The sequence below is a fragment of the Siniperca chuatsi genome, linkage group LG10 (genome assembly GCF_020085105.1).
Source record: "Siniperca chuatsi isolate FFG_IHB_CAS linkage group LG10, ASM2008510v1, whole genome shotgun sequence".
Taxonomy (NCBI): Eukaryota; Metazoa; Chordata; class Actinopteri; order Centrarchiformes; family Sinipercidae; genus Siniperca; species Siniperca chuatsi.
In genome coordinates, this window is record NC_058051.1 from 2,700,283 (window position 1) to 2,830,181 (window position 129,899).

The window sequence follows — 129,899 nt, forward strand, 5'->3', positions numbered from 1 at the left end:
TATTGGCAGTTAGGTGATGTATTCATTGTTTTCTCAAGTTTGTCTGCAACCATCGTTTATATATGCTCCTCTGTTATCTCTTAGGGCCCTGTTTTTCTCATCTCTTTTTCATCATCCACGTTACTTGTTCTTCTCCTTTATCTCTCTTTCTCCCTCACACACTCTGTTCTATTCTTTGTCATCTTTTTTCTTTTTTTTCCTTCTTTCTTGCTTCTTCTATGCAGTAACGTGCTCTTTCAAGGGCAATGTCCCCTCCGATAATCAATGACTGCTTACTATGTGTCTGCATGTTGGGTGTATGTGTGCTTTGTGCATGCATGTACAATGAGTGCTTATTTGATGCTACTTGCTCGTGGACAACCCCTTTCTTATCATTTCCTCCTTCTTGTTCTGTCTCTTTCAGGTCCCAGATTTGTCTGTTCACTTCTTCCTCCTCCTTCTCCACTCTGTCATCTTTCAGACCAGACTCGCCCCTAAAATGCTTTGCTAAAGCTGGTAAAATGGAACCAAATCAACTGTTCAATGGATTTGGTCCCCTTCAACCAGCTGTAGCTGTGCATTGATCACTCCGAACACGCACATGCAGATGGACAAACAAATGGACAGGAAAGCGGTGGAAAGACTCAAGCTAATTCTGTGGAAAACAACTTTAAAATCTAAAATTGAAGCTACATTAGCTTCTTCACAGAAAAATTGGACTGAGACATGCACCAGTTACTGTGTGGATTTATCTCTATCACACAGATTACCCAAAAGACATTGAAGTCATTTGCTAAATCTGAATAAAACAAGCCAGGTAAGTAATTATAGATACTGTATCTTGGTGAATTTGTATTTTTGTCTGGTACCGCCATAATTGCATTGTTCTTTGGAGACTTTTTAATTCTTGCTTGATTTTTCGAAGTGTGTGTTTGGTATACGAATTGCTCTGGTGTGTGTGTGTGTGCAAAAGTGTGGTATGGTTGAAGAGCTATCAAGTGTAAGAACAGGTGCTGTGTAAGAAAAGCACTAGTGCGTATCTGTGTGCGCATGTATGTATGTGAGTGTCTTTGACTCCTAATGCACATGTCTGATCAATAAAGCCTCATCCTGAAGTTCATATAAACTGCTGAAGTGGTCTTTTCTTTGAAGTCTGGTCTTACTGGGGTCACATTACAAATCACTGGGTTAAAAAATGTGTGTTTAGGGTGAAATATAAGTGAGGGTGGAAGAGAGGAATAGAGGAATACAGAAGGAAGGGAGAAATGATGAAATGAATTCAAAAGGATGAAAAGACATGAAGCAGAAATTTGAGCATTCCCAAAACAATCTGTCTGTTCCCACACTTTCACACTTTCACACAGGGGCTATACCCCATCTCCTGTCATTCTCTTTCCACTCCTGCTCCCTTCCTTTTCTCACCCCTTCATCCTCCTCTCCTCCGCCTCCTCCCCAGCCGCTGTATCGCCCGCTGTGCGTGGCTATGGAGGTGTGACAGATGTTTTAATGTGGCTGCGATTCCTTATCACCACTCAGCTGAAAGCTCCATTTGCCTTGGTCCGCCGTGATAGATGAGAGGCCGAGGCTGAGCGGAGAGGAGACGCTATGCTAACGAATGGGAGAGGAGGCATTTCAGAGGCTGAGGACGTGGAAGGAGGAGGGGGACACGATGAAGATGACACACACTGCTGGAAATGGTAGATGTGGTCATTTTCTGTTTTTCATGTCCCGGGTGTGATGAGCAAGTGAGTAATTATAGTAGGGGAGGGGTGTGTATGCAATTACACTGGGATGAAACAGTGCTTGTCAAGACTGGGAGCACTGCTGCAGAAATGGAGAAATCAAGCAGAACATGCACGTTACAAATAAACTCCAAATAAACAAACAAACCGACAGCGATTTTGATTAAACCTCGGTGTGTTTACAGCCCGTTAAATCTGTGGGATTATTAAAACTCAGTGGCATTACATCTTCTCAATGTTTCAAAGCAAGTGAAGAGAAAGAAAACAAGAAAGGGCAGAAGTGATCCATCAAGGCATCATACATCAACCTGTGAACCAGAGGCGCATTACAGAAACACAATGTCATTTCTCTAAAATGCTTTTGAGACAAAGGACACACCTTATTTAAGATGCTGGGAAAATAGTTTATAGAAGGCTAGATGATTTCTGCACAAAATATACTACTGTGAACAGGAACATGGTTTTAGAACTGGTAGAACTACTTCATTGTGATGATGGTGCTTGTACAGGAATAATCTGCAGTAGAAATTAATGAATATACAGTGGGAGAATTTCTTGATCTCAAAAAAAAGCATTTGATACATTGACCATGGCTTACTACTTAAAAGATATGGCTTGAAAGGCGTTGCACACTCCTGGTTATGTAGCTACCTGGAAAATAGGTGTCAATATGTTAAAGATAAATAATATTAATTCAAAGTTAAAGAAGGCTACTTGTGGGGTTCCTCAAAGCTCAGTGTTGGGCCCATCGTTGTTTTTTTTTGTACATAAATGATATATGTAAGGTTTCCAAAACCTTAAAATGTATTTTATTTGCAGACGATACAAATGTATTTTGTTCCGGTAAGAATTTGAAACATTTCAATACTGTGGGAAAATAATTGAAACTTCTAAAGAGCTGGTTTGATTTTAACTACTACTACTACTACTACTACTACAACAAATTCTCAAAGCAAATATTTGATAAGTGATGTTGAAAATGAATGAGTGTCTATAATATATATTATATAACAGATAATAAATTATGTTGGAAACAACATGTAGATTATGTCAAAGCAAAAAGGTAAAAATCGATTGCAATACTGTATAAAATTAAGGATTTCTTAAATCAAGCTTCATTAAACACTTGTTCACTTACACATCCATATACACATACAATCAAAACTACTTACTGAGAACCAACTAACTCACTTTTTATTAAATTAAAGGCCCTAAAATTCATGGACGTGGTCTATTTAAAAACAATATAAATCAAATTTAAAAATGTATGACCAGAATGCCATGTTGGCGTTAGTATGGCAAGGATAGTTTAAACTTTTGTCTGATGTCAAATAGGTAGTGTTTTGTTAAAAGGGTAGGTGCAATAAGCTGTAGCTTCAGTCTGTACCGTTTCAGTCTGTGGAAGAAATCTTTCTGTTGTTCCATTTTCCCCCAAATGTTTGTGTAAATATTTACAGACCCAAATAAAAACATTTCAATTAAAAAATGTATGTCACGATAACGGCATAAATAAAAAAATGCAAGGAGTTTATCCTACAATTCAACAGCTATAACTGGCACAGTTGCAACTGAAGCCCTAAATATTAGTGTTTACAAATATTCCAAATATCCTTTCCAAAAACAAATGGTCATATCAGACAACATATCACATGGCTCACGTGCAGGACATGAGCAGATCTTTACGCAGATGACTACGACTGAAACCGTTTCTACGATAGAACACTCCTGGACGAATGAGGGACTACACCGTATTTGATTCTGAAAACAGTGTCCAGATGACTACGACTGAAACCGTTTCTACAATTTACGCTGAATTATTTTAGGGAAAACTGACTGAAGCTCGGAATGAGAGCTGACCCTGCCGCTGCAGAGCATACCGGCTCATCATTGCATATGATAACGCTGCCCTTTACTGTGCATCGATTTATTTATCAGCCCGCTGACATTGGAGAGCAAGGAGCAATGTGCCAAGTCACATAAAACAATGGGAGACATTTTAATATAGAAATTGAAATGGAGGTTAGAAGGATCAAAAAAGGAGGGGGTACTTTTGCAAAGTGCTGTGTGAGTGCATACAACTGTGAATGTACTGTAGCCCTGTGTGTGTGAGTAACGACATAGTGCCAGGCCTCATCATTCACACTGTATTGATGTTTGACCACATTCATCAGCACTGGCTGACATGGCTCTTTAAAGAAGGGAGGGCTCCTTTTCTCAACTTTCAGCCTCTGACTCCTCTCTTTCTCTCTTTCAGTTGACTCCCTCTGTCCTCCGTTACTATCTCCTGACTTTGAGCTTTTTATCTTTCATCCTTTTCTTTATCATCCTTCACTCCCACTTTCCTCCATCCAGTGCGTCATATCCTTTTCTTTCCTGACTCCTAACCTCTATACCTAGGCAAAAAACACTAAACTATGCGGAGGTTGTTCACTGACATTTAAAAGTTGAAAAGTGTATTGCTGTGCATCACGGTTGCATCTCAAGAAACAGAGCATCCAGGCTGACAGTCAAACCAGGACTAAAAACACCCTTAACCCAGAGCAGGATTTAAGAGTTACAAGAAGATTCCTAGACTAACTTGCAGCAAGGATCTGTAAAATTCAAGATGGTGTAAAACCGCAACAGTTTTCATATGCAGGCTTTATAGGTATAAGCATATTATAGTGTCTAAGCAAAAATATGATGCCAAAATTAACACATTGCTTATATCTCATAATGGTGTTTACTAATAGTCCCAGGCCAAAAACTGTTTTTTTTTTGTTTTACATTTATGTTGCACTTTTTTCATTTTCAGAATAACAAGGAATATTTGAAAATGAAGAAATATCTGATGGATTATATGACATGTTTCACGATCCAAGGACCCAAAAGCAGAACACAGCGAGGTGGAGAACTGGATAGTAGTTTTAACACTTTTTATTGTGAACAAGTACTGGTAGCTGAGCGCTCTTCAGGAGCGAGCAGGTCAGGTGTAGTTCCGCTGGGGACAGGAGAGCAGTCTGCCGACACAGTCCGTGGAGAACCGGTTGGGTTCCGAGGGCGCAGGCGTGTAGCGCGGCAGGCAGGACAGGGGAGCAGCGTTGCAGCGATCAGAGAGCACACGGTAGCTGCGATCACCGGCATGGAATGACTGTGGCAGAGACAGACAGGGTTACACGAGATATGACAACAAAGAGCACCGATAAACTTGACTGGGGGGGGGTCGAGACGCGAGCCGTGGCGAAGGTGTGTACGGGAGTACGGAGACGATCTGGCGCTGAGGTAGAGCCAGGTAGATATACTGTGGAGGCTGATTGGATGATGAACTTCAGGTGTGCCGGTGATCCGCAGCAGGAGGGAAAACCAGGGAGCCCCGCCCAGGCCGCTACACACACACACACACACACACACACACAGCCATGAACAGAGGACTGACAAGGAGCACAGGGAGAGGAGAGCACACTGGAGTACACAAGGATAGGGAGAGAGATGTGGCTAACTATGACATTATATATATATGTAGACTTTAGGATCGTTTGAAAATGCATTTTATTAGAATTCTGAAGGTGTGAAGGTGTGTATGGCCTCAAAAGCCTAATAATAAAGTGAAACAACAAACTTAAGGTAACTTTATTTGTACCCGTAGGGAGATATGGTTTGCAGACAGACAAGGCATCCATGTTGACACAGATTGTACAAACAACACAGACAATAGACAAACATGATAAAAGTGCTCAAGGCTCCAATAAATAGTCAATTAAAAACCACTGCAACAAATAACCACTAGAATAAATAAATAATACTATAATAAATAATCACTAGAATAAATAAGCTTTGTTCTACACCTTGGGACTATAAACCTCCATCCAGAAGGAAGAAGCTGAAATTCACTGTGCAAAGGGTGGGTGTCGTCATTTAAAATCGAGCTGGTGATCCGCTGTAACTGTCTGGTGTACAGGGACTCACCAATCAGCCTACTAGACCATTTGACAATCTGATTTTCTGTTTTTTAACCACAGGTTTCCAAACCATGACACCAAAGAAAAAGATCAAATCGATTCAATACAAGCATGATAAAATAAAGTCAGCATGGTTTTGGCAATGTGGAAATAGGCCAATTTCCTCAAACAAACAAACAAAAAAAAAAAAAGCTGGTGCCCCTTCTTGCACACAGCTTCACAATGTGCTTCAAAGTTCAGTTTTGCATCAATAATTGTCCCAAGATATTTATAAAACTGCACACATTGCACTGTCTGACCCTTGATGGATGTGACTTCATGTGTGTGGGCATGTCTTCTAAAATCAATTATCATGTCTTTGGTTTTAGATATGTTTATTTGAAGATAGGACTCCTCACACCACTCACCAAACTCTCATATCCATTTTACCAATATATGATCAATTAATTAATTCAACTAATTACCAATTAATCATAGCAAAAATGTTTCTCAATTAACAGTTTACTACTCAAACAACATTGCAAATTGCTTAATGTAAATTACCAACACTAATGTAAATATCAGTATTCATTAAAAGCTTTTAATTTTATTATGGTCACATCTATGACTAAATAAGTAAACTTCAGAAATATGACACTTGAATATATGTAATTGCTGCACATTGTCACCTCTTGACCTTCAGTCCTTGTTGGATGATCTCAGCGCCCCCTTGGTAGGAAGCCTCCTAGTGGACAGAGCTTAGGAAGATTTATAGCATGTACACAATGTCCTATCATCAAATGCCTCCACATCCACCTTAGCGTTGCAAGTAAAAAGCTGATCTGAATAAGGAGCGGGACTTCCTCGGCTATGCTCTGATAGAGCATCTGTCTAAATTGTTTATCGGCCTTATTTCCCCATTTCTCAGGGGGGAAGACGAGCAGATTCTGCAAAGGGAAATTAATGGGAAAGGAACTTTTTACTGTGGATTGCGTTCCCCTGTAAATGAAAAATGACAGTAATATGCTTTCATTCAATAATAGAAGAGGATTCAGTAAAGTAGTTTGGTGTGATATACTGGAAGAAGCATCAGACCAAATGTGTGTTCAGTGTGTATATGTGTGCGTGTGTGTGTGTTTATGAGAGCAATTGTCTTCAAACACAGAACCTAAATAACACTCGTATGAGCTAAATGCACGCCATGCCAAATTACTGACTGCTCAAGAATAGCAGAGAGATCCTTGTATGAGCCAACAGACACCATGCATTATGTTGCAGGACAAGACGTGTGACCAACATCTGAATTCCATCTGAATTTTAATGAAGTGAATCTAATAGTTTTTACACTTGAGCAACATCTCAAGGTGCCGCAACATCCTGCAGCACACAAATACACTGAAACTATGTCCATATGAACTTGTTTAGTCTAGTATGAGCTCACTTATGCCTACACCAAGAACATTATTTTTCCCAAGATAAATCCCTTTACTTTAGTTGTTTTTGGAATGACATTTTTTTTGCATTTTGTTTTAACCCTCTACTGCATACAGTTGCCCTGAAGCTACAGAAGGGCTTTTTGACCATCACACCCTCCCTTTTATACATATTGAATTTTTTTTTACACTGTAATATGGGATGACACGTTTATGATAAATCAAATGAGTTCTGTTTGAGACCCCAGGGGCCTCTTTAAAACCTCAAAAAACATAATTTTTTTATAAGCTTGATATTCCATGACTTTTTCTAATTTTAAAAAAATTGCTTAGAAGCCTTTTGAACTGATGCCATGTTTTGAGAAGTCCACTACAGAAATGATGCATTGCTTCTGTTTGGGCTCTCTGAGACCTCAGCTGTAAATCATGGATTTTCATACCCTCTGAAATCCCAAACAAGTCTATTTAGATTTATGTTATTAGAGTTTTATAACATGTTTTTTCAGGTCTAACAGGGAGACTGACCTCTCTGGGTTCTAATTGACTCCAAACATATAGAACATATATAAGAAATATCACTATGTAGGATAACATATTGTAGATTGTAACATACTTTTTTTGTTTGTGAATTACTTTTTGGCAAACAAAAGGCATATCTATTTGTTCATGCATAGCATATACAACATAAAACACAATATTTGAAATATGAAATATTCCCTTGTTTGGTGTATTAACAATGCTTTATGGTCATATTCCTATTTTGTCACTTTCATCCAATGTACTCAATTTGTGGCAATGAGAAGAGTTACCAATAGTTTTCTACATAGTGGGTTAGAAGAAAGGCAAAAAAGTTCATTTAGTAATTATTATCAGTTTTTCATACATAAAGCAGTGAGGTCTGTGGGACCCCTAACAATGAGGAAGTAACGCCAATCTCAACAAAACACCAGGATCTGATGGTGTGGTTAGGTTAATGAAGACGGAGATTCCTAAAATATGTTCGAGAAAATACAGAATTATTATAAAATAATATATACAATATTCTTATATATTTTGTAATGCATGTGTTATATGTTTTCACCTAATAATTCTACAAAACCCTACAATTTATTTTATACACATAGGGCAAACACATCCGGGTGGGGGACGGCTGCAATCCATTTTTAACTGATACATTATCCGAGGACCCCAATCTTCCAAAAGTAGGATGAAAATATAATTCATGTAATAGAGGATTAAGATGTTGACAAGTGAAAAATTACTGAAGCAAAAGTGGAGCTAAATGGGAAGCAAGTGCAGTTATTGGCAGTGATTTCTGTTTGTTGTGGGAATGTTTTTGCAGTATAAGCCTCAACACTACACCGCTGCAGTCCATGCAGACACCATTACAGTGTATTCCTGAATAGTAAGGCAGGTGAGAGAAGACTGACAGGCAAGACCAGAAAAGCAGCTCTTTCTGCTTCCTCCCTTCCCTCCATCCTTTCCGACTTCTTTCCTTACCCTGAACCCCTTCCCCTCCTTTCTCTGTCCTCCCTCCTTCTGTCCTGTCTCTGTTCCTGCTACACAAGGGCTTTCAGTAAAAATATATTGATTTCTGCTTCTCTCTTCTGTCCCCCTTCCTCCCTCTGCACACACACACACACACACACACACACACTTGTCTCTCTCCATACTACTTCAGAGAAGAAGAAAAAGCGAGCAGCAACACTTCATCCAGTATGTCATAAATAAAGGGCTGGTAGATATTCAATCGACTGATAAACTGACATCCTGTATCAGCCAAAGTGAAAGTCAATGGAAGAGCAGCCGGGAGGTCTCCCACACAGACTGCTACACACACACACACACACACACAAATTCATAAATACAGAGGCATACTAACATGCCTAGAGAGGACAAATATGTTAATCAGTGGAAGAAATGCTTCCAGTACAGTCTGCTGACCCATACAGTGCTGGTTTTTTACATCTCCATGACATGTAATGTGGCAGTCCAAATGTATCCTAACTAGATTTTCATAATAAAGAACGTATCATTAAAATAGTATAGCTGTAGTCGAATTTTGACAATATTTTGTGCAATGTAAAATCCCTCTAGAGTTCATCAATGATCAGATTATACAAACCAGTCCTCGCGGTGGTGGAGCAGCTGTGTGCAGTGAGCAGAGAAAAAGCTTCCAGCAGAGCAGTGGATCACTCAACTCCCAGATACAGAGAGATCCAGGAAGATCAGAACTCCTCAGGCCAGGATCAAGAAACCTCATCGCCCTCTTGTCTCCCTTCTTCACCTCCTTACCTTGATTTTTTTTCAAAGTGAGAGATCATTTGACAATCGCAATCTGATTTGAATCCCCTAAAAGGTCATGGTTGATTTTTATTTTTCTGAACGACTTTTGCATTATCTTGCAATACTTTTTGATCCATAGAAGAAGGCTGAGCTTAAACATTACCATACAGCACGGATGTACTATAATAAATAATATGAAAAAAAATATTAATAATAAATATAATGGTGTGAGTGGGCGCATCCTTTGCTGTGGCTGGCTCAGCCACAAGTCTGTGTCATTGCAGCTAATGTTGAGGTAACTAGCAGAGGGTAACTAGCTGACCAGCTGTATTCCAAAAGTTATTGCCAAAATCCATGTTAGCATTGTCATTGTGAGCATGTTAGCAAGCACCACTGTACCCATGTACAGCCTCGCAGAGCGGCCAGCATGCTGCAGATTCTTAGTCTTGTTTACATTTGACAGTAATTTAAGTTATTTCATATCACAGAGATCCTTTATTTAATTGAAACAGTCCTGTAATAATATAGTATATACAGTAAGATTACATTACAAGACCTTCCCTAAAAAAGTAGATCCAATTTAATTTACAACATTGTCCTTGAGGGAGAAGTCGTGGGATCCTTTCAAACATCCCTTTCCCCAGTTGCTTCCCGTGTGAGTCCTCACTCCTGCTGGAGGAGCTGGGAGGGAAATAACTATTTTAGTGGACCATAGCAGGAGCGGTGCCCTCTCCAAACATCAGCAAAAACATATCCCTCTTCTCTCTCTTTAGGGGTGGATCGCCTTGATCTGAGGAGTCTAGTCTATCTCACCAAGCTAGCTTATTATCTCCCCCAGCGCTCTCTTATCTGAATGGATGTGATGTCAGCCTCCTCTGTCTATCTTTCTCTGTCTGTCTCTAGGCCAAGCGTGCTGTGTGTGTGTGTGTGTGTGTGTGCGTGTGTGCCAAGTTTGGGATTCCTTATGCAGGATGATGTGCAGGGTTTCCCCTGACTAACCTGTGTCTCACCTTTCTCCTTGTTGTTTATCTAACTGTTTCTCTGTCTTGTCTTTCCCTGTTTTGTGTAATTTTCTTCTTATCCGTCCATCTCTTTATCTGTCGGTCTCATACATCTCTCTTCTCATACAGTCTGCTCATCCACTGCCAAGATTAACCATCATTATCTGTCAGGTGCTAAAACAAATAGATAAACTGAAAGGTACTTCATTTTTATGGCGCCATATAAATTCTCAATCAAGACACATATTTCAATCTCTGACAAAGCGGGAGGAAATCATATTTGATAGGTTGTGTAATTTCCTGTGGTGTTTCCATGAACTCATGCTCACACCAATGGTACTCTTAATTATTCTGGTTAATGTGTTTTTACTTACCAGTTACATTCATTAACCTCAATTAGCCTCAGAAAGTGGCATAAAACTACTGGTACTTATTCCTCACGACATGGAAGTGTTTTCTACATTTGTGTGTGTATGTGTGTGTGTGTGTGTGTGTGTGTGTGTGTGTGTGTGTGTGTGTGTGTGCAGCAGTAATGGAATGATAATTGGAGCTGGGAATAATTAATCAGTCATTACTGTGTACAATCAGAATAAATGTGTTGTTAACATGGATGTGACACTGTGAGTGCACAAGCACGCATATACAATGAATGCATGCGCATACACACAGACAGACACACACTTACATACACGAGAGTCTCTGTCGATCTCTTATTCAGCAGGGCGATGTAGTTGGACAAATGAATAATTAGAGACTGGTGTGTATGTGTGTCTGTTTATTAGCTCCCTAGTTAAAACGATAATTTCACCAATCAAAGTAAAACCACATTTAATTTATTGTGTGTGTACATCGTTAATACCATAACGACAAAAAAGTAATGTATTTATGTATAATTTTACATAAACAAAATATAAAAAACACATTAAATCCGGACCAATGCAAAATTAAAGGGCCATTTCACCGTTTTTATACATTAACATTGGTTTACTAGTTACAAGGAGTGCTTCAGCCTTATGATGTCATCAGAGTTATCTCTTGGGCTTGGCAACTGCAAATTACTCAGTCTAACATTGCACATGGAGATCGGCTTTATCATCAGGGTTAGTACTACTCAACCCATGAAAACAGTTATATGTCTTCTGTGGCTCTGGAGGAGCTTTGTCAAGACTGAGAAAATAACCCTGATGATGTCACAGTAATGTCATCAGGGGTTATCTCGGTTTGGGGTGCGATACTTTGACTAATTTTTAACAGAAGGCCTGTGTTACAAACTGGAAGTGTGGAGTCGTGTGCATTTACCACGCAGTGATGGTCTAACAAAAAGACACAATTTAGTTGCATTGTGGGAAATGTAGGCTCTTGACCCGTACTGGGAACTAAAAGTCAGAATGTGGCCTCTGCTGCATGAATTTTGACCATTCTTTTTTTTTATCTGTATCTTGTATGTCCTCCTATGGCTTGACTTCCTGAAGTCTCTGCTGGTTGCCTCATAACCTTACAGTGACAACAAGACTCAACAGCCATAACAGTCTCTGCACCTGCACCACTTTAGTTTCTGTATGGATTAAACAAACAAGATGAAACCTGTTAACTAGAGACCTTTAGAGGTCAAGCTGTTACCCCCTGTTTCCAGTCTTTATGCTAAGCTAAGCTAAGCAGCTGCTGGCTCTAGCTACATATTTAATGTACAACAAAAGAGTAGTATCAGTCTTCGCACATCTAAACTCTTGGCAAGAAAGCAAATAAACGTTTTTTCCCCAAATGTTGAACTATTCCTTCAACAGATTTCCATTTACCAGGGCAGGGAGGAGCTACTGAAAGAGCCTATCAAGTTGCATTATGAGAAACATAGGATACAGCATTTTTAGAGCTTGATCCCTAGTAAGGACTAAAAGTCAGGATATCTCAGCCTCTGCTGCTTCGATTTTGACTGTCCTTGTCTTTTGGGCCAATGTGTTACATAGCACTCCCCATCATCATCATCATCATCATCATCTAAATGCCAAATAAAGTAATATGTAATTCTCCAGTAGAGTTCCAGGGACTTGTAGAAACTATACCAAGGTTTGTCTTCTATCTGTACAGTAGCTGATGTAGGTAAACTACAGGTAAAAAGGGACAAAATGGACAATGTGAAGAGTTTTTAATATTTTATGTTTAGATGAAGAGAAAGAGAAGATCCTGACATAATTATGTTAAGGATAGCAAGAAGGAAGAAGGCCTGAATTTTCTATAGGTAAACTAAAAGAAATACAGCTAAAGAACTCCACCAACTGTCCACAAACTGGCTGTGATGTGTTGTTCTCGCTCAACTCACCTCTGCAATGCGTCCATGTTGAACAGAAGCAGAAACCTACCCTAAATACAGTGCACCACTGTGCCATCCCATCATGTGAGTGGATCGCCATGGTTACAGTGGATGGACTGGATGGCAGGTTAAATGTGTGAGATCCCCCCAACGCACATACTGCACACACACCTCCTCGTTCTCCACCCTCCTCCTCCTCTAAAACCCCCACTGCTCTGATTGGCCTGGTTTAAACTGCTGGATGCATCCTAAAGAGGAGGGAAGTCCCAGCGGGCCGGCAGATAATGAATGCCCTCTATCTATCCTGGAGAGCGAGCGCCAAAGAGAGAGACAGGCAGAAAGAGACAGAGGCTATACAGTACTCTCTCTCACATAATGTGGCACTATGGAAAGACGCCCCCCTCGCTCTCTTTCTCCTTAATTTCTGCTCCATCTTTGTCTCTCTACCCCTTCCCCCATCACCTCCCTCTCTATTTCTTGCATACCCACACACATTCACATACATATGGGGCTGAACTCACTGACTGTCTGCTGCATTGGCTTTGACATCCATCCATATATCCAGACTGTGACCTTCAGACAGCTCAAAGCCCCAGCTGCTTACCACCTCCACCAGGCGTGCAGCAGGGGAACGGGACGCAGGGGAAATCGGGAATGGCAGGTGTCATCTCCCCTCGTGATCGATAGATATTAAAATGGCACAGCAATCATATATGGTAGGAAAGGAAGGAGTGGTGGGAGTGGGCAGGTGGTGGTGACAGGGATGATGGTTGAATCAGGATGGAAGTGAGGAGTGCCTGGTTAAGGCATGGTCACCACATACCTGCGAAGTCCCCAGTTTGATTCTGGCCAGGGACCTTTGTTCCATGTCATACCCCTCTCTCTCCCCTTGTTTCCTCTCTGCTGTCATCTATCCAATAAAGGCAAAAATGCCTCAAAAAATATCTAAAAAAGGAAAGAAGTGAGAATGAATGTAATGAAAATCCCTGTATTTTCAATCTAGGTCTTACTCTCATTTGTTCTGTCGTGCTGACTTGGAACTCATCACTTCCATTGTAGAGCTTCAGGAAATGCAACTCCAGAAAAACAACGTATATTGGGTTAAGCAGCGGAAGCCTCTGTAAGATTTTCAAATAAATTTAAATTTTACATAAATCATATCCAACACTTCTGAGGTGACTGGAAGTAAACGCAGTATTTAGGCCCCTAGATTAGCTATTGTAACTGCATAGGGATCTACTTCCAGGGCAACTTGCTGGCTAACCAAGCTAGCTGCACACTGGTTTGTGTGAGTTTTTTAGATTTTCCTCATAAGACAATAATGTAAACACACCTTCACACACAGCCCTAGTTCAATGGCTAGTTATCCAATGGACTATTATGAGGACGATTGTGTGTCATCTAACTTTCAGGGTCAACCATATTTATTTGAAAGAGAGTTGACAGACAAGGAGTTAAATCAAACGGAAGAGGACCCAGACTGAAAAATACCAAAAAACTGTTTGTGAGTATTATTAATACATATTTTTAAAAGCATCATCCAAAAAAATGTGACAGAAAACAGAAAGCTTGCATGCTGAGTCAGATGTGTTTTTTTATGCCTTGTAGAAATTTGCATCACAAAACAAAATGCCACCCTCAAGCAGCAGCAATTCTCTCACAGGTGAAGAGAAAAGTAATTCTCACAAACAGAGAGAATTTCACAAGCTGTTACCGGTGCTGCAGAATCGCTTCAAGATCTACTTTATGATGTCAGGAGCGCAGTCTGATACTCAACTAAAAATGCTGGAAGCAGACATCAAGACAGCTGGCAGTATGGTACACACACAGAGACAGACACACACACACGGCTACACAGCATGTCGCTTCAGGAAACGTCATCTTTTTTTTTAAATCGCTCATGTCTCTCCTCCAGCTGAAGTTCATTCATAAAGAGTTCAACTCTTTTGAAACCCAGCGCTACGAGCGGACCCCCAGGGTCCAGGCCCCCCACCTGGCTGCTGCAAAAGTAAAGGGACTTTATAGGTTATAAGATCTTATCAATGTCAGATATTTATATTGATACATACTTATGTCTACAAACCACACAAAGAGGAAACATGAAGGAGGAGACCCTTCACCATACAGGAGTTTTCCATGGACCTTGGTCTGTTTTAGCCGTGTTGTGCCAAGCCAAGCCATGATGACATGCATTTCCAGTACAGCCTCACAGCACGTGTGGGATAGCCACGCCGAGCCGCGCTGCTATGGTCCTGCTTAGCTGCAGGGCTGACCATGGCCAACCTGTGATCCCTGTTCCCCCCCCCCGGCGGCTAAACTCGTGTTTGTTTGTGCTGGAGACTCGAGAGAAAACTCTTAAACTGAAGTCGAACTCATTAATGTACAGGGACACAGGAGCAAACTCCATCGCTTGTTTGTGGCTCATGGGCACAAAAGGCACGGTTGCATTTGCACAAATTCAGCAACAGAGACGAACAATGCTCCAGTTTCCGCCCTTCGGGCAAAATCTCACCGTTCTGCTTCACACCTCTCTCATGCCCTGGTGCACAACCTTCATCCAGGTAAAGTTTGCTGAGTCTTTTTTTTTTTTTACAAACCATACTCTGAATTTAACAATTACACAGGACTAACTGGAAACACTAGGCTTTAATTGGCATTTATCTGGATATGAAAGGTAGTGCTATGTCCCTACCAATGTCAAGGTGTTGCGACACAATTGTCCTTACCAATATTTTTAACAATCGCAAAAGATCCTGTCATTTTCCACATAGGTTGAACCACTAAGAGTACATACAGAGTTGCCATGTTTGAGTGTTTTCTGAGTGCGAAATAGTAAGATGTGGGGGATTGCTGACCTGATGATCTGGCAACCCTCAGGCTGAAGTATGTATTGTCACTTTGCTGTAGCACTTACAGTAGCGGTTGTGAGATGAATGAACGACAGTGAATTTGAGGCGGTTTGTAGTTGTAGTTTAAAATGGCTATAATTAACACTTTAATATTAAAATCAATCACGTGTCTACTTGTACACGAAAGGTGTCGCTTTTAATGATGAACCCACAGAGAATTCTCACCCAACTCTGCAGTTCCCATCTTCCAGCTCACTGTTTTGGTTTTCCAGCCCACAACTTTAGTGCCAGATATTTCCCTCAGGAGTCAATGAAGACCAAAACCAGAGAAAATAGAGTGAATACTGGACACAAACACGACTCCAAATGAATGCTAACGTTGCTCCGTAATATACAGGATGTGAAATAGGCAACTGTTTGCTAACAAGCGCAACTTAAAAAGTGACCATATGTCAGCCTTGTGCTCACAGCTTGTTTCCGCTGCTCCAAGTGGCCAAAAAATCTGTTCATGCAAGTTTAAATGATTCCATCATCACGGAATTAAGAATAATATCTAATATAAAATAAATCCCCAAAAAAGAGAAAGGTTGTTGGTTAAAACTAAGTGTACGTAACAGCTTAGCTAGTAGGAAAACAAACTATAGTTTTAATGGTAAGTGAAATAACACCTATTCATTTTAACCTGTTAAGTTTGAAAATCTTAAGGTATGTATGTACAAAATAAAATGTAAAATACCTTGATCATGGAGTTTCATTCTTTACTTGGGGAGCACATATACTGTGAAAAAAATTCTAAACTTAAGGTTCACTTAGCCTACTTAGCTATTCCTTCTTCAGTCCATAATGAATAAAGCAAACAATCAAATCAAGTGCACAGCTGTGCATATTGGTCATTTGACAATGTCCTCACCACTGTTAAAAGCGAGACCCTTGTTTGCTTTCATTCACTTTCCTCCATCAGTCAGAAGACTCAAATTGGTAACCGTCACACATCTTAATCCGCCTTTAAGGAAGAAACACAAAAATAAGAACTCGGAGCAAATGCCAGCTCCTCTGTTTCAGTATGACCAATTGGTAAAAAAAAGTGAGGTATGATGATAAATCAACTTTGAAATATAATAATGATGAAGAAAGAGTTCTTTGAGGAAAAGCGATATGGCTGACCTGTCTTTCCACTTTGTGCATGGCGGAACAGGAAACTAGGGATGGCTGGAAATGTGTAGGAGCAGTACTCCTGGTAAAAACTATAAAATAAAGTACTTCGATGGATAGTTAGGGCAGGTAGTGTATGTGCCCTGTGAGTGTGTGTGCATGTGTGTGTGTGTGTGTGTGTGAGTGATTGCACGTGGGGTGTAGACTGAACGACTTGATGAAGCGGTAAATTTCACTTCTCCTTCTTGCCTGTATGTTTCCCCCAGCAATCACTCCATCCCACACACACACACACACACACACACACACACACACACACACACACACTTGTTGTCGTACCTTACTAGCCACTCTGCTCTAGCTTGACCCTCCTTCACACTTGAACTGCTCTGCTGTGGAGAAAGAACCTACAACACTCATTCAAACATACACAAATACACACACCGACAAACACATACCACAGCCCTCAAACAGAAACATACCCAGCAGTGTGTTTCTGTCGTTTTCTCAGGGAAGAAAAATCTGTGATGCATCTCTGTGTCTGCGGCTTTGATGCCCAGAGACACACTCGAGGTTTGCCCGTATCTTTGTCTGTCACTCACTTTGACACCCTCAAACACAGAGACAAGAACAGGAGGAGAGATAGTGAGAGCAAAGCGATTAATAAAGAAGAGATTTACCGTATTGGAGTAGCAAGAAGATGGACTGGACGGAGCGAGAAGGATGTGAGGGGAGATAGGGGAAAGAAACGGCCATGTGGGAAGATGGAGAGCAGGGATATAAAGAAGCGGAGGAGAAGAATGTGAAAGCGAGAGGAAAAAGAGAAGAGGAGGGGGAGGGAGAGTGAGAGGAGTAGAAAGAGCGAGCTGATGTTTGCTGACAAGGGCAGAAGCGAGGCCTCCTCTGAGAGCAGCCTGATGCAGAAACAAATGAGGCGACAGGAGGGAGCAGACAGCTCCGTCACACACTCTGATGTGTGTGAATGTGCGTGTGTATGTGTGAGATTGTGTGTGTGTGTGTGTGTCTTTTCATAAGTGTGAAAACCCCCAGAGTGGTTGTCAGTGTTTCTGACACTCAACCAAAGGAAAACATCCACCTTCAAGAAAGTCACAACAACAGTAATGCTCATAGGTGCATTTAGCAAGGACATAGAGGACAGAGAGGAGAGGAGAGGAGAGGAAAAGAGAGAACTGAGGAGAGAGGAGAGGACTGAAGAGAGGAGAAGAGAGGGGGGGAAAAAGTGCAAAGAGGATGTTTCTGCTGAGAGTTGGCAGCGCATGGCACACAAGCCATTCAGTCAGGTAGCGATAACACACACATTCAGGCAAACACACACTCCCGGACCCCCTCCCCTGGCTGACAGAGTGGTATAAACTATCAGCATGTGTCTGCTGTGCTGGGCTTCTGAGGAGGCAGTTAGCAGAGTAATGGGCGCTCAGCTTGTTACAGGACAGGCAGCGATATGAAGAGACAACAAAGGAAGGCGCTGGAGAGAAAGCACACGTGACATAACTACGGAATTATTAAAGATGTAAGTCTATGTACAGTGCGTGAGAAAGAACCACATTTTCATACTTGAATACATCCCAATCCTACAGTGGCTCTGAAAGCTCAATGCACTGCAACTTAAGAAAACACATGCAAATAGATGAAACAAAAGCAAAGCCAAAAAGATTTTTCTAAGTTGCAGTGCGTTGAGCTTTCAGGGCCACCGTACAATCTGACACACACACACACACACACACACACACACACACACACACACACACACACACACACATATATATATATATATATATTAGTAGCATATTAGTAGCAGGGGAACTGAAATCTGCCTCTCTAAATGGGGACAACAATTAGATTTGATGTTTTCCTTTTGTAGGCATTTTTGTAGTGTGGACACATGTTGTTTTCTAGTTGTAGTGCACAGCATTTTCAGATTGAGTGTGGGTGCAGTGTAAATGTGGTACATGCAGTAAAACTCACACACTCACACATGCTAACACACACAGACCCACAGCTGTGCTCACAGTGCCCTCTCCTTCTTGTTCCCTCAATTTTCACTTGGGTGGGAAATAAAACGTGTGTTGATTAGCTCTTCAACCTGACAAGGACCTGCAGGTTTGTGTGTGTGTGTGTGTGTGTGTGTGTCTGTGGGTGTGCTCCAAATCTTGTCTTGTCACACATACACTAAATAAGCATGTGTGTGCGTGTATGTGGTACTATAGGGACAAGTAGGTCCATGGTGCTGCTGTTCACTGGGCTGACATGCATAGCCACCTCACTACTCCTGCTGGGGAAGATTAATACTTTAGCCTTTAGTGGTGGCTGCCGGCTGCCGGCTGCCTTTTCCTCACTGACTGCTGCTTCCACTTCCATTTTTTTTCTCTCGTTCTTCTTCTTTGTCTGTTTTGGCGTCCCACCAAATCTTCATAAGCACTAACTAACTCCAGCTCCCCATCTTTTTCTTTCTGCTGCAGTACCTTAGCAACTACAAACTCTGTCTTCTTCTTTTTCCACAGCATCATTAGCAAAGTCATCACCAGCTTCTTCTTCTGTTTCTTTTCCTCCTCCTGCTCCTTTTTTTATCATATTACTAAACCCTTAATTTTAGTCTGTAGACTTTTCTGTTATTATTCTTTCCACTTTCTCTTTCCTTTACTCTCTCCCTGCCCTCCTGTATCCTTCTATACATTAGTGTGTCCCTGGTGTCTTGTGTTTCAGTTGAGTGAGTGATCAGTCTTCAGTGCTGCATAGCTCCATTCGAGGCTGCCATCAGTGTGACAATTAGGCCGGTAAATAAAGATAATGTGAGCCATCCGGGGTCCTTAACTGCTGCACTGCAATTAACAGAGCTGATTGGTGGGCAAAGCTTCTGCAAGGATGGTGGAAAATTAGTGAGACAGAAAGAGTATTGGGGTAGTCAGAATACTACTTCATTTTGAAAGGAGTGGAACTAAACAGAAATATGTTTTGTTGAGTAAAATGATACCTTTACAAAGTATACTACTTTGTATATTCTTTTGGTAGCCCATGATCATAACTGAGGGTTGGAATGTATCGACTGCTAAATTAAGAGGTTCACCTGTAGGCTCAGCTCCCTCTTCACTATGACCGTCCTGTTCAACAGCTGCTGACGCGGCATTAATCCGTCTCCCGATCTTGCGTTCCATCTTAACCTCACTTGTGAACAAGATCCTCCATCACCTGGGGCAGTGGCTCACTCCTAACCCAAAGGGAGCAACCCACCTTTTTCTGGCACAATAATATGGCCTTGAGGTTAAAAGCAGCCAAAATGAGTTTCCTTGGCAGAGTGGCTGGGCTCACCCTTGGCTACCTTGTTTAGCCTTCTGCCATCATGAATCAAACCTGGATTTTGGTTTTATTTGCCCAGGTCTCAGAGATTTCCATCTCTGAGATTTATGAGAATAAATTTTCATTTGTGAAGCTCAAAGCATTGAAACTGTTGAACATTTGTATTGGCATAGAAACAGAAATCTTAGAGATATCTCAGAAAGATCCCAGCCGCAGGTTTGAACCCAGGACCTTCTTGCTCTGAGGCAACAGTGCCAACCACTTCATGAGCATGAACCTCAATTCCTCCCTAACTGCTGTGGAGCAATGCAGAAAATGTGTTATTTTTAATTTTTTTTATAGCGCACAATTAAACATCGTTTGTTCTTTTGAGCCAATCTCAGTATAAAGTTGCATTACCACCTGAACTGCACGAACAAAACCTCAGCTGCACAACTCCACCCGCTGCAGCTCAAGAGGGTTTTTTTTGGAACCATGAAATAATCAAACAGGTGCAAGTGCCAAAAAATGGCCTTGTGCCCTACGGAAATTCATATTGCAACATCATTTGCGCCACTGCCACCTGTGCCTGAAAATGGTTACAGGCTTATGACTTTAATTTACAGATACATTAAATTAAAGATTATTTATTAAGACAGAGGATAAATTGTTTTTTTTTGTATGCTTACTGATGCTTGCCTTTTAGTAATCACCAGCTGGAGGTCATACTTTATCCATCCTTAATTACTTCTACTGTAGATCCCTACATCAGAAAAGATGGACAGACAGAAACAAAACTTGCACTGGCACAGATGGAGTGAAAGTAAAGTGACTGATAACAGGAGTAAGAGAGGGGAAGGTGGAGCAAAGTGAAAAAGGATCATGAGGTATTACACAGTTGGCAGAGTGTCGGTGTGCAGCTGAGGAGTGTTTGCACAATGCCAGCTCTCAGGGTATGTCTGCTGGGCAATGCCAAGACTTCCCACGGTGGCTTCTGTTTCACAACACCTGTCCCACAGCAGCAATTGAGGAATCTGCCTGGCATCACAACACAAAGACACAGAGGGAGAGATCCCATCTGCAAACCTGGCAACGCATCAGAGGGGGAGGAGAGGCTGACAAATCAACTGAGAATCAAACTTTACACTTCTCTGTGTTTGTCAATCTAGATATCTCAATCGTAATGGACCCACCACGATCAGTGGACTCACTCACAGGGATGAAGTAAATCTGCACAAATTTCAACTTTGGTGAACTCAGACTCATAAGTTGCACTGTTGCAACAATAGAAAACCATCTTGACAGTGCTGATCATTGGGGGAGCAGAGTCCAAAATGGAGGTAGCTCTTGTAGCTTATTAACTAGCTCGTAACTTATCCAAAATTTTGTTCGGCTGTCTTGCAGTTTGAGCAGTTCAGTGGTCCAATTTACTACATGGCTGCTGTCAAAAGATCCGTTATAAACTTTACTGAGCTAGTTATGAGACAGAAGTCAGTGGTACAAATACTGTGGGCCTACATCTTTTGAATAAACTTTGTGAACTTATTGTCCCATTAGCAAGTGAGCTAGAGCTTTTTTCCCTTCTTTAATAACTCTTTACAATCCTGAGAACAAAATGCCAGGAGTTTGTAAATGGCACAGTCCAGATAAAGAAGCTCAGGGAGCTATAGCCCTGTGAGCAGACACTTCATCACCAAGCTTCTAAAACCAGATATTTGTGCCACACTCTGGTGTGACCATGTCTGAATGCAAGAGAGCACTTAAAGGTAGGGTATGCGATTTTAATGCATTACTTTTTATTTTGTCAAATTCAACGAATATCTCCTCACGGTCTGCTAGCTGTCCGTTCTGTGTGTGCGCTGAAAGAAAAATCTGGTGTTTGTACACAGCCCTGGCTTTTTCCAAACAACTACTGAGTGGACCGTTTCTTGGAATAATGAATGAAATGACAACATTTCTCTAGATCCATTGCTACGTAAACAACCACATTGTGACACCAAATGTTTTTGGGTAACTTCTTCCTGTATGGTATGTCAACTAGCCAGTAGAAGAGGTTGAAGGCAGACACACAGGCTGACACAGACTTCCCGACTCTTACTAACTCCTTTTTCCTGATGCAACAGCTGAGACAAAGTTCCTCTCTGTCTGTCAGGTCTGTTGCAGCAGAGGACCGGGACACCAGCGAGGTGGAGACAAGAGAAATCGATACAGAGTTAAATTGAAGAATCTGTGCCCATTACTTTCCCTGTTTCCCTTCTTTCTCCCTGTGTGCCTGTGACAAGACTGTAGCAGCGGTGGGCTGCAGTCAGTCCCATTCACATCCACTCGTTTACAGAGTGTGTTTGCACATGGAGCACACATACACACCATCGAGGAAAAGAGAAGAACTGAGGATTGGGATCCTTTCTACTTCTCTTTTGTATCTAGTTCTAGTCTTTGTCTGACACGACTGAAGCCTTCTAAATGTAAATACGGATCATCCTTCCAGCCCAGCTACAATTACCACCCTTCTTAATTTAACCTTTTCTTTTGAGGGTGGAGAGTGCCGAGGTGTTTAGTCATTTCCAGAGCGGTGAAGATCTGTGCAAAAGTTGATTTGTGATTGAAAACTGCCCTGACAATATCTAAGCTTTCAGCACTTTTGATGCCAAGTTAAAGCACATATTCAACGAACCAGTGTCTCCCTGTGCGGTTGCTCCTTGACTTTATGTCTCTGGTCCAGCCTGTTCCATCCTCAGTCCACAGGCTCATTACTCATTTCACACAAAGCAACGAAGCAGAACATTTCAGGATCACATCTATTTCAATCTGAAATAATCACCTTTGAGAAATCTAATGTTTTATGCAGCACTCAATAGCCCGGCACCAGCCCCCTCTGTATTAGCACCAAGCTAATTATTCTCAAAGTCACTGTGGAACAACTTTATGCACTTCCTGTTCACAGGAGGGTTGGTGGGTTTAACAGACAGATAAGAGACAAACGTTGTTTAGCCATGCAAGTGGCATGGCTCTAGGGATTGTCAGTCTATCACTGTGGTCCAGACAGAAATATCTCAGCATTTATTGGATATGTTGCAATGCAATTTTGTACCTAATGATTTTGGTGATCCCCTGATTTTCCTTCTAGTGCCACCAGCAGGTTGAAATTTGTGGTTCAGAGTGAAATGTCTTGACAACTGCTGGATATATTACCATAAAAGTTGGTGAAGACATTCATTATTCATATATTTTTATTGAATTTTCATCCAAAATTACTGGAAAAAAATGGACAAAATCATACAACTTAATGTGGATTTGTCCATTTTTTAAAATAGAGCAGGAAAGGTTGCCAGATCTTATAAACCTTTTTGGTTCATCCAGGAGTGGCATGTTTAAGTTGTTTGGGTTTGAGGTATGGCGAGAAATTCCTTTAGACAAAACTCCCAATGTGCAGACATTGGAAAAGGTTAGACTGGGGAATGTCAAACTCTGTCTGCAGTTGTTGGAATGAGACAAGACTTCCCTTCACAAAGAGGTCCTTTACACAGGTCACACCTTTTCTAACATACAGTTGGAATGCCGAGTCAATTAAGGAGGCAGGGAACAAAGCATTACCACTGGTGAAGACATTCATGAGATTTGTGAACTTTAGTGATCCCCTGACTTTCCATATAGTGCCATTATCAGGTCATATTTTCAGATGTCCAAAACTTTGGTTTATGACTAAATACCTTCAAAATGAATGATATTCCCATCAGCCTCAGGTTTACTTTGTGTTTAATGCACTTCAATTGATGAAAACACTGATGGTATTTAAACTGTACAAAAATGACAATTGGAACCATACATATTAGAAATACTACATGGCTAAATGTTCAGATAAAACAGATATGTTTTTCATCTCTCCACTTCATTTTTCCTGTTTGCTCAGCCAACACTACATATGATTGTGAAATCTCACAAGTGACTCAACAGCATGATAAAACCTTCTAATAGGGGTCGCCAAAGAGCTTCATTCTGACACCACCCTCTGGCCAATTATTAAGCTTACTTCACTATGACTAATAAAGATCAAAAGCTAATTTTGGACCTCGACTTTTATCCTTCTAACAGTTTGGTTTTCTTTACAAAGAGCATCTCAGCCTCACAGAGCTGCAGCATGGCTGGGCTCTTAGTCTTGTTATAAGTTATGTTTTCTGTCTATGTTTTATTTTGGATTTGTCAGATGTTTGACGGAATTTATCGACTTTCCTTTAAAAGCCCATCTCAGTAACATCTGTCTTTAAAACACAGCTCTGAGTGACTAATCTGCTTCATTCTCATTCTGATCTGACCTGATGATCTAATAAAATAAAAATTTATAGGATGATAATGTACTGTATACTGCAATAATAGCCAGTCAAGTATCTCATTAAACTTAATTTCTCAAACTTTACATCAGGAACCAAAACAGGTCACAGGCCTATAGCTGGCGGTGAGTCCCTCGATGTCATGAAAACCAATATATTTTAATGAGCCTGAGACCTGGGGCCAGACAATAATTTTCTTATTTGGGTCACGGGCTGAAAAGTTGAATAACCTCTGCTGTAAAATACATGGTATTTAATGGTATACTTACAGCCTACAGTCTCCACTTATCACCTTGTGGACAAAGAGGTGGGGCTTGGGTGTGGGGTTGAATTGTACAGACCGGGGGTCATGCTGTGTAAAGAGGCCAGTGGAGATACAGTCAGTGATGAGTGTGGTCTATTTAAAGGCCCTCAGGGTTGGACACAATCTTTAATTCCTCAACCACCGGTTGGGCTGTTATCTGCTTTGCACACCACTGGGTGACTGCAGGTCACTTACACAAAGACAGAGTCAAGATGCCATACAAACATGGCATCGGTGAATTTGTTTGTTCATGTGAGTTCATTTCCTTCAGTGTTTTTCTGACTGCAAGGTCGTCTTCCCTACCTCAGCTCTATCACCCCTGTGGCCACTTCACTATAAACCACTTAGCAGAGAAAAACTGCTCTCTTTAGATAAACAAACGTCTACATAATCTACATATAGTTCCCTGCCCTTTGTCTTCAACAAAGTGTTTAACAAGTGTGTTTTGGCATGGAGCAGTGTTGTAAACCACGCAGTGAGGCAAAGTGAGTCATTCTAAAGCCTTTCTTAGCCGTTATTTACTGTGCCTCTGTGTTTGGTACTATAGATCACAGAAAACCAGCCATTTTGGTTTGCAATATATCAGATGATTTGCAAAGCGCCCTCTGAAGCAATTACAGTAAAATCATCTGCATGTCTTCGAGGGACAATAAGTAGTTTGTCTCTCTGTGTACATTTAAATTTGTGTGCAAATCACTAACAAGGTAACAAGGAGAGGAAGGGCCTGCACGTGTGTGAGTGTGTGTTTGTGTTTGTGATGACAGGGAAATGAACCAGAAGAGTCTGAGTAGTCTGAGAGAAAAAGTGAGTAGCTGGTTTCTAATTTTGGAAACACTTAAAGAGTCAGACCATTTGGCTGTGGTGCAGATCACTCCGTCATCAGTCCCACTCTCTGCCTCTCTTTATTTGGTTTCTGTGAATTTGTGAAAGAGTGCTTCATAACTTTCAATTGCAAGTCCAGCATCTCCAGTGAGACAAGCGAATGTCTGGTGGATGAAACAGGAACAGAGTTTGATGAAGATGTCATCGGTGATCTTCTCGAAGAGAAGTCAGATATAATCTGATCAAAAATCTCTTTACAGTGTTTGCCCCCAAAAAATCCACATCATATACTGGTCAGCAACGCATTCACTTAATGGCCACAACATCAGAAACTAAACCATACTATAGTGCTGCGCTGCTGGCTGTAATAAGTTAATGTGCATTTCTGCCTGCAGTCACAAGGTGATGCAAAATGACAAGCTTTATATCCCATTTGGAAACCATTGAGTGGTCAAAACCTATGCCAGACTGCAGAACAACCATTAGGAAGTTAAATATAGGAATGGACACAGGTTTATCTCACAGATATAACTCTGCTTGACACGGTATCTATTCCTCTGATATGGTCATCCCACAGTATGATTTCCCTGTGGATGCTCACAATTGGCCCATGCTCAGTGTGCAACTGGAAGAGCAAAAACTAAAAATGACTGCAGAAATATAAGAGACCATGCTAGGGATCAAATATATATTAATACTCACCACAGGAGCTCATGTGGGGTCAGAGGTTGTCAGCAAATTCAGAAATAGTTTAATTGCACCATTATCATGTTCAATAGACAATAAATACATTGAGGGAAGGTAGAGGGATGAGTGTTTTACACAGCCATTATTCCCTCTGTAGTTAGCAACCTATACTGAGTAACAACAGCAATTCAATTTCTAATACAAAAAAAATACTAAAAACCCAAAGAGAAATTTAGTGATAACACTGCGTGAGATTAAAATGACTGTGCTGACAGCTGAGCATTGTATTTCATTGCACGTGCTATGGAGGGGTAAGCCCTGTACAGTAAATGGAAACCCTGACTGTATGTAGGAATATTTTGAGAAGCATGCAGCGCTGTGGCAGACCCTGTTGAGTCTTCTGAGATGCTGAAGCCTCGAAGAGCGGCTGGATTATACAGTGAAGCGAGGGGGTGTGAGGGTGGAGACAGAATATAATACAGTATGTACAGTAAGCTACTGTACAGTAGTCACTGTCATCTAAGTCTCCACCGTCATGCATCTGACCTGCAGGCTGCAGCCTAATAATTCTAAAATTGTCTAACCAGAATGAAATCTTAAATTATAAATTACTATTATTATTATTAACTATTAATTACAATATAAGAGTTTTCATTTTCCCAGATAATTTATGCGCCATAAAAACTGCTGTTGTTATAATGCAGATAGGTAATTTTAAGATAATGTAAGTAAGTAAAATAATGTCAATCAAAATGTTTTAAATACATGCGGCACACAAAGACAAAATAAATGATTTATAACATACTATAATGTAGTTATAGTTATACTTTGTTCACAAGTAGTAAGCAGATGTAAGGACATTTTTAAGTGTTTATTAATGTACTTGTCTACAATAATAACTTCTTCCATCTACATAGCCGGATAGAACGGTATTCTGTGGAATTAATGCGAGACAGTCACAGACCTTCATCAAGCATCAAATTCACAATGTGAAACAACACTTCTTTATACCAAAGCCACAGACTGTAACAACCAATCAAAAAGGGGAGCCAAATGAGACAATTATCACATCAGTGTTTAATGAAAACATCCTATTTTGCCACGAAATTAGCAAAATAGCAAACAAGCAAAACTGGTCTATTTTTCAATCTTGACCTTGGAAAATTGAGATTGGTTTGACCAAAACATTCTTAACACAAGGTCCACTTACTAGATTTCTCCTCGAGCTTTAAGCAGCAGCTCATGACCTTCATCAGCGGATGGTGTTTGCTCAGTTGTCATGGAGAGTGAAGAAGAGGCATTTATAATGAAATAATTAATCTAATTTAATTAATTTATGTAATTAATTATAAGTAATAAATATAGTAAATAAATTATATATATATATAGCTTTTGATCTATATATTACGCAAAAGTAGTTTCTGAAGGCGTCTCCTACAGACACCTTCAGAAACTACTTTTGCGTCTGTAGGTGACTTCTAAGTCACGTGTTGGTTAGATTTAGGCAACAAAACTACTTGGATAGGCAGCAGAAAGTTACGCGACGCAAGTGAGTCATGTGACGTGACTTGTAAGATAACGTAACTTTTAATAACTCAACGTTAACTTTTAGTTTCACACAGAACACAAACCCCGGTCTCCTGGGTGAAAGTCCTGTGTTTGTTTGTGTCATCCAATCACTCCACCACCTCCACAGGCGGCTTTATGTCGCTCATTATACTACGTCACCTGACTTCCTTAAGGCATTCTGGCGGCCCTGTACAAAAGGGTACAGAGGGGTGTGACAAAACGTTGGTATTTGACGCCCTGGGAATGAGAATGGGCTGGTTATTTTCTAAATCAGCACACAGTGACTGGTAATATGCATACCAGGAGCAGCACGCATGTGCATATGCAGAAAAACTTTGACACACACACACACACATACACAAACACAGTCGTATACGTACACAGTATGATGGACATCACAGCGCAAGTAGTTTAAACCTGACACCGGCGTAAATGAATATGAAGGGATGAAATAGGATTAGCCTCTTTACTATTGATTAGCTGGCCATGTAATAATTAAAGCGGGCTGAGCCGCAGGGCTACTGCAGTGTATAAGTGTGTGTGTGATGAATGCCAAGGTCCCCAAACTCAAGATCGTTCCGCTCAGCACAATCACAACCACCTCTCCTCCTGCCAGCACGATGGCAGGAGGAGGTGGTGCATGGTCACGCAACACAGGGTTTACTGTGCGTGTGTGTGTGTGTGTGTGTGTGCGAGAACGAGAGTGTGTTTGAGAGACAGTGTGACCAAGTGAGCTAAGTATGAATGTCTTTAGCCATTTTATTTTGTCGTTTTTTTTAAATGTTGGTCATTTAAAAAAAAAAAAACATTATGTGTAATTTAAATATTAAAATCAATACGCAATCTGCAGTTTATGTAAATACTGGCAATAAAAGCACGTGCATGTGCTATTTCTGTCTCCATAATTTCTGCCTAAGCCTACACACACATGCATAGGCCTACATTAGTGAGACTGTGTGTGTGTTGTATGTACACCACTGAGCAGTTAGTCCTCTATCTCCCCGCAGCGTAATCTCTTGATTTGTGGGATTGACCCCTCTTAATTCAATGGAAGAGAATTGCTGTGACAGCAACACTGAATGGATTTTCAATGCACTGCACCTGCTCTAATAAGTTTAAGGATAACCTCCTCCTTCCTGCTGCACACACACACACACACACACACACACACACACACACACACACACACACACACACACACAGAACGAGACAGAGAGGGGAGGGACAGATCACACACACACATTGTACAAACTGAATGAAGGCATCGGCCTGAATTAACCAATGGAATTCCTCTATTCTATCCTCTTACCTTTTCCAGTCTCTGAAATGTGTCTCTTCAGTCTGGTGGCTCTGATCAATGTCCTCTCTATGGGCTCTGTCTCTGTGGACTCATCTCAGGACATCTTCATTAGGAGTCTGCTGCCAGATCTCACAGTCCCCAACAATAAAGCCTGTTAAACCTCTGATCCTTCAGTCTGATACCCAGCTGTCAAATATCTTACATTTTACATTTAAGGACGTTGGCTGATACTCTTATCCACGCTTGGAATGAGTGTCTCACTCAGGAAGGAGACTTTAAGATGGCTACTGATGTGTACATTTGCAAGTATGAAGATCAAACTTGAGATCTTTTGTTGGCCTTTTTTTCTTTCACCTGGTTGTTGTCAGAGTCGCTGCCTGCAGCCGAGGCAGAGGTGACCTGGAACACAAGAGACATTGTGCCCCTGCGCAGCATGTGGTGTGTGACCAAGCGTCTGGTGGCGAGTGTCTGCCGAGGCTGGGTCCCACCTCCATACTGGACCACACAGACACTGAGAAAGGGGAGAGGAGGTGAAGGAGAAATGAAGGAGAGGAGAAAGCAACCAGGTTTATGAGTGAGGGGGTCCGGATGATAGAGGGCGTGTTAGATTTAGAGCGTGCAGTGGCTGTACAGTATTGGACAAACTGATATATACATTTAGTCAGTGATGGAAAGTACCCAAAAATGTTGAGGTACTTGTACTTTCACTATATTTCAGAGGGAAATATTGTAAATCTTACTCATCTACAGTTATCTGACAGCTGTGGTTACTAGTTACTTTGCAGGTTATGGTTAAATATAAAAAACTATGATCAGCTTATAAAATATGAAAGATTAAACCAGTGGTTCCCAACCTTTTTTGCATCTGAGCCCTCACAAAAATGCACTGTCTAGTTGTGGCCTCGTGTCATGTTTCAGATGTGTGTGAGATGTCAGTAGTTCCACCAAATTTCTCACATTTACAACTGTTCAAGGCCCAAGTGGACAACTTATTTCACAAAAAAAGCAAAGATTAGAGACAAGACCAAAAATATGATTACAAATTTGTGTAGCAGAACTTTCTTTTTTCTTCTTTTGATGGTTTTAATGAAAATGCAGTCACTAATTAGGTAAATCCAAGTTGATTCTGCTGATACAGAAGAAGCTGATCAATGGCCCAAAAAACAGTTGAATGATGGGCAAGTCTGATCTAGTTCTACAAAGATTGCACCGCCTATTGAATTACGTTTTAGCTTTATATGAACTTTAGTATTTTTTATTAAATTCATTCATCATTGAAAAACTTCCATGTTTATTCTATATGTAAAATGTGTTTTTACCAGGTTTTACATGTACTTTAAAAAATGTTTAAACTTTCATTTCACTGAAATGGAGATAAAACTATGAATCTCTAAATCTAGACTGTTGAAAGTGTTGAAGATTTTGCTGTAAATCTATCTCAGCTGTTTGGTAGAGACTCAACTGTTGGTCAGTTGAAAAATCACAAATGTATACCACTTACTGAATTCGAAATGACAAAACTGTTGCAAATACTTACACTACTTTACAATACTTACATTACTGACTTAGTTTTTCTTCTTATTTTTTGGATAAGATTTCCAATGCCTTTTTGTCTCTAAGAACCACGAATAAGAGAGGGATCTTTGCTCTTTTGTCATATTTTACCTATACAAACTGACAAAACTCTTAATATATATATACATTACATTATATTTATATTTGGGGCTAAATTAATATTAGTATGGTTTGTGAGTCTTGCAGCACATGTCACCTGGTACTAACTGTAGAACAGATCATATCAATCAGAAATAGACAGCAGAAACAGACACACAGGTGTCTACTTTAGTTCCTCTTTATCCTTTGTACTTCTAGCTCTCCGTTTCCTGAAGCCACAACAAGCTCAGCTAATTGTCTCCAGTTCCACTCTCCATTTACAATTCTATTGTGGAATAGCTGTTATCTGTCACCAAGATCAATGTGAAAGTAATAATACGTACCCCCAGTTAACAGTCAAGAAGTGTGTGTATAACAGTAATACAAACAGCCTGCACAAATACATACTGCATCCACTGTCTCCTCTGAGTAATAGCCTTTTAATTACAAAGAACAGGGAGAAATCGTTGGCAATTTTCAGGGGGACAACTAATATCTCATACTGGGGGTGACGGACTGAGAACACAGAGAGCAGAGTGGGCCCTCTAGTGCTCAACATGGAGAAGTGCCTGAACCTCTGTGAACTTCCTTCAACAGCTCCACACATCAAAGTGAAGGATGCTGAGGCATCAAATGCAATCAGGACCAAGAGGAGAAGTCATCATGTAAAGATGACTTTGTCTTCTTCTACATCGCCTCTAAAAATATTGCTCCTCACTTTTAATACTGTAAATATTATCGCTCCGCTGTACTGTACCAACAGCAAGCGGTCACTGCCCAATAAAGCAGATGGATGCCCGGGACGGATTCAGATTGTGATATTCATCAGGCCTAAACAGGATTATTTGTGGAGCATTACATCACTCAACTGTAAGCCATCCTTCACTTTTACACGCCACATTATCCACACCATGTAATGCACATGAGTGCCTGCTTCTCATAAAGAAATATTGTAAAGTTTCCCCCGGCCTCCTCATCTCCTCTTTATACAGATAGAGCAATAACCTGAGTGGACTTCCAACTGTTACAATAAAGCTGTAGCAGTAAAGCGAGCTGTGTTTGATCCAGGACTGTGATGCTGGAGGGTGTGTGTGCCTGCTTGCCTAAGGTGGGTGAAGAAGTATTTACTAAATAAATACTCCATTACAAGTATAGGTTCTGCATTCAAAATGGTTCTTCAGGAAAACAATGTAAGTACTATAAGAAAAATGTACTGAAAGTCATTCTTATATTAGCATTTGTTATATTACTGGATGTAATGTGTCAGCAGCATTTTCAATCTGCATTACTGATTTTTTTGGCCATTTGGCAGCAGCAGAAACAAGCTGTAAACACAACACTGACATCACCTTTTAAGTTGATATAGTGAACAACAAAGCGCTGCCTACAGTATTTATTTACACATCCAGCAGTTACAGAGCAACATTAGCATTCATTTGGAGTCGCGTGAATGGAAGTCCAATATTCACTCTCCTTTCAGCTCTGTTTTGGTCTTGACCGACTCTGCGGGACACATCTGGCTCTTTAGCTGCTAAATGCTCCAGTCTGGTCACCAGCCAGTCGCTAACTTTGTCTGCCTGCTGTTTGGTGCGGGGCAGAGAGCGTGCAGTGGGATTAGCAGAGCTTTTTGCTGAAAACAGTTCCCTGTAGCCAACAAATACTGAGATGAGAGCAGTGAAATGGCTAAAAGACGCTAAAATGATTTGTAAAGCTGAAGGGAACTGTAGGGTGATCATACTCTGTGGGTTCATCACATTACAACACAGTAATTTGTAGTTGTAAATATAAAAATATTGATTAGAGCAGCTTCTTCTGGATTTCCTCAGATTTTCTATTGACTTCATGGTTAAAAAAAAAAAAAAAATATATATATATATATATATATATATATATATATATATATATATATATATATATAGATAGATAGATATATAGATATATAGATATAGATATCTATAGAGTACAAACAACATATATAATACAATAATGATAAAACACTACACCCACACTACAAATTGCAACATAAACTATGTACCCTGTGGAGTTTTTGACCACTAGTTGTGTTATGGAGCAGTGTTTCTATTTATGAATGGGTCTCCTTTTTGTTTGTATGACACACACATTCACATCCTGCTGCTGGTTTCATGCCATTCAGCTGATCAACAGTTGGTGGCAGTAATGTACCAGGAAATGTAGCAACAAAGGCAAATTACACAATTATTTAAAAAAATCTGCTTTGCAAATGTTTTCTGAGGAAGGAAGCACATTCAGCATGTTAAGACTTAACGTACACACAACACATTGGTGTGAGAAACACTGAAAGAAACTATGACTTTTGTTTGTTAACAAGAAAAATCCAAAGGGCACCTGTAAACAGAGGTAGAACATTCCTCACCAAGGCACCTAATTTACTTGTAACTGATTTTTCCAACTGTAACAACCAAATCAATTTAAACATAATGAATGGTTTAAAGGTCCAGTGTGAGGACCTAATGGCAGAAATAGAAAATAATATTTATAAGTATGTTTTCATTAATGCATAATCACCTGGAAATAAGAATCGTTGTGTTTTCATTACCTGAGAATAAGCCGTTTCTATCTACAGAGGGAGTGGGTCCCCTTCCACAGAGGCCGCCATGTTGCAATGCCATGTTTCTACAGTAGCCCAGAATGGACAAACCAAACACTGGCTCTAGATAGTGCCGAGCTTCGCGGCCACTTTGGTTACTCCTACACACTTAGAAGGGGAGGGCGATGCGAGCAGTATTCAAATGGTTGCAAACTGCACTTTCACCATTCATTTTGCTTGAGGACCCTCTGATTCCTTTATATCTTCCAGTGACCTTGGGGATTCTGGTGTGGTGGTTCTGACTACTTTATATGCAATTTATTCTATAACAATGCACCATCTTTTATAAACTGACCTTATGTATTATGTAAAACCTGGTAACTAGTAACTATGGTAGCAGCATGAGGTTTTGACTATATCTGTCAAACGAATGTGGAGCAAAAAGTAAAATATCTACCTTCAGTAGTAAATGTACTGATTTACATTTTCCTGTCTGTGTGTGTGGATGAGTGTTTGACCACTGCTTGCTCTCTGTGAGCAGGCCACAGCCGCATGCTCCTCTGCTTCTTTTGTCTGGCCTTTATCATCCCTTTTCTCCCTGGCCCTACATCACCGTCTCCTCCGTTGTTAGGCCGGTGTTGGGGTGGAAGTCGATAGCCTGTATGGCGTGAAAAGCCCTCTCATTAATTCCGCAGGAAAAGACTGGACCTCTTACTGCTGAGAACAGCCTTTCCCCGCATGCATTGATTTCTCCGACCTGTTCACCTCTTGCTCCCCCTGTCTCGCTCTCTCCGTCCAGGCCAGCTCAGCACTCACGCTCCTCCACACTGAATCATCTGAATATCATAATACAGCCCATGATGAATGCTAACTAGACAGCAGCTCCCGCTTTGATTAATGAAGATACGGTGCTGGTTCACAACAGTAGACCTGGCGCCTCACAGCCGAAACCGCAGATAACTATTCAGTGGGTATTAATCATGGTTAACCAGGCAGCAGTTTCTTGTGGGACAAATGAAGTAGCTAACTGTGGACTTAGAGGTACAATGAGACCACCTACACACACACATACTGTAATGACGGCAATGAGAGCACATAAAGCACAAGGTGAGCTTTTGAAGCTGGTTTAATTATGAAAAAAAGTGATGACATGTAACTTATGGAGTGAGAAAAAAAAAAGCGTATATTTTTGTTTTATCCATGCTAAATTTGTTATTGCCGTGTTCTGGAAAAACCCACAAAACCTGATTCTCTGCCAGAGCTCAAAAGGACTATCGAGCAGTCTTTTCATGGAGAAATTATCATTTTCAACAAAGGAAAACCCGGTGACTTTGAGAAGATGTTCATTCACACTTCCTGAAAAAAAATAATAATTTCACCCCCACACCCGCTGTATTGTCCCCATGCCTCCTCCTGATGTTGGCACACTATATAAACACGAGGATGAAGCACTGATTTGATGATACACATAGAATAACAGAACAATTTAATTGTTTTGTTAAAATGCACCTCTTCTGAACTATTCCCAATTTTAACAAAAGAACTGGAGACAACATACTTTAATGGAGAGGCAGGCAGGCAGATGAACTGCAGTAGAGAGCCAGAAAACATGCAGAAGTGGGCAGGAAATGATCACAAGCTTCTTTACAACAGTTTAGCAACCGCATGTCATCGTCTTAACAACGGCATTTTATTTGGTGTTATGGTGATAATTTGGTTTAATAATATTCAGAATAAGGGCGGCTGCAGCTGTTTCATTATTAGTGAATACAATAAATCTGATATATATTTATTAATATGGTCCAGAGGGGCACTGCAGCTAAGGCAAAGGTGCAGCAGCTCGAGCCACTATGTGTGCACGTACCTGCATTAGAATACAAACCAATGACTGACTCTTTTCTTCTTTGTCAGATGTACGCATTTAGCTGCATCAGTTCAGTTCAGTTTCAGTTTATTCACAAACAGCTAAAATACAAGTACAGTCATATAAGACATAATAGAGATATGTGAAGTGGGACACCCTGAGAAGCTATCTGAAGCTTGACAATAGGGGCCCAGACATTATAGTCTTTCTTTCATTTTTTAAAAACTTATTTATTTAATTAAATAGGTCACAGAAGAGATGCAGACAGAGGCAGAGAGAGAGAGAGAGAGAGACGTATGACATGCAACAACGGTCGACAACGGCAAATTGAATGGGGGATCACAATGTATGGTAGGCATATTGACCACTAGGCGACCAGCATGCCTCATTATATTCATTTCATTTATTTTTATCCTGATTGTGTTTTGTGTATCTGATGTATATTCCAAAACAGGAAAAAAAATCTGTTCTGATTGAGATTTGGTCAAGCTCTATCTAATGATACTTACACACCTGGTCTTTAAGATGATGATGCAAATCTCAGGGTTGGGGATGTTGGCAAGGGGCCTGCTTTGCAATTCCACAGGAACGCACGTTTCCTTCACCTCCCATTATTACTGCAATTATTTCTTTATCTTATCTTTATCAATCTTTCCCCGCATACCTATACACACACACACACACACACACACACTTACACATAAATAAAGTACATACCTGACACATCACATACCACCACAATCTATCTTGCACTATATGAATTCAACTTGTATCCTCCCATTGCCTCACTGTTACTATAATGCAGGGGTGGCATGTAACTAAGTACTCAATTATTGTATGTCAGTATGATGTTTGAGGTACTTTACTTGAGTATTTCTATTTTTATGCTACTTTATACTTCTACTCCACTACAATTCAGAGGGATATACTGAACTTTTTACTGAACTGCATTTATTTGACAGATGTAATTACTAGTTACTTTGCTAATTAAGTTTTTACACACAAACCCTATGACCAGTTTATAAAATATGATGATTTGTTTTAGATTAAACAACCCAAGTGTATATAAATTTGATGTCACCTTTCCCTGCAGCTCTCTGCTCTCAGACAAAGCTGTTTCTATCGCATTTAAGCTCTCGCTCATTTTCTCAACAGCATCTTCCTCTTTGTGTTTCAGCTCGTTCTTTATCTCATCTTCTCTCTTCCTCAGAAACTGGTGCATCTCCTCAAACTGTCTGTGAATGTGGGTCTTCAGCTGCTCAGACTTCTCTTTGGTTTTTGTCATTACTTCCCTCTGTGTGTTGGCTAGGCTCTCTGTAGCAAGGATATCATCGCTAAGGTTCTCCATACCCTTCTCCAGCTCCTGTCTCAGAGATACAGCTGCTTCTCTGATTGGTTTAAACTTGTGTCCTTCATGCCTCTCCCCATCTCGGCATATGATACAAGCTAACTGCTGATCTGTGACACAGAACAGTTTCAGCTTTTCTTCATGCTCAGGGCACAATTCAGCCACCTGTAAAAAATGTATCTATTAATAAATGCAAGAGCTAAAAGATGATGATACATTGCAAATGTAAAAAAAAAAAAACAGAAAGAAAAAGAACAGTATGCTGATACAAAGCAGTGATAGTGACTGTAAAGAAACAGATGTTACAGATGAGGTCACTCTAATTAATGTCAGCATGCTAACATGCTCACAATGACAATGCTAACATATTGATGTTTAGCAGGTATGACCATCTTAGTTTAGGGTGCTAGCGTGCTAACATTTGCTAATAACGTCATAATAACTAACGCTGTGTCTGTCTCCGTCTCCTTCTGGTGATACTTCTCCCTCTGTCTCACTCCAAATAAGAGGAAGCCACAAAGCCGCTCCCTCGTGAACATTATAGCTATATGGGTTAAAAAGGCTTCCTCCGCACACAGGAAGCCAGGCTTTTCTCCATATTTAGAATTATTATTTATAACTAACATGAACTGTCCCCGACAAGGCGTCAGGACCGGTCAGAATCTGAAAGTAATTGACCTTCTGTACTTTTCTACACGTCAGATTCCAAGTGTATAGGCTACAGTCAAATCATGTGTTACATAGCTGCCATTATACAGTCCTGACCTCCATCAGAGCTGTCAGGACATTTTTTTATTGTAAACTCTGTTTCCTCAGTCATACTTTTTTTTTTTTGGTCTGGAGTTTTGATGAAAAACATTTTCTAAAAGTAGGCCTACCTCTAGTGATATGTGTCCATCCAGATAGTTTCATTTGTCCAGGTTTTGACACATCAGTCTCTGAGATGCCCGTCTCAAATTAATCCAAGGTGCTCACAGTATTTTAAAAAGCATTAAAAATTGAACAGCAACAACCTTTTCCAGAATCAGTGCCCAGTATAATGAAGATGATATATAGTACTGAAGAAATGGTGTGTTGAAATGTTCACCTCCATTGTTTGGGGTGGAGGAAGATATCTCAGAGATGGATATCTCAAAACCTGAAAAAATAAAATAAGTTTTTACAGCAGAAGTGACCGCTTCACCTGACATAGGCTTGCCTCCGCTAACATTTTACATCGACCGCTGATGGCAGCCCTGTTTCACTATACTCATTCATTCCATACCGCCATGAAGAGTTTGTCCTTTAGACAGAGCCTCTCCCCAGGCTTGGTGCTGTTTTAGGACAGCACTTCTGTTGTCTGGGGAGGAGGCACTGCCTTAAAGACTAAAGTTGGGAAACAAAAGTCTCCTTTGGTCAAGAAAAAAAAAAACACCACCTATTACACAAATGACTGCACTATGATTGGCTGCAGCCAGGGGCTATTTTAGTTAGGTGTGGGCACAGTAAATCCCCCTGCATATTTAGTCATAAACCAAAGTATTGGACAAATTACTTGCTTTATCTAATGGTGGTGCTGGAGGAAACGTCAGAGGATCACCAAAGTCCTTACAATTTCTCCTGAGTGGGAACTGAATGAGTGAACCAGATTTCATGGCAATCCATCCAGTAGTTGTTGAAACAATTCAACCACAGAAGTGAACCTAGAAAAGGTTCATATCTGGTATAAACTCTAAATCTCCTCAGAAATCATTCAAATGTCTGATAGTATTCCACTTTAAGGCTCTGCGCGCTCCCGTGAGGTGCGTGTAGCGGTCACTTTCAACGCATGCGCACAGCGAAGAAGAGTCAGAACTCTACAAACGTGAAAAAATCTCAAAAACAGAAATTAGACTTGTTTTTTGGTTTTGGTTTTCTATTTGATTTGATTACCCACTTCAATATGAAAACAGGAAAACGCAGTTATTTTCCTTTTCTGATGCCCACAAAAAACGACAAAACGAAATTCTGACCAGTTATTTCGTTTGGCAGATTAAACGGAATAATTCAGTAATCAGATGATACACGGACCAAAATGGTACTATTTTCAAACTCAATAATAATTGAGATAGATCAAAAACATCACCTTGCTTTTATTTTTATGTATTTATTTATGTTTTTAATATTTTATTTGCATACTTTGGATTTGGAGTGGGGGTAGTTTCCCTATTAAATTCTAAAAGCAAAAACCTTTTCATTATATAAAACTGCACATAGGCCACCTCCTAATGCACAAAGTATGAAATGCTTCCTTTCACACCAAGATGTGGGCCTATTTACTGATTTATGAATACATATTGGATGCTCTGCCTTTTTAAACACTGACACTGGTTTCAGTGGAATGAGACAGGCCTGATCAACAAATAATGACGCACTTTGGACGGAACTTTATGGCGGAAATGTCTTCATTTAAGTAAAGGGAAAATAATTAAATTCAGGCGGTGGCAATTTAAAATCTAAAACTATGATGGAATATAATGGCAGTACGGCTCTCAGGCATTCTGTAGCGCTTTCAAATATGTTTTCTCCTGTAGATCAACTTTCCTCATTTAATATCATCCCTGCTGAGTGAACACACCTGTAGGCATGATGTAGTCTTCCCTCTTCTGTGTCTTTTGTTTGGGGAACTAACCTCTTTAAATGTGCATGTGGCCCCTATTGACGTCAATGATAAATGGATGCATTTGAATTCATTTAGAAACCGCAGGGGCCACACACTCCTGCGTTTCAGCCACTTTTCTGCTCATGTTCAAAACTTCCTGCACACTCACAATCCATCCCACATGTCTGTGTTCTCTGAGATTTCGAGAATATAGTCATAATTAAAAAATCTACCTGCCCTATTGGCTTCTCTGCTGTGCATTCAGCCTGCGTTGGGCTGCGTGTGGGACTGCACTGGATGGGACACAGTTTAGGGGAGCGGCTGTACGCTGCTCTTCATCGGAGGTGGGAAACTCTTGTGATCAGGCAGAAATCTCACCACAAATCCGCACACACGTTACCTTCAGCAGCTCCGTTAAAGTGCGGCTCCCAGCCGCCTCGGTGGGACAGTCCCAAACAGAGCAAAGGCGTCTCTGAGCGAAGGGGGACGCAGAGACAGACACACAGCTGCAGACTGCCAGCAAACACAAAGCATGCACACATGACTCGATTCTACTATGACTGAACTCTCGAAATCTCAGATTACTTTTTTTTTTAATACTTCGGTGTAGCTGAGAGACTAGAATTAAGATTTATGTTATTGTCTCACTGACCGTTTGTGTACCAAATACATGGACTGGACACTGACGGGCAACAGTGGTTATATTTTAAGTTTTTGCATCAAAATTATTGCTAGGGACAATTCAGTAGTCGCTGGATATTGGTAGGGACATGTCCATACCGTCCCTACCTAATCCTACTCCCTTGCTGAGGACACTGGGTCTGTGAACTCAGAACATGTGTGATGCATTCTCTGCAGAAAGAGTGTCCGCAGGGAAGATTCACCGGATCAGTGAAGATGGTCAGGCAGATAGCACAAGTCAAATCTTCTGAGGAAAAAGCAGCCGACATGGCTCCCGTTCTGCTCTTCGCTCTGCCGGACTGACTGACTGACTGACTTGGTATCTTGTTGAACCTTCAGTTTCACTTTCCTGGAAAAGCCACACCCCACCACTGCTGTAGTCATTCCGAGTGTTCGTGGCCAGATAATATCCCAAAATGACACATTAGTACCCCAACACATTTACAGGTCACTTCATCAAACTGGGAAAAAGACTGTTTCTAATCACTTAACTTGCATTTTCTAGGACCATTCATACGGTGGCCGACAAGGGCAAACACACTGCAATTTAAGAAAAAACTTGCAAATAGACGAAACACAAGCAAATTTTAAAAACATCTTAATTTGACAACACATGCGCAAACACGCTGCAAATACAAAACGACAACAGAAGTGTTTTCAGAGGACACTAACAAGTGCTGGACACGGCTTGTTGTTGCCACGGTTTGTGACTCATGAAGTTATTGAAGTCGGGTCTGTGTATCATCCGTTTATGTTAATGTTGTGGGTTTCTGACTTCCGCTACTGCTCTACTCTGCGCATGCGCTGAAAGTGACCTCAGCATGTGCCCCACAAGACGTTGCAGAGCGAAAAAGTGGAATCAGTGAGGAGATTTAGTGTTTATGACAGATACTTTACTGTCCTACCACCAGTGGTGACAGATGACCTGTAGCCTGCATGATAATCATGTTGGCATTATTAGACCAGAAATATCCCGAGGTCTAGACTGCAGGAGGCCAAGCATTGTAATGATAAAGAGATGACCTCAGCTTCGATGTTTAAAAAGTTACACATCACACAGTATCACTTTTTTATTTTTTTTGGGGGTTGGAAAGACATCCCCAAATGATCTTACAGGTATTAAATCACTAATGAAGCTGCTTTGACGACGCGCTGTGCGACCTGAGCATGTCAAATCAAAGAGCTTTACTGTCTCCTCACAGAGCAGCACAGGATAACTGTCTAAACTCCCGTGCTTAAAAACTTTGATGCAGGAAACCTTGCAGACTGTAGGAAACGCCGCTTGGTCACTCCAACGTTCATAACAGGCTACAGTCCGTCTGTCATCACTGATGAACCTGGTTATTATGATGAACAGTAGTTTTACAAACATTTTTCAAATTCCTTCAATTTACCTTAATTTTTTGTTTCAAAAATGTTTTACAAACTTTTTATTTAAATCTGCGTGCTCCCGCGAGGTGAGTGCGCGCTGCAGATAAGACTGCGCATGCGCAAAGTGGAGAACCAGTACAAAACAAAATAACAGAAAAACAATGAACAGATGATACCGACCCGACTTCATGAGTCACAAACCATTTTAGTGTGCTCTGTATTTGGTGTTGTGTGTCTTTGCAGCTTGTTTTTAAAATCTGCATATGGTTTTTTATTTGCATGTGTTTTCTTAAGTTGCAGTGCGTTTGCCCCTGTCGGCCACTGTACATTAACACTCAGTCAGTGAAAGGCCACTCTATATAGATAAGTGTAATATCACACTCTAGTGGTCAGATGTTGAAACTGCTGGTTGGATAAGACTTCTGAGTTCACTTTTCCACACGGTTCTCTTTCCCAGCATGCAGCTCAGCACAACATTTAATCTCACATCCAAAACACCTGATACACATCTCAGGATCAACTCTGGTACCCGAACACTGACACCTGTCTGCCAACAGCAGCACTATGTCAATTATTATATTATAGTATTATATAAAACACTAACAACTGGTATCATTACAATTAGTCACTATAGTCACTATTGTCTTTGAAGCATCTTTTATTTATTTATCATAAACAAAGATTACAGCATTTTACAACAAAAATAAGGTCACTTCTTTATGGCATGGATCATGCTACCTTACAGTACATGTCACAGACATGAATCAGAAATGCTGCAATATGCTTCAGTAGGCTTTTTTTTGTGCCATTTTTGCATAGAGTGATTCCAAGTGCACAAGATGAAACTAAAGTAAACCCAGTAATGCAAAACAAACTATACATATTCTCATCCACATCACACCGCATGTCCTCTCCTGCAGTCCACCTGGGAAAGAATCCTTTTGCATGCCTGATCCATCCCTGGCGATCTTCTGCAGATGTGTCCAGACCTCCAGCATCCATTGTGTCCAGGAGGGACTGGTGGCCATAAACGTTCCCCCTCCCCCAGGAAAAGGATTACTCTGTGGGGTTGAGGGATGGAGAGGAAGGTGGAAGGAAAAGTGACACCATCCTGGGATGGGCTGTAAACCAGATGGTGAAACGCCACACCGCCCCGTCCACTTACTCACCTGCCCCCTTTCCTCACCTGGCTCAAGTCTTTCATAGAGGTCCTCAAGGGATGAAAATAGGCATTTAGTGTCCCAATTAGGAGTTTATGCATTTAAAACAAATCTTTTTAGGTATGTTAGGTTTTGAACATAAATTTAATAATTTCTACAATAGTATCTAAACATGTGCAAAATGGAGTGTAACTACACAGAGTTTTGGTGGTCGTTGAGTCTGAGTGAGAAAACTGTTCATGGATAATGAAGGATGTGGTCACTGAATGCATTTTGTGTGAAAGAAGGGATCCACAGTTTAATCCACAGTGACTTCTGTTGCGCTGAGTTTAGAAAAAGTGAACTTGGTGTAGAGAACCGTGACTTAGCCATTGTAAAAAGAAACGAATGATTTTGAATGAGTTTGTAAATCTTTTTTTTCCATTGTGTTTGCTGATGATCCCAATACGATTCTATCACATACAGATTGGCATACTCTGATAAAAAATACTAATGAGGAAATAGTGAGTGTTGCAAGATGGTTTCAACTGAACAAGCTCTCACTGAATATTAAAGTCAAATTTCATATTTGCAGGAAGGGACAGGAGGTAGGGATTATGCTTAAGTGTCAATAGATGGACCAGAAACGTCTCATGTTTCCTACTCTTGTTTCTTTTTAATGAAAAATTAAATTGGAAAAAACAATTGATTTAATTTGTAAAAAAAACTGTGAGGTCACTGGGGATCATCAGCAAACTACAAAGTTTGATCAATGTGTCTTGTTTCTCTGTGTTATTCCATGATGGATCCCTATTTGATTTATGGCAACATTGTTTGGGCTAATACATACCCCTCCGATCTCCATAAGCTTCATGTACTGCAAAACATATTTGCAAGATTGGAAGGAAGGACTCTTACAAATGTCATATTCATTGGCCGCTTTCTCTACAAACATCTTCTTCAGAATGAATTCACAAACTCGTTCTCATGATACTAGACAGGTTGGCCATCTTCATCTTCCTTTTACAGAACAAAACATGGCCACAGTGTTCCCTCAGATATCGTGAGAGCTCTCTATCTTCTGAAAAATTTAAAAAGAAATTATCATCACACTTAATTCAGTTAATTCTTGGTGATGTCTAGATCTTTCTTTTCTTTTATATCTGCTTTTTTTTCTTTTTTCATGATTTTTGTGGTTGCAGATTTTGGTTAACTCTTTTATTTATCTGCTTGCATTTTCTTACAGTAAGTTGCAGTGTGTTAAGCTCTCTGCAGTATTACAGCTACAGGAGTAGATGGGTCGACATTTCAGTGGCACTCTAGCACAAACTGTTAAGATATTAATCGCTAACAGGGGGAATTAATTGTGATTACTCTTGCTCATTTAAAAGTCAGGACACAGATTAAAATGCATTTTCATTTATTGATTCATGAATTGATTGTATTTTTACATTTGATTAAAATTTTTTGCCAATTACAATCAGGCCTATGAGAAATTTGGAATGTCCAGTCAGCCCATACTGCGCATTTTGGGATTGTGGGAGGAAACCGGAGCACCCGGAGTAAACCCACGCAGATCACACACAAAAGAGCAGAGTCTAAATTCAAAACCAGGACCTTCTTTTTTGTGAGGCCACAGAGTTAACCACTGAGCCGCTGTGCTGCCCTTGAATGATTTTGTAGCAAAACTTCTTCCCCTACATAAATTATATAATGACAGCTTCCATAATGGGAAGCTCTCATGATATAAACAGGAAATGCCACTCTGTCAAGGCCAAAATTATGTCTCTGTTTGACTCAGAACAGGTGTAGAGGACTACCATCAGTGAGCTAGTGAACAACGACAGGTAAGGAAATGTGGAAGATCACGGGGAGGAGGAAAATGGGGGAGAGGAGGGTATAGATAGAGGGGGGAGAGGGAAAGAGGGGGTAAATAGAGAGGGGGGAGCGGGGAGAGAGGAGAGAAAGGGGGTGATGCTAACTGATGCTAATCCTCTACACCTGCTCCAAGGCTGAAACTTTTCTGAGTGTAAAATGTAAAATCCCTTAGGTCTCAGTTGTTTTGCTACAAAACCTTAAACTCCTCCTCGTCGTCCAGGACAGGAAACGTTGGATCCTCATCGTCGATTCCTCGCGATCGTCCCTGGCTGTCGTCCAATCCTCTGGAGAGCTGCCGTTGTCTGAATTTGTCAGCTGGTCCAGGACATCTTCTGGTGGTACTGAAGTTAAATCTGACCAGAAGATGTGAGCAGAGCTGCTGAACAGACACATGAGGTTAATCTCTCGTTCAGAAGGCATCTGTTATTAGAAAACCAATCAAAAGCACTGATTCAGGGGAGGCCTCGTCATGTCTGGATTCAGATTCAAAATTGTCAGCCTACCTTTTGCTGCTCTCAGAAATGGCTTCCCCGACCGAGCTGCTCTGCTGTGAATCCAGGACATCTTCTGATGGTCATCTTGTAAATGTTAACCAGAAGATTTCACCCGAGCTGTTGAGTAAAGAAAGGCACCTGCACACATGACACAATGATGATGATTCATAAGAGTTGGAAATCTCAATTTATAATCATAATAGAGTTACCTTTTGGGTGTTTATGTTGTAGAGAATAGTGACTGAGTGAACAGGTGAGAGATTTTGGAGTCAGTCTATGACTTAAGGTACAGCATTCCTGCTACTGCTCTCGAAAGATTCTTCACTGGCTGTGATAAAGTTTTCTTCCGAGGCTCCTGAGTTTGTGGGATGAGCCAGAACACCTTCTGGTGGTAACGTTGACCAGAATATTTCAGCAGAACTGTTGAGTGAAGAAGACGTGCAATTAATCAAAGGTACAATTGCTCATCTTTGTGCACAGGGTCGGAAATGTCTTGCCGTACCTGTTAATGCTCTCTGCAAACTCCTCCCTGGCCATCATCCACTCTTCTGCAGAGCTCCTGTTGTCTAACTCCCTCCGCTGATCCGGGACATCCTCGCATTGTCCTGTAGTTGAAGCTGACCAAAAGATGTCAGCAGAACTGTTCAAAGAAGACACGTGAGGTTAATGTTTCACACAACAGGCAACTGTGATCGTAAAACGAATCAAAGACACAGATTCAACGCAGGCCCCAAACATGTATAGACGCCTATGATTGGCAGAGGCTACCTGAAAAAGAGATGTCAGGATGGTTTATGACACATCACATGCCAAACTTCATTGATGATAATGAATTAAGATAACTAGATGGTGGGTAGTATGTGGCCTACCTATCACTGCTCTCAAAAATGTCCTCTATCGACATCCAAATGTCTTCAGAGGCCGAGTCCACGATATCTTCTGATGATGATGTTGACCAGAAGAATTCTGCAAAGCTGCTGCGTGAAGAAGCACAGTAGACAGCAGCCTTGAAATTAAATTGAATTGCTTTGTAATTTTGCAGAGTAGCAACATTTCTATGCAACATCATTCAGACAGATTAATATTATAGAGGCAGGTGGGTAATACAATATTTACCCTCCTCTTTCTAACTAAAGTTGTTGTTCTGGGTGGCATTTTAGCCACTCGCAAATTACAGGAGCTGGTTCTGTGATAGACACTAGTCGAATTTCCAGTTTGGGAAATGTTATTTATTCATTCATAATATTATTTTAACAGGACGTCCCGTATAAATCAGTCGGTAATCAAAGTCATTTACTTAGTGTCTGATAATAATGATTGTTCTGATAATCAATACTCATAACTAAACATGCAAAGAAACACACACACACACACACACACACATACTTACTGTGGGATACCGTTTAGGTGGCTCTTGGTAATAAAGGGATGTCTGAGGACTTCGCTCGGGGTTATCCTCTCTCTCGGATCCATTTTGAGCATTCCTTTCAAGAGCTCGATGCACTCCGATCTGTCAGCAACCTCTGCGTGGTCCTCGTTATCCAAATTCATCTAATTTTGAAATGGTCACTGTCAACGTGTCGGTTCACTGAAAGAAAATCAATGAAAGTCTCTTTTGAGAAGCTACTAAACACCTACCATTTTCAGAGCGTCCAGGGAGTGGAATGTGTGGTCCCTATGGTAGCTCCCAGTCCCCTTGCATAACTAAAAGAAAGGTAAACACATATTTTAGGTATGCACTTTAAATTGTTGAACTCATAGATAATTGTTAATATGTCTGTTTTATGTTCATAATATCGTTATAATATCACTTTAAATCCTGTGTAATGATGTTCTTGATCTTGTGTGATACAGCAGAGTGATGACCGTGCAGATCGACCCAGAGCCAAAGTCTAGACTTAAACAAACAATCAGTGCTTGTGCTTTTAATTTAGATATGACAAAAATAGCGAAACAGGCCACGGCGTAATATCGAATAGGTCAAATAGATCTAAAGGAGGTGTATGATCAGACTCTGCTGTAACTGGAGCGTGGGGGTTACGGCCCCTGTGATGACATGTATAAATACTTGCAATACTTGCAAAACGATTCAGGTCTTTATTGATTTTAATAAAGGTCTTTAAAAAACTCTGATGACGTTGCCGCCGACCCTTTGATTTCAATCACAGCGGAAAATTATTAACTGCCGGAATATTTTTGAACTAATCTTCATAGGTAAAGAGAGTGGTGAGGATGGTAAGCAAATGACTTATGACAACGTTAAAGGGGGGAATATTGTCGTGCCTTCAAACTCCACTGACTGCCAGAAAGTTTAACAAAAAACTTTTCTGATTTTAGCCCAGCATCCAGAAAGTCGTCTGTTGGTTGGCCAAAGAGGTCGACCATGTCTCGCATCTGGAGTCAAAGCAGCACATAAAAGTATTACACATTATTATGATAATTACTTTTTTGGCAAGAAGTTCTGTTGTAGTCATGGCAACAATAATATAATTTATAATATATATTTATATAAAATATATATAACGTTTCCCAGCACATCACACACAGTAGTAGGTGAGACTTGCAATAAATCAGACAACTAAAGGAGCAAACATGTTGTATATTACTAGGATATTTTAAAGAAAAGATTATTCAAAAGGCCAGTTTAGCAATATAATCAACACAAGTTCATCTTGAGCTGCAAAATCCTAAAAGCTTGAAAGACATTTTAAACTGCACTGTTAACCATTAGGAGGAGGATGCTAAACAACTGCTAGCAATGATGGAAAAAACTACAGAAAAAAAACAAGGTTGTAAAAAAGAAATAAAATGACTTGTGAACTAAGGCCGGAGTAATAGATTCATTAGGGACACAGTAGGAAGCAAGCAGAGACCGGTGATGGTGAATTACTTACCAAGTCATATTCACAACGCCCAGGGAAAAGGACAACTCCAAGCATGGCCGCCATGACACAGCCCAGCGACCACATGTCGATGGCCTCGGAGAATGGGGCCCCCAGGATAATTTCTGGTGACCTGAAAGTGGACCACAAGAATGACGAACATTGTTATATTTTATGTAATAAAAACAAAACTTCAGTGCAGGAATACACAAAGTAAATGAGCATTAAGCTGCAAACGTAGTAAAGCAAAGTTTCTAGGAGACTCACCTGCAATAGCAGGGTTGATACTGAACTCCCTGCCGGGCTTCTGATCTGGGAATCGCCAAGCCGAAATCAATAAGCTTTACCCTAAAGGGCTGTCTTCGGTGATCCACCAACATGATATTGTCCAGTTTGATATCTGTATGGATCACACCAATGTTCCTCAGGGCATTGAGCGCAGTGGCAAGCTACAAGAACAAGGTGAGTGACGCGATTCAGAGTATGTACCACAGTTAAAAACTGACAGAGCTTTCAGTTTTGCTCGATCTGATGCTTTACCTGCTGGATGACTGTTCTGATGCCCTCTAACGGAGCAGGAGCCATTCTATTTATCATATAATCGTGCAGGCTCATGTCCAGTATCTCAAAAACCAGAGCATTTCCTTCGTCCGTTTCAAACGACTCATGGAACCGGACAATGTTGTGCTCATCCAGTCCTTGGCTCATGAGGTTTTGCAGCATCACCACCTGTAAAATTTGTTATGCTTTACCATATATATATGTATACAGTATATACTCCTATGAAGCCCCCCATATCAAAACAAAAAAATCTACATCTAGTCCTCCCCATAAACAAACAACTTACTTACAAGACATTCTTGAAAGGTAGAGTGCAAATAGAGAAAGAAAATTACAGATGGATCTCAATATTCTAAAAGCCATCCTATTGATTTACAATAAACACATGAAAAATGTTACTGCAAAAACATGCACAATTAATTGTTTAATATTTTCTGTACTGACTCCAGGTATACTTTGTAACAATAATCCCAGTGCCTTTTGCCCCTCCCACTCCTTCCAGAAAAAGTATTTGCCGTACTATAAGATACGTTTTTATGTAATAATGTAACTCACCTCCGTCTTTGCATTTTCGGTGTACCGTGAAACTTTTACAGCCACAGTCTCTTTGGAGTCTTCTTTAAAACATTTTGCCACAACTCCATAACATCCCTTCCCCATAATCTCCAGAAACTTGTAGTTTGCTGGTAGACAGATTTCATTAGGAGGTGGATTGTCCCTGTGGTCAAGGATATCTGAAAAAGATGACAAAACACAAGAAAATAAGTTACTGTAGAAAAAACTACCTCTTAAATTTAAGTTGAAGTTAAACTGTGAAGCTCTGTTTGGGGTGCCATTAAAACTGTTGAACCAAATGATAAAAAATATTATTACATATACTTATCACTTATTAATATACTTATTGTTAAATATTAAGTTGGTAAACGTAGATTTTAGATTAGAACTAGATTTGCTTATGTTACACAGCAGCAAAATGCAGAGTAAAACTTTGTACTAAAATCAGTGCTTTAAATATTTAAACTATAAAGTATTTAACTATATATATATATATATATATATATATATATATGTACATATTAGGATACTAGATATTAAGGGATCAACTGTAAGTTTAAGTACTGCTGGAGTGCAGAAATGTTTCTTCATAAAAGAGAAGTAAAGAATGACTTACCTGATTGCTCCATGTTCTGTTCAGTCGTTTTGTTTTCCGATTTATGTCTTTAGTTGAAATTACTTGGTTCTGCAAGTTTCTGACCTCTTATAAACTGACGGAACATTCTAATTCTCACTTCGTTACATAAGATCTAGAACACCTTCGTGATGTCATAAACACACAAACAAAACACACAAACAAAGCCAACTGCACCTTTAATCAGCTGTGGAAGACGTAGTCAGATCCTTCCCACTAATACATCAAGGAGCAACAGTATACAAAACAAAACCCACTGTCACCTACCCAATGTCCATTTCCGTCTTAACCCCATACCTCCACTGGACCGGCCAGACAGAAAAACTATCACTGAAGTTCTAATTAGTTAACCTTACTTTAAAAAAGCCTGCAAACCGATGTCAGCCGATGTCAGCCAAAAAACAAAGTAAAGGAACTTGTTTGACTTAAGTAAAGTTGAATATGTATTGTATGTTGTACTAACAAATGCTTATTTAGTGTTGTACACTTACACTTTAGTTTGAGTAACTAAAGAAAACCTGTGGAGAGTACTTGATAATTTACTTTAGATGTACTCTTGACTTAGTATAGACTACTCAGAATTACTATTTCAAACAACTAAATCATTTCAAGTGAAATATGCTGTGTGTGTATTTCAAACAACACGTTTATTTAAGTCAGGCTAACTAATGTGACATTTCCTGCAACTTAGAATTCCTCAGTTGTATTTACTTGAACAGCAATCTGATTTACTTGTTAAAACCATGCAAACAGATTGCCTTAAAAAGACCAAGTAAGTGTTACTTACTTCCATTCACCTAAAATAATCCAGTTTACAGTTACATATAATAAATCAAGGTAGTTCAAAGTTCAATTATATGCATTTTTAAAATTTTTCTACAACAACTGGTGTTGCTCCTTTTAAATTGTGATTCACACCAATAATACAGTTTTAATTACTGAACTTCCTGTATCAGAACCATTTCGAAACAAAAGCAAAAATGGATTCCTCTAGTCTGATTTTAGGAGTGCTTATTTTAAACAGAGGAGGTAGCAGTAAGAGGAGCTTAAGTGTGGCACAGTTTTTGGCAACAAACTTCGGAGAACAGGCTCAAGGGGCTGAAAACAGGGTTGGTCCGCACAAGTTCACACTGGTATCATTACATCTCAAAAAGTCACACAGCACATTTCAGTTTCAGGTCTGTTAACACATCGTGCCAGTTTATAATCATATTGTGCCGGTTGCAAACTATTTTAAGAGACTGTGTGCAGCTATTATCATGGCAAATACTGGCTTCTGTACACCACCATTTAAATGATAGTATAAAAAGTAAGCCCAACCACACTGAATTTTTAGGGCCCATACCAACTGGTAGAGCTAAAAAATATACATAGCAATATACTGGCTGAGACTTTTTGGGTTCAAATAAAAACACTTAGTAAAATGCCCAATAGACAATGTACTGGATGTTTTCTATTATACAGTGAAACAATAACTTTAACTTCTTCAGAGTAACAGTCTGAAACACCAAATACTCAGCTGTTACAATGCTCTGTATACGCCAGTACCAAAATCAGTGATGGTACAATAATCTTCCAGTAATAATTGACAGCCGATGTATCAGTTGAGCTTTATAAAAAAATGGAGGCGAGAGACAATGTTACAGTGGTTGCTGTGTGTAGCCCATAGACTATATAAAAATAATGGTACGGGTCCTCAGGATCCGTTATTTCCACGCTTTCCATTCATTGTCAGTGTAGAAAACCCTGCAATGCATTTTGGTAGCGTGGAATTGCGTTTCAAGAGACGGGCTGTCACATTGGCCGCTCCTCATTTTGCAAAAAATAAATGTTTAAACTAACCACTGTCGATCTAAAATGAAGAAATTACTATTTTGAAAAAAGGAAAACCCGGAGAGAAGATGTTCATTCATAGAGCTCTTCTTTTTTAGATTTACACATATAGCTGCTGTCTTTCATTTTTAAAATTTCTTTCTTTATTTTTGCATTTATGGCTTTATTTAGATAGGTGTCGCCAGGGGACATTGAGATCACAATGTATGGTAGGCATATTAACTGCTAGGCCACCAGCACGCACAGTTTTATTAATTTTGTTTATTTTTTATCTTCATTGTGTTTTGTGTATCTGATGTTTTTTCCACAACAGAATAAAATAATTGGTAAAAAAAAAAAAAAAAAAATTGAAATATCCAACATTTGGTCAAGTATCTAATGCTACTTATACACTCGGACTTTAAGATGATGATGCAAATCAGGAACCCACCTCCCATTATTACTACGATTATTTATTTTCTCCTTTCATTCCTATACTTATTCTGTTCCAGTAGATTGTTTTCCTTTCTTTATCAAAATGTCCCCCTTATACCTTCACACATGCACATTTAAACATAAATAATGTACACACCACATACCACCACAATTTATCTGTATTTATTATATGTATTTAAGCAGTATTTGAGTATCTGCATTTTTATGCTAACCCAAAGTGACGTCTTCAAATTGCTTTTGAAAGCCCAAATATTCCATCAGTGAAAGACCTCACAGTTGAGACGATAGAGCCAGCAAATATTTGGTGTTTTTGCTATCAAATAATAAACATTTCCTCCACTGTGTATGGATGTGCCTGCACTGTAAGCAGCTCAGGGGTGCACAGAGTTGACTGACTTCTCTGGTCCCGCTCTGGCTGAGGGTTAAGCAGACACCGCGACCTGCTGCCTCCTGGCAGTGGATGGTGAACTGTGCCAGGCCCTTTCCCCAGCCACTGCCCACAGCAGGGGACATCACTCCTACCAGCGAGTCTGCATCAGAACTGGAGAGGGGGGTCACTGGTGCTCTTAACACTCCAGTATCTCATGATCAAAAGCAATTTCTGTTGGAGGATTTTCACACAGGTTAAAGTAAGTGGGAGTCAGTTAGCTGTGAGCATTTAGCACCGGGCCACGCTGGATCCTGCATCCTGCCCAGCCAAGGCAACATTTCATTCAGCCTGCTAGGAAAAAGGCAGGGAGAGAGAGGACACCTCGGGGACACAAAGTGATGAGGAACCAAAGAGGTTTCTTCCATTTTTTCCCCGCTAAAGGTTTTTTGTTTGGAGAGTTTTTCCTTGAGCGAATCGAGTCTAATGACAGAGGGTGTCATATACTGTACAGATTGTAAAGCTCCTTGAGGCAAACTTGTGATTGGTGATATACTGACTTCACTTAAGAGAGAGGGACACGGTTAAAGTCATTAATCAATTTTCCATCCAAATTTAGCACAAATTTTAACTGAATTTCCCCAAAATCTGCAGAAGAAATATTAATGTGCCAGTTGGTGGTGCTAATTTTGCAGTTGGGTGCCTTTAAACCATTACAACGGAAGAAGGTGCAACGAGATGATGTGATAAAAACAGGTGATTGGAAACTCACTTATTGTGAACGTGATCCTAACTCTAAACTGTGCACATTCTGAGAAGACAGGGGTTACATTCAGCGAATATTCTTGTGGCTGACCTTCAGCATTCCGGTCATGAGGGAAAAGGAGCGAATGAATATGTTTTGGGTGCTCATTACAGACATGTGGGTGCGCAGTCATAACAGGATACAACACTTGTATCGGTCCTTTGCTCAAACACTAGCTAATATTCGTGGGACGGAAGGTGGTCGTACCTTTAGACTCACATAACAGACAGTAAATGGCACCTGTGCATTCCCTCCCTCATGCTAAAATTAAGTGCTATACAAAATTTGAATTAAATTTGTATCAAATATAAATGTGTTTATATGTTGTTATGTTTATATATGATATGTGATGCATTTATTTACCATTAAATAACTAGTCACAATCACATTTATTCGGTCATGAATTTATTGAGATTTCTGCATTTCCAAGGACTTGCAACACTGTTGAACACCCCCTTTTAAATTTTCTATTTTATTACATGCAAAAAGTACAACATTTTGAGGCTCTCTGTCAGGTACAGAGGAACCAAACTGACTCAGGTGTGTCATTGAATAAATAGTCTTAGTCCCACCCTACAACCACGGGACAATACACACATTCAAACACACACATCCTGACTCAAAACAATGTCACTAGTTACGAACTGACAATGTGTACATAGGGAATTATGAAGAACTAATTCAAAAGCAACAAATTCATTGGAGTATAAACATATGAAGGAATTAAGTCCAAAAATATGTAGATAAATGTACAATAACACTACGAAGACAGTCAGCTGGGAAAGGGGGATGCCAATCTGAAAACAAAATAAATCTTAGAAAGGTCAGAAGAGGCTAGATCGTGAATGCTCACGCTCGCCCATGCTCATGCTAAATAACCCCAAAAAGGGTGTTTGAATGGGAATTCTACATTAGTCCCTTAGTCCCAAAATAGTAACATAAACACAAAAATATTGAAATAAAGTTGTCAAGAATAAACCTTGATACAGGAAACAAATCCAGCAACGGAAACAAGTATAGAAAAAGATGAATATGAATCTCTTTAAAATTTAGAAAACAAACTCATAATAATTAATTTACCATACACCATAACCACAAGCCTGGCATGTAGCCGATAAGCAATACTACATCTGAAATATCAGAGACAGACGTGTGTACCGTTTCATTCGCAAAGCAAGGGAGTACCCGTTATTAGAATGAGGTTTGAAATTTCTTGTTGTTTATTAACGTTAAAAACTTTGCTGTCGGCTTTACGACTCATTTAAAAAAGACAGAGAGGAAGAGAGAGAGAAGGAATGATCCGTATTCCACTCATTAAATACAACTCAATCAGTCACACAACAGTAAATACAAAGAACAGCATCACTCTGTGTTGTTGTTTCCTCGTGTGAAAACTGCATTTCAAACGCAATCGTCGCTTTTCAGTTCATCACTGTTTAATTTGCTTGATTTTCTTTTAGTTCCCACTTTAGCTCCTGAGATTTCGGAACTAACCAGATTTTTGGACATTTCCTGCTCCTTGAGAAAACAGAAAATGTAACACTTACAACAGGTACTTGTTATGCTGTGTAGCTTCAATTTGTTTTTATTTATATAGCGCCAATTCATAACAGAAGTTATCTCATTGCACTTTTGACTTCAGTACCAGCACGCTGTCAGAGGGTTAGGATCTGATATCTGATCTCTGGATCTGATGGTGAAATATGCTGACAGCGGCATGGACATGAGCTTAGAGCTCATAGTGTGAATATGTGTCATGTTGTCTGCATCATAGAAAGAGAGCTCCTTGGATGAGCAGTTAAGGTAAATCCCAATCTTTCGAGGTTTGTCTCCAAATGCTAGCTCTGTGATTATATTTCGACTACAGGCGGCATATTTTTGGCCTTCATATTTCAGAAAATGATCTTCTATCCCAAGTTCCCAATAGTCCCTGTGTCCAACCTCTATTTCCCAGTAATGCTGCCCTGAAGTGAATTTACTGACACTGAATGCATGGTTTTTGCTTTGGTTGCCAAAAGTATTAGAGGCTGTGGTTTGGCTAGATGCTGCGGAGGAGCCAAAAGTATTAGAGGCTCTGACTTGGCCGAATCCTGCGGTGGTGCCAAAAAAACCGGAGGCTGTGGTTTGGCCAGATGCTGCGGAGGAGCCAAAAGTATTAGAGGCTCTGACTTGGCCGAATCCTGCAGGGGAGCCAAAAGTTTTGGAGGCTTTGACTTGACGAAATGATTTGGGTTGGTCATAAGAAGAGAAGTAATCTGATTGAGCTTGGTTGCTTTTGGGACTACAAAACAAACTCCGCCCATCATCAGACACAGTTATATCTGTGCTGTTGCTTTTGAGTGAGAGCAGCTCTGCTCGGGGCTGGATCACCTGAAGCATCTCCTTCCACAGAAAGAACTGCAGGTGGCTTTCATAAGGCCCCAAAGAGAGAGAGGTGTTCACCACTTTGAGATCACTTGCTCTGGGCCTGAATAAATGCTCTGGAGTCACCGTGCTGTTACGCTCAGTCCAGCTCATTAAAAACCTCTCAGGGTCTTCAGTTTGCAGAACTGATGTCACCTTTCCCTGCAGCTCTCTGCTCTCAGACAAAGCTGTTTCTATCGCATTTAAGCTCTCGCTCATTTTCTCAACAGCATCTTCCTCTTTGTGTTTCAGCTCGTTCTTTATCTCATCTTCTCTCTTCCTCAGAAACTGGTGCATCTCCTCAAACTGTCTGTGAATGTGGGTCTTCAGCTGCTCAGACTTCTCTTTGGTTTTTGTCATTACTTCCCTCTGTGTGTTGGCTAGGCTCTCTGTAGCAAGGATATCATCGCTAAGGTTCTCCATACCCCTCTCCAGCTCCTGTCTCAGAGATACAGCTGCTTCTCTGATTGGTTTAAACTTGTGTCCTTCATGCCTCTCCCCGTCTCGGCATATGATACAAGCTAACTGCTGATCTGTGACACAGAACAGTTTCAGCTTTTCTTCATGCTCAGGGCACAATTCAGCCACCTGTAAAAAATGTATCTATTAATAAATACAAGAGCTAAAAGATGATGATACATTGCAAATGGAAACAGATGAGGTCAATCAGAAATGACATGCTAGTCTACAGCCATATGGTGAAATAATTTGTTACATAGTAAAACTCCAAACTTTCCTCTGCAAAGTTTTTTCTGTCCTGTCAAATGTATTATTACAGGGTGTTTTCAGTTTTGGTGAAAATAAATTTCTCACGTAGGCCTTTCTCTAGTGATATCCATCCATATAGGTTTGTTTGTCCAGGTTTGACACATCTGTCTCTGAGATGCCTGTCTTCACCACAACATGCCGTCCTGACACTGAGCTGAGAACTGAAACTTATCAAGTCAAAATGGTACTATTTTCAAACTCAATAATAACTGAGGTAGAGAGGCCAGAAAGGATCAAAAACATCACCTTGCTTTTATTTTTATTGTGTATTTATTTATTTATTGAATATTCCAGAATATTGAATCCCATACTCGTGAATTTGGAGTAGGGTAGTTTCTGTGAAAGCGAAAACAAAAACGTTGTCATTATATAAAACTGCACATACTGCACAAAGTATGAAATGCTTCCTTTCACACCAAGATGTAGGCCTATTTACTGATTTATGAATACATATTGGATGCTCTGCCTTTTTAAACACTGACACTGGTTTCAGTGGAATGAGACAGGCCTGATCAACAAATAATGACGCACTTTGGACGGCTGATACTGAGGCTGCGCTGTTTGACTGCGGGCAGAAAGTATTAAATATGAGATTAAAACATGACAGATTACACAGAGCTCCAAGGTGTGTGCTGTACGGGACATAAAGTCCAGAAAGGATCGACATCCGCCGTCGCGTAACTGGTCACGAGCCCATCACACTGACTGCACGGCCGTGTGAATAGCACCGACGTACCTGTGCCTTCTCCTCCCCGCGCTCTCTCTTCATCCTCTCTGCTTCTTTAGCCTTTTCAGCGAGGCTTTTCAATAAATGGCTGGTTGGAAGACATGTCGCTTCTGTTGGAACAGCTGTCCGACAATTTGGACACTGGGTCTGTGAACTCAGAACATGTGTGATGCATTCTCTGCAGAAAGAGTGTCCGCAGGGAAGATTCACCGGATCAGTGAAGATGGTCAGGCAGATAGCACAAGTCAAATCTTCTGAGGAAAAAGCAGCCGACATGGCTCCCGTTCTGCTCTTCGCTCTGCCGGACTGACTGACTGACTGACTTGGTATCTTGTTGAACCTTCAGTTTCACTTTCCTGGAAAAGCCACTCCCCACCACTGCTGTAGTCATTCCGAGTGTTCGTGGCCAGATAATATCCCAAAATGACACATTAGTACCCCAACACATTTACAGGTCACTTCGTCAAACTGGGGAAAAGACTGTTTCTAATCACTTAACTTGCATTTTCTAGGACCATTAAGACTCAGTCAGAGGTGTGTGTGATGTGCAATGTGTACGTATAATATCACACTCTAGTGGTCAGATGTGGAAACTGCTGAGTTCACTTTTTCAGAACTCTTCACACAGTTCTCTTCACCAGCATGCAGCTCAGCACAACATTTACAGTAAACGGCGCATAATCTGGACGCAAAGTGAGGCGCGAGGCGCAAAGAGGTTGGATTTGGTCTTTTAATTAATAATTTTGGGCATGACATGAATTAAACCAATCAGAGTAATGTAGCCTAACTGCGTGAATGGCTGAATGTAGTAGATTGTGACGTGCCTCCAATAGAAGGGGATGCAGGAATGGCCCACTTGCAAAGAAATGCAGTGCAATAGAGACTTTGACAGCTGGCATTAGTCTCCAAATCATCTGACACGAGATGGCAGATGCGAAGTTTACAGCTGCGCTCGTCTTCGCTGAGGGACAGGTATGTGGTCCTTGGCCGGTGGACCCTCTGCCTCCGCCTCTCCCAATCCTCTGTCCCATCCACAACTCCATTTGACTGCAAATGAGCAAATGCACCGATATTTAACTGAGGAGGATGAGCGCTGCTGCGCGTCCCTGTGTGTTAAAAGCAGCGTGTACGCGCGTTGTGAACCCGCCTATAGGCGCATCTTACTATCTGAATACTGCGCCATTGACTTTAGAGATATACCCCTCAGTGTTGTATGTTTGTATTTTTATTTTTATTCTTATTTAATTTTTTATAGATGTAGATGGATCAGAATATAGCAAATTGCAGTCTGATTTACAGTATTTTTGTTTTATGTTAAGTTTTTAAAATAGTATATAAACCTGCAAAATGGACTGTAAATACACAGAGTTTCGGTGGTGGTGGAGTTAGAGTAAAGCACTGAGTGAGAAAACCTTACTGTAGCATATAAGTGATGAGTAATGTTGAAGTTGTTGAAGACTAAAGATGATTTGTTATTAATCAGTATTGCTTACCCTAACAAGTGTATCAAAAATCTACTTTTATTACTCAGTGATGATGAAATCAGGGGTGTTTTCTATATGTTATAATATTCATCAGTAAAGTGTGGTAAAACACTACACATTCTAACAGGTTACCACAATGATGAACTCCGGTTGAGTTGCAGAAACACCACACCAAGAGGCCTCTTTCAGCAGACATTTGACTGGTAACAGCACAGGTGTTACTGATAACATTAACGATGGCTCTGTTCAATTCTAGTATCCCAGTAAACCATGACAGTGTGACAGTGAGTCAGCACGAACAATTATTTATACCCACAGAAGATTATGAGCTGCAGCAGACTCAGGAAAGCACCCTGTCCTGGTTCAACAGACAACTACTGTATGTCTCCACTATAAGTGGACTGAGTTTATATTATAAGGAGAGAAATTAGTAAGTTTTGTATTTACTTAATTTTTTCGCATTTATTTAAATACAACCTAAACTTGCTGCACCTGATAACACACTGTAACTGTAAGTGACTTGTATCCACCATTCTATAGCTTGCCAGATTCATCTTTATCCATTTGAACTCCCAGGTAGTAAGCCAGCTAACATTAGCCACACATTTTATCATTTGCAGACTGCACAAAACCAGCAACCTACTAAAGGTGGCTGGTGTCAAATGAAGGGAACTTCCTGCAAGGATCCGTTAGGTTTGGCTACAGGCCTTTTCACAGCAGACATTTTGACTTGGACGCAATAACATCACCCTGTGTGTTGTTAAGGTGTGTCAGTAGGTCAAGTCAGTGAGCCAGCATGTGAAATACCAGAGCCCTGGAATTGATTCATCTGGATAGTTATACCTGTGCTATTCCTGCTATGATTTGTAGAGGCCTAATAATGTTATAAAAAAATAACTATTTGCTTTTGCCTACTGTAATGTCATAACCCTTATTTCAAATGTACTCATTTTAGTATGCTGATATACTGTAATTGAACACAGATGATAATGTCACAGTTAAAGACAGTATAATAGGAGGTTTCTGCCTCTTAAAGGACATTTTTCCTTGCCACTGTCGCCAAGTCCTTGCTCATGGTGGGAATTTTTGGGTCTCTGTAAATAATATTATAAAGAGTACAGTCTAGAGCTGCTCTATAGGAAAAGTGCAATGAGATAACTTCTGTTATGAACTGGTGCTATATAAAGAAAATTGAATTGAATGTGCTGTTTAGCAGCATATTATAAATGTGGCATATGTGCTGTCAAAGTGGTAAAGACCTTTTTCTTCATTTATCTGTGTTTTCTGTATCTGCTTGCGTTTTCTTACAGTAAATTGCAGTGCGTTAAGATCTCGGCCATTGCAACTTTGATAGTACTTTACTAAAATTAGGACAATCATAGAATTGCTTTGTTATTATTTTTATTATATGATGTGTTTTATAAATTCCCTTATAACAATTTCTTGCTAAAAGGCACAATATATGATTAAATGAAATATAAACAACATGGACTGTCCAGGGTGTACCCTGCCTAAGGCCCAGAGTCACTGGGATAGGCTCCAGTCACCCGCGACCCCTAACGGGACCAAGCGGTAGAAAATGGATGGATGGATGGATAAACAACATGGATTCCCCACCACCACAAATCAAAACACAGCTATCAATTCCAAATTATATTTATTTGGCATAATTTTACCAACAGAGTTTCAATGTACAAAAATCTTCATGCAAAGAGCCAAACTGTTAAATCCTTACCTTTAAACACAATCTTCAATCTTACTCTACATAATTTCATTTTTAATGTGTGTAACCTTAGCAGTAAGCAGTAACACAGACATTTTTCAATATGGAAAACCAGAATTTTTTTATAAATGACCTATATCAATCTGCAACCCTCCCATTACTTTTTGTGATAAATTCTTATTTTAACTGTAAATCAAAGCAAAACACATCGTTTAGGTCTACTTTAGTACATGGTCATACTAATTGTGCAGTCCTGTATCGTTGTTACAGAATAACAGGCAGGGGACACCGAGATGGTGGGAGTATCTTTTATTAGACGACAGCCAGAAGTGGAGAGTGTGAAGATAGGTAGAGTGGATCTGGAGAAGTCACCGGAGGTAAGCCACAGGAGACTGGAGAGACCAAGGAGGAATGGAGAAGCCACCGAGGACTGGCGATGACACGGATGACTGGAAAACACACGGGGAAACTGGAGAAACACTGGAAACGATCAGAAAGAGCACTGTAGTTCTCGGCTATCTGGAGTCCTGTACGTAAACGAGGTCGGACACTGAGTGAGGAGAGTGGAGTGGTTATATACTGGCTGTGATTGGGATTGACGGGGAGCAGGTGTGGGTGATTGCTGGCTGGTGAGGACATGACAGGCTGTGACAATCGTTAATTGTGGTTGATTAATTTACACTTCACAGCCTCACAGTAGTAATATAGCTTACTGTAACTTACAAATGATTAAATGATTGGTGTCTTGAATACAAATGATGATACACATTTCTCAGTTTACCTTTTCAAAACACTTCATACTGCTGCATAAACACAAAGTCTGTGGTGGGTAAACTGATGCAGTGAAGAACAGTCACAATCATTGTTTTGTCTTGCATAAATGTAGGAAATACAGCAGTGTAAAGTCAGACTATTGTCTTCATTATGTAGGCTATATTAACAGTAATACAGTATCAGTCAAGAAATGAAATTATAGTTTCTTACTTATTTAAAATTCTGACTTCTGCATTGATGACATTTTCTTCTTGTTGCTATTTGTATAATCTTCAGGAAATGATGACTGCAGACTCTGTTTTGATAATAATATGTTATGTATAATGTATTGAAGTTCAGTGAGGAACACAATGCTTCGATGCTCTGATAAACTTATTGTGTGATGTATGACTATATGATACGGATGAGATTTTGAGGCAAGCTTTTTGTGTCTGAGTTTGGAAAATTTAAATCCTTTTATTTACTTACCTTCTATTTTTTATACATATATTCTACTTATGTTTGCTGATTATTACCCATATTCTCATATATTTTACAGGCTGCACGGCCAGTGACACATATTTGAATCCTGTATTTTGAACTTTGTAAAGGTCATGGCCAAACCACAAAGCTACTTATCAGTCATAGTGGTAACTTGTCAGCCGACTGCTGGTTCAGCTTGACTCTTCAGCACAGCAATTGGTCCAGAGCTGATAGCACCACAAGAGTTGAACATCATTGGTCAAGAGGATCTCCTCTGAATTCAGTAAATCTTAAGTATAGGGGGTGATTAATGCCAAAAACAAGTAGCAGGAGGAGAAGGTGAATAACATATGTTGTAAACAATATCACCTCTTGAATGGGTTTAAAGGAGAATGAACCTCTTTGATATTTGTAGATTCAGCCTTTTTACAATATACCGTATATGTCGTTAATATTTTCAGCAGTAACGCGGCTCTATGTCTGGTTCAAAACTTTGTTAGTTTCAGAAATAATATGGATGGACAAGAACATGGGTGGATTTAGTTATTTGGGCCCCCAGGCAAACTCAGGCAGTGTGCCTTATTTTTACAGTACCTTTTATCTAATTCAGAACGTGGGTATTGGCAGTGGTAGAAGGGAAAAAAATTATGCCACAATGTAAACAAATCTCTTTTCAAAGTAAAAGGCCTTAACTCAATATTTTACTATTATGAGCCCAATATATTTAAATATACTAAGTCTGTTCAGGTGGAGCTATTTTAACTACTTCCTATACTGCTGGATAGTTTAATCTCTCTCTCTCACTCTCTCTTTCTCTTTGGATAACACTGCATCATATTTCGTTTGTTGATCAAATGTTTTGTGTGTAAAATCTGAATCTGCAAAGTAACCAAACTGAAGTAGATTTCGCAATACTTGTGTACTTTTACTCAAGTTAACTGTGAATGCAGGACTTTTACACTATAGTATTGTAAATTGTAACTAAAATGAAGGATCTGAATACTAAAGCACAGCGGAGCTTTGAGCTAAATGCTGATATAAGTATGCTAACATGCTCACAATGACAATGTTCACCATCTTAGTTTAGCTTGTAGCGGGCTGACATTTGCTAATTAGCACTATACACAAATTACAGCTGAGGCTTTTGCAGGTATCTGGTCGTCAAGGACAAATAAAATTTGGACCTGATGATGGCACTAGATTGAAAGTCAGGGCATCACCAAAGTGTTTACACGTCTTCCTAAAGGGGAAATAAATGTCTTTACCAAATTTAAAGGCCATCCATCCAATACTTGTTGAGAAATTTCACTCAAAATCACAAATGATAACCTCATGGCAACGCTAGAGGAAAAGTCAGGGGATCATCAAAGTCGTCAGGATTCATCCTCTGGGCAACATGGATATCTCTTCCAAATTTCATGGCAAACCATTTAAGAGTTGTCAAGACATTCACTAAAAGCCAAAAGTGTCAGGTGATCACCAAAGTCAGTACAAATCATCATCGAGGGACCACGAATATCTGTACCAAATTTAATGCCAATCCATCCAATAGTTGTTGAGATGTTTCAGTCTGGACTAAAGTGGTGGACCGACAGACCAACATCGCCCTCCATAGAGCCATGCTGCTAGCATGGCTTGAAATTTGAAATTTGAAATGGGAATATATATATTACAATTAAACAGGGTAGAATTATAGGAATAAAAAATAAACTTGCAGTAAGATTCAATAAAAACCAGGATACAGACTATTTAAAGGCAAGATTAAAAAGGAGGGTTTGAAGATGTTTCTTAAAGTCCAACTGAAATAAAATTTAGTCATCCCTTTTTGTTGTCAAAAACAATGTCAGCGTGTTTTTAAATGTATTGTTAAATATCCGAAATGCAATGCAATTTAATTTCAGGTGGAATTTTACAGAAGGTGCATAGTGGATATTTCTGGGCAGGTTGTTCCACAGTTTTGGGCCATAGTAAGAGAAGGCAGCCTCTCCATACGTCTTTGTCTTCGCTGTTGGTAGTTTAATGCTGCAGTGTTTGATGACCCTGAGGCAGCAGCTGGGACTATAGAGGGAGAGACAGTAGACTAAACCAGTTAAACCAGTATTACATTTTAAAACTAATTATAAAAGAGACAGGAAGCCTTTGTAAATATGCTAAAATATGTGTAATTTGTGGTGCTCTATTTTACTTGGTTTTGTCAAATAATAATCAGAATAGGCCTACTTAATAATAACAATTATTATTATTATTTATGTATTTACTATTAGCTGCTTATTATTATTATTATTCATTCATTGTTTCTTTCTAATTCTTCCTGGTCTGCGAGCTCTTTTGTGGCACCAGTCACCCTCCATACCACAAGTGCTTCCACCGCGATCACAAGCCGCTGGCTCAGTAAAGATGGGCGCTAACCAGTAGCGTTACAGTTATTTGTACCACATTTGTAGCCTTTTCCCCGCGAGACACGGCGCGAATGACAGAACGCCGTGTGAGAAGAACCGGTCTACTAAACACGTATTTCAAGGTAAGCCTATTTATTTGACGCGTAACAACACTGGTGGTGATTGTGAAAGGTGCGCTCCTTGTTGCGGCTGCGGCTCAGCATCAGCAGCGCGGATGCCCATGTATCCACATGCAGCCTGCATCCACTCTGTAATCTGCAACATCTTTACCGATCAGCAGTGAACATTTTGGTCACAGGGACTCTGCTTCTCTTCATCCTTTCCAGATGTCTTTATAACACTTGATAGGATAACATGAAGAAAAGGTTTGTTCATCAACAGCACCTGGTTGCGTTAATCCTTCACATGGAGCTCTCTCTAATCCATGGCCATGTTCTGCCATAATACTGCGTGGTAGCAAATAGCCTAGCCCACTGTAATTTATGGAGGAGCCGTCAACACCCGTAAGGTCCGCACTAGTCTGTGATTCAATGTCACGATCATTAGAGGAAACTGAAATGGTTCATTCGTTCAGTGTATTTATAGGCTACGTTTGTGTTGTAACGCACTGGCGAATAGAAAACAGCTACCCTAATTGACGAAAATCATAGCTATCATTCCTAATCATACAGTGTCCCTGCCACGTGCCTCTGATCTGTTAAAAAGCCGAACTGATCGATTACTTACAGCTGGGGGCTACAGCGTTTCCCCCTGCATGGCAGAGGAGGGTTCTCACACAGGGAGGGTCCCCAAAGGACCATTGCTGGGTTTCCAGTAGGGCCATGTCTAAATCAGGAGTCGAATCGATCCCTAATTATGTGATCACATGTTTTCGTTTCATTATCACTAGATGATTCATTTCAGGGCTAATTCTCCGGGTCCAAAAATATCTTGTCTATGAGTCTTGCATCAGCTTCCTGAACGCGTGTGCAAACGGCTGCACAGCCTACAGGAACATATTTGTGGTATCCGACGTGCGGTCTACACCGTTGCATGCTTTGTTTCCTATCAGACAGGCTGCATAATGATTGTGCGCCGCTGTATGGTCAGACACCCACACCTCGCGGGAGACTGAGCATGCTTTATGGGCGTCATGTGATGCAGGAGACATCATCACAGAACTTTCATGGGGGGATTCCCAAGCTCTGAACCTCTGCATCCTGCACGTTTCAAGGGAGTTCGAACTAAGAGAACAACACAGGATCATCAATCATGATAACCCTAAAGATTTATACTAATTAGAGACATTGAAGTTATTATTTACTTTCACAAGCTTGTGCATCTGTTGGATTTATTAATGCCCACAGATATGCTGTGGTAGTGAAGGGGTACATGATATTTTACATCTAGGCCTTCTGTATATCTTAAAGTTCTAATTGTTAAAGATCCCTTCTAGACATCTTTTAAGACATAAAAATACTCTGGTTGAAATAATAATTTGTGTGTGATATGTTTTTTTTCAAATAATAATGCTAGTAGTTATAATAATAATAATAATAATAATGAACAATAGTTGAACATTCTTAAATTTGCATCTACTCCTTCTCCCTCTTTGAGAAATTAATATGCAAGTTGTCTCCTACCCGACTGAAAAGTCTATTCTCATCATATGTGCACTGGAGGCTTTATGTTTCCACGTCACACTTGTGGAAGTTGCATATTGGACCACGATTGGCTCCAAACTAGTTGTGATGTCACAAATGCCTGCTGGTACGTCCACGTGTTAAACTGAGATGTGGGGTGAGCACAGAGAAACGTTCCTTCTTCAGCAGATGAATGTAAAAACAGCCTTCTAGTGTCAAACTCTGCCCGTACATTAATCTGCACAGTGAAGCTCAAACATCCAGCTGAAGTAACAGAAAGCAAAAGACATTTTTGACTAAAGGTACTAGTTTTCTGTATTGTCTGTGGTCGGCCTTTTTTCAGTAATAGCCTTGTAATGTATTTACATTCTGTACCTCTCTCTGTAGACGTTGTCATTGTTCCCTGTGCTGGAATCAAATTACCTAAATACGCACGAGGGATTTACAAGAAACAATGCAGCATGTAATCCAGCTTTACTGTTTGTAATATTATCTCTCATCTGTTCTCCTAACGCAGTATCAGGTCTGTATTAAGTTCCTGCAAATACAAACAGAACATTTCCTACTGTTTCTGCTTCACATTGAAAGCATGCAACTGGCAAAACACGACGTGGCCGTCAAGACAACAAATGAAAATAGTATTTATGTTTGCTTGTGACCTTCTTCATTTTCTAAATCATACTCGGTGTAAATTAACTGGACACCGTTCACCATCGTATACATGTGGTGTCACTGTTTCTATTGCATTGTAATCTAATATAACAATATGCGGGCCATGGTAGAAGCATTTGGAGACCTCTGCAGCATCCTGCCAGAGTGTTGTTCTCTTGTCCTTTACACGTAATTTATGAGGTTACAAATAACTGAATTCATGACCATGATGTAGGCGCACACATGTGTATACACACACACACACACACACACACACACTCATACTGAGAGTGACAACAACATCACCAAACATTAACCATCATGACCTTGTGACAGTTACTGACAGCTGTCACGGCAGTCTGTGTGCAGAAGTACGTGTTGTCACTGTTTACTGGAAGAAATTAGTGAATTTAGTGAGTTATGTGACGTCATGTTGCTAGTGATGTCTTCAGAGTATCATGCGTTTCCTTTTTTTTTTTGCCATACTCTTTTCTGATAATGTGACGAGAGCAGTATCCGCTGAAAGATGAATGCAAAGGCAATGACGTGAAAGAATTCTCAAAACATGAAAGGGAAAAGTTGATTCTTGACCTTGTGACAACTGAGCAAACTCCATCCACTGAGGAAGACTTTGAGAAGTGGATGAAAGCTCAGAAAAGGCTAGTAAGTGTAAGTGGAGATTGAGTGAACATGTCACAAATTGGAGACAAACGGGGATGTTTCTGGGATAACCTAACAGCTACCTGCTGGAGAGGAATTAAGGCTTCTGAAGGTCTTTTGATTTTTGTTTCTTTGCCTCTGCATTAGTACAAATGCGAGTCCGTAAGCATATTATCACAGTACTACTACAAGTAGTAAGTTAGTAGTTTACAGTGTCGATCAATATTTCTGGGGCAAATTTACATTTTCCCTACCGCTCATTCATATTATTCGTTCAGTCACTTTCCATTGCCGCTGCTGCATCTGCTGAAGCCTTGCTAAGCTAAGCTAAGCTAGCAGTTCAAAAGGCTCCGAACCACCGTTTGGAGTCAGTGAAGCTGAAGGCCGACTTTCATTGCTTTACATGTCAGGAGACAAAGTCACTGTCCCTTTCCAGATATTACCTTAATGAGATCAGTTTAAGATAAGTTTCAGTTTAACTGAACCCTGTTCTACTTCTTATTATTTATAATCAGATGCTATAAGTTGCTCATTGCTTCATTTTCAGTTTGAGGTAAAATGATTCAATGATTCATCATTTCCTGTCAAACCATAAGAGACCTATCAGTCCTCTCATCAAAGGTTTAATCTTTTCACTTTGCTGTTTCTTACACCTCTTCAAAGCTGCAACAAGCTGTTCGCTGATGTATCCGTCAGTGATTTAATCTGTCGACAAAAGTGCGTTATATTACACTGATTTCAATCAGAGTCTTGTGTGATGCACAATGTAAAAATCACAGGGTGTACCCAATGTGGAACATCAGGTTTTCTTTTAATGACAGCACAGTAATTTCACGGGGAGTTTTGTCACTGTGATGATAAGCGTAGTGCAGAACTAATGCAGCTTAATAGCAGAGATTGTCTGACCCAGTTCACAGAAACGGATAAAGGATTCACTAATGCTCCATGTGCAGTATTGTGCATCAAAGTGGCAATTGAGTCATGCAACTTTTAAGCCAAAAAATCTCAATGGTATATATCATGTGTTAACATTCCACACTGTCTTTAATGTCTGTTGGCATTTATTGTAGTTTTGTCATTGTTTTATCTGCCAAGTCAGCTGCCTGTTGCAGTACAACCAGCTGGGTTCATTCAGTGGTGCTGAAATGATATGACAAACCAATTAGAGACTGTATGAAAATGATTGGGGTGGAGAGGGGGACTGAAACTTATATTTCATTTTATTCAAAAAGCAAGACCCTCCCCACTATTAATATTTTATTTAGATGCTCCCCTTGAAAAAAACTGCGCTCCACCCTCTCGCTTATATTTCAAAATAATATATTCATGACAAACAGCCCCTCTAATTTCGAAAAGAGATGCCAAATAAACATTTATGATGAGTGAAGGGAGCAACACATGGAGCAACTCTGTGGCTGCTGCTGAACACTGCAAAGTTTTTGCCCCATTCTGGATTCCAAATAATAAAAATAAATATGAATTTGATTGGATGATTGCTTTCATTTTGTCATTTTGTCATTTTGTCATGTGAAATAATGGTGTAAGAGGGGAGGCAAGTTCCTGGAAAGTGTGCCTTCCCCTACATCCTCCCTTCAAATCTAGCCAACAGAGCCGAAGAACTGTGAACCTTTGAGATCAGGGTTTCTGTGTGCACTTCTACATGTATTCCAGTCCATAGTCATTCTTTTTTCCCTTTTTTTTAAGTGATCAGATTTTTGCTTGTCACTTCTAACGGCTCCTCATTGTTTTCCCTCTGTGTTCATGGTGACACACTAGCATTCTTTGTTTTTCACAATACAGATTTTCATACAGTAATTTCCCTCCATCATTCTCTTACCCTCCATCATTCCTTGAAAGGCAGAGGCATTGCTGAGGCTAAGTGCAGCTTCAGGCGGTGCAGACAGTCAGAGAGCACAGAGCTTTGCCGGCAGCTTTCTAGGTCTCATTTCACATGCACATGGCTGTCTCCTCTTGAACAAGTTGCCTTTTAGACTATGCTAACATGTCTGAAATCTAAGCCCCCTATTGGCTGGCTCTCTAGGTCATTTCTTCCAGTTGGTTTCACCACCAACAGGAGGCAGCAAGGTCACATGTGCTGGCATGTCTGTGAGATGTAGGGCAGGAGGTTGATGTACGCCCGACTGTGTGTTTCTATGTCTGCAGTCAGATACATGCAACACTTTGTTTTGGACTCGTGTCTATGTCTGTGGGCTATTTTAATTCATCCAACACAGAGCATGTGACACACAACATGTCAGCATTTGGCCTTTATTGAAAAAACATCAATCATCAGTCAAACTCGGCTTAGTTGTACAGTTGTAATGATGATTTCAATTAATTATATATTCTCCTTCTGTTTGCGGTTTATGAACCTGGTTTGCCTACTTATTCCACCACATTTAAATAGCTACAATCACTTTGCCTATTTTCTAGAATATGCCAAGTATATGATTATGAACTATGTTTGGACAAAAACAATGAAATACAAAATAGATCTACACATGGCTGGATTGCTTAAGGGCCCTTGGCAAAAATTAGCTCATTGGGCATCTATTAACCCCCCTTCCATCTCGCTCTCTGTAAATTGTACTCTTAGGCTAGTATATTACTTGGTAGGACTGGGCGATATAGATCAAATCTTCTAGTACGATATTTATAATTTTATGTTGTGATATCAATATTCAGTTTATCATGGTATAATCAATCTTTCAGAAAAATTCATTAAGAAACTGCAAATTACCAGACAGAAATGTAAGCATTGGCTTATCCAGCAAATTAATGATTGATAAATCATTTCATGACATTGATCATATAACAAGACTAAGAATCTACTGCAATGCTAGCAGCTCTGTGAGGCTGTACTTCACAGAGATAAATGCTAACATCACCATGCTAACATGCTTACAATGACAATACTAATGTGCTGTATGTTTCACAGATATACTATTGTTCACCATCTTAGTTTAGCATGTTAGCATACTAACACTGGCTAATTAGCTATACACAAAGTATAGCTGAGACTGATGGGAATGCCATTAGTTTCACTGGTATCCAGTTACATTTACCTGATGGTGGCGCTAGAAGAACATTCAGAATGATTACAATTTATCTTGAAGGGAATATGGATGTCTGTACTAAATTGTCCATCCATCCATCCATCCAATAGTTGTTGAGACATTTCACTCTGAGTCAGGGGATTACCAATGTCAGCAGGATTCATTCTCTTGGGACCATGACTGTCCAAGGCAATTCCAAGGCAACGCACCCAGTAGTTGTTGAAATACGGTACACATAGTCACATCGTTCCCAACCCTATTACATGTCCCTATTGCTGTGTGGTAATAGTAATTCAGGAAAATGCACCATGTAAACTTAGACCCCCTTTACACCTTGCATTAAAATGTATTTTGGGTAATCAGCTAGTACTTGCCCACATGAAAGTACAGGTGTATAAGCACACAAGACGCATTGAGGATTAATTGGAAAAATAATCAACAAATCAATAATAAAAATCATTTTTAGTTGCAGCCCTGCATACACTGTATAATATAATAGCTGCTGCTCTATCATCAGTTCCTGTTTTCTTTTGACAGGTTGTGATAGATACTCTTACGTACTGTTTCACACTGCATTGACTAACTTCCTCATAACAATCTCCTGATGAATATTTATTCGAACCAGGAAAAAAACAGTACTGAAATGTAGCTGCTGCACAGCTGTGAATTGGGGCCGGGCATTTTGAGGAGGACGAAGACAAATGCAGTCCATCTCAGACCAAAATTATTAAAGCTTTAAGTCACGCTTCCCTAATCCACACAGCACAATGGCTGATTAAACATTAGCATGTTTATTTTGCGTCACCCAGAACTCATACACACAGCCTTAGGCAGCAAGGGCAAGTCACGATCTTGCTGAGCGACCTGCCAAGCAAGAAACCATTTGTTGGTTTGGTGTCAATTGAGCAAATAAAATGAGAGGAAGCCCCTGAAGCTTGTCAAGGGCTGGATAACGAGTTAATAATTAGAATCAGGTGTGAGAGTAGGGCGATACCTAAAACATGCTTGGCAGTAGCGCTCCAGGAGCAGGGTTGATGACCACCGATATAAGATGCTCATTGTGAATCACCCAGGTCTTGAAATCACAACCTTCGTCACCAATGGCACGTCGTGATCACGTTGAGCTACACGCAGAAACAGGAAAATTAGAGGTGGCTTCACACTAAGACTTATGCAACCACCAGGGTTGTGATAACGACTTCAAGATTTCAAACTATTCGGTTATAAAGACAAAATTATGAGACATCTAGACAACAGAAATGTCTGTAATTTATTTTTACAAAGATTGATTGCTCTATAAATGACAAACTGATCTTTAAAGATTTCCAGTGACTGCAATGGTTTATGAGGATAGAATTCAAAATACTGTCAAAAATTCAGTTTTTGAGATTTACCACACTACATCTACCATAACTACAAAATTGAGATTTATTTTATCATTTACACCAGCTGTTTGCCGTACTGTTTACGGTAAAACATTTTGATGCACTGTGGGCTCAATTTTGAAAATTTCTACAATCTAGCTCGATAGTTTGTGGAGGACAGCCTGAAGATGCAGTTTGGCAAGTTTGGTGTCGATTGCATAAAAACTGTGGGAGGAGTCTCAGGGGCATCTTTGCACAGTCTACACCTGGGGTCCTGTCTGGTGTGGTCGACCCCAACCTCTATTGATCTTGTACTGAGTACCTGTTCTTGTGCTGCCATGATTAGTGCATCTGTGCTGTCCTTTAGTCCAGCCTTTTCCAGCCACTGGTAGGATATCTTGATATCAGCCACTTCTTCTGTCTGTCCATCCTCCTCCTCATCATCCTCGGGTTTCTGCTGCCTGAGGTATTCGCTTAGCTGTTCATCACTGGGGGCCATCTTCCTGATGTACTCCTGGATCTTTGTTGTTTCATCCTGGACAGTGGTTCTGACACTCACCAGTCCTCGGCCTCCTAACTCTTACTTTTCATATTTTAACCTTTTATCTGCTGCTTTGGCTGCCGTGTTTGTGCTTCCTCATATTAATACACGAAAACAAATATAAATGCGTATTTCCATCACGTTTTCCACATCTTTTGAGGTTTGACTGGCGCTCCTTTAATTATGTTGTCGCATTATGACCTCTTCTTCTGCAGTCGTTTAATGGCAACCGACTAGAGAATTGGTGCTACCAACTATTTATCTCTATCCGCCCATCTCCTAATATTCACATTACAGCAGAGGATGGAAGTGCACATTCATTTGCATTCTCTTGTGCAGATTTTGTGGAAATCCATTTCGAATTTGCACTACACTGTACATTTGGATGGAAACGTGACTAGTATTCAGTCCAGTAAAGTTAGACTGTTTTCATGGCATGATTTGACATCATTCACCACACCTCAAAGTCAGAAACGTGAGCTGCACACTGACAGAATATGACTATGCTAGTCTAGTTCATTATGAAAATACAAATGCAAAAATAGAATTTAACTGTTTTTTAAAGCCATCAAATCTGAAGATTTTTAGGTGGCTAAATCAAGTTAAATGAACATGACACCTTGGATCCAATCTACTGTATATCTACTTCAGAAATGTATACATTTTTCCAGAAAAAAAAAAAACTTTGTGCACAGAGATAACCTTTTTAGCTCTGATCAAATGCAATATCTTAATGTCATGTAGTTGCAAAGATGTCATTTTACCATTCTCCCAAAGGGCTTCTTCTCGATGGACCCACAGCTGATAACTAACATCCTTATACACAAAGTAAATGGAACAAATCCACTTTTTCAAGCCCAGACTGAGATGAATAAAGCTGACCATACCCGACCACCTGCTGTGAAGGAGAAGGAGACTAAGAGCTCCCAAGGCTGAGATTATCTTCTCTCCCATAAACAATGGTCAAATATATGTTACATTAGCCTCACAACATGTGCGGGGTCAACAAGGCCAAATGCACAATGCTGCTGGAGTTTATCCTGGAATAACATCAGTGCTAGGTTCAAACAGGGTTACTTGTTCTCACAGTTGACTTTTTGAATCACAGCTCCACTCCAGTCTTACAGTTTGTCCTGTACTACAGTTTTCCAGAGGGATATACTGCGACAGTAAATATAGTTTTCTTTCCAGTGAAAAGAAATTGCACTTCATTGTAGTGACATCTCATAGCAGTGTGTGTGAACACCGGTGTCTTTGAGTAAGATTGACAGTTTGAGATTTAATCTAAGTCTGTTGTTTCTTAGATGTGTAATAACCACATGAGAGGCTTCCCCTTGATACTTCAAAAGCCTTTGTTTACCACAGAGGAGGAAAGACTCCCCAGGCCAAAGCAAATAAGTCCCTGTTGTGAAGATAAAGGACCCTGTAGGTAGGGCAGAGCCCATTGCTTATTAATATTACAAGTCCTCGCTCTGATCTCTCTTTGAAAATAGAAATGAAAAGGCGAGATATAGAATTAGATATGAATGAAATAAGAAAAAAGAACCCAGTGAGAACTTATCCATTTATGGCATCGTTTGATTCATAAGCAGTCAGGGACAGAAAAACAAACAGAGGGACAGGAGGCTGTTACCTCATCACAGTGCATTGTTAACAGAGTGCCCTGGTTAAACTCTCAAGACACTCCCACCTCTGGTCATCTCATCATCACCTGATAATGATCCACTCACCCTCCCCTACCATGCCTATCATGATGCCTTATAAAACTTACTCACAATCTCTCGCCTCACAAATTCCTCTAACTTTACACTTTACACTACCAATTCACCTCCACCCCCACCTCAGACCACCAAGGACGGGAAACGAGGTCTAACTTAATTTGGCCATCCATCAACCCGTCAATTAAACATAATAAGATTTTAATTGGATTTTATGCTCTGGCTTCCTTCCCAAAACTTATTATTCCTACTTATCATGAGCGATCCGCTGAATAGACAACAGTTCACAGCAGCATGGTTGGATAGTCCTATTCACTTTCTGTTGTTCAGCAAACAGCTTGGCTTGTCAGGACCTTCTGGTATTCTGTACTCAGAGAATAATGAGCTGGGATAACTTGCCACAAACTATATTAAAGACTTTTTTTGTTTCAGTGCTGAAAATTGCAGTTATTAGTTGAATGAAAAGAGCAGTGGCGGTGAGAGAGCATTTCATTATGTGCACGTAAACAAACGTTTTCAGTAATAAATATTAGCTGTCATATGAGGTATGGCAGTCGGTTTCTTAAAGCGGCATTAACAGATTTTTGGCCACCAGGGGGCAGAATAACATGGGTTTGTTTTGTTCAGAGTTGGAGAGTGTTTGAAACCTGTGGCTTCACTGTGAGGATGGGATCTCCAGAATGCTGCATGCAGTACTTGGCTTAAGCTAGCAGTTGATGGTCAGTAAATACCCCCAAACCAAAGACTGGCTGTTCAGTAAAGCACAACAACATCCCCTTTTCTGTTTCCATGTGTGTTAAATACAGACGATGTGACGTGAGGTTGTGGTTTTGAGAGCCCCCACTGCCTCACCTGAGCGACAAGCTAAAGTTACTGTGAGATAGTTGCATTTTAAAAAGTCAGCAAGCAGCCTTGCGTTTATCCATGATTTTTTCATCTATGGTGTAATCAAAAATGCTACCACACATTACCTCTCAGGTGGTTTGGTGTAATTATCTGTTCAGCATTGCTCACTAGTTTTCTCCATTTTGTGTTAGTGAAGAGCACAATAGCTTAGTGTACTGCCAGGGAAACAAGGCATGCAATTCAATTTACAGATCGAATATTATTTTTTAGTTTCAATAAAAGTGACAGCCATAATACAAATTAAGATTTTTTTTTTACTTGCTTTCGAACTTAATCGTGCGTGAGAGTTTGGAAAGACAGAAGCACAAGTGATCAAACAATACAGTTTAGCTCCAGTGGGAAGCAGCAAAGTTCTGTGCTGTATCAGTGAGCAATTACCTCTCACGTGGATAATGTGGCGCCCTCCCTCCAGACTGCCTGCAGGAATCCATTGATGGGATGTGTGAATGTGCTGATGTGCTGCCTCAGCGCTGGACTATAAGAGGCTTTGAGAGACTGGCTTAGGACCTGCATGGATACCTCTCTCTGACTCTCCATCTTTACATTACCCTGTCTCTCCCAGTCTGACTCTGTCTGATTTTTTCATTTATCAACACTCACATGTCACCAGACCTGTTGATTATCATAAGCAGGAATGGAGGTAGGAGGCTAAATAGATTATATTTATAATTTGGTTTCATTTTTACATATTCAGAGCTTTGTGTTTGTGATGAAGTTGAATATTTATGGGTGATTATATTATAATAGGGGTTGCCAGTGAATATAATTGTATTTCCATTAGCCTGAATGCTGATGTTAATGTGTTTGCTGTATGTAATATAAAGTCAAATCTATTGTTGTATACAGGATAGCAGATAAAATGTTATTTTTGTGGAGAGAAAAGTAATTATCATTAGTGAAGTACAATAAAGAGCTACACAGGAAGTAGTGGTTTTAAACATTGTAGCTGCGCAAATGTAGGAAAGTCGAATACCCTGACGGTTCTTTGTGTAGTGTCTATGTTTTAAGAGTTTCTAAAAGTTGTCATGGCGTTTAAATAATTTCTCTTCATTCTGTTTGAAAATTAAATATTTCTGTAAAACAGTAGGTAACCAGTTACATCACATGTTGCGCTGCTGTGCTTTATAGTGAGGTGCGTTTATCAGCCAACATGTTTACTTTTAATTCATTTTATGAGGAAATGAGTCAGTGATGGAAGTACTCTGTTTCCCGTTTCTACTGTTTAAGTTATTGACATTGTTACAGCTCATTATGCACAGTCCTTTTCTTAGATTGAATGTTATGGTCAGGTTATATGAGGCAAACATTTGCAGTATTATTGTTAAAGTATAACAGAGGTGATACGCGTGTTTATGTGGAAACCCATTGTCTCATCCTGAGTTGGTTTGCTGTTGAGTTGCTGAGGAGAGGTTATCTGTTGAGACAATTGTAGGTAAATTATCCAGCCTCCGTGTCAGCATCTACTTACTGTAAGCAGATGGCAGCAGAACAATGAACCAATGTTTTAAGGTAGACAAATTGTACCCTGTTACCCTGTTTTGTGTCAATACACAAAAAAAAAAAAAAGGTCTACTCTGTTGTTATCAGAATTAAGCAGCATCAATTCACACTCCTGGGCAATATGAAAAAACGTTGCTGGGATAATGTTCATGCTTAATCTGCGTTGACCAGTCATTTATAAAGTGGTCGTAATGTATTATTATATGTGTTTTGGAGTAATGTGGATATTATGTCTCAAATTGCACTAATTAGTCAAATGAAATTTTGTTATACAACAGCTAGATCTGCATGTTGTTTTTTATGTTTGTGTTTATGACAGCTGTGATCTGTATTTGTGCTTGCTGGAGCAGAGAGTGCTTCTCATGGTTCATTACCAGTGTGTGTTATTTGAGGTTTTATAGGTTGTGTGTGTAAGCATGTGTGTTTGTGTACAACTACTGACAATAATTTCTTTGTAGATTGTGTTGGTAATTAGAGTTGCTTGAGTCCCAGCACGCTGTAGGAAAATGAATCCATTCTCTCAGCTTCACTGTGATGTTGCGCACAGGAGACAGCAGGACTGATTTAACACTGCATGTCTGTGTGTGTGTGTGTGTGTGTGTGTGTGTGTGTTTGCCTGCCCTGGCATCCACATGTGGCAGAAAAAACATGACACAATGACGGATCTCACGCTGTCAATTGTCCAGACATCAAAATTCTACTTTGATGTGAGCATTACATTATTGTCAATAGGCAATGGGAGAATCAATTTTTAGCTAGTGTCAGTGTGTTCTGAGTCATCCATTCAGTTTTATGTGTGTCATTCACTCATGCAACTATTAACAGCTTTAGTGTCTTATTAAAACTGAATGGTTCATAAATTTATTTTCCCTCTCTTTGCTCTCCATAGGATGCCATTACTCATCGTCAGTATGAAGCCGTCTATCCAACCTGCACAACCTTGTAGGCCTACAGATATGTAAACAAAAGCACCTAAAGAGCCTTAACAAATATTCATCACTGTGGACACATGGAGTACGCAACACAAGCCAAGGATAGATAATTTCAGAGACAAGCCTGACAGAACCCTGACCACAACGAATTCACCTTGAGCCTCAGCTGATTTACATTTCCTTTTTCGACGCTGTGGCTGTGAACAAATCACTCTATCCCCAGTTCAAAGACCTCCCACGTCTACCCTCCTTCTGTGCCACAGGATCCTAACAGTGCCCCTCAGAGGGGAGATGCCAGTCTTGCTTAATGCCGACGCCTCCTTCAGCTCCAAGCAGGAGCTCCTGGACCTGCAGGACTGCCCTCTCAGTGGGGTTCCATCTCTGGACACCCCCAGCCCCATGGACTCCCAGACAGGCAGCCCAATAGGGTCAGGCCCCAGACATCCTGGCAGCCCTGGAGCTGATGGCCCCGTTCGGCCCCACATTTTCACTGGGGCTTCCACACTCCCAGGGCAGCTATATGGGGTGGAAACAAAATCCCATGCAGAGACTCCCATGGGGTTAAAGTTGATCTCCACTGACTCGGATCAGCTATGTGGCTGGGGGGCTCTGACGCCCAAAGCTATGCAAGTTTTCAACACCCCTCGTTGGGTGCTGTTCTTCCTTTGTGTGGCCTCTTTCCTCCAAGGGATGATAATCAACGGCTTCATTAACACAGTGGTCACCTCCATTGAGAGGCGTTTCGACCTGCGCAGCTACCAGGCCGGCCTCATCGCCAGCTCCTACGACATCGCCGCCTGCGTCTGCCTGGCTTTCGTCAGCTACTTCGGTGGGACGGGACACAAGCCTCGCTGGCTGGGATGGGGTGTGCTGATCATGGCCCTTGGTTCTCTGGTGTTCGCCTTGCCTCACTTCACCACACCCCCCTACCAGGTCAGCCTGCCCGAGCGAACAGGAATGTGCTCTGCCAACCGTACCAGCCCGTGCCGGGATGAGGAGGGCGGAGGATTGTCCAGCTATCGTTTTGTGTTCATGCTGGGCCAGTTTCTACACGGTGTGGGTGCTACGCCTCTCTACACGTTAGGGGTCACATACCTGGACGAGAACGTCAAGTCCAGCTATGCCCCTGTTTATATTGGTGAGTCATAATTCATTTAGTACAACATGTTGCTGTTGGGTTTTGCTTTGTACTAAATTGTTTTAAGTAGCAATCAACCGTAATGATTTTAATAATATTATATTACTTAAATAATTATCATCTCTTCCTGATTGGCCAGTTTTTATTTGCATTTATGTATAAATGCATGTTGTGTGTGTGTTTGGACATTCATTTCTTTTTTGTCACAAAATGTGACACAGATTTGACACAATGGCCTGACCAAGTAATTGTTTTTAATCAAAAACTGTGATTTAAAAGAATGTGATTTTCAAATCGCAACACCTGAGATCTTAGTTATTTATAACTTATGTATTTAACAGTGTCTTAACAAGCTGACAGTTTGAAAAACAGTGTACTGTGTGTCGGAGTGGTTGGTCTTGCTCTAGATAAATGATATAGGTGATCCCCTCGACCACAACTACAGGCCTGGAGTTTATTTATAAAAATCCCAAGATTAGCTTAGATGTTTTCCTCCTACATTGACACTCACATTAGCTTTGCTAAACAAACTGCCTCATTGAAGCGTGGCCATAGGGTTTGACTATATTACCTCACTTCTTACCATTCTGAGTACACTGCTGAGACACTAACAACTGGTTTAGGTCATACAGTGAGAAGGCTATAGGCTAGAGTTGTGTGGACCTTAAGAGGAGAGCTGTGTGCTTAGCAAGTGTTCAGTCTCAGCTCATATTGGCAGCAGGGCTATCTGCGGAGGCACAGATTTTTCTGTCACTGAATGTTAATTTTTTTTAAAGTGCTTTGATTGCATGGAATAATGAATACATATGCAAATAGCAGGCCTCGGAAATAATAATAATAACAATTCCACCTGCATCTTTTTGCAATAATTGCATGTCTGTTGCAGATGCAGGCTTAAATATGTCGGCCGTCTGCATGTTTATGAATGTGTTTTTGTTTGAACGTGAGCACACATATGCCGACACGTCTGTCACAAAGTATGAGATACAATACTGGTTGTCTCACCAGCTGGCTCCCAGTTTGCATCATACTCTTTCCCTCTTCCCTCCTTTTTTTATTGTTTCTAAGTGTTTTATGTTGTGAATTGATTGAATGTGTCCAACTGATGAAAGAGCTTATTGGGTGGAAATAACCAAATGCGCCTTGTGTGCACTCACACACACACACAGGCGTACAGTTAGTGAAGCTGTAATTTTGACCCTCTTGGGCTCCTATCACCCACCCATCGTTCACTCATTCAGCATTCACTCTGGACATCAATTGTACAAAACATCCCTAAATTGTGCCTTGTCCCCTTTGCCCATTTCAAATAACAGCAGAGCACAGTGTAACCCACTTAAGGGAAACACCTGCAGTCTCTCACTTCAAGCTCCATTTTTCTCATGAAACATTAACTTGGACACAGAGCCAGTAAAGAACAATGGGGCCCTTTTAACCTGTACGACAGGAATAGGTAAGTAGGAAACAGGAAGTAGACAGTCACTGTACTGACACACCCGTGGCCTGGCTCAGTGTCTGTGTTCTCGCGCTCTCTCCCCAGGGATCTTCTACACAGCGGCCATTGTGGGTCCGGCAGCAGGCTACCTGCTGGGAGGATACTTCCTCAACATTTACACCGAGATCCACCTGACGTGAGTCTGGACGGCAGTATAGACTAGAACACACTAGAATAGAACAGACTAGAGATAATAGAAAATGCAAGTCCCCATAATGTAATTCATAAAATTGTACAGTGAAGACTTGATTTAAGGTTAGGGTAAGGGTAAGGGTTTAGGCAAGTTGCGGTTCTGGTTAAGGTTAGGGTAAGTTTCCAGGGAATGAATGTAAGTCAAAGTAATGTCCCCGAAAGTGATGGAAACAGGACTGTGTGCTTCATGTTCTTCTATCCCGGTGGGGACTTTAACCTGAATGCACACTAACCCATGGGGACTCGTGTCAGTGGGGACAAAAATTGAGGCCCCCATGGGTAGAGACTGCTTTTTGAGGGTTAAGACTTGGTTTTAGGATACAGGTTACAATTAGGTAAAGGTTAGGGTAAGGGTTAAGGTTAGGCATTTAGTTGTGATGGTTAAGGTTAGGGTAAGGGGCTAGGGAAAACATTATGTCAATGACTGCCCCCCACAGGGATAGTGAAACAGACTTGTGTGTGTGTTGTCACAGGACAGAGATGACTCCAGAGAACCCTCTGTGGGTCGGGGCTTGGTGGATCGGCTTCCTAGCAGGAGGAGCAGCAGCTCTACTGATAGCATTCCCCATCCTGGGCTACCCACGGCAGCTACCGGGTACCACTTCTGTCCACTGTGCACATACACACACACTCTCTCTCTTGCAACAGGAATGAAGTAAAGAAGCTAAAGAGCTTTCACATTTTAATTTTATGTTAAACACAGATAGAAATTGAAATGAGAATGGCAAATGTCACTCACTCACTTACTCCTCCTCTGTCTCTTCCTGCAGGCTCTCAGGAGTATGTGGCCATGCGGGTGTCTGAGGCCCACCAGCTTAAGGACGGAAGCCACACCACAGCCTCAGACCCTCAGTTTGGCAAATCGGTCAAAGACATGCCAAGGTAGTGAACTTACTACACACAAGTGCATAATTAGATATTAGCATCTAGTGATCTAGTGAAGGAGGTGGATAGTTTTGACAGACACTGGTGTTTATTAGGCTCTATGATCAATGTGTTGGTGATCAGTTTGATGTGTGTTTAGAGTTTCAGTTTTTGACTTGGTGACAGGTGATAGAGGTGCAGACTGATTACTTTGAGATATTACAAGCATAAGAACGTGATGCATTGTCCATCCAGAGAAAAAGAAATCACAAACGGATGTGCAGAGTATCTTTTCATGATCCCCTGTAGCTGATAAGTAATGCTACTAATTGGCATAGTTTCACATGAATGAAGCTTTGCCTGTATACACTGCAGTATTTTTGCAGTAACATAAGACAACTGGCTGTGTCTGATATATTTTGATAGTAAGCAGCAGGAAATTCATACTGTACATGCAAATGTTACTAATATCCTGCTCTTAACTGGAAAACAGCAGGAATTTTATATATGTTAATGTTTCTTTTAAATGCTAATGTTACTAGAGTTAAGGGGGGTTTCTGTGCTTTTAACCCGGTCTGGAACACACTTACAGCTGTGTAGTCTCTGTTAGCGTTGTTACTGCCAGTAGCTGCCATTTGTCGCTGGAATTCCATGTGTTATGTAGCAAGCCAGAGCCAACAGATGCCTATCAACGTGAGACATGCAGTAAAAAAGGAAATGCGAATGCCAAATGCAAATTCACCTCTAAAAAGTAACAACTGTTGAGTAACCTTTTAGTAGTAACTGGGTTCCAGCAAGTTGCTCCATTTCTAAATACTAAAAATGTCCATATATAAGCTAACATGACATTATTGGCAATGTTTTTTCTACACCCCCGCTGCGTGCATCCTTGACTGTTTGTAAATTAGAAACCTGTCTATTATAAATGAATGAATGAACAATCCTTCCATCAATAGATTCAAATATCAAGGAAATAAATGTCACATTCCCAGACAAGCTCTGTTCAGACAGGTATGTTGCGACTGCAGAGCTTTACAGATGAGTGACAGCCCTGCCTCTTTTCAGTTTACAACTTTGTTTACTATGAGCTCAGCAACCACAGTGTGATGACATCTCTGTAGCACTGGGGATTACACAGACAGATTAAGGCATTAATCACGGCACATTATGTAACATGACAATATATCTTTGGATCTCATATTGTGTTTATCTGTATTAGGAACGTCTCCAGGCTGTTGAGATTAGAGTGGCCTGGTTTAATTAAAAAGGAAGCTGAAGTTTTTTCAGTTAGTCGCACACACTGTCACCCCTTACTCTCTTTTCTCTTTCTCTCGCTAGGTCTGTGCTGCTCCTCTTAAAGAATCCCCCCTTCCTGTTCCTGTGCTTGGCTGGGGCTACTGAGGCCACCCTCATTGCCGGCATGTCCACCTTTGGTCCAAAGTTCTTGGAATCACAGTTCAGTCTCAGTGCTTCAGAGGCTGCCACATGGTTCGGTGAGTGACTAATAAAGAGGTAAACTCATACAACACATGATGCAAAGTCCAGAGCAAACCCAAATGGTTGTTCAAATGTCTTTCAAAGCCATCTCAGCTCAATAATCTTTTATTTTGTTTATTTTATTTTACTTTTAATACTTTGACTCTGAACTGTTCCTTTTGAGATGTTGGAGACATTAAATATCTACAATCCAACACTTTTTCACTTTATTTCCATTGACCTTCTATGTTCCAGCAACAAGGAAGCGCTTCTCTGCGATATTTTATCATTTATCATTTAACTACACCAGAAGTAGGAATATGTTGCGTACTATAGGTTGACATCTGCATTTCCAGAATTCTTTTAAGGTAGGTCTGGAAAATAAGCAGTTTTTGCATACATATATTTTGGTCAAGTAAACACAAGTGATAGCAGGAGCAAAATAGTGACAGTTTTTTTTTTTCAGTCCATAAAAAGTTATGCCTAATGCAGTCCTTTATGTAACATGTACTTTCACTGAATTTACTGAATGTCATTCTAAATGGCAGTAGCAAAATAACAGAATATACCTTTTTTATTAATTCTGAGAGACGGACTTTTAAAGAAACTTCATGTTTTAGTGTTTCACTGTCAATTCATTTATCTCTAACTGGCCAGACCATGGCAATGTTTCATGAGAACCATTAGGATTCATCCTTTGGAGGCCATAAATATTCACAGCAAATTCCATGAAAATCTGGCCACTTCAAGACTTCTATCACTGTTTGTTTTAAAGTGCATTTTCCTTTTAGGGCTTTAGAGTGGAACTGCAGCGAGACTGCACACATACGTATTCATGCTATTCTTCTCCCCCTCGCAGGATACATGGTGGTACCAGCAGGAGGTGGTGGCACCTTCCTGGGCGGCTACATCGTGAAGAGACTGAACCTGCGCTGTCGAGGCATCATCCGTTTTTGCATGATGTGTGCGATGGTCAGTCTGCTCGCCATCTTCATCTTTCTCATCCACTGCCCCAACGTGCCCATGGCTGGTGTCACAGCACCATACCAGTCCGGTCTGATGGAGAAACGCCAAGTGGACCACTACAAACACCTGCATGACAAGCCCAGCAAGCTGCGCCTTAGAAACAGGTGGGCAGTCTTTATGTTAGCTCCTAATGTTGATTTAGTTTAAGTTTAGTCTGTTGACTAAAATGTATATTAGTTTTAGTCACATATTGTTCATTTGACTATTGTTAGTTTTAGTCTAGTTTTAATTATTTTATTTTATCAGTGAAAGTCTCATTTTCCCCATGATTGTTTAACTTTTAAGAACCAGGTGTTCTCGTCTATCGTAAAGGTTAGTGGAAAATGCATGGTTCATCTGTAAATACTAGACTTTATAATACTTTGATCACACAGTGCCCATGTCAGTCTGCTCTGTAGTAACTAAAATACTGTTCATTGTCTGTGTTTAGCTTGAGACGAGCAGCGGAAAAGATGCAATAATATTCCTTTAGCTAATATCTGGGGGAAGATTTAGGTATTTGACAGCCAACATCAATCCTTCTATCATTCCTGCCAACAGCCTATAAACACAAAAGATAGCCAACTGAAAGAAACTTTAATGTTACCAACAGCCCTTTATGATGTTATGTTAGCTTTAGCTTCAACATCAGCTTACCTTTTTATAAATGTCAGTGTGCAGGCCTGCATGTTAACTGGTTTGTCCCAGCTGTTTTGGTGCAACTTCTTGTCTAATTTTCAATGGGATTGTAGATGTATTTTGTCCATAAATTGTTTGAAAAGAACCAGTAACATTAGCGAGCATTACTGAGGAGGATACATCGAGGTCATTAAATATGACTTTGCATTATTAGTAATATATTTATTTGTCTGTTTTTCACATTACATTACATACATTTTATCAGCTTTGTTTTGTTGTGAAAAAAAAGGTTGTCGTCCGTTGCAAAGAAAATGTCTTGTTTCAGTTTTCTTACTCATTTTTATAACTGTTTTATAACTTGTAAATCCTTTATACTCAACAACGTTAGCTACTGAATCATAGTGCCCTGCAAAGGAAGTTATTTTAGAATTAATAGTTTGTGTGCCGATCTGCCTGCAAAGAAACATTTCAGTTAATTAATTAAACATTTTAATTCTCTAAAGATTGTTTGATTTTTTATATTGGAGGGAAGCATGTGTACATTAGTGGTTAACATGGACGCACCAAACATTTGCAATCAGTTTATTATTTTTCCATTCACCAAGATTTATTGAGATATGGACATTGTTCAGTATGAGAAATCATGAGCAAGCAAATTCATGCTGACTGTATTGTTTTATCTGTTTGTTTGCATCTGTCTTCCTTCTCCTCCATTTGTTTCTCCATCCCTCTTTTTCTCCACACATTTTTTCCTCCCTTCCTCTGTCCCTATCATTTCTGTCCCTCATTTCCCTCCTGTGTGCAGCTCTTCTTTAGAGCAGGACCTGACAGTGGGCTGTAATGCAGGCTGTAGTTGTGTGAGAGAGCTGTACAACCCTGTGTGTGGGGCAGACGGTGTGATGTATTACTCCCCCTGCCATGCTGGCTGCAGCTCCATCAACCACACCGACCGCTCCACAGGCAAACAGGTACAGTCCTGTCATTGTACTCTGACTAAAGGGAAATTAGACTTGATTTTCTAGGACACCGTTTGGACAATTCAAAGCAAGAGCATTGAAGGAAGAAAGCAAAAAGCTGTATGCCTGTTAATCCAGGTGACAGCATTTCCTCTCAATGTTTCCTAACATTTCTTGAAGCTTTTCGTGCAGAAATGGGGCATTATAGCTGTTCTGTAAATAAATAGTTCAATAAATATAACTTAAGCTGGAAATACACACTTTCCTCTGTGTCTCAGGACATGTTGTGCATTTGAATGAACTCAATGCAGTTATATTCATTTACATTATCAGTGTTAGTAGAAACTGAAGCTGCTAAATTTTGCAGCAGAGGCACTCACAGCATCACAGGCTTAGTAAACCAACCCTGAGGCATTTCAAAGCTAAATACATTTTGATACAGTTCAAACAAAGCAACTGTTCTTTCCAGATGACACATAGGCATTATAGCAAAGACAATAGTCTCTTGTTACACATACAACTCATAAGATATTATAATGAAATAATTTAATGATATTTTAGTTATTGTTATTCAGCTTTACTCATGTCATCAAAAACACACACCAAGTCTGTCAATGAGTGCGTTAAGATGCACACTAGTGTCCTTATTATAAAACTTGTCAGTGTTATAATCATATTTGGGATCATATGAAACAAGCAATCTGGTTAGTCGTATCCTTGTGGGTTTCCAGCATTATTCCTTTCTGATCATCTGTGCAGTTGTCTCATGGATGTCCATGTGCTATGATCCAATATTCATTTTAATTATTTTTACATTATACAGCTTACAATAGGCCTGCATTAAAATTAGTAAAGCAGTTTAGATATGTTAGACAGCTGAATAGATCTGCATTAAGAAAATATCACAACTTTACATTGATGGTTTCCTATAATATTTTGTATAGTGTCCTATAGTATTTTATATAATATCCATAGAGGATGTCAGTGTGAATCTGTTGTTGCAGGAAGGTAAGGACGGGATGGAGACAGACTGTCTTGAGCCTGTAGATCGGCTTGGGACATCCTTACTTTTACTTTTACACCTTAATTCTTTAAGATATGTAGAGAACTGATATTAGGATTTATGAGAAAGTATGTTGAGTTTACGCTCTCATTATATGAACTACTAACCTCATTACCATAGCTGGTTCAGTATTATATGTCACAATATACTGCATGTGTGTGTGTGTTTTTAGGTGTACTCTGGATGTAGCTGTTTGATGGTTAATGTGTCCTGGGGCGAGGAGGGCTTCGCTCTGGCAGGGAAGTGTGGCAGCTCCTGCCACCACATGCCAGCCTTCCTCTCCTTTCTCTTCATCATCATCTCCTTCACCTTCCTCTGTAGCATCCCAGCACTCACCGCCACGCTCAGGTGGGTGGCCACAGTGAAACCTTACAAAAACAAAAATGCTTAAACTGTAGATTCTGGCTGTAGCCAGCACTGTTGAGTTTGTTCATTAAACTACCCACTCACTGCGTTATTCTTACCACTCAGTGGGACCAATATTACATTGAACAACTTTTTTGTTTTGTGTTTTTATTACACATACACAGCTGGGAACTGCCTCGAGAAAAACCTTGAAAAATGATGATAACCTAGCTGCCTTGCCCATGGGCATAACTGCTGGCATTACAGGGTGTGCTTTTACACTCAGGCCCCCTTATACCACCTGTGCTGTGTTTGATCTCTATCCAATGCAGTGTTTTCAACTTCCAATTTACAATATAATGATGATGGCTGAGCGCTAGAGCTTCTGCCAAACTGGAGGCCTGGGTTTAATCTGAGGACAATGTAGTGTTTTGATCCAACATTATATTAAAGCAGAATAAAAATGCAAACCTTTCATTAAGTGTTTTGTTTATTGTCACTTGGATGTTAAAGATTCACTGTGCAGAATGATGTATGTGCAGAGTTTCTCTGAGCTCACCTTAAATCTCCATTTAACCCTTGCACTTACAAGTGATTTTGTGACATCACAACTAGTTTGGAGGCCAGTCATTGGTCCAGTATGCAACTTTCACAAGTGTGACCTGGAGACTTGAAACCTCCAGTGCACATACTCCAAGAACGGACTTTTCAGTGAAGTATAAGACATCTTGTTTTTCGTAGTTAACTACGGTGGCCGACAAGGGCAAACGCACTGCAGCTTAAGAAAGCACATGCAAATAGACAAAACACAAGCAAATACAGAAACGCACTGCAAATCCACAAAACGACGACTGAAATGATTCCAGAGGACACTAAAAAGTACTAAACACGGCTTGTTGTTGCCACGGTTTGTGACTCAAGAAGTTATTGAAGTCGGGTCTGTGTATCATCCGTTTATGTTTATGTTGTGGGTTTCTGACTTCTGCTACTGATCTTCTCTGCGCATGCGCTGAAAGTGACCTCAGCATGTGCCCCACAAGACCTTGCAGAGCGAAAAAGTGGAATCAGTGAGGAGATTTAGTGTTTATGACAGATACTTTACTGTCCTACCACCAGTGGTGACAGATGACCTGTAGCCTGCATGATAATCATGTTGGCATTATTAGACCAGAAATACACACATTAGACAGTGTGTCTGTCATCACTGATGAACCTGGTTATTATGATGAACAGTAGATTTCCAACATTGTCCAAATTCATTCAAATATACCATAATTTACAGTTTCAAAAATGCTTCACAAACTTTTTATTTAAATCTGCGTGCTCCCGCGAGGGAAGTGCACGCTGCAGATCAGACATGGGGAAAGTGGAGAAACAGTACAAAACAAAACAGAAAAACAATGAACGGATGATACCGACTTCATGAGTCACAAACCTTTTTAGTGTCGTCTGGAAACACTTCCGTTGTCGTTTTGTGTATTTGCAGCGTGTTGTTAAATTAATGAAGATGTTTTCTTAATTTGCTTGTGTTTTGAAATTCTAAAGTTGCTCTGTGTTTACAGCTTGTTTCAGCTGCCCCTAAGTAGCCAAAAAATGAGGGGAAAAATTGCAGATGATTTATTATTTTTAGTAGGAGTGAAGAGTTGCCGTGTAATCTAATCTACTCTGCTGGCCACTTGAGAAAGTCATCAATTATGATTTTTTTTCTATTTTTTAAAATTCTGAAAATGGCTATTGAAATCTGGGATTCTCCAACTCTAGCCATAGGTGAATGAAAAATGTCATTGCATGCTCTAAAAGGGATACACAGCAGTCACCTTCTCTGCTATTTTCAACCCTGTACAAGAAAATTGTGCTGTGAGATTGTTACCGCTGTTGGTCTCTTGTAACAGCTCAGTAATGATGCCAGTAGATGGCAGAGCCTGTGACTGCAAGATGCAGGGAATCTTATTTTAGCACTGTCAGGGCAAAGTGTTGTGCAGAGGAACAGACAAAACAAATGCAGAAAAAGGAGCTGAAGAAAGTCCAGTATGCCTACTGTACATGTCTGACCATCTCTGTGCTGTTTAGGTGTGTACCAGACAGCCAGAGATCCTTTGGACTTGGCATCCAGTGGATTGTGGTGCGCACTTTTGGTAGGTCCACTATATTCTTTTATTAAGTTTACTTTTTACTTTTAACCTCTGAATCACTAGCAAAGGGCTTCATTCTCTCCACACAGAAGCTATGATCATGTCCAATTGCTGTTGCTGTTTCCCCACAGGTGGCATTCCAGGACCCATAGCATTTGGCTCTGTGATTGACATCTCCTGCTTACTGTGGCAGGATCAGTGTGGTGAGCAGGGTTCCTGCTACCTATATCAGAACTCAGCCATGAGCCAGTACACACTAGTAGCTGGCATCATCTACAAGGTAACACTAATACACATAGCAACAGGCCATTTACTGTAGTCTTCCATTCAATCTTAAGAATCTCATTCTTTGTATTTGAAAAATTATGCTTGTGAGGTGAGATGTCTCTACTTTACTGAATAACATTATTCCGTCACAGTGCCTGTACAGAAAATGATTGATGTGGGGAGGGGGGTTGAATCTTACTTGATTTTTGAGCATTCTGTTTTTGTTTGTTTGTTTGATCCATACACAGAAATATAGAAATGACAAATTCGAAGTGTTCGGCTGCTAATCGCTAAGAGACGGTTATAGTGCCTAACTCCCCGTAAAAACCAAAAACTGTTTTGTACACCTCTGTTTGTGTACAGATTTTAAAAAATGAGACACAATGTGTTAAGTCAAAATACACCTAGAGGGGCTGGTAGGTGTATTTTTTAACTTTGGAGAGAGCCAGGCTTGCTTTTTGTCCTTGCTTCAGTCTTTATGCTATGCTAAGCTAATCACCTCATGGCTCTAGGTTCATACTTAAAGCACAGATATGAGACATCTTCTAACTCTTGGCAAAAAAGTGTATTTCCTAAAATGTCAAACTAGTCCTTTAAAATGAAACATTTCAATATACAGCTTTTGGTGCTTATACTGTATGCAAGCAGACGTCTGCTGTAGGCCTGTTTGTGAATTATTTTCTGTGCACTATTTATCTGGATTTTTGACTTTCCTTTCTCAATACTATCATCTGTCCTCCTCTTTTTCAGGTTTTGGGGACAATCTTTTTCCTGTTAGCCAGCATCCTGTACCAGCCTCCTCCTGAGTCGCCTCAAAGCAGCTGTGAGAGCACCGACCATGGAGTAGGAGACATGAGCAATCTGCCTGTCAAAGATCTGCCTGAAGACGGCGTCATCGTCAACCTACATGCCAGGTTATGACATCAGAGGCCCCCCGACCGCTGAGTCTCCGTCTGACTGTGTAGGTGCTGCTTAACGCAGAGTGTGTGAATGTGTGTTTGGGTGGTGATGGGGGTGCCACTCTATATATCAGCAGCCTTCTCTCAGCCATAATGACACTACCCCCAAACATACACATGCGCACATGCAAACACATGCAATCACACAAACGGACAAAATGAATACAGACACATAAACCACAAACTCAAACGGCCCCAGGCACATCTCCACACACGCAGACAACATTCTGTAGTCTGACTTGCTGCTGTGACTGCATGTGTGTGTATCTGAGTGTATGATTGACAGGGCGGTGCCACACAAGTTTTTATATACCAGGAAGCATTTCTACAGGTATCTCAATACTATGTTAAATCAGTTCAAATGACTTTTTAGAATGTAAGTCTCATGATATTTCTGTTTCATATTTTATGTTATTTTCTCTTTCAAAAGACAATGAAACCGCTGAGACCTACAGTATGCCATATGTATGAAGCATTTATGATGTGGAAAAAAAGGCATTTATATCCAGCCTCTCCTTGTGTTCTTTCCCCATTACTGGAATATAGTTTCACTGCTTTATTTTCTACCCACTGATAAAGCCATGGTCTCATACACTGTACAAGATCTCCAGGCCAGTAATAATGAAGCCAAATCATTTTCATGTCATGTGTCATATTTTAAGTCAAGAGTATCTAAAGGCACTTATATTAATATAATGTGAGCATAGACTATTGGTCACAGTACAGCAGCACAAATATATTTTCAATCAGAAAAGCGCATGTGTATTTTTGATAGCTACTTGGACACATGTACAAGAAATTTATGACCAGTCATTGGCTTGTATTTAAAAGTAGTAATACAGAGAAGAAGGAAACCACTATGCGTTTGTGATCTACATGAAATAGATCTATATATATATATATATATACATTGGTTTAATTGCTCTGTTTGCCAGAGTTTAGTAGAAAGAGCTAGAATACTTATCTTCCATAGAAATTACAGAGCTGCACTTTAAAAAAAAAACTAAAGCACTGAGAAGCTTGGAAAGTATGTCTTGACACAAATATGGCCTGGTCTCACTAGCATTTAAAATGGCAAACTTTTGCAACAAAATCAGTTATTTCCTATGGAATCGCCGCAATCAGTTTGTTCACTCGTGGGGGTGAAGTAAATCTGCGCACATTTTTCGCGTTGAGTTCAAGTTTCTACAGTGCTGACCTTTGATGGAATGGAAAAAATCCAAAATGGAGGAAGTTATCGTAGCTTGTTAGCTGTGTGGCACCATCAACTTTTATAGAGACGAAGTGAAACCAAATCTTTCAGGTCTTGTTCCAGAAGTAAGAAAGTCTCATTCAAAATCTCTTTGACATTTAAAATAACGCAAATAACAAAAAATTCAGCTTTGGAATATAGCCTCTCAAGAGTATGTTGTGTGGTTTACTCCATATGTTTAGACAAGGACTGTAATTTAAAAAATAAAGAAACCATCTAATCTTGTTGATTCAATATTTCTGTTTTTGGCCACCTTTAATGTATATCATTTCCCATTAGCCCTAAATCATCCCATGTTACATGCCATGGCTCAGCAAAAGAGATGAGTCCATGGATGAGTCGCGGGGCCGTGGCTAGTTCAGTCATGTCTGTAACAGCAGGACAGAGAGGACCAAACAGTGCAGAGGTTTCTAAACAGCGGAGAAAAAATGACCAAGTTACGATTATGCAAATTCTAGACCTGCACTGGTACATTTCCGTGGGAGCTGTAGTTCGTATGCTAAAAACTTGATCGTTTTTAAATTTTGTCAAAATCACCATGTTTCCAGTACCAATAGCAAGTGCTGTAGTGAATGCTGATTTATCTTAGAATATGAAAAGTAAACCCCAGGAACACGTTTCATTTTTTCAGAAAGACAGAGGAAAGAAATGCTGAATGGGAGCTTGCACTGAGAACAGAAGCTAGTAGAACACAGACTAGCCTGACATGACGTCAGGATTTTGTCTCTCTACTTAACCCTTCTCTGTAGGAGTATAAACTGCTCCACAAAACAGAAATGGTGAAATAGGGACTACTCGCAGAACTAACACAGTAGCCAGCCAAGAACAGCTAGTCAGTCACAATAAATCTCTGAGCTTCTTTTTATTTTCTCTGCAGTGTTTCATTTTACTCCCCCTGGCATTTTGCTCATTATTTCATCCAATAAAAAGTTATTGAAGAGGGGAAAAAATGCTCTTTGAGCAATAAAGCTCTGCAGGGCTGCCAACTTTTCAGTTCAGTTTGGATTGAGATTCGGTATCGGTGAAGTTGATGCATTTTATAAGGCCTTTTGTGACATTACCCACTGCAGAGGTTGGGGTCATCACTCCTCAACCACCAGGAATTTTCTTTCAGCAGCCAAATTCATAATTTTAAAGCATGTATAGATGAAAAGCCAAGTCAATAATCACGATCAATGATGAATAAGTATGACTGATACTTGATACCAACTTCCAGACATCATGGCCTAAACTGGGAGACCAAACCTAACCAGAGTATCTGGGGGATCTTCCCCCAGAAAATTAATTTCAGAGACTGTTTTCCTGAATTTATGGAGTAATTTTGTTGCTGAAATGTGGAGTCTGGAGGACCGGGGGGAAGGGGACATTGAAAATGGGACTCTCAGGAGACTCTGGAGGGTTAAATATATGAGTGGATATGATTGAATTTTGTTCACATACTGTTAACGGTTGCTATTGGTGGTAACATTAGTTTGAAAAGTGGGGGGGGCACAATAAAGTGGGGGGTGTGGGGGTACTCCCCCAGAAAAAAAAAAGTATTTGAATACCATTTTCTGCATTTTTACATGTTTTCATCATATTCTCAGCTATAAAAGCTACACATTATGATTAAGATGGCTATCATGCTTAGTTTAATCATTCTGCCAGAAAAGTGGTAAATATACATGAGAAAAAGCCGTCTTACTCTCTGCATGTTTAACCCAGAGCCCTACTGAGCATCACATGCTGCGTTATTCAGTTAGGGATGTAAGCTATACTTTGAATAGTACTGGTACTAGTACTGGCACATTATTTATGGCACTATCAACTAGCCATGGGACGATATGAAAATTTCATGTCACGATTATCCTGGCCAAAATAATTGCGATTCACGATATCCCAATAATCATCAAAATATGCTTAAACTCTTAAAATTGCACTAAAACATATTCGAATAACCTTACCTTACATTTAGTTAAGAAACTAATATTTTTATTGCATCACAGATAGGACACATCTATTTACTGAACATCCTTTTTAGTGAAAAACAATCTTAAGGTAAGGATAAATCATAAGGTTCCCATGCATAAATAAACGATAAATAAAAAATAGCAACATTGTGTGAGTCTGTTCTTTCTTACATGATAATTCCTGTATTTTTTTTAAATCAGGCTCTATTTTTTACTTCTCTCCCATGATGTCAAATGGTACAGACAACAGTTTCATCAACTGTATCAGTATATTTACCCCTGACTTAAGAAATACAGGAATTATGCTTTAACAAAAATAAAGTTCAACTGCATTGTGGCATAGAGTCAAACTGTACTACTTTGAACATGTTATAGTAAAAAAACAAAACAAAAAAAACATTATGCAGTTTTCTGTGAAACAGTACTGCTAGCCTTGTGGCCTAGACAGTGAGGCGTGCCAAACCTTGGCAATTCAAAATAAATCAGGAAATCAATATAGGACTATTCACGATTATCCCGATAATGGAAATACACCACGATCAATTTATCTTGAATGTATTTTATCCCGATCCGCGATAAAATCATATATCGTCCCATCCCTACTATCAACAGATAATGTTCCATTTGCAACTTCAATCACACAATGTCTAGTACTCTTTATTATGAGGAGTACATTATGATTATACCTCAAAATACATGCCACATTTTTAAAAAATGTGAAAATAAATTAATTGTACAGCCACCATCTAATTGTCTTACATTTAATGGCTTATATAGGAACATAGTGCTTCTTCTCTTCATGTATCCATGCTTAAATTCCATTTTAAGATGATAAAAGACATTAATCAATGACAGACAGAAATCAATTCATCAAACTTGCTGTTGTTGACAACAGCAACTTTTCAAACCCATAATGTTACCACTCTAGACACAAACTGTCTGCAACTCACAGCGCGAGAGTCCGCTTGATTACTATCCCGACGTACGCTGGTGTCGCATCAGCTGGGCCGAGTTGATTCGCGCCGCAACGTTATCAGTTATACGTTTGTTTTTGTGTTGTGAGAGCGTGTGAAAAGTGTGAATTGCGTGAGTCTCACCGTCAGTGCGTGAGAGTTGGCAGCCCTGCAACTGCCTTTTAACATCTAACATGCACGTTAGCTTAGTCATGAACAGGACAATAAATTCATACAGTTTATTTCAAAGACGTATTTGTACATTCAACTCCTGTCTCATAACTGTCTCGAAACTCTTCCTGTGTTGTGGAGCAGTTTATACTCAGGACTTTTAATAAAAGTTAATGGTCAGCACAGCTAACAATCCATGATAGCTTTCTCCATTTGGGACTCTCCAGCTCTCCGTTCCGTCACATTGGTCAGTGGCGCAAATTTACCAAATTGGAACTGGCTACGAGAAATTTGCACTGATTTACCTCGCCACTGATCACAGCGAGTCCACAGAAATCAAACTTTGCCACAGCAGCTGGCCGTTTTAAATGCTGGTGTGACCGTGCCTTTAAGAGGGATATTTGGGGAAGTAGCTTGTAAGTTGGCCCTGCCAAGCAAGACGCACAATTGGCATGACATGCAGTATAACAAATCATTATTTGGACCTTATTATCACAGTACTGTAAGTCTAAAAATGTGCCAAAGCAGCTTTGCCTAACAACTCTTGTATTTAATTTTTTATCGTTGACCTCATTTATGCAAATTATTTATTTATAATATTTCAGCACTCATATTTTTTTGTTCTTTGTTTGAATTCACTTTGCGATGATAAGGAATGCTGCCCTGGCTCTCCTCCTGTTGTCTTTTGTCGTCTTGTCTTTATTGTTTATGTGATAGTGAAACACAAGTTGACAACCTACTGTATGTTGCCTATGTTGTTGTCATGTACTTTGCTCATGTAAGAACTGACCTTAACACGCTCCGGCTGATGTTGACGGGTTTGATCTCCATGTGAATGTGTAAATGCAGTCCTCCTAGTTGTGCTTTTTAATCAGTCCCCGAGCTTTGACGAACCACTCTGGAAATTGATTTTTATTCTTTCTTATTTTGTTTTTGGTACAGTATGTTTTTTTAAAAAAAGGAAGCAGTGGACTTGAAATCAATGATCTTTTTATGGAATGATTCAAAGATGTCAAGTGTTTTCTAATTACAAAAGCTGAACAGATTATTTTTTTGTCCCGAATCGTTTTTTTATCATGTGTGTGAGTTTATGCGTGTGTGATCTTCCTGAGAACAGAAAGGAACAAATAACATGTGATATAATGTGATGCACAAAAAACACCAAACAAAACAAAAACAAAACCCAAGCATTGTTCAAGGCCACAAAAAATATTTACAATTTTTGGGTTCTTTCCTTCCTTCTTCCTCAAATCAAGTGTCGGAAGAAGCAGATACAGAATAAATAAACAACATTGTCATACAATTTTGTAAATAGTTTTCATAGCTGATATTTAGGGGGATTTAAAAGGGAAAATGACAGTTAAAAAAGGTTACATTTGTTAAGTCTGTTAAAACTGGATGCAATATTCTATAATTTATGCTATCAATAATTTTCTCCGTCCCTTCCTTGTTCTGTTGCCTGGATCATTGCCCATCTGAATTGCCCACAATATTGCCTTGTGCACCACCAGCCCAATACAGACTGGATGCAGAGGGTGCGTTTCCATGACTACTGTCTAATCACGACCTGTTAAGTTCCACTGTCGCTCCCTGGGTTCCTCTCTGACATGTTTTATGAAGCCTGCCTGCGACACACTCACACACAGGCCACGCAGGCGTCATACTGCCCACACACATTCGTACTGCGACTCATCAGAAAATGGCATAAACAAAGGAAATATTTGGCTTGAACACTGTGCAAACAGATGAGATTTTTTTCTACATGAACAATGAAAAGGCTAATACTTAGTTGTACACTGATGTTTCACATGGGACAATACAATTATCTCTTTTTACCTCTACTCCTTAAATTAATATGTGCTTTATTGTGCGGCAACGCATTGCATTCTCCAAAGAAAAAAACTTCTCGTAATTATGACTTTTGTAAATCACAATTATGACGTACTATCTCATAATTATGAGAAACATAATAATGAGATCTTTTTCAGTAATTATGAGATCCACATTTTTAATTATGAGATAGTAAGTCATAATTACGAGATAAGGGCTCCAATTATTTTTTTTTCTTTGGCAATACTGTATTTAATTATGGTAATTCCAATAATAAACAATTGAAATGAATGGTGAGAACCGTAGGATGTTAAAAAAAAAACTGAAAGAGGAGTCATATTTGAAAGAGCGCAGTACAGTTGCCTGTGTTGTTTTGCTGGTCTGTGACATACTCTGACACATTTTGCTGCTTCCATGGCAATGTCAGTATTTTATTCTCAAAGTAAATATTGAATTTTGTGTGTTAAATGTGTCTTGACTTCGCTCCCTTTCTCTCACACTGACAATCCTCATACTTTAGGTGGAGTCAAACCACCACTGAATGCGATGTTGAAGTGATTTAGTACCTCTTAATACAAAAACTTTCATTATTAGATTGATATTACTGATGCATCAAAGTGTAAGCAGCATTTTAATGTTGTAGCTGGTCAATATATACAGTTAGCTAGTTTAGTCCAGTGGTTCCCAAACAGGGGGTCACAGGATAAATGGGGGGGTTATGAGATGATTAATGTGGTAAGAAAGAAGAAAAAACAAAGAACAGTTATTAATTAAACCATTTGGTGAAACTGCTAACAAATCATAGACATCTGAAACATGACAAGGGGCCCCAACTGGACACTCCTATTTTGTGAGGGGTCACAAGCCAAAAAGTTAAAGAACAACTGGTTTAATCTTTAACAAGGCACTGCATTTCAAAAGCTTCTATAAAATCTTAATCTGAACTTTATCAGATAAGATATGTCAGTGTAAACTATGTCAGATAAATGTGGTGTAAAGTAAAAAGTACAATAATTCCCTCTGAAATGTAGAGGAGTAAAAGTATAAAGTAGCAAACAAAATTGTACTTAAGTTACTTGATTAAATGTATTTATTCATTTTACACCACTGGTCACTTGCAAAGGACTGATATCGGACATTAAATGCATGTTTACCTTCATAATTAGACAAAAGTCTCATTAGTCTCATTAGATTTGATAGAGATAAGATAGTCAGTATCTTCAAAGAGATAAAACTTTCTTCAGAACTGTTCCAAGTATTGATATGAAGACAATACTGAATGTCTTGAAGGTTAACTTTTATACAAGTCGCTCATTACCATCGAGATCATTCAGTCCAGTTGTTTTCATTGTCTAATCCTAACCACTAGGTGGTAGTAAGTCACAATGTTTCAGCAGCCACAGTCCTCTCAGTGTATTTGATGTTTGCTGATACTTTTGTACGTTTGCTCTGACCTTTACATATATTAGCAGATAAAAAATGGTAAAGTTATGTTAGATGTGATTTTGTTTTATTGTCTAAGCAAATATAAAAACTTAAAAATGTTGAAATGCAGGAAAATGGCTATTTAAATGTGACTGACGTCATATTATTCACACAATTACTATTCAGGCTACTCGTGCACACCCACAACCTTAATTACAGTGACCAGTGCAGCCTCTTATTGCAATTATCAGAAAGATTAAAGGAAATCAAAGTAAAGGAAACATGGAAGAACATTGATACATATTGCTAGCAAAGCCCCGGTTACCATGGTAATATTTTTAATATCCTCTTTATTTCCAGTATATGGATAAGGATAATGATCTAAAACAGCATGTGGGCATCTGTAGGAGGACCTTGAAATGGCTGCATTTGAATTATTCTTAAGAGCAATGGTTCTCAAACTTTTTCTGTCCTGCCAGCCACTACACGTAAACAGATTGAATTTTTATCAGTCATTAACAATATTTGGGGAGCAACAAATAAAAAAGGAGCTAAGTTAAATTCGATTGAAATAAAAGAAATGATTCAGGTCAGCACGATAGCATCAGCAAACTCTTGTCTTTTTTTATTTCCCTTCATAAATCATATTCATTCAACTTCGTTCCACTCCATATTTTTCCCCCGGTCACCCACGCCCTCCCTGCAGTGGCTCTACGCCCCCGCCCCCCGGCCCACTGCTTTAGAGGAACACGTAAGTGATTTGACCTTTTCTGTCTATCAATTCATTTCGCTCTGGTGGGCTAAATTTTTGCTATGTGACATTATGAAAAGAAAAGAATATCTGGTATATGGTATTTTCATGTGAAATATTTAATGTGAATCTGTTCATTGATTGGTGAGCTCATCTGTTGGGACAGTAAATGGAGCAGTCCGGCTGTTGTGGGAACAGCTCTACTGGGATATTAATAATATTGCATGATTTGTAATACTGTAGATTAGGAAACAGTAATGACAGCACCAATGGCAGCTCTATAGTTATTCATAGTGATTTATAAAATTAAAAATATGACGTGTGTAGGATCTGAACCATGAAAAGACTCTTCATCAGCCAAAAGGCTTTTTTCTTTTCTTCCTCTTTTCTTATTTTTGTTCCAAGTGCATCTTGGCTCATTCAGTTATACAGTCAGGTTACAAGTTATCATTATCGGTCCTATCCACCAGCTGATTTATGTGTTATTACTGAGATGGCTAAATCAAACTGATTGCCTTCACTGACATTAAAAGCAGAAATGTTTGGTTTGATTACGGCCGGCAGTCGTCCCCTCGGGCACATATAATCAGCACATGTAAAAGTGAACGTTGTTCAGTCTCAAATCACAAGTTTATGTACAATTAGTTATGACATCTTTAAGAAAAAAAATTAACATTTTTGTCTGACCACCACACCTTGCAATCTGTGTATATACATATATATATATATATATATATGATTTGCAGGGGGAAAGACTTCTTGCTGTCTATTAAAACTAGTTAAAATTTTGCTGGACATTTTTGTTATAGATTAGAATCTTAATTTCAGTGGCATGTCGATGGCCATCATTTTAGCAATAGTTTCTACAGTCCTAAAGTGGTTAAAAAGTTAAATCCTTTCATACATCAGTGTATTTGCGTGCCAATGCACTGCTGTAAAAGTGATGTCACTGCAGTATTGATGGCTGGCTCACTTTCGTCCTCAACCCGGATTCATCTACAGTATCAGTTTAAGCCTTAAAAGGACATCAGACTTCCAGTGCCTGTAATCTTTCACAAAGTAATTAGGCTAGAGGTGTATTTAGAACATTTATAGCTGCTTTAAATCATTATAAATTGAATATATTTTGGTTGTGGACTGTTTGACAGACAAAACAAGCTATTTGGAGATGTGACCTTGGGCTCTGGGAACTTATGGGCATTTTTCACTATTTTTACATTTATAGACTAAACAATTATTGAATTCATAGTTAATATAATCATTAGTTGCAGCCCTAATTTCATCACTCCCTCCATCACACACACAATTGCTGGAATTCACCCAAAACTACAGCAGAGAGACTCAGTCAGAGTTTGAGTAACTACTACAAGTGTCATGTCCACTCTAACGTCTGCGAGTGTAAATACTTTCCCTCTCTGTGTCTCACATACACGCAGTCCTCCATCATTTCTCTGGCATATAGAGTGTCGGCCTTTCATGAGTCACCCTGCACACTTTGAATTCAACATGAGCTTGTTTACATTCTGACCAACATGGCAGGGTGGTCTGGCGCCAAGATCCAAGACACAGAGTCACAACGATAGAATGAACTAAACAGCAACAAAGTCATATTCATTTAAAATGTAATAATTAGAATAGTGATTCTCATTAGTTTCTTATTACAAAACCAGTCAAGATGAATGTGATCCTTTCACAGAGTAGAAAGGAGGTCATGGGCAATTATACAGGTTAGACAATGGATTTGTGTGTGTCTGTGTGTGTGTGTCTGTCTGTCAGTATCTCATGGCATAGAAAATGTCAATGAGCTTTTCTCCATTCATATGGAAAACCAATTGTGTTAAAAAGGGACACAGAGCGAAAAAGAGAAAGGAGGCGAGAGACAGGCTGAAGCCTATCTTTGTTAATTATTCGCTGGCTGCATCTTTCTTAAGGCCACATACAGGTTAGAAGAGGAAAATATCAGGAGGGTTTGATGTCTTTTTCACTTCTCCAGTTCTTTCTGTTAATGATATAATGATATAGAAATATATACAGACGGGGGACAAATTAAAGAAAAAACCTGAATAAAAGAGAGAACATATCAAATGCAGATGCGTCCATGCTCCAGGGCTCACTGAATGTTTTTGTGAGTATGAAAATAATGTGAATAAAATGCTACGGCCTTCACAGTCACCAGATATCAACCCACTTTCACACCGATGGATTTTGGACCACCATCACCATAACACCAAATATAATATACAGTAAACTTTCATCTTTATATCTATTTAGTGATGTCTGTGACTGTCTCTGATGCTATATGTTGTTATGTTTAAACTACATGTATCCAAGGCCAAATAACAAGGATATGTAAATACCTGAAAGAGTAAAACATGAAGCAATGACACAAAGTGACCTGGGCGATCTTTGAAGATAAGAGTGTTTCTATGTTACGGCTTTATCCGTGCAGTGTCTGTCCAAGAAAGAGTAAGTGCATGCACACCGCTTCTAAGAGCTTCTAAACCACACTGGCACTGAAATGAAAAGTGAATGAATTGTTCTGTGGGTACAAGTCTGTCAGCAACTGCAAATTCTCAAACAACAGCAATCAAGAGCAATGGAAGCCGAAAACAAAGTGAAATTTCGGCCAGATGAAATGATCATTTTGGAGGAAGTGGAGGCCAATAGTTTTATTCAGCAGATTTAAAGGCAGCCACACAAACAAAGATAAAATGAAAATGTGGCAGGATATTGAAAGAAAAAAATACACCCACGTGGGGGGGTAAGAAGGGATGGGAAAGAAATCAGGAAGAAATGGCGAGACTTAAGGTGGACTGGTAAATAAAAAAAAGCTTGTGAAAAAACACCATTAGGATATTGATGCACCAAAAAGGTGTTCCATGATGGTAGACGGGTTTAAGTTCTTCCATACTTGCTTCGCTATGTACTTGGTCAGTGAGTTTCAGTGTAATTTAGGGTTTCCTGTGGATTCCATTCCCTGGAAGTATCTCTAGTAAGGTCATTTTAACCGAGCACTAACAAATTAAATGACTAGATTTGTGTCTAGGTCTGTGCAGGCTGTTAACACTGCACTTCTGAGGCATGTGCCCAGCCCCACTGTGTTCCAAACAGGATGTGCCGACATCATGGAGATACAGGAGGCCTTCATCAAGAGGTATCACATCCCACAGGTCCTTGGAGTGGTTGATGATTCGGAGTCTCCAGCTCTCTGTTCCCTCAAAAAGTGAGCACCGTCAAGATGATTTGCTATAGGCCATTTTCACAGCAAACATTTTGACATGTCATAGTAGGAAAAGCAGAACCGAAATTAATAACAATAAGTGATGGCTGCATTCCATTTAGATTTAGCTTACTGGGGTATTTAAATGGAACAGAGCCATCGTTAACAGCATTTGTCCCAGCTGTGCATTTCCTGCTATGACAAGTCAAGATGTCTGCCTTGAAAAAGGATTCTCCAAAATTAAATTTAACACAGATTTATGTGGATTTACTACAAATCATTCAAATGAATGAGTTTGCCACAAACATTTGCCATTTTAAATGCTGGTGTGAATGTACCTTACAACTACGGCCCCTAATACACTAAATAACTACCTCTGACAAAGGTTTCTTCTGTTAAAGTCGCACTTGAACACACCAAAACGGTATCAGCTGTCAGCTGATGGCTGGGTGACGGACTGTCTTCGCCTATGATAAGATTAGTCAAATGGTTGCTAATAAGGACTGAATACTGCCACTGCTGGACATAATCCAGAAAGCTACAGGCAAGGGTCAGTCACTCCACAATGGCCCAACGGCACCAGACAGCCAATTACCAGCTTAGTGTGTCAGGGCCCTGAATGTGTTCATTTTGGCAGTGGAGTGGGAAAAACTTCAAGAGCGATCTGAAAACTGGCTGAGGAAATAGGACTCAAATGCAGACTAAAGAGATAGATGTTAGATAACGCAGTTTTTAGTTGTTCAAAACGCTGGCAAACCACACGCAAAGGGCTAAAGCACGCAGATGTCAAAAGCAGTGTGGGTCATCAGAACAGGCGGAAGGCAACATACATGACGTGTAGAGAACGAGTGTGATAGAGTCTGGTACTGATACCGGGGCTAATTACTAATGGGAAGCAGCTGTGCAGGCAGGTGATGAGGTCAGGCGGTGAGCGGGAGAGGGAAACTCAGCAGTGGACGAGTGAGGAAAGGCAGATGTGGAATGAGAGAAAATGATGTGAGCAGGTGATAGGATACACCTGGTACACCTGTACAGCCTGAACCCCCTTAAATCTGTGGTGTTTTCTCCCTTATTCTCCCTAGTAATTCAAACTGCCATTTTAAATAAAAAAAAGATTTAATCTTTTTCTTTGTCTCTTAACAGTTACAGTTATTTTGTGTGTGTTGTCACAGCTATCTCTTTTTCATTCACACTTTTTCATTGCCTTTAGTAAAACAGCAGCCCTCTGGATTACAAGTAGTAAATATCAGGGTGTGTGTGTATGGTGACAGAGTAACACTCCTGTAGAGGCTATGTTGTCTGTAAATCTTACATGTGATACAGTATCTCTCCCATTTTCTTGCTAACATTGCCAGAATGTCAGTTATGATGTATTTTCTTCCTGTGGGAGTATGGAGCAATTAATTCTGGCACCTGATCTAGTCACATTTTAGTCATTCAATTTTTAGTTTTAGTCTAGTTTTTGTGTTCATTGTCTGGGTTTCGCTTGAGACAAGCAGATAAATGTCAATTAACATTGCTGATATTCCTTACACCCAGGGTGCAAACTGCAGGGGAGCCTGGGGGAGCTTGGCTCCTCTTAATAAGACATGAGCTCCCCTGAAAACACCATTTGTGAAATTTTGGGGGGTATCTAAAATACTGACAATATGCTATTTTTGCCATGCATTTCTATTTTTCTGTATCTTCATCATCATGGATCATACAGTTCATCACTCTGCTGAGTATACTGTGCCCTGCTTTAGTTGGCTGTGTTGTATCATACTGTAATGTTTGGTTTTGATACCCGTGTGGAGGTTTGATGTGGTCATTTACTCATTATTATATATCAGATGTGCTGACATAAAGCAAGTAGGCCTACATATTTGCAGCTATTAATGTTTCTTTGCAACAAGAGTCACAGTCAGTCCTCTCTTTGAGGCAAGCGCAAAAGCAAGCAATGTTAATGTTGCGTACAACGTTACATTTACATCCACAGCCTTTGATAAAGATCTGTTAGCATCAGTGGCGGCTGGCTAATAGAGGGCGCTAGGGGGTTGCCTTCCATGAGCCACAAAAAAACCCTGTATTAATAATAACAATAAAAATAAATTAAACAAATTGTCAATATTTGTGTGTTTGAAATATGGAATGCACCCGGTAATTTGTGTAAAATATGATAGAAAATCATCTGCGCAACGCATGCTTTTCCTAAACGTCCCCTCCGCCTGTCTGCAGGTCTCAGCAGCTCTGGGGTGATGGAGAAATCGCCCACAGGAGGCGGGTCTGAGTAGCAGTTTAGCCAAAGCTATGAACGTATGACATAAAATTTTGCCAATCAGTGTCCTCAAATCTAATCTAAAAAGGGCGATTATTTTATCACCCCAAGTGATCACTCACCAAGTGAGCCACTGCTGTCAAGACCTTCTTTTATACGGTCTATGGTCAGGACCTCTACAGGTGCCATTTTAACTACATGACAATGGCAAGCACAATCACTAACTCACTCCTCCATGACCCAAGTCTAAAATCTCACCAGTGATGGGTAAAATCTGTCCTCCAAGATCCGTTTGAGAGGAGAACTTTTGAGCTTTTGAGTCGGCCTTGTGTGGGTATGACAAATCTCTAGAGGTTAGAGGTCAATTGATATTTACAAGGTTGTTTATGTTGTTACTTTTTGGTATTTCCTTCTGTTAACTGTTTTGTACTAGCTATCAGAGACCCCACAGTTTATTTTCATTTTTGTCCAAGAAAAGTGTTTTTCTTCATTAATTAACCCCTTCAACTCATTATGTGTGTTTTTTATCATTAATGTAATTAATTTAATTACCAGCATTGAAAAGACATGTTCCAAGAGCCACTGTGTCCCTATTGTTTGCTCGCTCTCCTCACCTCCCACATATTATTTAATTGAATCATAAAAAAAAAATCATTCTGCTTTACCACAATCAGAGGAAAGCACCATTACCTTTTTACCTCCCATTCTTACCTCTGTTTGGACCTCCCTCTGACTGTCAGTCTTTAACATGTGGATATATACCTTGGACCAAACCTCTGTCACTGCCATTAAACACATACAAATCCCCTGATGGACAGGAATGCGTGTTACAGCCCAAATGAAACCATTTAAAGCTTCAGCATGTCTGTCTATCTCAAGCTTTCTTTCTGTTATTTTCTTTCATTATTTCTGTGCTCTACCAACACACACGCACACACACACACGCACACAAACACACACCGATTACACATTCATGCAGAGTAAATAAGAGTTTTGAGCTCTGCTACGGATCAAATCTTTTCTCAATGAGACACTATGGTTCTCTGATGATTTCTTTGAGAGCTGTGTCAATAGACATATTTGTTGTCATTCACACACAATCATATCAAGTCATACTGATTGAAAAAACACATAAAATGATTTTCTTGACCGTTACACACTCATGTATATAAGCGTCAAGAAAAATCAGGGTCACTTTTATAGATGCCTATGTAGAAGTGTGCTTGTCTTTGCATATAACAATCATAATGTTAATCCAGCTGCTAGGAAAAATGTGCTCCTGTCTAACCCCCATGAAATAGACTGACAGTTGCTGCCACACTAGAGCTTGCAGAAACACATTATTAGAAAAAATCCTGGCTCCTTCATGTCAGCAGTACAGAGAAAGTACTTCCTTCTATTTAATTCAAGAAAAACTCATAACTGAATGAATGTAAGTAAGTAAATTCATGAGCAAATCTCATAAGGCCTGAGAGATGCCAGAGGGAAAACATGGGTCTGTGGTTCACAGTAGTAGCAGTGGTAAGGGCTTTAATATATATATATATATATATATATATATATATATATATATATATAGCAAATTGATAACACTTATGTCTCATGTCTGTATGTAAATATGAATCTACCACCAGCAGCCGGCTAACTTTAGCAAAAAGACTGAAAACTGGAAAACTAGCTAGCTTGGCTCTATCTAAAAGTAATAAAATCTGACACACATTACATCTCCGTAAAAAAAAAAGTGTTTAAAAAAGTGTTAAAATGACAAATTGCTGTTTTACAGAGTGTTATGTGCCGAACTATTTAGGAGGAGGTGAAGCGTATTTACTTTAGACAACCATGCTCATTCTTCTTGCATACGCCCCTGCTCAGCACTGTATCTTTGCCTGTCAATGCACCACTAACTGCCTCCCAGCAATTTAACGCTCCCCATCTCTCCAGCCTCCTTCCATATTAACATCTAAGAGTGAATTTGAAATGTTTATTAATTAGAGTTTATGTTTATTTTATTGCTGTGTATGCCAGGCTTGAACCTTTGAGGTTTGCGTGTCTGTCATGTGTCCACACAGATTGTTCTTGTTCAGCATTTCCTCCAGATGACTGCATTGCGTCGGCATTTGGTAAGGCTTGTAATTTCATGACCATCATTGATGACTTGCTCCCTCAGCCCTCGAAGGACCAATCTCACGAAGTTCACTTGAGTTTTCCAGAGGAATGGAACGACACTTGTCATGGTGGCAGGGATTCCCCCGAGGGTAAGTCAACGGGGGCATGTTGAACGATGACTGAAACGCAGCCATGGTTTGCTCCTCTTGCAGGTTTGTGTAATTGGTAGGCTGGGCTGTCCACTTGGGCTGACTGGAGCACTTAGGCCCAATGCTCCCAGTCACTATATAAAAGCAGCCACCTTAGGCCTGCGGAAGAGATGCTCTCCATGCACTTTGTTTGGTTTCTTTATCATTTCTCCCACCAGCACACCATACTTAAACACATCCACTCACTTACACCACTGCTTTTAAAGCCATCCACATCTCATCTCTTTTGCAATTCAATTTATGTTCTTGTAAATAAACCATTTAATTTAAGTGCATCGTTGGTGTGTCTTCCTTTTTTTCCATGGTCCTTTAAGCCATGAGTGTTCAGATTGAACTAAAATAATTTGCCCTTGAATTACCCACCTATTGAGGCCAGAGGCACATAATGCAAGGCATTGTCCTGTTCTGTCCTATTTTCTTGAATTTTTAGGCAGAGGTACACCAAATACACCTCAGAAAATCAAATAAACCCCTTCATGCTTCTGCTATGGAACATCACTACCTGTTAACAGGGAAGCCAGCTCGCTTATTTATTTATTTTTTTTTAAACTTCATCAAACTATCTTAACTTATCTTAAAAACTTCTCTTCACTTTAGCCTTTAATTGACTTTAATTGACTTTCCTGATACAAGCCATAAACTCTGCACTAAACTAAATGCAGTAGTTCATTGCACTGCTGCACTACTTTTAAAATTCTGTATTCTATTTTATAGTTAACTTTTTTATTTTTACTATTATCAAGAGGGTTTTATTTTCCACTAATTATGGCGTTCTATCCCTGTTTATGTTCATTTTGTGTATTTCACGTGAAGCAATTTCTTGCGTGAAAGGTGCTATACAAATAGTTGTTATTCATCAGTGTCATAGCTATGCAATAAATACTTAAATAGCACAGGTGCATAGGTTTAAGATAATAGGCACTGCTGCTAGAAAACCATTTAAAAAAATTGCATTATCACCTTTTTTTACCATGGAGAAAGGTAGCGACACTGCATAAAAGGATGTGTGAGGTTTACAATATACCAAGACTAAGTCCGATACATGAAACCACATATCCGAATACTGACGACATGCCAAAATGACAAATAGAAAATGCACTGTATGTTACCCATCATTCAGCCTATAGCTCCGGTACTTACATTAAAGACATTATGTAGAATTTCTTTGATTATAGCATTTTTCAAATTATTCTGATGGCACAAAGAGTGAAATTGTGCTGTGGAAAAGGTCTGTTCAGCTTTTGTTTCACTCCAGACATTTTGACTTTTCAAACACATGTAACATAATTAACGGTTGTCATTAATGTTGTTAGTTCCACTGGTACTTTTTATGCTGTGGTAGGTTAAAGTGTGTGTGTGTGTGTGTGTGTGTGTGTGTGTGTGTGTGTGTGTACACTATAGACATCAGAGGTGGAGCCGTTAATTAAAAATATTTTCATTTGAAAGAATTAACCACAAAGGCAGCAATTACAGAAAGACTAACAGCTTGTTTTTTTCTTTCAAACTGGACATAAGAGTTGATTTACAACAAGCTGTAAACACAATATTGACATAGTATCTTCTTATAAAACTGATACGGTGAAATAGTGCTGGGAAGTTTGAGTTTAATGTTGCGTTGGTATACCCAAGTCCGGACTTCTCATTTGGTCTGACCAAGGCAAACTTCTGGTCCGGTTTTGGTTCACACTGACTTTTTACAAATGAACCAAGAGGGGTAAACATGAAGTTATACAGACTGACAGGTTGATTGGACAGTTTTTAATTTGGTATTTGTAACATATAAAAGCTGAGCAGGCAGCAAGAGCCTTTGCCAGTGTCAGACTTAGTGTGAGCATATGGCTATTTCCTGGAGGCAGTATGTACCAGGGCAGACCTGATATGTATCAAACTCGACCATCGAGTTGATCGACTTGCTCATCGATAGACCTGTTAGATACACCTGTTCTTGATTGTATTGACACTGATGGAGACAAGACAGACAAAATGCTTTGTCTTCTATGGATAAAGTCACTTCTCATTGATTGTGACCCTCACCTGTCAGCATTAGTAAAAATAGATATAGGTACCGAACCAGTACTACCAAGCATGGTGGAAATTCTTCGTCTGTGCGTACCATAGTGACCAATCATGATCCGGAACTACAGTATAGGTTTGAGTTTACAGTCCATCGAGCAAATCATCAGGAGTGCACAACCATGGATTACTATATTCTGAGGATCCACTGGACACAGCAGCTTGTGACCTTTTTTTTTTTTTAATTCTCTCCACTCTACATCACTGAGCTCCCTCTGGACCAACTATTCCAACACACTCTCACATCATAACCTCATTCACAAAATAAAGTGTTTCTGGGGGTAAAACAAGTGCATTCACTGTCTCCTTCCTTTCAGTCACTCTAAAACGTTCTGCCTGAAGTTTTTGATTTTTGGAATTGAACTGTAGAAAGGATTGTCACTACAACAAACAACATGATGTAGTTGAGCATATTGCTGGGGATTTTTTTTTGGTTAATTTTCAGTGGTGTAACAGGAAAAAGCTCAGCGTGAGTTCTGACTGTAGCGGGAATTTCCTCTTAATGCTATCGTTCAAAGTGGCTAGACATAGTAAGTCAGAATCAATATATCAAAGTCACCAGGCTATTACCCTTGACTGTTTCAACACAAAAACACAGATACAGATGAGAGACATACAACAGCTGATTGGTCGCTAAACTCGTCCCCTGAACAGTGATTGTCCATTCATAGCTTAGCAATCCGTAACTTGGCACGGCAGGCCTCTCAAGCTTTAGATTGCTCCACATGCTGAAGGAGCGTGCATTGGGCTTTAAAAGCGGCACTTGGCATTTAAAGGGGTTTGTAGAGTAGTGTCTGTCTTTTTTGGCCTTTCCAAAACCAAAAACGCAAGAACAAGTGCAAGGAATGGATTAAACATTGTGTTTATCTGCTCCAAAATTAGTGGCAATCACTAGCATGTCCAGCTACCTAGCTTATAACAAGCGTTAACTTTAAGGCCAATGAGCTTATTATTACATTAGTTTGTGGGGTTACAGGTTATGTTTAAAAAAATTGCAAGTAGCACATCCACTGTTTAGTATTAGATATTAGGTACAGTATAGCCATGAAGTGCATATTTCAGACTGCTTTTACAGGATTCTATTTTTAAAATTAGTCACTATTAGTCAGTATTTTGAACTAAGTCATGGCGTTAACATTAGCTTAATTATCTAGCTGGCTACAGCTGGCTAGAAATGAGCCTGCTCTTTTTTTCACCTATCCTACGTTGAAAACCTCAAATTACGTTTAAATTTAAATTAATGACTCTTTTCAATCAAGCCCACTAACCGCCTGCTGTGTTCCCTCTTACTGAGGGAACATTGTGTCATTGTGCAGTCCTATCCAGGTCTTGAAGGTCAACTTGAACATCATGGTGGGGGATGGAAGAAAGGGACCTGACGAGAAGAATAGTAGGGGGTCAGGTAAAGGTGGAGAGTATGAGGAAGATAAGGAGGGAGATGAAGAGTAAAAAGAGAAAAACCTGTTATGAGAAAGGAACAAGAAGTGCAGTGAGAAGTAACAGAGCTTTGAGGGAGAAGCAAGCTTGTAGAATTCCACACAAACATTTTGTTGCCGTTGCCTTTTTTCTTTTAGGCTTCTTCCAGCTTTGGTGACAACAAAAAAATGACTGTTATTTATTTTATTTCCCACCAGCATCAGGTGAAATGACTTGGCAGCAGGGGAGGCTTCTCAGAGAGGACATTATTTCTTCCCAGTTAATATGAATTTGGGGGGATGGTCATTATTAAATTCAGCAGTGGAAAGGCATTAGCAAAATATTATATTTCCCTAACACATCACCTCAAAGCTGACCATTTGAATTTTTGTTAATTAGCCCTCTCAAACACTTAGAATTAAAGTTGTTTTGCAAGTATTAAGGGATAAAGAGCAGAATAATGGCGAAATTGTTTTAAAATGTGCTTTTCAGTGACTTTTTTTGCACTGCAAAGGAAATGTAACAGGCTCTGAGGAAATGGGCATGCCACATTAAACCTCATAAAACTAATGAACACAAAAAAGGCTTAAGTAAATGGAACAGAAAGAAAAACATAATCGTCCGGCACCACATTTTTTCTTTAATATAATATTTTAATTTCAGTTATGATAACAACAACCACAAATGTTATGTTTTATGGAAGATGCTCCCCCCTCTACTGATGCTTAACCAGAGTGTGAAGGCTTCCGATGTGAGACAACAAGCATGAAGCATCACGGTGACTAACAGATCATTTCACCGTCACAATGAAGCACCGACCTTCTCCTACTTCTGTCCAGCTCCTGATGAAAAGAACACTGAAGAGTAAAAATCCTCTGATGCTTAATTATGTAGGCCCAGTTACTCTACTTTACTCTGCTTTATATGCATCCAGCCTGCAAAGGCCTTTATGTTAGCATGTTGATTTTGTCAAGATAATTGTATCTGCCAAGTCTTAAAATGTACATGCACATCTGCAAAACAGATTGTAAAACACATCAAAATTAAATGAAATAATTTTTAATGTTTGTGTTGTATTTTTCAGTGCCAATACAACTTTTTCCATTACAAATGTTTCAATGTCAATGTTTCCTTTTTCAATGCCATATTTCAAAGTCACTGTCCTGGCTCCATAAAAGACAATGTGAATGTGAAAACAAATTGGAAGGGAGTGGAAGGGTCACTTCAGCATCATGGACCACTAATAACTTTCTGTGAGCTGTCACATTTCACCCAATATCTCTTGTCATTTTCACTTTCCATTTTCTTTACCACCTCTTGGTACATTGGTAGTTGATGCCACACACCAATTTGAACAACTTTTGAACCATGAAATTGGATGATCACAGACAGGTTAAGGTTTCCCTCTTGCGTAACATTTATCAGTTTATCAGCCTACCTGCTGTTTAATTTATTCTGCGCTCCAGCTGTCATGTAAACAAGAAACATTGTTTAGACTTGCCAACCAAATATCAAACTTTTTTCCATGCGGAGGGAACGCAGCATCGAGCCATCAACTAAAAATCAGAGGGGATGAGAAATTGAGACCTCAGGAGCGAGAACAAAGAAACCAGAGAAACCTGTCAGTCTGCTCATTACAGAGCTAACCAATGCTGACAGCCTGGTGGTAGCCTCGTAGTTACATCGCTGTATGAACAGAACCAGGCAGCAGGTATACCAATAAGAAAATACAAAACAGAGAGGGTCATAAACAAGTTGACCTCTTTTAAGCCTACAAGCAGACTTACATTATTGTTATTTTATTCTTTCAGTGCCACCACTCCAGTACTTCTTTTTACTATTTTTCTTCTATTTCTACAACTTCCATTCATCCTTATTCAAGTATAAACCCCTCGACAACTAGTAATCAACTAGCTACCAATTTGAAGTTATCCTGCTTTTCAGCAAAGCAACACCAGCTCTGTCTGAGCGGGATATTTTGGTATTCTGGCCACACTTAAAGTGGCAAAAGAGAAGAAGAGCTTGATGGTTATGAGGGAAAATGAGCGGTCAAAAAAAATTTGGAGAAAAATCATACCAGAAAGGACATTACAATGAAAATGTGGCTTGATGTGAAGAGGTTGAAGAAAGAGGAATCAAGGGATTTGTTCAGTGGACGGAGGGACAGAAGGAAAGATGATTGAGTATGAGGGAGGCGTTTTTCTGTATGTTTACGGTGAGAGAGTTTATCAAGACAACTGAAGTGTGTCCTCTGAGCCATTAATGGAAAATTGTAATTTGTCAAACTGTACAGATGCACTACAATATGTGCAAACCTTTAGGAAGGCTGGAATGAATATAACATAAACTAAAGGATACAATGTTGTGCAGACAGACAGATTACAGTAGAAATGTTTTGTGTGTGACCCTGTTTTACATCCTGTGTGTGTGTGTGTGTGTGTGTGTCATTATAGCTTATGACATTTGGTAAGGTTGTACAACACTGTACAAAAAGATGATGAAAAGTAAATGGAGAAAGAAAAATAAAGAGGGGAACAATGAACATAAGGAAGGAGAGAATGAGGGAGGGTGGGATGGAAAGAACATAAGTTGGCTGGCTATACTTTACTCTACTAGCATAGCCTGTATCTCACACTCATTAATTGTGTGTAATTCATCAATTTATTTAAATTGGGAGGCTACCAAAATGTATAACAAATATCTGCAATAATATTCAAATCATGCAATCAATGTTAAAACTAAAATAAACTTATATTGTTATCCTGTTTCATTTGGGTTTTCTGTAGTGATGGGCGGATGAAGCCTTGTGAAGCTTTGGGGGGGTTTTCTGTCTGTGCCGAAAAAGATTTTAAGCTTCGGGGCTTCATTCTCAGCAAGAACAGTGACATCTGGTGGCATACAGAAATTAAAGCAGCCATTCAACAGCAGCACTGGCACAACACCTCATGGTACGTGTCCACAGGATCCATCATTTCCATGCTTCCCATTCATTGTCTATGTAAGCAGCCGTGCAATGCATTCTGGTAGCGTCACATTTGCCAGGCTACTTCATTTGCAAAATCCCGAGAGCACTGAACGCAGCATCCCAGCTCCTGATCTACAGCAGCGCTGCAAAGGCCTGTTAGATCTCAGCAATAAAGTTTAGCGCCAGCGGCGATTGCACAAAGCCTGCCAGCTGACTTTAACGGCAAGCTGTTAACTCTGTGAGGACAAACAAGCTGAGCTTCCTCCGATCTCTACAAACAGACACTGCACAGCAAAAAACTCTTCTTCAACGGAGCCACCATTCTCCCACGCCTCTCTGACACACAGCTGTGTGCCAGGGCCTGGGTGCAGATATTTTCCAGTTCCAATGATTTTTTATCCATAAGGTTCAACATGAGCAAAAGTAAATATGCTTAACATTAAGTTGGTTAATGCTAGCTACTATATTATGGACTCCATCTATGGTCATGCCAGTGACTTTTTCTGTGATTCCCCTCTGCCATTTCCTTTTTAGCAGCTTCAGCTAAGTGAGCTGCTGTATGAGTCAGTGGAAATGTTTGTACCCCTAAAAGAAGCTCCAAGTTTTCAGTTATGAAGTGGCATGTAACAGCAAGATAGGCATCCATGTTAATGGACGTCCAAACGTCAGCAGTCAAACTAATGGCAGAGCCCTGTCATGGCCTTCTCTCTGGTTGTTTTATATCTTGCCTCCACCAGAGCACTGTGTATTGGTTTCCTGTTTCAGGGAAGGACTACTGCATTTTACACAATGTTTGAGATTACACCTCCCTGATCTGGATCATTAACCATTTTTTGTTGTTGTTTTTTTTTTTGTTGCTAATGCTAACTACACAGCCTTCCAAACTGCTGTTGTAAACAAACCACTGTCGATCTGGAAAAATGTAAAATCATCACTTCCTATAGTCAAAAATTGCATTTCATTTATTTTCAGGACAGAGGTGGCAAACACCTGGTATTTAGAAGAGCAATAAGAGCTTGGTATAATTTAGTGTAGGTTGGTTGATTCACTGTTGTGTTTACAAAACTAAAAGAAAGGGCAAACATTAAATCATAAAAATCACAGATCATTACTTCAAAAGTAAAAAAAAATAGATGCAGTAAAATTTCTTCTCAAAAAGTTTTTGAGATTTGTGAATAAACAGACCTTGCACAACATCAGACAGATACAAGGACCAGAGGGAAGACAACATCTTTTGTCATAGAGAACAAAGACAACACACACATGCTTAAGGAAACCACCCAGCAGAGTACTTTACATGCACTCAGCAAGTTAAGACTCAAACTGAAAATGAAAACTTCAAAGCAAGGGAAACTTCAAAGTAAGAAAATAGGCTCTTTCACGCCACATGCTAAAGTCCATGCTAAATTGTGCCTCCTCATGTCTAATTCTTTTTTTGGGGAAGTACTGTAGTTACTGTGAACTGAGGTATCTTATCATGTAGCACCATCACCAGGTTAAATTTGATGTGTCTTATGCCTTGATCTTTAACTAAATAAACTGCAAAAAATAACATTCCCATTCGCTTCAGGTGTGCTTTGTGTTTAGTGAAAGCAGCCAATGAGGTGTGTTCAGTGTTAGGTAATCTGTGTTTCATGTGTTGATTTGATTTGTGTCAACAGTAGTTTGCAGGTAAGTCATTTTTGTTTTCATTAGTGTCTGAGATTAAAACGGAGATAAATGCTTAATAAGGATAAATATTGTATTTCTTTGCGATTTCATATTAGTACAGTAAATCTTCTTTTCCTTTCGGCTGTTCCCTTTCAGGGGTCGCCACATCATGTGCCTCCATCTAACCCTGTCCTCTGCATCCTCTTCACTCATGTCCTCTCTCACTACATCCATAAATCTCCTCTTTGGTCTTCCTCTAGACCTCCTGCCTGGCAGCTCCAACCTCAGCATCCTTCTACCAATATATTCACAGTCTCTCCTCTGAACATGTCCAAACCACCTCAATCTGGCCTCTCTGACTTTATCTCCGAAACATCTAACATGAGCTGTCCCTCTGATGTCCTCATTCCTCATCCTGTCCGTCCTCGTCACTCCCAAAGAGAACCTCAGCATCTTAAGCTCTGCTACCTCCAGCTCTGCCTCTTGTCTTTTCTTCAGTGCCGCTGTCTCTAAGCTGTACAACATCGCTGGTCTCACCGCCGTCTCCAACACCTTTCCTTTCATTCTTGCTGATACTCTTTTATCACACAACACACCTGAATTTATATTAGTACAGTGAATGTACTTACATTTAAATGAATGCTGAACATTCAACACAGTATAGTCACAAAATACATTTTTTGGATTCGTGTACATGGACACAAATTTTCCATTTTTTTCAGTTGGAAGTATCGTTTGTGCCTGCACCGCAGGTTGGTTTTTGTTTGCTGTCAAGTTAGCAATAATAAATATGCAACATCTGGTTAGACTGTCAAAATAAAGCATGCTGAGAAACATTTCAGCTGACAATCGCAGTTTGGTTAGGTTTAGGCACCAAAACTACTTGGTTAGGTTTAGGAAAAGATCCTGATTAGGGTTAGAATAAATACTTCCTTAAAACAATCAACTCTGACTATTGGCTTCACACGAGAAACAAACCCCAGTCTCCCGTGTGAAAGTCCTGTTTCGTTATTTATACTACGCTCGTCCTTTGAAAGTGTGAGTGTCACAAAAAAAAAAAAGTGAAAATTTATACACAAATCTATAGATAAAATTTTGTGACTATTTCATGAACTGCTGTGATACTGGGTTGGAACATTAGCTGTTTACTAGATTTAGAGGTATATTTAAGTGTAGAGTTATGCCAACAATGTGTTAATTATAAGGTCAAGATTTGAAGTTAATTCTCGTTTGTGTTCATTTATTTTTCATTGTGATGGGACAATTCTGGGCAATCCTGATCTGGTGAACTTAGTACAAAACATCAGTCAAAAACCAAAGAACTGTAATGGCTCAGCAGAGAAACAGGTTTGAACCCAGATGCATGACTCAGAGACTCAGGTAAAAAGTTCACATTTACTCGTAGAGATCAGGCAAAAGTTCAAAATCCAGGCAGACAGATAAAACAGAGGGGCAAAGGTCCAATAGGCAGGCAAGTGGATCAAGTTGGCAAGTCAGACAGGCAGAACAGAATGCTGGAAAGCTAAGGTCGTCAGATACCAACGTTTTGTCACGTCCCTTGGCATCTCATACAGATGCACAAGGTACCCTTTAGCATTCATCTGAAATTAACCTGACCGCGGTGCTATAAGACGCTGTGAGCATCAGTCCCATTGGAGAATCGAGGATCCGCCGCCTGGAAGTATTTTCCTCACTGTTAATTCCCATGTTTTCAAAAACACAAAGGTGTCCATGATAATTCAACACAATAGGTTAATGTTACAAGAGGGAGAGGAATTCAGCCCATCACTAAACCTGAAGTGGAAAACGTTATATAATAAAGTACTTATTGTACAATGAATTTACAGTCATGATCAGCCAGACATAGTGTGCCACATAGGTTTCTACATAAGCGTTTTTGGCATGAAATGCTCCCTGATCCAGGGGAAAACTTTTTTTCTCTTCCCATTGACTGTTTTCAGTGTCAGCTGGTGACATCATGCAGAAGCTGTAAACTACGGAGGTTCGACTCCTGTTTTGGCTAAAATATCTGAAATAAAACAACATCTTCACTTTTTTAATAACACAGATCATCTCGATTAAGGTAGGTTAATTGATAACTCTAAATTGCCCGTATTGAATGAATGTGAGAGTGAATGGTTGTCTGTCCTTGTCTGTGTCTGTGTTAGCCCTGCGACGAGTTGGCCACTGTCCAGGGTGTACCCTGCCTAAGGCCCAAAGTCACTGGGATAGGCTCCAGTCACCCGCGACCCCTAACGGGACCAAGCGGTAGAAAATGGATGGATGGATGGATCTAGATTAAGTGTAATTACTAGTTTGGCTGTGGTAGATATTTGATACATTTAGGAGATATATCTTTTAACGACCCTATTTACAACACTACTTTGAAAACTGGAAGAACTACAACTGTGGTGCTGATTTGTATCAAACTGCATGGCGGGCCTCTCGGCAATTGTTGATTTTAGGAAATATTTATTATGGTACACAGATTCTGGACCCAAAAGCACGACTCAACAACAGAGAGCTGAAGTGGTTAGTTTCGGTTTATTGTATGAACAAGTTCTCAGTGTGTTTGATTAGTATAGTTACTTCTAGTTTCTGGATTTAATCCTGCAATCCAACCACAGAGATCTTTCTCTCCGAAGAAGCCCTCAAAAGCCTTACCCATTATAGGATTCAGCTGAAGCCAGAAGAACTCCTGGTGGCTAAAAGTTTCATCAAGAGAAGGATGGAGAAGGAGACAGTCCCTGACACAGCCACTGTGTTCCAAATGCTTGATGAAGACATGTTTCCCACCCTGAAGGCTGTCTTCCAAGCAGCTGTGAACAAAAGTTGAGAGGGGATGAGAGAGAATAAATGGAGGGACTGCAGTTGGAAAGGAGTGTAAAGAAGAAATGGAAGAAAGAGTGCACGTAGGGCAGGAAAGGAGTGGAGAGTGAAGAAAAAAGTGAAGAGAAAATTAGTGGACAGAATGGAGATGCTTAATAGTTACTTGAGAGGTTAGATTTACAGTATTGCTGTATGGCTCATAGCTTTTACATGTATATAGTTATTTGTGAAAGTCAAAGTTTGTCAGTTTCCAATATTAGAAAGATGTGGAGAAGAAAGGAATGAAAGAGAAAGTGAAGAAAATAAAGGAGGAGAGAGGAGGACATACATAAAGAAGAGACAAGGAAAGGAGAATTGTGTGAAAATGAATGAGATAATGAAGAGGGAAGGACTGGAGAAAACCTGTGGAGCAAGAGAAGAAGCAGGCTGAGGGGAGGAGAGATGATGAGGTCAGTGAGAAAGGAGTAAAAAGCAGAAGTTAAGAGAAGAAGAGAAGAGAAAAATGTATGATGAGGAGCCAGGAGGAGAGGAGTGGAGAATTGGTGAGTAGAGGACAGAAGTGGAAGTCTGGATTTGAGGAGTGACGAAGAGAGGAGAAAGGGAGGAGTGAAAGAGAAAGTGAGGAAAAGAATGAAGGAGAGAATAGGAAATGAGATGTGAAAACTTGTGGAGAAAGCAGGTGAAGAGGAAGAGGGACAAGAGATGAAAATGTGTTGAGAAGAAAGGAGTGAAGAACAGAGGAGTAACGGAGAGCAGAGGTGCCAGGAGTAGATGTAAGAATAAGATATGCATTCAATCTTTTTTTCATCTTAAGTTTATGGTGAGAAATCTTAATATTTCTTTTGTTTTATATTTTCTTCTTTCAGTGGAGGAAATTTCCAGCCGTCAGTGAGTGGAGCTGAGAGAGTGAGGTAAGTTCGGATGAAAGGAGGAGGAAAGGAGAACAGAGTGACCAGGAGTAGATCAAAAAAAGTACTGTAAGATAATAATACATGCCCACGTTGTTTATCCTACTATGCTGTTCCCTAAAGATATCTTGTATAATTTGAGTTAATGTTCTTCTGTTGGCCTAATTTTCAATTCAGAGTATTGAAGACCACCTTTACTTGTCATCGTTGGTGAGCCTTCATTTGCAATTAGAGCAGCCCAGATTATTATGGCATGGATTCAAATTTAGCAGATGTGTCAGCTAAACATTCATTCTGTGAACTCTACTCCAGGATAGTAAAACAAAAATAGGTTTCAAGATTAGTAATGCTGTTTACGCCAAATTCCTACACCTGTTATGTAACTTCAAAATAGTAACATCAGACAATTTTTGCCTCTTTTTAGGTGGCATGAAAAGATGCAGCATCTTTGTTTATTGGCTGTATTATTCTCAGTGTGTTTGATTAGTATAGTTACTTCTAGTTTCTGTAAGAATATGTATTAGTGTTACTCTTTAATTTATTTAATGTAGAAATGTAAAACATTTTTATTGCACTGATTGTAAATTCCCTGGGTTATTTAGGCTGGCTCCTCGTTCTGTTTCTCTCTCTCACCACCATCATCTACCTTTTTGGTTTGGTTTTGGTTGTTGTTTTGCCTTCATGACACCACACATAGAGTCAACATTGTTCCCACCACGTTCACGACCACGACGTACAGACTACAGATTTATTTAGTACGCTGCTTTTGTCTTATTTTCACTCAATATTGTTTAAACTACTTTAAATCATGTGTGTTCTCCCTCTTTGTCTAGCTCACTGCGCCTGGGCTGTGACACACTGAATAAGAAGAATGAATAAATACTGACACAGAACAATGTCTTATCACAGACTTTTTTCACGTTTTGCCCAGCGTTATGCTGCCTTGTGTTCTCTAGAATTGGTTTGGAGCTCTGTCTTTATTAAAAGATAAGACAGAAAATAATATGATAGTGTTTGGGGTGGGGGGCATTCAGGATCCAAATGTTCCAACAAAGCAGAAGATCATTTCATTTGTAAATGCCAAAATAAATGTAAAATGGCTGCCTACATTAGGCTGTCTTTATGCAATAGTATAGTAATAGTGAAAGATTATTTCCATTCACCCAGAATTTTAAATGTTATAAATGTTCTAAAAAGTATTTTTTTTTTTTACATAAACATACCTGAATGCTCTTTTTCACACTTGTTATCACTGAACTTACACTTGATCTTGTAAACACTGGACATATTTCCTTTACCCACAAAAACAGCACAATTTAGAATCAATAATCCCTCGCTGAGTGGACAGGCCAGACAGTCCTCAAGTCCCGGGCTTATTTATCTTAAAAGGATGTCATGAATACAAATGCACTCTGTTCATAATGTAGTGTGTCAACAATATTTTGTATTAAATGTAGTTTCTCAGTATTGCCTTTGCTTTTTCAAAATGTCTTTTTCAGACTTGAAACAGAAGGACAGACATTATTTTTCCCGTCATCTTTATGCTTTAGGGAACATATTATTTGGATGTGGCCCATTTCCTGTATATAGACATAAACAAATCAGAGCAGTGTTATACTGTCTGTCATTTCACAGATAGATGTATCATACTCAATATAATTGAAATTCTTGTTCTCATCTTCATTTGATTTCTGCTGCATGTGATTAATATTAGTTTTGACCTCTAAGTAGCACACCTCCATTTATCACAGGGTTGGCAGTTCGATGTCCATGGGCAAGACACTGAAAACGGAGCTATATAAATGTAGCCATTTCTAGAAACTGTCGCTGTTCGCTGGAAACCTTAGCACTGAAGAATTAAATAATCATGGCTAAAGAAATACAGACAGATGACAAATTAAAGGAGAAACCTGAATAAGTGAGTGGAGAAACATAACAAATACAGATGCCAACAGAGAGAACTGTCTAACATGTCACACCTATGGGAGTGACATGTTAGACAGCACTCTACACCAGCAGGGAATTTTGTTTTCAGTGTGTTTTTATTGAAAGAAAAGGTTAAGTACATCAAGAGCAATTTCTTCTACATCTAAAGTAATCCCCCTCCAGCCTCAAACATATAACTGACACAAATTTATATGTAACTCACCCTTTAAACATTCTAGTCCTGATCCAAATACCAAGGTCTCAAATTGAATAAGCAAGGTGAAACGTGAAACACTGACTTATTTACGCATCTAGCAGTTATGGAGCAACATTATCATTCATTTGGAATCATGTTTTTGTCCACCTGGTGAATGTAAGTCCTCTGTTTTTGGTCTCTGCCAACCCCTGAGGGAAATATCTGGCTCTTTAGCTGCTAAATGCTCCACTATCATCACCAGCTAGTCTCTAATACCCCTTTTAGGACAAAAAACACGCTTACGCCTGCTAACATCTGGCTTTTGTCTTCAGTGTGAAAGGGTACAATCAGCATTCACTCCCCGGTCAAATGACTCTGCAGTAGACACGGGTATTTATCGGCTCCGGCTCCGATCGGCAGTGATGTAAACATGACACCTTGGTGGACACGCTAATTTTCGCCCCTTTCCGGTGCGACATCTGTTTCTATCTGCAGATGTCTATAAAGGTCTCATCCATATGTTTATGTAGTATTAGCATGCTAGGCTAACAGTCCATCAGCTGTGACTTTATATCTGTGCTGTGACGTCTTTCAGAGCACTCAAACACTGTAAACACACCTGTCACCTGTCCGGCATGATGCCGTTAACCAGAAACACAGCGCTTACACCTTATTTTTATAGTTTATGGGCTACACACAGCAACCACCGTAACATTGTCACTACCCTCCATGCTGCTTTCTACTGTTTACTAACCCCAGAATGCGACACAGAAAAAACTAAACAAAAAAGGCAAACTCGTCTACTGGCAATGTGAAAGGAGTCAATCCCCTATTTTTAGCGGGTTACTCGTGTTTAAAAACCCTTCATATACACACTCATTTTGGTGTAAAAAGGGTATAACTATATCTGTTTGCCGTTTGGTGCTAAAGAGGTAATGTACAGTAGGTTTGCTGTAGACGAAAACAAAGCTATGAGAGCGGTGAGAGTGAACCAAAACAGCAAAGTTGCGAGCTGGAAAACCCAAACAATGAGCTGAAACTCGGCGTCGTTCCTCTGTGTTGTGGATACTCTTCAGCTGCTGGTGGGTCGGATATTGAAGATATGCTGGAGGTCTGCTTCTGATCCTACTTGATCCATTTCTGCCTGTAAGGCCTCTGTTGTTCTTCCCAGACCTGAGGATTCTCCACTGCTACATCAGTGTCCTACTGTGTCCATCAGTACAGTATTCCCTGAGATTACATAATCAATAGCATTATGAAAGCTCTCTGTGCCTCAACAAGCAGACTCAGATGTAAATGGGCCATATTAATGGCCGTGTTCCACCATGTCTGTGAAATACAAAGACCTTTTGAGCTAATGAAAGTATAATGACACCCCTCAAGCATCCTTTCAGTGGTCTGTTTATTGTTTTTATTGACTATTGCCTCTTCCATTTGGATTTAAATGAGTCTTTCTTTGTTACAGGTATATAAATAAATCTTTTCATTTTTCCAAGCAGTTTTGCTTACTGGCTGTAGCCAAATATTTAAATACAGAGAGGATCAATCAGTAGAAATCTACTGCTTCTGTCTAGGGCTCAGGATTGTTATTTGCCAGTGTATGATTAAGTTCTCCTTTTCAATGTCAACTGTTCCTGCTCCTCGCTTAATTAGGAAGAAATCATTTCAAAGAAATACTTTCCATATTAAATTTGTTTGTTGCTAGTATGAGCAGTGTCTAAATTAACTGCTTCACCTTCATGACACAATTTATTCTGTCCCTCTCTGCATCGCTCAAGGTTTTCTGTGCTGTGCAGTGCGCAGGGCCAGCACAGGCCCAGTGTTGCTGACAAGAACACACACAGGTGGAAAATTCACTGAGCATTTTGCTGGATATAATGATTTAATATAATCATCTGCGTCTTCCACAACACACAAACACAAGCAACCTGAAATGTCCATGTAATTACATACATGGTATACCTTCAAATATGAGTCTTGACTCATGCCGGTTAACGTTATTACTCTCCTCACGAGGGCAAAGTGTAACAAATTTTAGCACTGAGCAAACAACTGAGACAGTAACCTCATTAACACATCCAGAGGAAAACAAGCCGCAGAGACGCAGACAGAGGCAATAGGGTGACTCGGGCTACCGAAGCGTAAAACTGCTCAAAATTTACTCACAGCTCCTGCTCAGCCAAGAGACATCAGGACCATTCAAATTATCCCTGTAGATAGTGTTTATGGCTCAATAGATGTTCACCTGTTACCAGGTAAACACTGTGAAATAAATAAATAATTTGGCAAACCAAACCCGCTAGAAGGCAGTTTTATTAAAGGTGAAAACTGTGATATTGGTAAGAAAACTGAAAAGGTAAAGGCCATGGGAAGTGAGTGGTCTGTGGACAATGAAATGTGGCCTACCATATATATATATATATATATATATATATATATATATATATATATATATATATATTATGTATCCTAGCCTAAATGGAGGGTTTGAAAGGCCGAAACTAAATATATAAATACATGAATAATTCTATAATTAGATGCTTACATAAATTAATAAATATATAATTATATAATAAAATGCTTAAATACATGAATAAATACACAATTACATAATTATCCTATGGGAGTACGTAGACGATCTGGCGCTGAGGTAGAGCCAGGTAGATATACTGTGGAGACTGATTGGATGATGAACTTCAGGTGTGCCAGTGATCCGCAGCAGGAGGGAAAATCCAGGGAGCCCCGCCCAGGCCGCTACACACACACACACACACACACACACACAGCGACAAACAGAGGACTGACAAGGAACACAGGGAGAGGAGAGCACACTGGAGTACACAAGGATAGGGAGAGAAATGTGGCTAACTATGACAGATGTAGGTAATTAGCTTTTTCTAAGACAAGTCTTTATAGCATAGCATTCACAAAGGACTTGTGCATTAAACTGTACTAAAGACGTATTACACAGACAGCACTGCTAATATTTTCACTGATAAATATTTCTGCACCACGTTACCGACATGGCTCTAAGGATATTAGGGCCAGATATTTTTCTTATTAAAGAAGATGCAGTCTGTGTTTCAGCATCCTTCAATAAGCATGCTGATAAATTAGGTCCACTGTGTGAATGTGCGTGTGTTCTGTTCCAAGGTGTGTCGGAGGACTCTAAGAGTCAAGGACAGAATTTATAGTAGATACTTTCTTGCTGATGGTCATCCTATTGTTGCCATGCCTGAATCATTTCATCATTTCTTATTATTTTATTCCATAGTTTTATTATTCAGCACAACACAAACAACATTTGGCATTTTGTGTGTGTGTGTGTGTGAGAGAGAGAGAGAGAGAGAGAGAGAGCTCAGGAGGAAGAGCAGGTTGTCCACTGATCACAGGGTTGGTTGCTCGATTCCCACCTCCTCCTGTCCACAGGTCTTGGGCAAGACAATGAACCCCAAATTTCTCCCGATGGTGAGGCCAGCACCCTGCATGGTAGCTTGCTGCCATCAGTGTGTGTGTGTGTGTGTGTGTGTGTGTGTGTGTGTGTGTGTAAATGACTGAATGAGAGGCAACTTCTAAAGCGCTTTGGATAAAAGCGCTATATAAATGCAGCCATTTAACGTTTGTGCGCGAGCACGTGAACACTGTGCTCATTACTGTATTGTCCTTGCATGGTAGTTTTTACATTTAGACTTCAGTTATGAGCCCATAACTCATTTCTCTGAAAAGTTTTTAATAATATCAAAAGGCATTGGAGGACTTGTTTCTGAAATAGCTAGTAGTCCAGCAGAATTGGCCTAAAATAAACCTAATTTGAAAGGAAAATGATTAGGTGCACCAGTTAAATTAGAATGAACTTACAAATTTCCTGGGCCTTGAACATTGTAGGTTTTATCAAGTGTACTCAGTAGTGGAGGGGGAATAAGCAGTGTTTAAGAAAGAATTATTAGTACAATATACGAATGGACAAATCTGTCTGGTCTGTTCATTCATCAAAGTATGAGGTTTATTAAGACAAGTGCTTGGAGACTCCCAGCCGTCTCTGCTGAGTACATGGAGGATGTTATAGTTTTAGGCTGAAGGTAACAGCAAGGTCACAGAAGTAGCAGAAGAGAGTACAGCTGCATATCAGAAATGAAACTTTCTGCCACATCCCCCCCTTTTTGATCATAGAATCCACCATGTTGTTGAAAACAAACAAAAGTAAATAACTACATTAATATGACCTACTGTAGGAGTTCCATCCACACAGGATAAGTGCCATATACATATGAACTAAATCTGCAACGATTAGTCTTTGGGCTCTAGGAAATTGTGGTGGACATTTTTCCCTGTTTTCTGATGTTTTATGGATCAAATGACTAATTGATTATTTGAAAATCGGTTGATTAATCTGATAAGAGTAACCATTAGTTAAAGCCCTTATATGAAAAATACCAAGGGGTAACCTGTTTCCTCTTACCTGTAGTGCTATTTAGCAGTTTCATATAGGAATTATCAGTAGAAAGAAAATAGTTCCCACATGAAACTGCTCACAACAAAACTGTGGATTATCTTGAGTCATGATTTCTGGAAAGAGACATTGCTGTTGAGTTTTTCAAATGTATTTTTTGCCGCTTTGAGCACCACAAGCTGAGTGCCATATAGTCCCATTATATTCAAAAAATGCAGACATCTCTATGGCTGATATCGCAAAAATTCGGCAACTCACACCAAAACAATCTAGATCAGGGGTGCCCAAACTTGATTCCTTAAAGGGCCAAAACTGAAGCTTAATGGTGGGCCACGGGCCAAAAGCAAATTTTTGTATTGTATTGTTAAGATGCAAAATGGTACTAGGATCCCATGGTCCCTTCCTGCGAGGGGAAGGGACGCGATATGCTGATCACTGAGTGAGGAACTTGTTTTTCATCAGCATGAGTTAAGTGTGTTCATTGAGAAAATGTTAATGAGATAAAGTGTGATTCACGTGACCAGTGTTGACTCCTATCGGAAAACAAAAAATCCTCACAACATGAGTTTAGTTTATTGAGAGTAAAATAAAAAAAAGTGAAGTTCTGGACCAGATCACAGATGTCTCCCCGCTATGACATTATCCTTGACCCTTCTTTAATTTCCTCTGCCTCCAAGAATCTGTCCCATCGGATTAGCAGCCTGTTAATTTAGGAATCTGCTGCTAAAGCATAAACTACACAGTGTAAATCTATGTGAAAAAAATGACCCTTAACCCTGACCTTTCCATATGCCCATATCCAACTTTGACATTTCTTTAAATCCCTTTAACCATTCTGTCTCATCTAATTTCACAGCATACTTGAATCAATAGCCCACAACCTTGGGGCACTCGTGCACTATGCATGAAATATATAACACCCTATTCAGAGCACACAAGCTGTACTGATGCCAAAGCACTTTCTCAGTTGGGGCTCTCTCTGCAGTACTTTTCATTTCTTTAGAAGAATCTACCCAAACAGTTCCTGGTTAATCATTCATGTAGCAGTGGAACCTTTCAAAATGCTGAAATGTCAAGTGGATGTTACTGAGGCACTTATTGAAGGATCAGCCGCTATCCCACCATTTCAGACCTAAGAACCATGTGCCACTAATGCACTTGTGCTGGACTTTTCTCAGATTTAAGATTAATCTTGCTTTAGAGTACATGATGAGATGCACTATTCCTTAGTCTTGCTGATCCTATAAAGCATTTTACAATTTGCAATGTGTTGTCAGCGTATCACCCTTTCATTCAATGATCTGATATAATAAAAAAAAGGAAAATGAAAAAAAAATGGGTCAAGATTTTGTCATTCCGCTTTTTGCAGGTATCGAAAATGGAAAATGTCTGTGTGTTTTCGTCTTGTTTTCGTCTGCGTGCGCAGTAAGTCGTGACCTACTGAGAAGGTACATACCTCACTGTAGCGTGCAAAGTGAAAAAGGGAAAATAATTTATACATTTTCATTACTGTCTATGACAAATAGGCTTAGGGTAATGATATTCAATCAACAACAGATGTCCTGAAGACGTAACAGCTTTGTGGTTAAAACAAGGCTAAGAGTCTTCAGCCATGCTAGCAGCTGTGTGAGGCTGTACTCACTGTCGGCTCAGTGATGCTTTGAGCTAAATGTTAACATCAGCATGTTAACATGCTCACAATGACAATACTAATGTGCTTATTTTTAGTAGGTATAATGTTTATGATGCACACCATCTTAGTTTAGCATGTTATCATGCTAACATTTGCTAATTAGCACTAAACACATAGTAAAGCTGAGGATGATGAGAGAGTCATTACTTTTTAAGTAATTAAGTATTTGGCTATAAATCAAAGTATTGGGCAAATTAAAATTTTGACCTGATGATGGTGCTACATGAAAAGTTCACCCTGAGGAGCATGAATGTTTGTAACAAATTCGGTGGCTATCCAATAGCTGACGTTTCACTTAAAACCACAAAAGTAAATCTCATGGTGGCGCTAGAGTAAAAGTCACAGGATCTCCAAAATCATTATGAAAACAAACACACAGTCATTTTCAGACTACGGGCATACTGCACTGTTTCAGTGTCACGGCCTCCTCATGGACAGTAGCACTGGGATGAATGGGTTATTATTGGCTTCGTATTTCTGACATTTAAATGAGGCTTGGAGGTCACCAGCCTCTCAGACAGGAGGCTGAGTATTTCGACTTTCACAGCTTTCACTCTCCTGCTTTTGTGCAACTGTTGCATACGTAATGAATACCAGTCAGATATCATCTCCAATGATTAAAATAGTTTGCATGCAAAAACTTTTAAATTGAAGGATGAAGCTTTGATTAACTTTGCAGCTAACAGGATTCTGTCTCTCTGTGCACCAAATATTGCTCTTGAGTAAAGTCATTTTCTTAGTCGGACCTTGATTAAAGTTAAAATTAAATAGAATTTTGCTGCAGGCACATGTTCTCCCTCCACATTAAGATATGCAATAATATTTGTGCATTTAAAGGGACAAGCCTTTCTGTGTCTCTTCCGTTGAAGTCAACAGCATATGTACTGCTGTATCTCCATGGCATATACACAACTGAACACACTCACAAAAGATTATGCAAGCCATTCAGATGCTTATGACCTGTAAATTGGATTCTGAGTATATTGGAGCATTTTTAACTGTGTAGACTTTTGAGAAAGGAGAGTCTGACGCAAGCTGTCCATTCATCTTACAAATTATTAAAGCTCATTAGCAACAGGTAGCCTCGGTCTCGTCCTACGTTGTAAATGCTACATTCCATTCTTTCTTGGAAAAAGCCTCATTTCAGCGCTCACCTTAGGGCATGATCCATCAATCCATCTTGAAACCCATCATCTTAAACACTATATGGCCCCTCTGAGGGAGCACCCAAGAAAGCATCCCAATTGGATCGACCTATTGGCAATGACCCAAGCAAACGGACAATCGACTATGAGCGCAGTCTGCATCTGCAACAAGGTGTGCAAAAACCTGAGAGGTCTAAAGATCCACCAGACAAAGATGGCCTGCTTGACGAGGGAACAAGTGAGGCAACGTGCAGGAGCTGCGGCTAGCACTACATGTTCTGTGGTGCTGACTGCGGATCTTGGTCAGACAGAGGAGGAGCCAGGCCTGGAGTCACCCCACAGTGTCATGGTTTGGGGGTTTTGTCGTGTTATTTCCTGTTTTATTTTGTAATACTCTAGTCTCCACCCTTGAGAAGGGCATTATCACTGGCAGCAGGATCTCAGTGTAACTCTTCTCATTGGCCATGAACATGATTGTCAAATCAGCAGAGGTGAAATGTAGTGGCCCCATGTCTAGATCTAGTACTCAGCAGCCCCCATAAGAGAATTAATCAGTACCTGGGTGCAGATGGCTCCTTAACCTCTTGAACCCTAGGCCACTGGCTCAGACCCATGCTTGAAAATGACGTGCCCAAAATGAACAGAGTATATCTCTGCAACTATAAGGTCTATTTGATAATCTAAAAGTCGCAGGTTAAAATTGGTTCACAACAGCAGGTACGCACACACACAGCATTCTGTTGTGCATCAGAGCTTAAAGGTATGTTGCTGAAGTAGTTAGTAGAGCATCAATCCCTTTGTCAAATGTGTGAAAATAAAATGCAATTAGGAAATCAACTAGTTAGGGATTCCTTTTGGAGTTTTGCAAACAGACGTCAAGGAGGGCATGACAATCCTGCATAGATTACTGAGCTACAAAAACGGCAGTGAAGGGAAAAATAATCCCCCCCACAGTCTTTGAATATATATGACAAACTGCAGAAAATTACAGTAATTATTTTCTTTTTTTTTTCTGGGGAAGGACCCCCATGGCTCCCGCTCTAATTGTGCTCCCCTAGAATTTTGTCTTGCATGAAGCCCCTGCATACACATACACTTGTGTGCCCTGCATAACCACTCTTAGCAACACTCTTGTCCTGCCGAAGAGAATACTGTAAATTTTCTAAAAACTACAGCATCTCTCTAACCCTCTGTTTGTTTGTGTCCCACAAGCACAGCTGTGTGCCCCTCTCTCTCTCTCCCCCTAGTTTCTCCTCCCTGTCCTTTCTTTTCACTCAGGTTTCTCTGTGCTGGACCATTGGCCATCCTGGGACCTCTCTCTCTCCCCTGGCAGGTTGGTGCCTCTTTCCAGATGTTTGGATCTGGATCTTCGTCCTCCAGGAGATTCAGCCTCTCCTCTTGTCTCTCTCTCCCTCTGTGTTTCTGTTCCTTTCTCCTACCTGTGTGATTGGTGAGCTTGAGCTTTGCTCTTGTGAGTCTGTCTAGTCTGTCCTCTTCCAGGTCTCCATGGTGGAGAGGAGGTTGTGTGGCTCAGGTCCTAGCTGTTTGGCAACACCTGAAATTGCTCAACGTCCTCCCGGATCCTTCTTCATATATGTTACAATCAATATATAATTTTGCCATCTTGATTGTCCATACTATAATTTTAATATGTTGGTCTATTCTGTACACACGATCCATTGCATGTTTCTCCATCTGTTGCTCTTCCTGAGGTTTCTTCCATTTTTTCCCATTCAAGGATTTTTTGGGGGAGTTTTTCTTTATCTGAATCGAGGGTCTAAGGACAGAGGGTGTTGTATGCTCTATGGATTGTGAAGACCCTTGAGGCAGATTTGTGATTTGTGATATTGGGCTATATAAATAAAATGGAAAATCAAGCTGGCGCCGTGGATGGCTGCCTCATTGTGTTGGTGGGTTTTGTCTCGTTCTGTTTGTTAATTCAGTGTTTTGCCTGGTCTTTTTCACCAGAGAAGAGCTCATGAACATCAGGAAAACAACTCCAGCAGATCTATTTCCCACTTTTATCCCTTCATCCATGGAATGATTGGACATTCTCATCAAAGATGTCTTCACCTTTGACCATGAAGTGAAACGCTGGAGGAGAGGTAAATGCGCCGGTGCATCTCTGCCCGCGCAGACTTCGTACACTGTTACCAGAAATATTTCTCTCCAATGTGAGATCACTGGATACTGGAAGAACTTAAACTGCTGGTGGGGAAAGACAGAGACTTTCTTCATCTTCCCTTTTGTGCTTCAGAGAAACGTGGCTGTGTGGATCTGTGTGTACTGGACTGCAGCTGGCAGGCGTCCAACTTTCAGGGAAAATTAAAGATGGAGGTATCTGTTTTTACACTAACAGTGGCTGGTGTAATGATGTGACAGCGCTGTCCCTTTTTTCATAAACTGGGAACCTTTCTACTCCCCGTGACTTCACGTCCTTCATTCTGGTCAGTGTTTACATTCCACCACAGGCCGACATGCAGGATGCACAGCACATGCTCGCTGACCAGATGCTGTAAGTGGAGCAGACAAACCTGGACTCCTTATTTATTAAGATTACCTTTTAACAAATGTAATCTTAATGAACTCCCCAAATACAGACAGTTTATTAAATGCCCGCCCAGAGAGGAGAATACTTTGGATCACTGTTACACCACAATCAGCAGTGTCTATCACGTTTTCTCCCGCGCTGCACTGAGACACTGATTCCACCTGATTCCTGCATACAGGTCCAAATTAAAGCTCTCTAAACCTGTTGTGAGGATATGAAGAAGTGGAACAGTGCAGCTATGGAGGATCTTCGTGCATGCTTGGACTGTACTGACTGGGATGTTTTCAGGACTGCCACCAACAGTCTTGATGAGTACACAGAGACTGAGATGTCATACATCAGCTTCTGTGAGGACTGCTGGATACCAACACGCACCAGGGTGAGTTAACAATGACAAACCCTGGTTCACAGCTAAACTCAGACAGCTAAGGATGGAAAAGGACTCACCTGTTGGTGAGTCCGCCTACAGGTGGGAGACTCACCACCTGGTGCAAACCTTTGTACATTCCTTGGTCAATTTTGCACATTCCTGCACAAAACTGTACAGCACTTTCATTTTAAAAACAGATACAATGCACATATTTTTTTATATTTTTCAGATTTGTATTGTTAATTTTTCTATTTTTTATTTATGTTTCTTGACTTTTGCAGTACTTAATCAACTTAACATCAGCACTGTGGCACTTTGCAATTGATTCCACTTTTAATTCACCACTCGTTTCTTTCAGTTCAAAGCTCTTTTTTTCTTTAGCCTATGAACTGAGAATTGTGATGAAATAGTTTCTTGGCAACAGACTATTTACCAGGAACCACTGTCTCCAAAGGCTCTCGCTTTACCTCTTAACTATCCCTCAGAACACAATAAAGAAATAGCTAAGAGAAAGCCAGGGGGGTAGACTGTTTTATTCTACAAAAATTTTACAGAAAAGCAGCTGAACAGAAAAATAACAAGGTACATTTTTGTCAGCTACAATCACTGGAGGTCACTGGGGGAACTCTAGAGGAGTCTAGGAGGAATGGTTTGTCTCAAAAAATATGCTTTCTTTAGTAACAGAAATAAATGTCTCACAGGTCACTCAACATCTCCACACCA

The 129,899-nt window shown here is 39.9% G+C and overlaps 4 protein-coding genes and 2 long non-coding RNA genes across 14 annotated transcripts in view; 2 read left to right on the top strand and 4 right to left on the bottom strand.

Moving 5' to 3' along the window:
• Positions 1–1,109, top strand: part of LOC122883479 — a 24,928-nt gene extending 23,819 nt beyond the window's left edge. The window contains exon 2 of the long non-coding RNA XR_006379641.1: positions 404–1,109. This is a non-coding gene — a long non-coding RNA (uncharacterized LOC122883479). The remainder of the gene's footprint in view (positions 1–403) is intronic.
• Positions 1,110–35,979: 34,870 nt separating this feature from the next.
• On the bottom strand, positions 35,980–40,057 carry LOC122882500 (nuclear factor 7, brain-like). Its single transcript, XM_044209970.1, has 4 exons — positions 39,825–40,057; positions 39,426–39,538; positions 39,259–39,318; positions 35,980–36,570 (listed from the first exon to the last, which is right to left on the bottom strand). The coding sequence occupies exons 1-4, from the start codon at positions 39,973–39,975 to the stop codon at positions 35,995–35,997; spliced, it is 900 nt and encodes a 299-aa protein (XP_044065905.1). The 5' UTR covers positions 39,976–40,057; the 3' UTR covers positions 35,980–35,994.
• A 1,734-nt stretch (positions 40,058–41,791) lies between these two features.
• Positions 41,792–52,915, bottom strand: LOC122883032 (homeodomain-interacting protein kinase 1-like). 8 transcript variants are annotated; one of them, XR_006379542.1, is made up of 13 exons: positions 49,203–52,915; positions 48,587–48,765; positions 48,011–48,199; positions 47,738–47,919; positions 47,483–47,603; positions 46,872–46,982; positions 46,227–46,292; positions 45,979–46,139; positions 45,458–45,565; positions 45,091–45,228; positions 44,798–45,008; positions 44,598–44,705; positions 43,593–44,473 (listed from the first exon to the last, which is right to left on the bottom strand). XR_006379542.1 is itself a non-coding variant. In XM_044211095.1 (11 exons), exons 1-11 carry the CDS (start codon positions 49,213–49,215, stop codon positions 44,870–44,872), a joined length of 1,407 nt encoding a protein of 468 aa, XP_044067030.1. In that variant the 5' UTR covers positions 49,216–52,915; the 3' UTR covers positions 44,598–44,869. The 8 variants fall into 8 exon arrangements, 2 of the variants coding, with proteins under 2 accessions (XP_044067030.1, XP_044067032.1); XR_006379541.1 differs by having other exon boundaries at positions 43,596–44,470; positions 44,598–44,726; XR_006379543.1 differs by having other exon boundaries at positions 43,597–44,470; positions 45,458–45,562.
• A 128-nt stretch (positions 52,916–53,043) lies between these two features.
• LOC122883033 (E3 ubiquitin-protein ligase TRIM39-like) lies at positions 53,044–57,072 on the bottom strand. Its single transcript, XM_044211098.1, has 2 exons — positions 56,568–57,072; positions 53,044–55,651 (listed from the first exon to the last, which is right to left on the bottom strand). Exons 1-2 carry the CDS (start codon positions 56,832–56,834, stop codon positions 54,299–54,301), a joined length of 1,620 nt encoding a protein of 539 aa, XP_044067033.1. The 5' UTR covers positions 56,835–57,072; the 3' UTR covers positions 53,044–54,298.
• A 2,610-nt stretch (positions 57,073–59,682) lies between these two features.
• On the bottom strand, positions 59,683–64,846 carry LOC122883034. Its single transcript, XR_006379546.1, has 2 exons — positions 64,127–64,846; positions 59,683–63,059 (listed from the first exon to the last, which is right to left on the bottom strand). It is a non-coding gene; the product is annotated as an uncharacterized LOC122883034 (long non-coding RNA).
• Positions 63,056–94,254, top strand: slco4a1 (solute carrier organic anion transporter family, member 4A1). Of its 2 annotated transcripts, none has more exons than XM_044211093.1 (12): positions 63,056–63,522; positions 76,308–77,488; positions 79,029–79,119; positions 79,649–79,770; positions 79,946–80,057; positions 81,378–81,532; positions 82,375–82,645; positions 83,965–84,127; positions 85,351–85,526; positions 87,594–87,658; positions 87,787–87,935; positions 88,673–94,254. In XM_044211093.1, the coding sequence occupies exons 2-12, from the start codon at positions 76,642–76,644 to the stop codon at positions 88,841–88,843; spliced, it is 2,322 nt and encodes a 773-aa protein (XP_044067028.1). In that variant the 5' UTR covers positions 63,056–63,522; positions 76,308–76,641; the 3' UTR covers positions 88,844–94,254. The 2 variants fall into 2 exon arrangements, with proteins under 2 accessions (XP_044067028.1, XP_044067029.1); XM_044211094.1 differs by lacking the exon at positions 63,056–63,522 and adding an exon at positions 74,395–74,558.
• Positions 94,255–129,899: the final 35,645 nt, after the last annotated feature.

Coding starts and splice junctions, on each gene's coding strand:
- LOC122883032 (XM_044211095.1), bottom strand. Junction 46,983..47,482: donor GGCGTTGTGAATATGACTTG/GTAAGTAATTCA, acceptor CTTTGACTCCAG/ATGCGAGACATGGTCGACCT. Junction 45,229..45,457: donor ATTTTTGAGAGCAGTGATAG/GTAGGCCACATA, acceptor TTCTTTGAACAG/TTCTGCTGACATCTTTTGGT.
- LOC122883033 (XM_044211098.1), bottom strand. CDS start 56,834: ATGTCGGCTGCTTTTTCCTCAGAAGATTTGACTTGTGCTATCTGCCTG. Junction 55,652..56,567: donor GCGGGGAGGAGAAGGCACAG/GTACGTCGGTGC, acceptor CATTTTTTACAG/GTGGCTGAATTGTGCCCTGA.
- slco4a1 (XM_044211093.1), top strand. CDS start 76,642: ATGCCAGTCTTGCTTAATGCCGACGCCTCCTTCAGCTCCAAGCAGGAG. Junction 82,646..83,964: donor AAGCTGCGCCTTAGAAACAG/GTGGGCAGTCTT, acceptor TCCTGTGTGCAG/CTCTTCTTTAGAGCAGGACC. Junction 87,659..87,786: donor GATTGTGGTGCGCACTTTTG/GTAGGTCCACTA, acceptor GTTTCCCCACAG/GTGGCATTCCAGGACCCATA.
- LOC122882500 (XM_044209970.1), bottom strand. CDS start 39,975: ATGTCGGCTGCTTTTTCCTCAGAAGATTTGACTTGTGCTATCTGCCTG. Junction 39,539..39,824: donor CCAGTGTCCTCAGCAAGGGA/GTAGGATTAGGT, acceptor GTTTGCTGGCAG/TCTGCAGCTGTGTGTCTGTC. Junction 36,571..39,258: donor CAGAGAAGCCAATAGGGCAG/GTAGATTTTTTA, acceptor CATTTTTTACAG/GTGGCTGAATTGTGCCCTGA.